This window comes from Haemaphysalis longicornis, unplaced genomic scaffold (genome assembly GCF_048455015.1).
Source record: "Haemaphysalis longicornis isolate Haplotype H1 unplaced genomic scaffold, Haemaphysalis longicornis Haplotype H1 scaffold_10, whole genome shotgun sequence".
NCBI classification, from domain to species: domain Eukaryota; kingdom Metazoa; phylum Arthropoda; class Arachnida; order Ixodida; family Ixodidae; genus Haemaphysalis; species Haemaphysalis longicornis.
This window is the reverse complement of record NW_027526204.1, coordinates 40,178,222-40,322,400: the sequence shown is the minus strand read 5'-3', so window position 1 is coordinate 40,322,400 and position 144,179 is coordinate 40,178,222. Positions and strand designations below refer to the sequence as shown.

The following is a 144,179-nucleotide window of genomic DNA, read 5'->3' as shown; positions in this document are numbered from 1 at the left end:
TCACCTTCTGCACAGGTATAATACATCTACCTCAATCCAGAGTCATATCAAGAAAGCAGGCAAAATGTTCTGAAATAACAGATGGAAGTTTTTGTGAGATTGGCATGCCATTGGTGAACAAGATTCTGCTTTCCCCCTTGGTACCACGCTTGCAGTCCTAGCCGACTTCTCCATCTGCCTTTACACGACGCTACATCCCTGTGGCAGGCTTACACATTAGGCAAATGTTCCTGCTGTGAATGTTAATTTTACGGTAGCTTTATGCATGAAAGGTACTCGCTCTTACGTACCATCGTATTTCTCCGTTTCTGGGAGTCTTTCGGCGTGTCCCATGAGTGTGGATATGTTAGGTCTCCGGGATTCATCCCCAGGGTCCTTTCCGAGATGTTCCTCAGCAAACCACAGCTCGAAACCCTATACTCCCTTACGTTTAACATTCCGGATGATTGCGCAACTTCCAAGGGTATTTTCTTCGCAGAACGTAAGTGTTCCGCACATTTTTCTGCAGCGTTTAATTTGCAAGTAAATCTTAGCTCTGCGTTCAATGTCAAGTTTAATCAGTGCTCCTGCCTGTTTTCACCGAGGCGGTAGACACGAGGTAGAGTTTTATGTACACCAACGGTTTACGCCTAATAGTAAAAATATGAGCAGGTTTCTTATACTTCCCTTGCTCAGTTATTGTGCAAGGTAAACAATGGTAGCGCGCAAGACACGGCATTTCTAAAATCATTAGGCTAACGTCCTAACAGTAGCACCCACCGTCAAAAAGCATTTGGTGCCATTCCACTCTGTAAATAACGGTGACCAGTTCGAATAAGGGTGACCATACCAAGAAGTGCAAGCAGTAGACGCGCTGTTTGTAATTTGTAATGAGCATATTTCCCAGTTTTTGTGGAGTGAAACTTGAGCAAAGAATAGCTTAGTTCTAGTGGACAAGCATGGGGCTGTCCGTTCTCCTTGGTAGTCGCCGATGTATTGGCAACAGACAGAAATTCTACTAAATTTAAAAAATCACTGTTAACTACGCACTTTTGCAAGGTAGATACAACTTGACATCATCGAGAGTCGTCTTAGCGGTTTATTGTCGCATAATTTTGAGGGGATAGCATCGACAGAAGAAGACTTGCTGCCGTATTAGGTAAACACCAGACTCCCTATGTAGATAGCCATGTACTTATTGTGCAGACAGGCTTTCTCTGGCGTTTCAAACTTCACTGCGACATCCCCCAGCATAACACGTGCATAAATCTCGGCGTATTGTAAGAGCTGTCAGAGCGGCCGATTTCAGTGTGATTTTTTTTCAAATATAACTACACTTGATAAAAACGTACGAAGCATCCAATTACAAAGTTGGCTTTGGGAAAGATTTATTTGTGTTGACGCGACTTTCTTACACACCCTTCCGACGCTTGCTGTTCTCGTCACAACCTAGCGTACGACATCTTCGTTTTAGAAACAGAGTATGTCTTACTTCATCAACTAAAAAGCCATTATTTTCTAACACAGTTAAAGAAGCCTTCAAATCGGTATTTCACTCACTGTACCTTCACCTGTCCTACGGGGCTTGCCGTAGTAGACTGCTATCTATTGATTTAAACCTCCAGCGGATCCTCGCTTAGAGCTGAACTCACTTCCCTCGGCCGTAAAGAATACAAAAAAAAAATAGTGGAATAAAAATTTTTGCTTCTCACACAAGTAATTTCCGTCGGGCTGTGCATGACACTATGGCACTGTAAAGGCACTACGGGAATACTTTTTCCACATCAAGAGCTCTTTGCGCTACACAACTGCTTGTAAAGTGAATGCCAGCAGTTTCCGCCGGCTAATGGCGTGACGCTCGGCGGTTGCATACGCAGTTTATGAGGAATAAAAATTCAGACGAGCAGCCAGCACTCCTACCGTCATACCGACGTTACAGGAGGCTATATAGTACACCAAAACACTGAGGCAAGGTCATAAAGTTACGCAAACAAAAGCAACGGTGGTTGCGAACGCCTAGAAAAAAGAGGACGTAGTTCAGGAAATACTGTGGAATCTTGTTCGAGCCACCTGGGTCCTTGAAACTGTCATTTAAGCTGGGGCGTTCTTCAAATCCTTAGCCAGTCTCTTCTGCCGTCGAGGTAGTTTTCTTCCCGACAGTGAAAAATGGCAGGTTTGTATGAGAACTACCTCAGCAGCGGTACACACCTGACTAGTCGCTGTCAGGAATTCACTTTTTTGAAGTGGTCCCTCTCGCAAGTACTGAACTTGCAATTGCTAATTATTCCTTGCTTTTGGTGTAATCTCCAATAAAGCCGCATTGCTAAGGCCGCCGCCCTATTTTTTGTCTTAAACTCCAGCTTACATAGACAACTTACGCTTAATGCCGCAAAAAAATTGATGCTATATTTATTGACTAAAAAAAGCGTTCGATAGGGTTTCTCGCACTCTCCTACTGATGAAACTAAGCCGGCTCAACTTGCATAGCAAAATTATTAATTGGGTTTATGTTTTTCGCCAATCGCTACCAGTTTGTTTCCGTAAGGGATCAGTAATCCGCCTTAGCACGAGTTAAATCTTTGGTCAGTCAAGATTCCGTATAGGGAACGCTTTTATTTGTAAGATGCATTAATCATATAAGTACCGATCTCTATCGAACACTTAGACTGTTTGCGGACGACTGTGTTATCTACAAATTATTAGCACAGAAGATACTAACAATTTACAGGCCGACCTAACAAACTTTTTCTTTAGTGCGAGCAATGGCAGGTGCAAATAGGTACACACACGCACCCGCGTGTGCGTGTTTGTGTGTGTGCGTGTGTGAGTGTGTGTGTGTGCGTGTGTGAGTGTGTGTGTTCGTGTGTGTGCGTTGCTGTGTGTGTGCGTGTGCATGTGCGTGTGTGTGAGTGTGTGAGCGTGTGTGCGTGTGCGTGTGTTTGTGTGTGTGCGTGTGTGTGTGCGTGTGTGTGCGTTGCTGTGTGTGTGCGCGTGCGTGTGTGCGTGTGCGTGTGCGTCTGCATGTGTGTGTGAGTGTGTGTGTGCGTGTGCGTGTGTGCGTGTGTGTGTGCGTGTGTTTGTGTGTGCATGTGTGTGTGCGTGGGCGTGTGTGTGTGTTTGTGTGTGTGTGCGTGTGTGCGTGTGTTTGTGTGTGCATGTGTGTGTGCGTGCGCGTGTGCGTTTGTGTCTGTGTGCATGTGTGTGTGCGTGTGTGAGTGTGCGTGTGCGTGAGCGTGTGTTTATGTGTGTGCGTGTGTGTGCGCGTATTAGTGTGAGTGTGAGTGTGCGTGTGTGTGTGCGTGTGTGCCTAAGTGTGTGGGTGTGGGTGTATGCGCATGTGCGTGTGCGTGTGCGTGTGTTTGTGTGTGTACGTGTGTGTGTGGGAGTGCGTGTGTGTGCGTGTGTGCGTGTGCGTGTGTGTGTGAGTGAGTGTGTGCGTGGGTTTGTGTGTATGCGTGTGCGTGTGTGTGTGCGTGTGTGTGTGCATTTGTGTGTGTCCGTATGTGTGTGTGCGTGTGTGTGCGTGTGTGTGTGTGAGTGTGTGTGTGAGTGTGCGTGTGTGTGTGTGTGCGTGTGTGTGTGTCCGTATGTGTGTGTGTGTGTGTGTATGTGTGTGTGTGAAGGTGTTTATCTGCAGCTGACGGTCATATCCTCGTCGGTGGTGAAGAGGTCGTCGTAGTGCGGAACAGCCGCATCTGCGAACGGAGCGCAGCGCGCTCTGAGTTCATCACCTGAGTTAATCGCCTACACCCACCCGGGCGTAGCACTTCCTTAGCAGTTTTTAGCAAAATATTCTAAAGGTACAAATATATCCAACTAGAATTCAACCAGGGAGAAAAGGAGCCCCTCTGGAGAGATACGACTAATGGTTCCCGGAAAGGCTCACGGCACTTAATGTGCACAATTTCGCGACCGCTTGTACGAAGGTATTTGGATGGCGTGGCGGTAGTGCCCTTGATTACTTCGGTGGTAGGTTTCGAGCGAGGCCAGGAGTCGATGCAGGCATCTACAACCAAACAAGAAATTCGGAATCGAACAAAAACGGTGTCGTTTGAGCGCCGTGACGAGAATGCCGCGCGAATGGTTCCTAGGCAGGCAGGCAGGCCACGGGTGTGCAGTCGACACTTTTAGTCGTGCAGAGATGGGTCATACACAGAGGACCATTAAGAAGCTTCAGGTCGAAGCGACAAGATAGTGTCGAGAGGCAACGAGGGTTCACGGTGGTAGACTGGGAAAAAAAGAAGAAAACCGTGCAGTTACTTGAGTAGCGGTGTTAGATGCGTACATCAAGTACGCAAGAACCTTGGCCTAGTCGGAGTTATCTGCCGAAACATACTTTGCCAGCATACCGCCTGGTGTTATGGTAAATCGTTCAGTGGTGCCGCTTGTCTGTGGATGGAATGAGGTAGAGGTGCGGTAGTTAACGTTGCGCTTGGCGAGCGAAGCTTTATTACTTGTGATATGAACATCTTTCCTTTGTAAATGAGCAATTCTAGAGATGCACCGTGACTGGGGATGAAACAGTGTATGAGAAATAAAGATGAATTAACGCTCCCAATTCTGCGTAAACACCTGCTCCAACCTCAGGGTGGAACGTCCTTTTGTGAAGAAAGACATACACCTGAAACGAAGCGATACGTCTATAAAGGAAAGCCATCCGATTTTCTCGGAAACTTCGCGGCTGTGAGCAGGGATTGGTCGCCGCTTGAGTAAAAAGAATTTAAAGTCAGTGAGGAACCACGAGTTTTGTTACAGGAAGAATGTCACTCTGAGAGTGGGCCTCCTTTAAAAGGTCGTCTTGCTGAAAGGTGCGAAAACTACCGCAACGACTTCTTTACGCCCCTTCACCGTCAATGCGGTCAAGTACGGGAAGCATGGTCGTCGCGTATGGGCAAACGTGCGAAGACCCAGCGGAAAATTCGAGATGTGAAGGAGACGACAGCGCTTTGTGCGCGGATGCAAACCATTCCCACAGTATTGAAGAACCACCGTTTCTGATTCATAAGCTATGTACCTGCCACCCCGCTACTATCAACCAGGATCAGCAACCTCTACAAGTTCGTTTATAGACTTCCTCTTCTACCATGTGCCCGAGTATTTCCTGCCGGTAAATCCTGCCTTTGTCAGCAAGGTCTGACATTATCACCCCCAACGCTGCCGCACTGCGTTCCACAGTGCTCAGTCACTGGCGACGACCTCGTCAAAGGTGTAAGTGACATCATTTCAGGCTAAGACCCTATCATGGCATCCAGTTTTATACGACAGGATGTCCCATGTCCCGTACCATGCTGTTACGACTACAGTGGGAACTTTGGCCCATTTGTAGCTCATCTTTGAAATCATCTCGGAGACTATCAACAACGCAAAAGAAACCTTAGAATAAAAGCGCTACCTTTCAAGAAAATTTATTTCGAGGGCCAGGTAAGCATAGGGATAATTTGGGTTCGAAACATGGAAAGAACATAAAAATCCCCCTACCCCCCGCGCCCCGAAAATGCGCGCCAATCCGCCCTGTGAAGGTCGTTGGAAATCGAAGCTGTAAACGACACCTACAACGATTACCCGTGCGACTTCACTTGAATTCTCACACGTGGCTCTACAAAGAGTGAAACAAGAGGCAAGTGAAATGCACTTACCCACACCCTTTACTACTTCAAAGCGCTATTCTTTGCTACGGCTAACTCAATGCATGCTCCATGAAGGGTAGTTCGATTAGTTTATTGGTGAAGCACATGAGTGCATGCAAAGGTTTTTTATATAAAATTTGAGGAAGCTCAAACCCGTTGATAGACAATCTCACTTCTGCTCTGTCTCTGCCGACGTCGACGGAGGCGGCGAGGTAGGCGGCAGAGACGGAGGTGAAGTGTGATGCCATGCGTTGGTGTGATCATCCTGTCATTCTTGCTAACACGGCCCCTCCACGAGCCGCGGGCGGACCGCACAGCGGCGGGAGAGGTCGCGTGACGCTATCACTTGGCATTCAGCGAGAACGCGGGGGGGTGAACCCCCAGATGGGATCGGTAAGTGCACCATCTGTCTGCCCCGTATCCGCGTGGACTCGTAGCTCAATCGGTAAAACAACGGGTTCTCGCTGCCTTTCTCTATTCGTTCCAGTTTCGATTCCTGGCGGTAGCAGTAACTTCATTTATTTGTTCGCGGGAGTTTTTTGTTTGCACCAACGGTCGCGACAGAACCCTTGGAGGGTAGAGGTAAAAAGCTTCGCTTTGAAACGACAGGTCAGGTGTCACGAGCAAATGCAATATATGCCTCCAGAAAATAAGCTCTTTCTAGAAAGTCGGAATAAGGAGTGTTCTGACGCAAAAGCCCTCAGTCTTTGTATACTTTTTGTCTCGAGCGTTTCGCGCGTAAGACTACCTTAGCTCTTTCCAGTTACAATACAATTTCAAATTTTTGCTCACAGCAGCTTGTGCTGCAATGTAAGGCTAAAAAACCATGTCGTACAGTTTTGAAATAACAGGCGCGTTTTACGTAGCTTGTCATAAATAGATGAAGCATTCACATTGCGTACTCTGTCTACTAACCTGTCCGTTGTATGCGGCATGCGGTCGACGCACTTGCGAGATAAATGTGTTTTTAGGAATCAAACTTCTTATCTGCAACGGACAGTTCCGGAGCCACTGACGTTGAAGGGACCTTGAACTGTCTGAACGGGCAGTTTGAAACCTGGACTTTGTGAAGCTAAGCTGGCGGGGTGTATTCGCAATTTGAAGTGTGTGGCAATGTCCTGCAATTATCTGCAAAACAACCAAGATTGACACGCGCAGCTTTCTTTTGACCACGTAATGAAATATTTTCTTGCAGCGTATAGTCGCGTTCCTTCCCCGATGAATAGTGCATTATCGGCGCTTGCGAAATCAGTTCGACTGGCTCCAAATACAACTAAAACAATCGTGCCAAAAGGGTCGTTTTATGCAAACAGACGTAGCTGAGGTTCCGCATGGTATTTTGGACTTTCGGCGAGGTTTTCCTGGGAGCTCCACGCTGTCAAATGGACAGCGCCTGCGCAATGGTACTGTGTAATACATGCAAGTATCTTTGTCCAGCTCTCTTACACTGCTTATTGGTGGTACTGACAACCAGTACAACCCATGACAACCCTTAAGAAGTTATTTGCTGGTTGCGACCTTCAACTGCCACTAAGGTAGTGCTCCAAATGCGCCTTGTTGCGTACAAGTGAATGGCGACCAAATGAGAATTAAATGGCATGAAAAGACAATGTGCTTAACAGACATGAAAGATCAACTGAAAGCAGAGGTTTTTTTTGTTCCTTCCATATTTTAAAGCCAGCATGTAGTATGAAGGTCAGCTACAAAAAATATGTGTGCGTACTCTGAAGTCTCTGCGCGTACTTTGAACTCCTTGAAAGTGTAAGACACGCAGGGAATAGCACATGGCCGCACATGTGTTCTAGAAAACGCTTTATAAAGCTCAGCTAGAATTCCGCATGAAATTGCGCGATCTTGTGGAATTTTTTTATTTTAAATCATGATTGGTGTACAGTATTAACCCTATACGTTTTTTTTTTCCTCATTGTCGTTTGCCACACAAACTTCCCGGCCACAATAAAGAAACATTTGCGGCCCCACTGCCTGCTTCGCTGCTGACGGGGTCAAACAAATAGCCCTATGTCAGATTGTATCAACGGTATTCCTGCTGTCGCCATTTGCGCGAAATAAAAAAACTTCAGCAGAAGCATCACTTGGGCTTACGTAACTGAAACCATTGGTTCCTCCCAACATGCCAACCAAAACTGCAAGCTAAGCCAACACGCTGTCATACAATCAAGTGGAGTAGTGGGATGCACCTTTGCGTACTGAAGTCCGAGAGGTGAAAATAAGAAATAGGAGCAGAAAAGTGTCGTCCTAGCCGAATCTCAGAACCGCACGAACCAAACCTTTTTTCAGACGGCCCGAAAAATTCCCGTCGGCAAGCAGAAACGACGGCGTCAATAGAACACCCGTGTGTTATGGTGAAGACTGACTCGATTAAACATCCCAAGAAGTCCTAGGAAGCATGCGCAGAGATGTGTCAAGAACGCACGGCCCGCAACAGAGGTGCCACGGGGACGCACCCAACTCTCTCACTAGGATTCTCCCGGCACAGAACCCTTGAGATCTTTATGCCCCCAGCTCCATAAGCATGACTGAAATAACGTCTAATTCCCTTTCAAAATGTGTACCAAAACGCAACCAGTTACTACGAATTAAAATCCTTCCGAACGGGCAGCTTGATCAGGCTCGGGGACGTGGTAAGATCAACGTATACAGTGGCAATCGCCTGCCATCAAGAACTCTCCCTGGAATATCCCGCACCTATCTGAAGCACCATCAGTGATTCCTGAGCAAAGCCCCTTTTAGGAGCTGAATGATATGCCACCAAATGCTCCTTCCAATTTAGTAGTCATGTAGTCTCTTACCATATTTCCATATACGTTTCTTTCTTTAGAGACTCTTTCAATACCACCCAGAAACTCGAAAAATCGTTATCAACCTAATCTCTAGTCCAAATTAATATTACTTACACTGAACCCTTTTGACATAGAGTGCCAACTGTGGTTATTCATTGTGTACCTACGAACCACGATGCCTGCAATGCTATTGGCGCCATAGATGTTGCACCCCAAGAGAGTTAATATCTACCCTTTCAATGGTTTATTGAAAGTGACCCTTCCCGTCGTACCCTAGCCTTGAGTCTAATTCGATACAAAAAGCCCAAAAACAAAGTTTGCAATATGCCAATGTTACGAATCAGCGCGCCGCTGTGCTGCAAGCTTCGTGCAGCGCTCTTGTGCTTTGTGGTGGAGCCTCCACTACGCGCACCTTCTGCGTGGGCGCCTGTGTGTCGCTGGCTCAGGCTTGCAGTGACAGCCAATGAATCCCAACAAGCCGCAATTTGCCTGGGAACGGCCGGATCGCTGGCGTCTCGCTGTTGCCGTGATTCAAACTTCGGCGACGGCCAACGTGACGTGGGGATACACTTCCGAAGGACGCAGAAGCCGCAGCTGGAAAACCCTTTCTCCCACTCTCTTGGGCTCAGCGTGCGCCGCTACTAGAACCCCCTCGCGAACTCTGGAAAGAGCGTTGTGTGCGTTTGCACCATGTCGAGCCGCGGGCAGGAGACCGCTTGTTTGACCGTTAGCTCTTTGGTTATAAATTTGGGGGGGGGGGGGGGTAGGGCGGAAGCGGGGGGGGGGGAGTCTTAAACGCAGAAGTTCCTTTCTGTTGGAGCATTGAATCAATGCTGTCACTCTGCTCGAGTCCTGTACTGTAACATAGCTCGGAAGGCCATTGTTCTTCTATTTCTTCGGCTCATCTCTCGCCATGCAGTAAACCAGTTAAGCTCGTCTTCGGCTTCCGGTCTTCTCCAAGGCAGCAACATTTTCTGGCCGTTCTCTTCACCACGCTACCACAGGCATGTCGGAGGTGACGACGCTCGACTGCGGGACGCCTTCCCGAATGCAGCACCACCCGTACAGGCTTTCTTAGTAAAGTCCCGCGTTCGGAGATCATTTTAACCAGTTGTCCGCATAAGCCGACCTTTACCATATCTTTCAGAAATGCTCGAAGTTCAACAAATATCGAACCTTTATCATACCCAGCACAACTAACAAGACACACACAAAACTGGTTGTACAAAAACCTTTTACATTTTATAGGACAATAAACGTCAACGTAGTCAAGTCATTGCTTGTTTCCAAATTGGATTGCTCAAATTGGAATTTGCGTCGAATCCCACAAGCTATTAACCATTGATACATCATTCCCCCTTCCCTCTTTTTCTTCTTCATAACATTTCTGTGATTCTGACCTACCCGCGTTACTATCGTTAAACGAAGACATTCGGAAACCTACTTCTGTAATTGGCAGGCCGACATAACTCACGCAGGCCTCAGTTAGCGTATCTAACACATGTGTTTAGCTTGAAGGTCCCAAAACACCCACTACGTCTACCTTTAGTACTGTGCAGTCACTTAGGTGTGGTGGAATTGTGGATTCCGGAAGTTATGTTTCGAACCACAAACAATAACCACATTTACCACATATTATTTTCAACTCATTTACAATGTGTGTTATGCTTTTTGCCATCGCCAATTTAGTGTAATGTCTGCGTGCCAGAAATTGTGTATTTTAGACCACCCTAAATAACAAAAGCGTAAGCATAAAAAGCGTTTGTTCCGATTTCCCGATGACATCTATTAAGCGCAAAAAACTAGACATTGCGCCCAACTTTTATATGACTAAGACTTGAAACGACCCATCGTGTTGGTGTTGATAATCGCCCGTTATATTTGTTCAAGCCGCATACGACCAGATTGAGGTATTATATTAATCTGACCAGCAAATCAGGAACATAAATGTACCAGTTGAAAACACACCCCCGGCATTTGGCGTCATAAGGCTTGGTTAATATAATTATCCGCGTAGTTATGACTTCTCGAAAAAGCCCTCTCCTACTCACTGATTTGATCAGGCTTACTAGTACTTCAGTGTGGCCAGTTCTAATTCTAGTCAGGATTCCATTATTTCTGCTACAGATTACTAGAAATATGGCTACAAAACGACACGTATTGCTTTTAAAACTATTGAGAGAGCGAACGTATTCAACTGCAATCTTAACTCAACCTAAACGATTGTCTCACACCGGCGATTAGTGTTCGTGTTAGGGTAGAATAATGCACAGGGAATGCCGGATCCCTAGCTTATGAGATACGGTTGCGTTCATGACTTTTCAAATAGTTTTTTGCTCTACTCGAACGTAACTACTGTAGCCCCAAGCAAGTACTGGTCACCAGCGCGCCCCACCCCATTACTCTTATTAGGAAGCAGGTATTCGAGCCAGCAACGAGAAGAAGTCATCAACAGTCCGAAGTCGTGTTTTCTCTTCTGTCAGCTACGAAAGTGCCCTTCATATCTTAGCGTAAAGTAGGCTACGGCAGTTTGTAAACTACCGTACCTTCCAGAACTGGCAGTCATCTGGCGACCAAAACTGCATTACTGCATTTAAAGCATCTGCGTGCATTCACGTAAAACACGCAGTCTAAGAGTATGTCCTAAGCTGTGCATGCTAAAAGAAAAAAGGATCCAAGTTTTATTGAGGTGGCAACGGCCATGAAACCACAAAATTCAATAATTCTCAACTGACAAGAAATATACCGAAACATCTCATATCACAAAAGAAGCCTAACCAACTGAGGCTGAACCGATGATGGCATTTTTTGAGAAATGGAGTTGTCTCGATAATGTTTCGAGAAACGCCTTCAGTAATTCCCAGGCAGAGATGTAGGTATTGGTAAGAAATAAACCGATACATTACCTGAGAACAAATATTAAACTATATTTTCTTTTTCAGACACGTATGTTTGAAATTCGCAACTAAAAAGCTCGCTTAGCAAGCGATCCCTGAAAACTCTATCGCAAGGGATGCAACTGGTGCACAAGATTCTTAACGATGGCTATATTTTCAGGAAAGATTTGAAACATCGTATACCTGTAACAGGGGCACGTGCAATTAGTGCCCTCATATTCATCATCATCATCACCAGCCTATCTACGCCCACTGCAGGGCAAAGGCCTCTCCCATTATTCTCCAATTGCCTCGGTCCTGTGCCAACTGTGACCAATTTATCCCCGCAAACTTCTTTATCTCATCTGCCCATCTAACTTTCTGTCGCCCCCTGCAACGCTTGCCTTCTCTAGGGATCCACTCTGTTACCCTTAATGACCAGCGGTTATCTTGCCTTCGCATTACATGTCCTGCCCACGTCCATTTCTTCTTCTTAATTTCTACTAGTATGTCTTTAACACCAGTTTGCTCCCTGACCCACTCCGCTCTCTTCCTGTCCCTTAATGTTACACCTATCATTTTCCGCTCCATTGCCCGCTGAGTCGTTCTCAATTTCAGTTGAACCCTCTTAGTGAGCCTCCAAGTTTCTGCCCCGTAGGTGAGTACCGGTAAGATGCAGCTGTCATACACTTTCTTCTTCAGCGACAATGGTAGGCTGCTATTCATTATCTGAGAATGTCTGCCATATGCACCCCACCCCATTCTGATCCTTCTAATTATCTCTGCCTCATGGTTTGGATCTGGGGTCACAGCTTGGCCTAAGTAGATATATTCGCTTACCACTTCCACTGCCTCGCCACCTATGTCAAACCGCTGTGCTGTCCCGAGGTTATTGATCATTACTTTAGTTTTCTGCATATCAATTTTCAGTCCCACGGTTCTACTCTGTTCGCCCAGTGCGGAAAGCATGCTTTGCAATTCGTCCCCCGAGTTACTTAGCAAGGCAACGTCATCAGCAAATCTGAGGTTACTGAGGTATTCTCCATTAACCCTTACTCCCACCTGTTCCCAATCCAACGTTCTGAATACTTCTTGTAAACATGCTGTGAATAGCATTGGAGAGATTGTGTCTCCTTGTCTGACACCCTTTCTTATAGGTATTTTACTGCTCTCCCTATGGAGGATGATCGTAGCTGTAGACCTATTGTAGATATCCTCTAGTATTTTTACATAATTCTCATCTACCCCCTGGTTCCGCAATGCCTGAATGACTGCTAGGGTTTCGACCGAGTCAAATGCTTTGTCATAATCTATGAAGGCTATATATAGGGGTTGAGTATACTCAGCGCACTTCTCTATCACCTGATTGATCGTGTGAATATGGTCCATTGTTGAATAACCTTTACGGAACCCTGCTTGTTCTTTAGGTTGACTGAAATCTAAGGTTGCAGAGATTCGGTTAGCGATTACCTTGGTAAATACCTTGTAGACGACTGACAGTAAGCTGATCGGCCTGTAATTTTTCAAGTCCTTCATGTCGCCTTTCTTATGAATTAGGATGATGTTCGCGTTCTTCCAAGATTCCGGTACCATTGCGGTCATTAGGCATTGCGTATACAGGTTTGCCAGTTTTTCAAGGACAATTTCTCCGCCATCCTTCAAGAGGTCTGCTGTTATCTGATCCTCACCAGGTGCTTTGCCCCCTTTCATTTCTTTCAAAGCCTTCCTTACTTCTTCGGTCGTTACTGGTGGGATGTCTATCTCCTGTGATCTACTGTCTCGTTCGGCATTATCCTGTGTGTCCTGGCTACTGTACAGATCCCTATAGAACTCCTCGGCCACTGTGACTATTTTATCCCTATTTGTGATGACATTGCCTTGCTTATCCTTAAGTGCATACATCTGATTCTTCCCCACGCCAAGACGTCTCTTCACTGCTTTCAGGCTACCTCCGTTCTTTACAGCGTATTCGATCCTCTCCATATTATACTTCCGTATGTCAGCTGTCTTACGCTTATTGATTAGCTTGGAGAGCTCCGCTAGTTCTATTCTGTCAGCTGCGGTGGAGATTCTCATGGTTTGCCGTTTCCTGATTAGATCTTTCGTCTCCTGTGAAAGTTTACCAGTATCCTGTCTAGCCATAGTGCCCCCGACTTCTACTGCACACTCCGTAATAATGCGTGTAAGGTTGTCGCTGGCTTCCTGCGTCGTAACCTCGGCTTCCTCGTTAAGAGCGGAATATCGGTTCTGCAGCGCGATCCTGAATTCTTCTACTTTACATCTTACTGTTAGCTCATTTATCGGCTTCTTTCGTACTAGCTTGTTGCGGTCCCTCCTCAAATCTAGCCTAATTCGGGATCTTACCATACGATGGTCACTACACCTTACCCTCCCGAGCACTTCCACATCCTGCACGACGCCAGGGTTATCGCATAATATGAAGTCTATTTCATTTTTGTGCTCCCCATTCGGGCTTCTCCAGGTCCACTTCCGACTCTCCCGTTTACCGAAGAAGGTATTCATTATGCGTAGGTTATTCCGTTCTGCAAACTCAACTAGTAGGTCCCCCCTGCTATTTCTACAGCCCAGACCATAGTTCCCAACTGCCTTGTCTCCAGCCTGATTCTTGCCTACTTTAGCATTGAAGTCCCCCATAACTACGGTATACTGTGTTTTTACTTTAGCCATTGCCGATTCCACATCTTCATAGAAGCGTTCCACTACTTGGTCGTCGTGGCTGGATGTGGGCGCGTAGCCCTGCACCACCTTGAGCTTGTACCTCTTATTTAGCCTAATTACAAGACCTGCTGCCCTTTCGTTAATGCTGTAGTATTCGTCTATGTTGCCAGCTATGCTTTTATTGACTAGAAATCCCACTCCCAGTTCTCTTCTGTCCTCTAGACCACGGTAACATAGGACGTGTCCATTTTTCAGCACCGTAAAGGCTTCGCCTGCCCTCCTAACCTCGCTAAGCCCTATTACATCCCATTTAATGCCCTCTAGTTCCTCGAACAACACCTCGAGACTTGCTTCGCTAGATAAGGTTCGCGCGTTAAACGTTGCCAGGTTCAGATTCCATTGGCGGCCTGTCCGGATCCAGGGATTCTTAGCACCCTCTGCTGCGTCACAGGTCTGACCGCCGCCGTGGTCAGTTGCTTCGCAGCCGCTGGGGACTGAGGGCCGAGGGTTAGTTGGCGTATTCATGGGAGGTTGTGGCCATTACTACACCAGGGTGGCCAATGCTGCTCTGGTGAGGGAGTGCATTACCGGCAATGGTCGCCGGGGTCAGGCCGCACCCCAAGCCCCTTTGTGCAATTCCATCAATACGCGGATTTTTTTTTTTTTTTAATCCGGTGGGAATTGTCCGGCACCGGGATTCGAACCACGGTCCTTCTGCACGCGAGACGGGTGTTCTACCTCTACGCCATCGCTGCATCTCCGCCCTCATATATTGTGCTGCTTCCGAGGACAATTTGCGAGGAAGCCCTCATATTACTTCCTCGCAAATTGTCCTCGGAAGCAGCACAATATACGCCAGACGGCAGCTATGTAAATAAGGGTAGAGGAAGAAAAAAGGTTAATACCGGTATACAGCTAGAGAAAGCCTTAAAGAATCTGTTGAAAAACATTTGCTCTGAATGGTACGCTTCATTGAAAGCGTTTAAAACCTCAGTGTCAATTCCCTGGGTTAAAGCAGCAATGTGCCACTGCCCAGAAATTGGTCCGGTATATTTACCCTCTGAGAAGCACTCTATACCCCGTGAAAAGAAATTAAAGCCACAATAGTGGCAGTCGACCTGTACCGCTCACCCCTCAGTAATTTCAATCTCGAGATCTTGCAAGCGAACTCCTTTACGGAAGAAGTGTTTTCTCACCTTCACTGGAGCCAACCCGTCCTCGTTGAGAGCGCCGGGAGCTAGTGGTTACTGCAAAGTTACATCGACTCTGTTAAGGTACCCGCCACGAAGCTGCCGCTTTGTGACCTCCTGGCACCTGTGCGAGGTAGCCACTGGAAACAGCTGCATCCAGACGCCGTGACTGCGGCCGGCCAGCAAGCAACGAATGGCAGCCGTTGAACGAGTTGCTTTTTACTAGGACATTGATAAAATAGGTACAGTGCACAGTCGGGAATGTTCGACATATTTCATTATCTCGGGAAAAAACGGGTTATTCCGGAGCGTCGCACTACCGGAGCCGCGACACGGAGTGCAAAGAGCAATGGCCTTCCGTTCTTCTGCGCTTGGTGCAATGTAAGACATTGCAATGTAAGTGCGATTTAAGTGCGCTTGGCGCAATGTAAGACATCTGCAGGTCATGGAGCATCTTTGAAACTACATTGCCCTAAAACAAGTGAAGAAACTTGATGAACAAGGCTTTAGGCATGGTGTGGCACTTAGTGAGCCCAAACATTGCATGCTACCAAGCGCCTTCAACTGGGAATCTATATGCGGCATAGTTTTTAACACCTTCTGCTGCGAACACACTTTATGTTCAGGATAGATTATAGAGCACAGCAGTGATCTAAGAATCAAAGAATCACACAGATACGCAACGCATTTGTCGCTTTACGCTGTCCTTTGTTTCTCGGGTTCACTATTTCATTTATTATGGAGGCACAGGTAATTTTTCATTTCCTCTTGCAAAATTTCCATTCTTTTTTGTTGTATTCAAGGAAGCGATAATTCTAAATACCGCGTATCAAGAACTCACAAACAGCTGAGCATAAATATAAAAATGGGAGCACGATTATCTTCGGCTAAGAATGATGCTCAGAAAAGTCTTTACAAATTTTGGCATGTTCTCAGGTGTCTAATCGGAACAAATCAGTTCAGAAAAGCAGGCGTACACACAAAATGCAAGAAATATAAAAAAAACAAAGGGTAAGCTTCCTCGGCAATAGTTTGCAAGCACGCACTTTAGCTTAAAGTTCTTATTCAAGACCCATACGTAAAATCTAGGTTACGGCTGCGAGAAACAGAAACAATAAAGCTGCAATGCATGAATGCAAAGCTCAATGCAAAGCTCAATGCAAAGCTGCAACCCATCAGAGAAATAGTTATAAATAGTAACAAAAATGCGCGTTTAAGCAAAAAAATAAGCAATGAACTTGTAAAATATGTTCTAAAATTAATTAATTAAGGTATTACGAAAATAGAAAGAAAAGACCACCAGAAGGCGTAGTTTGTCTCAGCAAAGGGTGGACACCGGAACGCCTGTTCCTGTGGGAGTTTGGGGGATGGTGAAAACAGGCATACAGGAAGAGGAGAAGAACGAGTGGGAGATGATACATGTATACACGCATTCAGAACTAAACACTAAGAAGACAAAAACACATATACAGGGCTAAACACTAAGCATAAATAAAAAATTCCCCGCATTTCCCCGAGGGGAAGAATGTGAAAGTGCGAATGCACGAGTTGAATTTGCGCGGTTCGGTAATGTTCGCGAAAGAGAGATCACACACACACACACAACTACAAAGAAAGAAAGATGCATTTATTCACAGACACCTATTTGTGTTGTCGTTGTACTTGATTGCTAGAGCGGATCTCAGCTTTGAAATTTTGTGTCAGTACTCCTTTAAGCAGGTGCATTAGCCCTTCTCACGCCCGATTCTTGGCCAATCCCCCACGTGGGTATGTGCCATGTCAGCGGCCAGGCAGCGCGCGCCCATCTCCCCCCGTTGCCAAGGAAGACGAGGAGATTCCTGGCCAATCCCCCACGTGGGTATGTGCCATGTCAGCGGCCAGGCTGCGCGCGCCCACGTGCGCGGACATCGCCGGTGGACGCAGGTTCAGGGTCGCTTAAGAAGTGCATTGCACTTAAAACAAGACAAGGTCACAGTTCAGATTGCTATGTGGGAAGAAAGCGGGAAGCCGGGAGGAGTCCCGCAGCGTCCAGGTAGGAACGCAGGGACTCATGGACTCCGTCCCACTCCCTGGCACTGCCCGGCGGCCACAAAATCTCTCCGCCCTTTCCCTTAGGGCGGCCAGCAGTTCAGTCTTCCCTGCCACAAACTGGGGCACTGAGAATCACCGAAAACACATTGTTCTAAATAAAAAAATCTACAATTTCTAGCATTCTATCGCCTGTTGTAAAGTTGTGAGAGCATTTAGGGCACACTTGTGTTTTATAGATCGGAGATTGGTCTAAGAATTTAAACAACGCTTATTGGGTTCCTGACTATATATGTTACAAGCTACAATAGAAGTGTTCTCGTGCCTGATATATCTGGGCATTTATTCAGAATATGCTCAATTACCATATCTCGGGATCCGCAGTACGTATATCCGAAGACAAACTCTTGCTATTGCTCTGCAGGAACGCAGAATTGTAAGCAACGTCAAGCCTTAGGTGTTTGAGGAAGGTGCCCAAATAACCACATAGAGTTACATTTTAGGCGAAATGCGCAAAATGTTACGAATCTGAAGATGTGTAAGCACTCCACTCCTTGTGACTTGGGAATACGCTAGCATTGGTGTTCATTAAAACGACGTTTGGTCTCCTTCAGTTTTGCGGCGCGAGTAATTCTGACTGTTGCCCCATTCTGCCCGGTCAGCCGGCCACGTGCTTGAAGTGGCGCCAAACATTGCACACATGGCCAAAGCTACAACACTCTGCTTTCAGTGTCATGAGTGATGTGTACTCATGAGTACTGCACTCATGAGTACTTATACTCATGAGTACTTATACTCATGAGTACTGTACTCATGAGTACTCATTCTCATAAGTACTATACCCTGAGTATTCATACTCGTAAATACTGTACTCACGAGTACTGTACTCATGAGTACTGCAGTTACGTGTGCACTCAGTACTCGGCATCGTACTCACTTTTTTATTCTAGGTGTGTACTCACTCATCATAGTACTCACTCATAAGTCTGAGTACAAATGAGTATACTCACGAGTGAGTACACCGACCTATGGCTTTAACGGGTCGCCGTAAGGTTATCAGCGTGGCCTTGAACTTGTGTTTTTATTTTTAAAAACTCCTGCTATACAATGCGGAACGGTTCGTGATTCGGAAACCTTCCTCGAGGAGTCGTTTTTTTGTCCCAGACACCAACGCCGACGCTGTCGCCAATGTTTTTGCACTGAATGGCCGCTAATTAGTTTCGTGCTGATATTCCTTCCCTTAGAATTTCGTCAAACAAGCCTTCACCACAGGGCGAAATTCGCTATTTGCTAGAGCTGCTTACCAAGCTAACTGGACGGAAACAAACAATCGGCTGGCTTTACAAGAATGAGAACAAGAACAACACCCCATTTTTGCAGGATTCTATCACCAACCTGGATATCCAACGAGCTTTGTGTAACGTGAACAGCATATATAAGCGGTAGTGTCGACGTTGTCCAGAATGTCATCATGAATATCATGTGGGCCGGGGAGCGCTTTTTTACCTTCCTCAGTGCTGAACGTATACCCCGTTCATGATAAACGGACCTTCTAGATACTCAGGCTCACTTTATAATATTAAAACAATTTTGATGAACCTTCTACAGTAATGTTGTTGCTTTTTTTGCAGCCAGAGCCAACTTTTCAGCCTGTTCATGAGCAATGCCAAAGACAAGTGGGACGTGCCTCCCCGATACATGACAACACTCGCCGAATCGTGGCTCCCCTAGACAGTGGTATCAGATTTCCCTCTATTAGTATAAAACTCTATGAGTGGCGGAGCACGCGACAACGGCGCCGCACCATCGTCCTTGTCCGCACCGGTCATTTTAACAGTGGAGCTGCTCAGGTGGTCGCAATGTCCGTTCATGCCCGCCAGCCACGCCAGGTGAAGGTACACCGCTGAGCCGACATATGGCACCACCGCCGCTGTGGCCGCCCATTGCCCGCCGGGGCACGCGGTGCACTACCACCCCACATATAAGCACCGATAAACTACCAGACATCCGTGCGTCAGCTCCCCTGTTTGATCATATTTCACAGCCATGGAACCGGCTTTACTTTTACAGCGAAGCTTTACTACTTTCGTCCAACGATTTCATGGAGGAAGCGCAAGGTCACCTTATGACGGGTGACACATCCCCGGCGACACACCCCTCGAAACGCATCTTGTGATTCGCCGGACCTGCTTTCCACCGCCGCTACGGCGGAGGCAGCCGACCACCCCCGTAGCCTCCCATGTATGCGGTGCTGGGTCGTTTCGCGCAATGTGACTCGTCTCGCGACCGGCGAAAAGGAACGGTGCGTTCGCCATGAATGAACGCCGCGTTCGCCCCGGAAAAGCCGCCTTCGCCTGGCCTCCTTCTGTAAACTTATCACAGAACCGAACGGCTTTGAGACGTGGTCGGCAATACAGTAAATCTAAGGTTAACCAAGCGAAAGCTAGACTTTGTGCTCTGCATATCCAAGGTAAGCTGAGCTAAGCAGTAGCCATTTTTACACCAGTACGGAACGCGTGATAAAATGAGGAGGAGGAGGCGGAAGTGATTGTTGGGGGTGGGGGAGGGGGAGATAGAGGCCGAGTGATAAAATTAGAATGGGGCAGTAACATACCTGCCATCTCCATTTGCACAAAAAATAGCCACCCTCACCCTTTCAGCCCCCAATTTCTTTTATTTCTAACAAAAACGGTATTTGTGTGCGTTTTCCTTATTATTGGGACCCTGTAAGCCTAAATACAAAATGTAGCTTGTGGTGCAAGTAATGAACGATTTCGAGGCATGACATGTAATTAGGTCATTAGGCATTAAATATTTTATATTCCAACAAAAGAAATTGTTCCTTTTATTCGAAAATTTCTAAAACCCCTAAGCCCGCATACAAAAAATAAAAGAAGAAGAAGAAATTTATTTGCTAAGAAAACATATTTACATAACAAAATATACGAAATGAGGTCTAGAGCGCGACGCTGGTGGGGTACCTCCTAGTACAGATAGAGAATAGAACTCAATTCTGCAGCAAAGTCAGCATGGAAAAGAAGGCATAATGCGTTAGTGCGAAATACAACTCAAAGAGTTTTTCAGGGATGTTATACATGTACACCATGCGAAAGTCAACAAGCATCGTTGAAAACAATGTTACAAAAATAGTAAATTTATGAACAGGGCAAGGGGGCAATGGCCAGTATAGCATAAAACATGGGGTACAACCAGTTAAGCAAACTATCGATTGTGGTTAAGTAAATATGCACGGGTTTTTTTCTAAAAGCTTGGCAAAGATGGCAATTGTTTTTTTTTCTATCGGGAGAGAATTCCAGTTATTTACAGCCACAAAATTAGTATTCAGCATGCCATAATTCGTGCATATTTTAGGTCGAAGTAGGTTGCTAGCCGAGGCGAACCTGGTGGGATTCAAATTTTTTAGTGAATCGCGGTTGACTATGCCAAATGAACAAAGGTTATGCACAGATTTGAACAGGTAAACAAGGAGGTTGAATTTCACGAGATTTGCGATTGTCAGCATACGATATTCTGTAAGTAACAATGGAGCGTTAGTTCGGTGTGGGCTGATTCGTTCTGCAGATGTTTTAAAGGAATTAAGTGGTTCGAGTATGTATTGCCCCAAGATACGGCCTAGTACAAGGTGTGCTATTCAAAGCTGCTATTGAAAGTATTTTTCTCAGTTACAGCCATGTAATCAAACCTGGACTTTGGTTTTTGAGGTCACCTCAACATTAGTTTCGACTTCACTGCAATGCCTTCCTCTCTCTAGCGTTCAGCTGTAGCAAAAACCTAATAATGGTGGTATCATCGAAAGAGCCATCTTTGAAGGACTATTTCCCAGAAAACTATCCGTATCGGTTTTATTCTGATATTGCTAGAATAATTTTGGTTAATGTCCGAAATATAGGGCACCAATCGTGGCTTTGTTTAGAAACCTGTGCCACTTCAGGTTCGCTGGCCATTCACCTTCGCAGAGAATGATGGCGTATGATTTTTTTACCTTCATTTTCCGGCTCGAGATTGAGCGAGAGGGCGCCGACCAACCTGTCTGGCGGTACTTGTGTACGACACGTGCTTGAAGCAGTTCATAGACCTGCCCGGCACGTAGTCTAGATTACGGATGTTATTTCGAGGCAGTAATTCAGGTAGCGCAAGAATGTCCCGGTGCAACAAGCAACCTCGTCGCCACAGGCTTTTCTATGTAGCTAATTTCCACGTTTGCCGAACAGGTGGTGAGGGTGCAATCTCACTGACAGCAGGCGGGAAATGACGTCGCTCGGGCGTCGCATCATTCTAATACCGGTTGGGCGAAGGTCACAGATAACGTGCTAAGTCAACCGCCCAGCTAGTCGGGAAAAATCGTGAGGAAAAGACAGTCTCTACACTTGTTGAATTCCCTATTCTTGAGAATAAATAGTAATAAGAGCTGGATGAACTGCCGTGTGTGTCCTAATTCAACCACAAGCGTGGTTGGACTCGGGCGAAGTGTGAAAAAGTGCAAGGGCTTCACGTGGAAACTCTATTGCTTTGCAATTGGTCACACAGTTCTAATGTGAAGACCAGGTGTTGTTGTACGCATAGCAGTTGGCGTTTCAGTCATAGCTGAAATATTTGTCCTTCCGCGAGACGCTGCGACGGCTTCTGATAGTAGTAATGAAATTGGGCTGTTGAAACACATTCGCCGTTTAGTAATTAGTAACAAACACGCAACAGTGTAAGGCAAGTTCCCAGATTTGCAGTTGAAGGCAACCGACACTCTTCTCAGACTAATAAAGCAGACGGGCATAAAATATTCGCCAGACCAATAAAAAACGGTATGCGTTGATGATGAAACATGAATTCAATAGGACAAATTTGACGTGGTTGACGTGTAGGCAGTGGCGTAGAGAAATTATCTCCGCTTAAATAAAACTGGTTACTGCTTGATGAAACATCGAGACCACTACCACCTGGAAAATCGGTAAATGCAAAAGGGAGTGAACACCCCTAACTGGGGACATTCAAGACTACAAGAGTAGCAAGAAATGCAGATATCGGAAGGTGGCGTGGCCGAGTGCAAAGCTTATAAAACATTATGTAAGAATGTAAAAACGTGGATCAAAGCACTCCGTGGACTACGTAGTACTGATTACCTCCAAAGAAAGGGAAAACCGCTAAAACGACGTTGTGAACAGCCTGTTGTTGTGCACAAACACTGCATAATAAATAAATACGATGTAAGAAAACTCAATGGAAATAGGGCAGGAGAAACCACTGCTGCCATAAATAAAAAGCAAAAGATCTAAAGCCAGTCGCTGGAGTTATGGTGATCGTAGCGCATTTTTCTCTCGCAATTCGCAGCCAAGGTGTTGCTAATCGCGGTGATAGTACCGAACGCTTTCTTGATGCAAATTGAAGGGGACGCGCATTGTATTACGACTACGTAAAGCGAAACCCCTTTGATTTTTAGCTGCCTAACTCAAGTTTTAGGTGCGGAGTACCTTAGGGTGGCACAATGTCCGTCCGCGTCCGTGCGCATAGCACTTAAAATCGCAAAAAATCACACAGGCACCGGCAGGATTCCAGCCTGTGTCTCATAGACCAGACAGAGTTAGTGTCAGTCATCCTACCCATTGGGCTACGACCGTGAGTTAGAACCCTTGAGTGAAACACCTTACACCCTCGCCTGTAAGGGTGAGGAGCACCTTAGGACCTCGCAACGTCCGTCCGCGTCCATCCATGCACACACCACCATCAAGCGAAAATCAAGCGAAATTCGATTTGAGCCGTGAGTTGCAGTTTCATTTAGGGAATAATCGAGGTGCAACTCACGGCTCAAATCGAATGACGGTCGCGGCGCAAATCGGATATCACTCGGGGTGTTGAGGAAAGAAGAAGACGAGCTTGGGACTATCACCATCAGTGGTTGGAGAAGAGGAAGTGGAATAAATACCGTTCTGAGCGGTGCCATGGCCTCGGGCCCAGTTCCTCAATATTTGGTGCCGAAACCCGGGAGGAACGACCCAGTGGACTGCCTGACGGCGCAGCGCGTCTCCGAGGCTCGCGAGGCCTGGGAAACTCCTGGTGGGGATACTTCGTGATTCCCTCATCTCGGAGGCCTTGCCCTTGGGAGGCGCCTGCCATGGCCGGCTGCTCGACGCTCCACACCACCCACACTGAACCCGGAGACAGCCCATGAGCAGACCTGACCTGATGCGGAGCAGTCTTCGAGGACGCTAGGCCTGGGGTCCCCTGGAAGCTACGCAATTCTGCGAGCCTCGTCATCGAACCCTGTCTGCCACTCGTGCTCGTGCCTGCGTGCGCGCCGTCTGCCATGGAGGAGCTTCGCCGCCACCGTGACACTGTGAGGGAAGCCGTCACAAGGGGCGTAGCTGCCATTCGATTGCTACTTCAGGATCCCCTCTCATCGACCGGCCAGATCCGCTCGCACCTGCACACCGTCGACAGCAGGTACGAGGAGTTGAAGTCCCTCGATAAGCGCATATATGAGGAGACCATTGATTTGGACGACCTTGAGGCCGATTTATTCGATAGCTACGAGTACGACGAAAAGGTCGTCACGATACGTACACTGGTGTGCTTCGCCAGACCCTCCGCTGTTCCTCCGCCAATTGCTGCTCGGAGCACCGGAGCGCCCAGCGATTACTCCGCCGTCATCAGGCACGGCAAGACCGCGGCGCCCTCCGGTGACAGCGGGATGACCGCGGAGGCTGACAAGGTGGCGAACGTTCCCGCGGCGTGTGAGACGTGCGTTTCTGACCGTCGGAACGTCCTCACAGCTGCCGACGAGTCTGATCCTCCAGAGAAACCGGCGGAGAGCACGACCGATTCTATTGAGGCACAACTGGGTGCACCCGGCCGTCCGCCCAGCAGTGACTGCGTCATCGTCCAGGACGGCCTCGGAACTGACCTCTCCGAGGACCCCATGACCACGATGCACGGTGATGTGGACCCGTCCAGCGTGATGTTCTCCGACGCTTGGGACACCGCTGCCGCTCGTGGTGGTTCCTTGCTGAGAGAACACGTGGTCGTTAAGTGTCGCGAGCGGGCGCCGTTCCCACTAGTACGACGATGGTCGTGTTGCTCCCGGCGCTGGCTTCTCCGTTGCCGTCTCCGCTGGGGTCAGCGATACATGGTATCCCCGACTCGGATTAGCGCACCGTCCTTTCATTTTGGATCGTACGAACCGTCAGGTGAGCCTGGTTGCGGAGGGCTCGTGGACGGCAACCGGGCAGCTTCAACTACCGCGCTTGGCGGCCCCCTGGGAAGCTCCTGGATTCCACCCCATCAGCTGTCACGATCATCGTTCCTGAGGCATGGGGGCGCAGTTCGTGATCATGATGTGCGCACACGACGAGTGGTCACATATGAGCAGCTACCATCCCTGCCGCCCGGCACTGGCTACGTGCGTGCCTTCCGCGGGCACAGGACTGGGTTCGTCAGTCGGAGGCTACAGCCCGAGCAGGGTGAGTTCCCCTACGATCCTGGCGGCTACGGCGAACCGGGGGAACAGGAGGGTTACCAACGCACCTGGGCCAGCAATGACCTGCTTGCTCACCAGCGCTTCCTCGCCATCAGCCACGCCACAATGTTCACTGAGGATGGCGAAGAGTAGCCCGCAGCCGCAAAGGAAGATTGCAGGAGCAAGCTACACCAAGTGCCCAAAACTACTATGCACTCTTACCGACGAAAACGGCCTCTGAATCACGAGGAATCTCAATCAACCTGGTGTTGCAAAGAACCGCGACCCAAGATCGCCCGCTATCTAACTCCTACCCCGGAACCGACCGGCTCAACGAATCACAACCAGGATGCTGAACTGGCTGTTATTTATATTTGTGATATTTCCTGCGTGGGACCTGTGCATGTGTGTGGTCACCAATCATTGTCGCGGGCGGGAGTGTGTTGAGGAAAGAAGAAGACGAGCTTGGGAATATCACCATCAGTGGTTGGAGAAGAGGAAGTGGAATAAATAGCGTTCTGAGCGGTGCCATGGCCTCGGGCCCAGTTCCTCAACACGGGGCTCAATTTGGATGTCATTTTCGAGTCCCCGTACTCCGCACCCTCGCATCATCCGCGGTGTGGAGAGGCTGCCATTTGTTTCCTGAGCCTCGTTTATTTAGTGTACTATATTCTAGGACAAAGCCATCCTGGAGGAGTGAGTGGGTCAGCTGAACAGATGACGCCCTCAAGAACAGCAACGACTGGTGAACAGAACCACCTGGGCAGCAAAGGACGAGGGTTTCCTAAACTAAGGAGGCCTCCCACAAAGGAAAGAATACAGTTTATTGAACATTTATTCTTCCTCCTCAATTGTCAATCATTTGCACATCCCAACCCTCCCAATTTTCACCTAGGTTCTACACCTCAGCACACATTTCAGCCAAAGATAGCCGCATATGTTCTGTAGAAAACCACCATTCATTTCGTGTCAGATCTCCACCCCAACTTATATTCAGCCTGTAGCGCAGAGCCAGAGCTGCAGAGGGACACTCAACGAAGGTTTATTACTATGTCAGCGTGTCTACGGCATTCGTTAGATAAGTTCTGCGCCAATTACTCCTTCATTAGACCGTGGTGCACGCAAAGCTCTGACGCCACGGCAACTGACACTAATAATGGCGGAAAAAGTTGTGTTCACAAATTCGCGGCGAAATGCGAATCGAAATCTGGAGGCGGAAATTGCAAAAACAAAACAGAGCTTAATAGATGAGTTGCTCCTTTCTTTGCGATGACAGACTCATCCCGCATCTGGTGCTGTCCAGGGCCAATGTTCATAAGCCGTGCGTTCTGGTGGGCGGAAAAATCGTCCATGTTTCGTTATCTGTTGCAAAGCCATTGTCTGTAATTTTTAGGTACCTGGAATCAAAGATCACCACGCGCCACGCAGAAAGGACGAAACAATAAAAACGAAACAACAAACATGGAATAGGAAGAAAAAGCCACTGCCACTGCCCTCTGTCGAAGTGGATCACTAGCGGAGATTGAGTGTCATTCCCTTACCATTAGTTCCTCCCTCAGCACTGAGCCATGATAATGGCTGCTATTCACTTCGAACCCCAGCGATCGAAATAAGCTTGTCAGATGTACCCGCCACACAGCGGCCCCCAATGGGACTTCTCGATTACGAAGACCTCACATCGCCGTGGGTATTGAAATTAACTATTTTTTATCCAAACAATGTTTATTCCTCCTCCTCCTCCAGCTGTAATGCTAAACCTAGGCGTAACAGATTCTCGTATACATTCAATGTTTTGTCGGCGTTACTTGACACCAGAGGACGGTTCTGATTTCTTGGAAACGGTTTTCATGGTTCCGTTGAACGTAGCTAACTTGTACCTAAAACAAATCCATGCATCTCCACGAAGTAAAGCATGACGAGTGGACGAAGCAATTGGGCTTGTTCTTACCGTAAATCACCCGTGGCATTGCCCACTTGCGCATGTAAATGAGTGACAACACGTGTGTGCAGTATACACTCCAGCGTAGCTTGTTGTCGGCGTTGCCGTTGAGCCGCTGCTTCCCGAGCACTCAACTCCGGGTCCGCTTGGCGTTGTTGCCGTTTTGCCGCCCGCCTCCAGGGTAGCTTGTTGTTTGCGTAGACGTTGAGCCGCCGCATGCCGCGCGTTGCGTTCGTTTTCATCTATGGCAGAAAGAGAATGTGTGGTCTGGAACGCGCTTATACACTCATTTGCACCGCAGCGCTCTCTCTCTCTCTCTCTCTCTCTCTCTCTCTCTCTCTCTCTCTCTCTCTCTCTATCTATCTATCTATCTATCTATCTATCTATCTATCTATCTCTCTCTCTCTCTCTCTCTATCTATCTCTCTCTCTTTCTCTCTCTCTCTCTCTGTCTAACCTTTTGTGATTTGTGAACCTTTTATTTTGTTCTTGGTAACCTTTTGTGAACATTTTGCTCACAGATGTTTCGATTTACATGGTGTTGTGCCGTGAGCCCGCACGCCGGACGGACGCCGGACGAACAAGCCTCGGCCCTAAGGTGCTTCGCCTCTATAAGGCAGTACTTGCCGTGAGAGCAAGTGTCTTTTTTCTAATAACTACCGAATCCATTCGTCCTACACATAGCCCTGTAATGTGGCGTAGGCGGGAGTTGGACGGGCTTTTTCGCAAGTTGAAGCCCACACTCCAAACATTTTATACATCGTGAAAACAAAGAGTGTTTACACCCCCACCTACTAACGTTACTCTTCTTGAGCTTGTGGTTTTTTTTAGCGTAAAACCTTCTCAGGCTATCCACCTTTCACTTTTGTGAAAGGTTGAATGAATGGGCTAATAAAAGTGTGTAAACATAGAAAAGACAATGGGTGAGGTCGATGCACGCGCAACTGATGTGACGTCACGTCTTTGAAAAAACGCCAGCTGGTGCATTGCTGTGGACGCCGCGGTTTTTAGGACCCACTGCATGCGAGAGGGGAGAGTTCGTAATGTGCTTGAATAGAATTGAATAAACCGAATTATCTGGTGTATGAAGTGGCAAAGAAACTGAAGTGACCTAGAGTATTAACCCCGTGTGCAATCTTGAGGTGTCTGGGCTCATAGAGAACTGCCCAGAGGCAGTTTACCCAAAATGAGCCCCTAAAATTCCGAGCATGACCAACATAAATTGCGCGATTTCTGAGAGAACCTACCAGTATCGGCAATCGCGTCATTGGAAAAGGTGCAGATGACAAATGAGTGAACATTCAGCTTAATAATTCCATTATTTGCATTGGGGATGTCAGTTTCCCTACCTGTAATCATAGACGAACGCAATTCTTCACAGCAGTGACATGTATCGTCAATGATGTCATTGCAAAAGGTGCAGATGACGAATGAGAGAAAATTCTTGTTTATTGGCATAGACGTAAGTCGCGTACTAATTGATTAATACAGCCGAGTGCAATCTGTCATGCCTAAGCAGTGGTGTCTGCTTGTAGACGCTCTACAATAGTTGAGGAGTGCGGAGAGTTGCGTCCGCTTTTCATGATGCACTCCTACGCGCGCGGTGACGGTACACATTCTAGCCAGCAACAGGTGTCTTTAAGCCACTATTTAGTGTATCATCGTCCTATTTTTCGGCTATCCTGGAGAGATGAAGGCTGGCAGAATGAGCACAGGAAACTATTTGCTACAACCGATGCAATGCACAGGCACAGATGTTCGAGATAATTTCACGAAACAAATATTTTCCAGTCTAGTTTTCATTTTCGCCGCTTCTGTTCATTCAACAAAAAAATTACAGTTCGTGCAGCGGTTCTGTTAGAAATGGGGACATCGCGGACAACAGGGGCAGTCCAGCTGGTGAACTCTGCGCTGTGGACCCCGTGCTGTACACGGCAATTTTTTTATGATAATCAAGACCTGAGATTTAGCCGCATTGTTAAACTGCAAACTTTGATTACGCAGCACGGGAAAAACACATGATGCGAGCAGGAAGAAGTGGACAAAACGAGCGCTAAGCGCAACTAAACAGTGCCGGGTCATGTGTAGCGACCGCCAAGCATGTAGGACACAACTTTCTTTTACCAGATTCAAGGGCTGTTGCTTAGTTTTTGAAGACGCTGAGTTGTTCTCGATTACAGCGCCTATTATGAACGTTAGAAGCCTATTTTATTTGCTGCCAGAGGCGGCAGTCATGGGAAAAAACGTTATGCTATCAATAACAGTGATGAATTCTCGTTGAGAAATGAATTTATTGTGTCGGTAGACAGCTTCCTTGAACTGCCCGTCTTTTACCTCTCGTCGAAAGAACGTCTATATATGTGCACTCACATGTGAGGAGTAGGCGTAGGACATCCGCTGACGACCATCTTCCGCAATATAGTCCTAAGTAAGGGGATGGAGAAGAAAGTGTGTGACAGCTTAGTAGAAATTAAGAAGAAATGGACATGGGCAGGGCATGTAATGTCAAGGCAAGATAACCGTTGGCCATTAAGGGTAACAGAGTGGATCCCTAGAGAAGGCAAGTATGATAGGGTGCGGCAGGAAGTTAGATGGGCAGATGAGATCAAGAAGTTTGCGGGTTTAAATTGGTCGCAGTTAGCACAGGACATGGATAATTGGAGATTATTGGGAGGGGCCTTTGCCCTGCAGTGGGCGTAGATAGGCTGGTGATGATGATGAAGAAGGTGATGGAGATATTTCCTTCGACAGCAGTGGAATCGTAAAGTGTTTAGACATTTTTGGGGGCCATCAGGGGCTTCTTCACGTCTACCATTGAAACGATGAAATGAATTTTGTCTTGAAGATCTTCACAGCCACAGGCCACGGTTGAGAGTTACACACAAAGTTGCGAAGGATGATGTCGTATAGTATTTTGGTGTAAACTTACGATTTGTTGGAGACCAAGTTTGTCGGGCTGGATCTGCCCAGGTCCATCAAAGCGTTGCCTAATTTCCAGTCAGGACATTCCAAGTTGGTAAAAAACGGAGTAACCTTGCTTGCTTCCGCTCCAATGTATAACAAGAGAGGATCTCGCCGGCCTCTACAATATTATGAAAACAATTCCTAGAAGCCTCATCAAGGCGCAAGCAGGAGCAAAGTGTTAATGTTGCTGCGTGCACACGGGGCGTCTCATTGTGCGGAAAAGGTCGCCTTTGATATGGAGGCGTACCTCAGGTTTCAAGGACAGTAAAACATCGGTATAGTGAACCTGCACATAATTAAGGTATATGTAGTGAAAACAAACCGCTGTCCGCATTTTACATTCATAGACCTTTGTATATTTTTCCCCATTTTGTGAAGATGGTTATAGTGAAAGCACTGGTATAAAAAAGATACAACAATAAAGCCATTCCACTCAATGTGAAAGCTGTCGGAAGTGCAGAGCAGTGATTCGCCATAATTGGCTGCAGAGTTGTTATCCGCTCACTGCTGCCACCTAATGAGTTTCAAATTTCCAGCCTTCGCAGTGCTCACGTGCCCCCTGCCTGAAACTGCGCCAGCGGGAGTCTTTTCTTTTCGGTCTTTCTTTAATTTGATATGCTGGAGCTGTTTTGCGTCATTTCGAACGTGTAATTTTTTTTGCGTGGCTTGAGCCTTTCTGCAGCATTTCGAACACGCCATTTTTTTCGCGGCCGCTTTTTTCGCTTACTATCGTAAAAATCAACCCAACGAGCGTTCCTAACTAAATTAACGTGGGGGCTGCCGGTTACATACACAGATTTTGCCTGAAATGTATCCGAAGTTTTCCTTGCGCTAAACAAAGGGGAGATGTACGACAAGCGCAAGCGGTTCAGGAGGTTCGAACGGTTATGACTATTTAAACCACGTGGTTTTTCGAAGCCTCAGCGTGACTCCCTGACGCCGGTACAGAAGGCTCTACTTGGGTCCGTTATCTCGCTGCGCCGACTGATTCCGGCAGTTACATCAACTGTTAGTGACGTAAGACGACGAGGTGAGCCCATAAAGTGCTCTGCACTTAAAATATCAATATTTCACCATTAATGAAAACTCCTCTAGCATTTGCGCCACGGAGTTCATAGAGGCCAAGCAACAAACAAGACCCTCTACTGCGGTTCAGCGGCTAAAGTGTTGTGCTGCTGAGGTCAAGAGCGCCGGTGAAATTATGTCATTCTTCATCCAAAGCGGCGTACCACGTAAGGGAGCCTGCATGTTTCGCTTTCTAGTTTGTTTCCTGCAGACTCATTATGATATCTGTATATATCATGAAAGGATTTCACATATACAATACATGCTTGTCATTAAGCTTCACCCAGTTTAACTGAAGCAAGCTTTCTGTGATACTTGTATTCGAGAGGAACGAGCGTAATTTTGTTTTCTTGCGTCGTTTTTTGTGGAATCAATGGTTTTTCTAATGTGTCCCCCATATTTTGGAGTTGCATCTCTGGGAATGGTTTCTTTGGCGCTCACGTGATTGGCGCTTACCCTGTATATCTGTGAGGCCGGGGAGACCAGCACCACTCCCATATAGTTGTCTCGCGCCAGAGGAGCCTCTGATGGTTCAGGCTGCTTTGTCCGTGCACATTTAAGGGTGCTAATTATGCTGACCGTGCCTTCCCCGGGTGGCTGCGTCGGCGCGGTGAGTGGGTGACAGAGGCACTGTCCTCCTCTCGCAAGCTGTCTGGGCCACCAGAGGTACGCGTAGCAGGGCTTAAGCAGTTAATAAGAACACTAAAGCTCTGAGGTGGAGGAGCAATAACTTTTATTGTAAAAGAGGAAAAGTTGGTTTGCTTCCTGAGGTGGTGGCTCCGTTAGTCCAATACATGAGAGTATCCCGCCGTTCCTCAAGGCCTTGTGATCAGCTAGTCGCTCAGGGAACTGCTGCATGACGCCACAGCCACGACGTCGCGGCCTCGACGCCTCGAAGTCGCCGGGCGTCGGGACGCCCCTTCCCGTGACGTTGGGCGAAGGGGAAAGATCACTTGAAGAAGGGACTGCATTCGGGCTAGTTGGTAGTCCATAGGGTTTATCTTAAGCGCATAAAATCACACGGACACAGAAGCCAAGAAGAAGCGCAAGGACAGAAGACATGGACAAGGACAAGGACAGAAGACAAAAACAGAAGACAAGGACGCTTGTCCCTGTCTTCTGTGACCGTGTGATTTTATGCGCTTAAGATAAACGTTATTGACAGATCACGTCAGCCTCCTTGACCTACGTGCCCGCCAAAACACGTCGCCACCCGCCCCCGGCGCGTCGCGTGGGCATACGCACGTGAAGACAGTATAGAGTGCTTTTTGCGCGCTTCCAGAAACGTGGTGTTTTTCGGTACGTTCAGTAGCATTGTTGCATTTTCATTTTCAAAGGCTTGAAATAGGGCGGATGAGCGTGCTCATTGTTGGTTCATTCGAATACGTTGCTTTGGCAGTTTTCCACGGAGATCATGTTCACAACGTATTGCACATGTACGTTTTTTTTTTCTGCATGTGTTAAACTTGTATCCGTAGCGCTTTAGGTATCTACGCGGGCTGGGAACATGTGCTCGGATTTGAAAATTTATAAGAGTCACGTAAATAGACAGAGGGAGGGTATTTTTCAAAAGATTAGTACTATCTGCTTGGCGTTAATTTCTTTGCCGTCGCTTCTAATGGTAATGAAGTTCATCGATATTACACCCTTATCACTCAAGCAATCAATGAGAGATCGAATTTTATGCGAAAGATTGATTTCAAAGTATACTCGTTGTGACGGAGTAAGTGTGCGGCCTGCAGAGGCATCCCATTGAGAGAGAGAGAGAGAGAGAGAGAGAGCGAGGGAGGGAGGGAGGGAGGGAGAGAGGGAGGGAGGGAGGGAGGGAGAACTTTTTAATGTGGGCTAGCGCTGCCGCTAGCTCTGCTAGGGGCAGGGCTTGCTAGGCCAGATGGAGGTGATTACAATGCAGTGAAGTGAATGTGAGATATTTAAAATGCAACTTTTAGAGAGAAAAGAAAAGTTAAATGAAAAATGGCAGGTATTGAAAGGCAAGACAAAAACTCTACATAAAGTTAAGTAAAAAAATTCACCCCACCTCCCAGAAGGAAATCGTGAGGAAATGCGAATACACATGTCGAACACGTATTTCGGGGTCTTCGGCTCGGCGTTGGCGTTTCGCAGCGGCTTCCCGAGCACGGAGTTCTGCGTCGGCAGGTCGCTTCAAGCGCTTGAGTTCGGTATACTTGCGACCGAGCGAACGGGAGAGTGGGGCGAGCGTCGAGAGGAGAAGCACCGAAGCACCGCGCCTACCCTCGCCTACACTCTCCCACACACGCGGGAGTTCCGGCGAGCTCCCGCGATGCGAGCGCCCTCACACGCCCGAGTGCGCTCCTCCTCTCCACTCACTCGCCGCTGATCCGCCCGCACCACCTGCTCCGGTTGCTAGGGGAGAGGAGGAGCGCGCGCGCTCGCAGCTGTTGCTATGGGAGAGAGTGTGAGAGCGGAGAGATAACACCTGCGGGCGCGTGGACGCCGCACCGCGCCTGACATGGCTCGACTAAGAAATGCATTCGCATTTAAAAAAAATAGAATGAATGGAGCCCGGGAAGCGCAGAGCGCCTGACAAAAGAAAGAAGTCAAAGCCTACATGACGACGCAAACGCGTACAGATGTAGCCATGCGCACAATGCACGAATTACAAAGTTTTTTTCTAGTCTAAAATCCCGAAAGAAACCCAGAAGTATTTTTGTGCCTAAAGATGAGTCATTGTTGTTGGCACAGGGTCCAAGAAAGTGACAGAACTGAAGCCTTGCTCCACGTCGTACACGAGACAGCGGCAAATCACGGGCATATGCACAACAAGTGCTCGGTAGCCTCGCGCACAGCGCACGTGGGGCACAGTGGTGAATCCTCCCACCCTATTTTGAACTTGAAGCTTCGGGTGTAAGCTATGTTGAGACGAAAACGTTGCAGTACACCTTCAGGCGCTTTGGTTAGATCGGCTGGAACAAGCAGCCCATTGACATCGCACTTGTTTTTCTTTCTCATGATTTTATCTGATTGGTCTTTAGCACAAACTTCTATAGCGTGTCTCCAGATGACAACTTTCTAGCCTTATAGGTATGACCAAAAGTGGATTTAAGAGACTTGGCTGCTTTAAACACTGCCGTCCAGGGGACAATTCTTCCGATTTCAGAGAATGGATGACAAGAAACTTAACCAAGATCTGCAGTCAGCCTAGTATGCAGTAAATGACTTTGATGGATCGGCGAGGCTCTTTAAGGATCAGCATCAGCGCATTGAGGAAATTACTTAAAGCAATACAGTATTATTTAAAGGAGGGAAATGGCATTAGGGGGGAGTCGATAGGTTTGGCATGGTTGTGGGAATTGGAGAAGTCGTTTATCTCTCCAACCGCTATTTATAACACGTCCACCGAATACTCACGAGAGCGTGGTTAAATACCGGTAGCATTAGAGGTTTTGCGATAATACGCCCGATGGCTTAAAATACAATATAATTTACGCGTACAAATAGGCACCCGTATTCCGGAGGAAGGCAAGAAGAGAGCGGTGGTGAAGTTCCCAGAGCTACCGCTGGAGGTCGGGGAGTCTTCGAGGATGCAGGTTTGCGCCTCGAAGATGTCGGCGTTGCAACTGACTCTAGTAAAGGGCACGTCCATAACAGATTATTCGTGTCACCTTGTTGGGCAGGAGATGTGCAAAAGGAGTAGTTTTACAGTAAACTTTATAAAAGCACGAACTAGAACTAATTATGGCACTCAAACACTTAAATGGCAAGTTCCTAATCTTTTGAACAATCACCCTGTACTATTTGACATGGTTGAACGCACTTCCTCGGTATACGCTTTTAAACGGAAAACCAAAATGTATTTTCTCCGTGATGTGTACGATTTTCTTGTAGATCTGTTGACTTTGTGATTTTTTACGCTATATTACTTTTTCTGCGCAAAAACGAAGAGTGGGCACGATAACCTTATTTCTATTACATTTTATTACGCAAGAAAAGCGTGTAATTCTCTTCAGTTATGTCTTCTTAGTATGCTTTATTTTGGCATATGTTGCTCTTGTTACACCGGAAGTGTGCATGCTTGTTGTATGTATTTTGGCATGTATAGCTGCTTCTGCTGTCGCTTGTGCTGTCAGGTGCTAGGGGCCTAGTCAGGCGAGTATTGCAGTTGTCTTTGGCGGCAGCTGCTGCATTTGGGGCGACTGCAATGCCTCAATCGCCTTTTGCCTCAGTACCTTGGCAATTTTATTGTCAGAAGTTCAATAAACAAACAAACAAACAAACAAACAAACCGTGCATGGTAGCGTGGTGGCCACGCCTGAGTCACAGCAGGTGAACGAGCCACTCCAACGCCAAATCCGCGCAGTAAGACCTCCTCTCAGTGAGCAAGTCAAATGGGGACATCTGTTCCACATGGTGCGATGAGGGCACGAGTGGCGCGACGCAGGTCGTCTTTCCGTTGGAGAAAGTTTTCTAGTGAACCTGTTGCCATAAATGGCAGCGGCCAAGAAATACCTGCAGGGTGACAAGCTCTACCTGCAGCAATGTCAACGAGGGGCGCATTTCGAAGAACCCACGACAGCCGGAGGGGGCGAGAGTACGTGCCTACTAGGGTGCGGATGTCCTTGAGATAAGTGAAATTGGTTGCTACTCGGGATAATTTCCGTATCGCCGCAGTGCATTTTGTATCAAGATGTAGAATATAACACACAGGGGCTCGCCGGAGTGCCGAGGTTAATACCTGTCGGCCATCCCCGAAGGCTGTCACCACCGCCCGTACTGCGGTTTCTCTTATAGCTCCCGCAGCAAGCTCTCTGAGGGGGCTATATAGAGGAGCGCTACGCGATGTCGACGCAGCGAGTCTTTCTGGGGTCACTGCCTCGTCACCGTGTGCGCAAAGTATGATAATATAAAGTTCAAAATATAACCATCCGGACTGCTGGAGCAGCCCAAGTGAAGTGCGTGGGAGTGAAAATTCCGACGTTAGGCCTAACGCCATGCTTTATGCCTAACGTCATCAACATTTATCACGGCTTGGTGTACAAGGATCGCAACGTTGCTTATCGATGCGTGCCCTTATGATCAACGTTAAGAATACTCATCATTTAGCCTGAGTATACGCTTAACTAAAATGGTTAATCCAGACTCTTTATAACGGACAGGAAAAAAACACGCAAACAGAAAGCGTAAAGCACGGTAATAGAAAAGTAGAAATATTTGGCGACATAACTGAGCGAGAAGAGATGTTCACGTATTTCCACGCACAGCCAATCTAGCTGCTGTCTTAAAACACGACAATGTTTGTTCTATCGCTCATTACTCAATTTAACCCCCCGCCCGAACAACAGCTGAAAGGATGCTTGAGCACCAACTAGATAACGCGTATCCGGTGGAAATCACTAAAACTGCCCCACAACTGACACAGTCTCACATTGCTGATCGCTAAGAAAAGCTTAGCAATATTTAGGGAGACATGTAATTATAAATCTCGGAGTACCTGCGTTCTTTTAATTACCAGTAGACGATAGGTTTGTTCCCACTGCAGCACATTAAAACGAGGTGTTAAAACGGGGTCGCCGAGAGGGTAAAAAATTACACCAGCTTCCCTTAGGTGAACCCTGAGTAGTATGCGAAGCAGGCATGGGGTCGATTCAAGTGTCCATTAGTTTCCAGTTCGTCGTTTCCGTGAGGTTGAGGTACGTAGCTACCGTTATATTTACCGTTTGGTTTCCACGGTAACTACCACACGTTTCACTTACCGGAACTACGAAACGGTAAATTGCGTTGACCCCATGGCTGTTTCGCATACTACTCAGGGTTCCCCTTCGGGAAGATGGTGTAATTTATTGGAGGGGGGTGGGGGGTGTTATAGTGGAGAGGCATTAAAGAAAAAGAGAGACGTTGTACGTGGTATGAGTTGGTCTTTATTCGGGCATTATTATCATCCTGTTCAACGCAGGTGACGTCGAGCTGTGGTTGGCATTCCGCTTTGATTATGACTGCCTTATGGTCTGTGAAATGTAAAGTCAAGGGCTGTTGTAGTGGATGAACCCTGAAGTTGCTGAAGATGAGGTCGATGCACGTTCCCCGGATGGTTGTGGGCTGCTTGTAATCAGGGCCCGCCGAGACCCGCCGACGCACGCCGCTGCCGACGACGATGAAACGTCAAAGGCGCGTTAAGCGTGCTCGTCTCGTTCCGGCCCAGGAAGACACCGGCAACACTGTCGCTCCAGGAGCCCTAGGGGAAGCGTGCTCGTCTCGTGCCGGCCCAGGAAGACCGGCAACACTGTCGCTCCAGGAGCCATTGAAGGGTAAGACACCACCAGGCGTTCAGCAAGCCGAGCATGCGCAGTGGGGGTGTGGACGGCGCAACAACGACAACGACAAGGGAGGGACATAACTCCGACCATGAGATGCTTCGCATCTAAAATTGGGGTGACAGCGAAACTGGCAGCCCCACCTAGCTTACCCTTGGTTCGACTAAGTTTATGCGTTCGGCACGTGCGTCGGCAGTGCGGTACACCCGGGCCCGGTGCTACCAATGCCGGCGCTACGGACATACGGTGGAAAACTGTGTAATGGCGTATGCGTAGGTCCAGGCGAAGGCTGCAGACGATGAAACTTCCGAACACCTTATGGATGCATCTGAAGTGGTGGATGCTTCAGGAGAAGTCAGCGTTGCTCCAGGCCTGGTCACCGTTTTCTAGCAGTCTCCATCTGCCAACTTGGAGACCCAACAGCATGACCCTGTTCTCCGGGAACCAAAACCACGCGATGGTGGGTTTCTAGATTCCAGGAAGGGTGGGCCAGTGGGGCCTCTTTTTCCTTCAGCTGAATATTCCAGGGTCGTTGATGATATGGGCCTCTCAAAGGAGGCCGAACCGCTTGAGAGCTCCTGGGACAGCGCATCTCTTCCCTGCAACGGAGTGGCTAGGGAAGACCGCGTTACTTCTGCAAGCTTCATCAAGGCTGAGGGTGGTTCTTCGGAGCCTAATGCTTCGCCTTCGGCATTGTGGGCTGATGCTTCCCCTTTTTCTGAAAAGATGATGGACGCTGCTTCAGGGCCCCTAAAGCGGCCGGCCTCTCTTTATTCAGAGGAAACCTGTTCTGGTGCAGAGAAGAGGCAGGCGCCTGACCTTGCTGCTGTTGCAGGGGGAAATCCGGGAGCTAGCAGATCGAATGTGCGGCAGCCCCACAGAGGCAGTCTCAGCGGTCGTCAAAAGCTAGGGTGACTCCTGCTTTCGGTGAGGGGAGTGATTAGTTGATTCCTGTGGCCAACTTCGTAGCTGTACACGTCGCCTCACTTAATGTAAGGGGTTTAAGGCAGAGACACAGGCAGTATCACCTTCTGCAGCTTTTTCAGGGTAATTTTATAAGTATTGCGGCCATTCAGGAGACCAATTTAAGTACAGATGAGAACACGCAGGCAGCTCTCCAGCCATTTTTATCTGAATACAGTTTTTGCGTTAGCCACTTGGTTGGCCTATAGTGTGGGTGAATGCTATTGTTTAGAAAAAACCTTGATGCGACTGTCCTTGCTGGCACAGTGGATGGTGTGGGGTGATTTGTCTGCTGCGACATTCACATATCGGGAACTGAATGGCGCAGTATTTGTTTGTATGCGCCCAACAAATTGACTGGGAGGAGGAGTTTGTTCCTCTTTTTGACTCAATTTTTGTGCACCGAGAGAAGTGTCGTACTGCTAGGTGATTTTATTTGTGTGTGTACTCAGGAGTACCGTTCGGCAGGGAACTGGCGCTACGATTCCGGTGCCGTGGTTCTCAATGACCTGATAAGTGAATACGGCCTAGTTGACACAGGAAGCGTTATATAGGGAGTACTGTACACTTTACGCATTTTCATCGTTTTTCTAGTGCCCGTCTGGACCGAATTTATGTTTCCGCGGGAAAGTGCTCCAATGTGCGTGATTATATTGTTAGGCCAATATTTTTTACTGATCATAGCATGATCTCTGCACGGATCAGTCCACGGGGCTGGCGCGCTCCTCCCATCCCTTGGGAACTGTGGAAACTGAACAATAGTCTACTCTGGGACGGAGTTTTTCAACACACAGTAGCACCTTGCTTGAAAGATACATGCAAACTTTCAAGCCTAAGCATTTTCCAAAAATGGGACCTTTGTAAACGAGAGATCAAAAACTTAGTTATAGAGGCGTCAGCTCGGTCATCCTTTTCGAAGCGACTTCACATGCGTGAACTCCGCAGAAGTTCCTTGATACAATTACATGAGGCTGAAAGAGCTGAGGCCGGGGTATTTTTTGATGAAATATGTAATGTTAAAGCTCGGATTCAGTAGAATATGACTGAAAAATATCGGGGAGCCCTCGTTCGATCAAGAACGCGTAGGTTTTTGCAGAAACCGCCAACATGACTCGCCTTTGGGGATGAAAGGCGGTCAGCACTAGAAAAAGTTATAGTTGAAATTGAGTATGGGGTCCAAAGCTTCTTTGATAGCCGCAGTATACTTGGAGCATTTTGTGCCCATTATGAAATTCTCTTTAATGGCAACACGGGCACCTTTAGTACGCCTGATTACAATGTATTCCTCCAGCCTTTTCCTAAGCTTAGTGACGATGAACGGGCTCTTGTAGAAGGACCACTTACGTTTGAGGAAGTGAAAATTGCCATTTCAAACCTGCAAACTCATAAGTCACCTGTACCTGATCGCCTCACTTCGGAGTTCTACCGAAAATTCTCGAGTGTTCTGGCACCTGCCTTACTTGAAGTATTTACAAAGGCCTATGAACTCGATGTTCTGCCTCCTACATTTTACCAATGTTATACAGTACTAATCCCCAAAAGTGACAATGTAGAAAAGTTGAAAAGCGTGGATGGCTACAGGCCGATATTTCTGTGTAACGTGGATTACAAGATATTCGCGAAGGTGCTGACACGCAGGCTACAGATTGTAATCACAAGTCTGATAGGTTCGCACCAGACTTGCGGGATTCAGGGGGGGAGCATTCAGACGAACATCCATGCTGCTCGCTCAGTACTAGAGTGCGTATTCGGTGGTGCTGGGCTGGTTGCGCTCCTTCAAATTGATCTTGCTAAAGCATTTGAGAGGGTTAGCCATCTTTTCCTTTGTGCTGTTCTGGAGTCAGCTGGGCTTAATTGGGGAAGCCTTGTATAAAGGCATATCTCTCTGTTACAAAAGTTGTACGACCCGGTTGATCATAACCCGCGAACTCTCTATACCCATTCCCATTAGATCTTCCGTATGGCAAGGTTGCCCGTTATCACCCCTTTTATTCGGTTTGTACCCAGAGCCCCTGTTCATGAGTATTCGCCAAAGCAGTGTCGTTCATGGTTTCTCGCTGGAAAACTATGAAGAAGGAAGGAAGGAATAAAGGCAAAGGAAAGGCAGGAATGCCAACCAGGCTGTGGCCTAGTTTGCTTTCCGACACGTGTGGAAGGGGAACAATGGGAAATAAGATGAAAAGCAGTAAATAAGGGGAAGGTAAAGAGAGAGCGTAAAGAGGTGTGGCCAGCGCCACGACGCTATAGGCGATATTTCATCAGAGAGTTCTAGCAGATCGGAAAAACGGTTCCGGTACGGTAACGTCGACCGTCTGGACGCCACCACGCATGCTGTTACGAATCGGCCAGCGCCGCCGTACTTTCCCGCATTACTCCTCGGCTGTGCGGCGAAGCCACTGCGTGCGCCTTTGAAAACAGGCGCCACCATGTCGGTGACACGTTTCGACAAGCCCGGGTGAGACGCTTCGCTTTCGGCGCATTTCGAAACTTCGGCGGCTGCCGGCGAGGCTCGTCTCAACGCTCTTCAAGGACACAGAGGCCCCGTTGATCGCAACGGAGTCCTCCTCTCTCCCCTCTCTCGGACTCAACGTGCGCCGAGGCTACCGACGACTTACGAACTCTGGAAAGAGCGTTGTGTGTGTCTGTGACGTTCGTGGCCTGTTGCCGCTTGTTGGCGTTTTGACCGTTACCGCTTTTGGGTATAAATAGACCCCCGCAAGCGTTGTAAACCATTCCTGTTAGAGCAGGGAATCCATGCTGTCGCTCTGCTCGAGTCCTGTATTGTAACCTCGCCCGTCGCGGCATTGTTCTTTGGCTTCGGCTCACCTCTCGCTATGAAGTAAACAGTTACGTTGGCCTACCAGCTCTGGACCTCTTCACAGCTGCAGTCGGCCTTCCCGGTTGCAAGAACTGGTTGTCAGCGGTGGGATGGCAACTTCGTAACACCTGAAGCCAGCGGTGCGAGACCCAACACCACGGACGTCAAGGCGGCTTCGGACTTCGCAGAATTCACGGCGGTCAATGGTGAGTGCGGGTCTTTTCTTCACTGAGCTTTACCAGGCTTCTGAGGATAGCTGGTAGGGCGTGTGTTTTTGTCGCGTGGGTTATTCGCGCAAAACATTTTTGGAGCAGTGGGAAAGCAGTACTCTAGACCGGCCATGAATTTGAAAGCGTTGAAAAAACCGCAGTTGTTGGAGCTTGCAAAAGAGTTGCGCTTGGATGTTACGGACGCGCTGAGAAAGCCAGAGCTGATACAGGCTATACTCGCTGTCGGGGCTGACGATGAGGAGCTGTCGGAATGCATTGAGCTGGTCAATGGCAGGGAGACCGCGAAACGTCAGGCCGCCCGAGGCGGAGGCTGAGCGCCCGCGTGAGGAACGCGAGGAAAGAGAACGACAGCACGAGGAAAAGATGTGATGGTACGACCTCGAGCTCAAGCAAATCCGACGGGAAAGAAGGAAGCTCGAGCGAGAGAGACTCCAACGGGAGAACAAGCACCTAGAGCATGAAATTAAATTCGAGCAGGAAGAAGTGAAGCCAGAGTTAGAATTGTTGCTCGAAAAAGACCTCGTTGTCGAGAAAAGCACCTTCTCAGCGCTGCCAGTAGCAGACGCTCGGGAGCGCGAGTCTGAAGCGACGGTTGCGGCCCAGCAGCGGGGCGAGGTGGCTAAGAGCGACAGCGGAGATAGCGCATTTCCGGAGGCTCACGACAGAAGGCAATGTAAGTCCACTGAGAGCGGAAACGTGTCTGTGTCGGTTTCGCACATCTCGGCGGAGTGTTCAGATGGTTCAAATTCGCGGGAGGCCTTAGGAACGGCTACCGGTCTGAACATCAACATTTCGCGAGATAGCGAGGTTTCGCTGGAGTGCGTAAACCAGGAGGCTACCGAAAAGCAACACGAGTCCGCTGAAACGGAGGTTGTTTCTTCAGACGGTGGCAGTTCAGAAGAGACCGACGTTGTGGCAAAGCCTGCAGCCGAGGTAGCGAACGGTTTGCACGGTTCAGTTGGGAGTCGTGACGATCGCGCCACTGAGCAAGCCGATTCCGTCCTGCCACCAGCTCAGGTAACTGACCTCGAGCAACGGCCAGCCGAGCTCGTAGAGATTCAGGTGTCTGGGGTGGCTGAGCCGTATTTTAAGACTGAGCAGCCTGGTTGTAGTGTAGTTCTGGCAGTGAGAAAGGAGAACGGCAACACACTTCGGCCTTCGCGTGCTGAGGCTGTCGCCGAAAGCGTGAGGGACGACGAGGTAGTGACTGTTGGGAACTGCAAGGTGTCTAATGAGCTCGTCGTGCCCTTGTCACTCCCAGCTGATGCTCCCGATGATAGGCCAACATCGGCTGAGCTAGTTGAGGTTGCGGTGTCGCCTGCGGCTGAGCCGAAGTCGGGAACCGACCAGCCTAGAGAAGAGAACGTGAACGCGTTCCGATGTTCGCTTGCCGAACACGTTCGCGAAAAGGCGAGCAACGAGGAGAGAGAAAAAACTTCCGCGCGTACTTGTGGCGCGTGTTTCAGTGCGGGCACGCGAAGGGGCAAAAGTCCTGAGCTCGCATCGCGCCAAGGGAACGCCGCCTCCAGGAAGGAGTGCGCGCCTTACGTTCGAACGCTGGAAAATCTCGCTCGCTCCTCCGCGCGCTCGACCTTTGTCGAAAACAACGGCCGGTGTCTTTCACGCGGTCGCAGCAGTCTCTTGCAGAGAGCAGACGCACCTAAGGTGCGGTACAAAAAAGGGAAACTGAATGACAATGCTGATGGCTTAAGTCGGAGCCCTTAAGGCAAGAAATGGCCTGTAGACGCCTGACTTTCTCAATTTCATTATTAGATGCAGAGCATCTGATTCACTCGCCTTGTCCCTCCGGCGTCGTCGTCGTCGTCGGCGGCGGCGGCGGCGTTGTCCACCCCTCCCCCATTCTCCTCGCCGCGCCAGCTGCGCTTTCCGCCGCTCACCCCCTCTCCTCTCCGATAGCGAACACTCTCTCGCGAGGGGCATTGGATTGGATTCGATTGGATTGCCTTGGATTGGATTGGATTAAAGTGGATTGTGCTGGATCGTGTTGCGTCATAGCCGCGGCAGACGCGCTGGGGCCGGCGCATGTGCAGTACTCTCTCTTCCGCGGTTTCCTCTCCTTCAGGCGCGCTGCGCATATAACCGGTGTTCCGTTCTCCAGCGAAGCAACATCCACGCTTGGCTCAAACCTAGCGTCCACGCCGCTTTACAAGTACGCCAACGTCGTCATCGACTGGGACCGGCTTACGCAGTCCCCTCAACGTTATGCGCGCTATAAAACGCGGTCCCTTCGCCGCTCCGCCTATGTGTCGCATCTACACAGGGGTTCCCGCGAGGGAAGGTGGGAGTTTTGTTTTTCCTGAAGCAGGTTTCGCCCTTTCCGATTACGCTTTTTTTGCGTGTGGGACATTTCCAATCACGCGAAATGTCACCTTTCAAGTTTGTTCACTTGTCTAAAGTACTGCTGGGCAAAAATATAACTAGTGTAGTTAGTTATTAGCGTATTTTATCGCAACTAAAAGCCTGGTAGATCTTCAGTGTGGATTTGTCTTCGCACTTGTTGGCGATGCGGTTGTGCCTTCCTGTGTTGTTCTGTGGCTTGCCTGACCAAGCCAGAGATGTTCTTGGGGAGCCACTACTCGTCAGTGTTGTACGTAACGGCGTTCCAAGGAACGGCGTTCCTGGAACTAGTTCCTTTTTGGAGGAACGGAGGAACGCCACCGTTCCATTAAGGATCGGTGAAACTGTAACGGTAACTCGTTAGATTTATGAAGGAACGGCAGGAACGGCGTTCCTTCGTTACATTGCTAGGATTTGGCTGTTTTTGATGCCAAAGCTCGAGTACAAAAATCACAAGTCGCTACCGTGTTTCTCTTCCTATAAGCTGCCCAATTTGCCCGCCCTTCTGCGGATTGTGCTTCCTCGAAGGAAAGGCAGAAGAATAACCACGCAGTGGGCCGCAGCTTGGGCTTGCTTTCATGACGGTTGAGATTACGCGGTGTTCGACGGGTGAACAGTGCAGCCGCGAGAATGCTTTTCACCTTTCATCGTTTGTCTGGGGTGGCCAAAATGCACGTCTGGCCGATAGAATTGTTGGCGTCGCAGGTTTCTTGTGAAACCACCCCTTCTGTATATTGTCAGGGGTAATTACAGCATTAGTGCTCGCGAGGCGCGGGTGCGTTGTTGTCGGGGCAGTTGCGCTCGCTGTGAGGTCATTCGAAGGGTCGCCGGCTCTCAAAAGAGTTGGGCGCACCGCACTTTCTCGGGATGTTGTACTGCTCGAAGTTACAGAGTACGCGCGCAGTTCGTCACGGCGCGGTCTGTCGCCGATCTGGCGGGAATGGGCCGACGGTAGTGCAAGGTCCTTTTGTATTGCATGCGTCGTGTTGACAAAGGGCAGCAATTCCGTCATTGTTGGGCATATTTTAGTCGCGCGTCGTATGGACAATACCTGAGAGAGGCCGCCCGAAGGTCAACTTCCAGCGCTCAGAGTTGCTGTAGTTAATCGGTTTCAAGTTAAACCTATGTTATTCTTGTGCTTTGATGAATACCTGGAAGTTTGAGTGAGAGTGATAGTGTGGATCACGTGATTGTTTGTGCACAAATCTTTAGGTTTTGTTGACCTGGCCAATCAGCGGCCCAGTGTGTGTTAGTTAGAACTTCCTCGAGGCTTGGTTCTAGTGTAATAAAACCGAAGTGCTTGGTGTTCTTGGACAGTCGGAGCGAGAGCTAGAAAGTCGATTTACAGAAGCTTGAGTCCGGTCGGTTGACAGAACCAGAGCGAACGCGGAGCCCCTGGTGAGTTAGTTAGGTTTAGCAAAGATACTTTAAGCATTTCTCTGTTTATTATGTGAACTTCGTTTATCAGGGGCGCAGGAATCACGTGGCGCCCAGACTGAGCATAAGAGGGAGAGATAGCTGTTTTTTTTTTTCGTTTTGTTTGAGCAAGTAGCAAGTTGGGTCTTTGTGGGTCCACGGGACATTTGAGAATCATCGAACGCCATCTTGCTTGCTCCGGCACCTACCTGGATTCTGTCACCTGCTGCAATGAGTGCCGATGTAGATTGCCCCTGGCCCTGGCTGTCACCGATGTTCAAACCGATTGAAGACAAGAGAAATGGAAACATCGCCTACCAATGTTTGACTTGTGCTCCATCAAGCAAGACGATTTCGGCGTCCAAGACGTCGGCGGCAAACTTGAAGAAGCACGTGCAGGTAAGTTTTATTTATTGTTCATTTATATTCGCATACGGGAAAAGGAGTTCTGCATTTTAAGTGTAGACAGTCACATTAGTTTGTCATTCACGTTAAACATTGTGTTTACCAGGTTTTGATCTCCAAAAACTAAACGAACGCTCAGTAAATGCATGCGTGCACGTTTTCGCTGCTTGGGTTGTGCTCTTCTCAAGTTGCAGAATTTTGGTTACATTTTGGTTGGTGGTTTATTTTTAGTGGTACTTACTCAAATGTGTGCTGTTAAAAAAGCCCACACGTATCTGCACTTCACAAAATTGCAGGTAACAGGTATAAAAAAAAACATGACGTGCAGGTAACCTGTCGTATATTAACATAATGGTAAACTTTGAGACTGCAACTAAAAACGTGGTAACAATGGCGTAAAGATAAAGAAAAAAGAATAACCAGAAAGTCTCCAAAACACCCGAACGTTAAAATGTTTCCTGCCGAAAAAAATGATGCTTCAAGCCCTATAATTCTTATAGAAAGTTTCTCTGTATTGAAGCGTTTAGGCTCGTATGCGTGCGTGCGTGCTTATAATACTGAGCGAGGTTAACATCGTTCTAACACGAACCTCGTTAATTTTGTTCGGTTATTGCCAGCTTGTTTACAATAAAAACTGTAGCTTCTTTGCTACGAGACCAAAAGGTTAACCACTCAGGAATATTCAAATATTTCAATGCACCAAACACCGCCCACCTCACTGGATAGCTTCATTCCCTGATAACTATAGGCAATGGACATTTCTTGTGTGTGATGCGTCATTTTTGGTTGGCTTCCCATGAAATTGTGTATTGGAGGAGAGTTTATTTATTTTTTCAGTACACCTCAATGACCTTTCGCCATTAGATGAAGGTGGGTGGCTATACAAATTTAACAGAAAATTAAAACTTATTCATAGTATGCGCAAGAAAAACAAGAAAACAGTGACACGTTATTGTTAGCTTTTCTCTGATAGCTAACTTGTGCTCTGGTCGTCTTCTTTCTTCATCCCAACCCGCCGCGGTGGCTCAGTGGCTAAGGCGTTGCGCTGCTGAGCACGAGGTCGCGGGTTCGATTCCCGGCCGCGGCGGCCGCTTTTCTGATGGAGGCGAAAAGCAAAAACGCCCGTGTGTTTGAGATTTCGGCGCACGTTAAAGATCCCCAGGTGGTCAAAATTAATCCGGAGCCCTCCACTACGGCGCGCCTCATCGCCTGCGTTGCGTCGGCGCGTTAAACCCTACAATCAAATCAATCTTTCTTCATCCCAGTCGAATAACAAGTTCCGTACACCTTTTTTTAGGAGAAGGCAAATCAAAAGCTTTAACAACGGTCTTTGGTTCATGTACAACTCACGAGGCGCATGGGCAGCGCTGCTTTTAAACCGCTCACATACGTTCTCTGGGTCAGCTCAGATCAGGCACCAGACGCACACACCCGTACGGACGCTGGAACGCTCGACTTTTGCCTACCGTTCGCCGGCGCCTCGGATATCGGGTCACTTGAGTTTATGGCGTCGGATATGCCGGCGCCGCTTCGCTGAGCTGATTTCCGAAAATTCGCGCGGCTTGGGGCGTTCGTTAACGCGGCTGGCTTGCAAGAGGAGACGACCGTGGGACTACGGAGGCCTAGGCAATCTCATGGCGCGTGCTAAAGGCGCGTGCTAAATGCATGCGCCTTTTTTTATTTTTAGGGGATTATAGAAGCGAAGTACTTAGTCCGTCACTTGTACAATCAATTCTATTCTTTTTTTAGAGAGCACACCTGCACAAGCTTCAGGAATACGAGAACCTGATGAAAAAAGGAGGACGTAAACGCCTCTCCGAAGGCGCACACTCGACTGAAGAGCCCCAGAAGCAATTGCGCTTGGAGATGTTCAGTTACAGCAAGCAAGCCGTCTCTCAACACACGCTGGACAAACTTGTCACGACATTTGTTGTGGAAGGCCTGCACTCCTTCTCTATTGTCGAGGAAAAAGCCTTCAAGGATCTTGTGGAACACCTCGCTCCAGGACGGAAAACACTCACTCGACGAATGCTGACCGACCGCCTTGACTCCTGTTTTGAAGAAATGAAGCAGAAGCTCTCATTGGAATTGATCAACGTTGACCACATCGCTGTCTCGGCCGACCTTTGGTCGAGCTTTCACAGGTGTGTTCTACAGCCAAATTTCGTTACTACAAACCCCACAATGACGAGTTTCTCACCTTCGCGATTTTTTAAAGAATCATCTCTAGATTGCCTATATTTTCCATGCAAAAAAAAAAAAAATCGGGGTTACGAATTTAAATATAGCGCATATATTTCAGAATAATGCACGTAATTTATTTTCCCCCGTATAGTCGAGGAACATCAGTATTACGAACTCGGCTAAGAATAACAGCGCCGCAACTCTCGCGTGAAACAAAAACCGCCGTTTCTCTGTGTATTTCCTGAGCGCAGTAGCTATCATCATCACCATGGGCCAACAGTTAGCACCACCATGCACAAAGCTGTGGTTTAATGTGCAGTAGCCCAGCAGGCCGCGTTTGCCTCTTTCCTGTCTCGTTGTGTTGGGTGTTATAGGTCCGTCGGATGTTGTTCACGCTAATCACATGTGCGGGCAGGTATTTCTTTGTTGGGGGTGATTTTGCTGCGAATTTTGGGCGAGATCCAACGATGAATACAGCTAGCAGCAAAGCAAAAAAGAAGCGAGAGCAGTTATCTTTAGTGACGATCACGACGCGAAGGGTTACGACTGTGGTTCACCGAACACAGAAGATGAGATTGCATCGAAAAGTGGTGTTTTAGTGCGCATGATCAAAGTCCGCAGTTTCATTGCTCGGTGCAATGACGTACCTGATGAGATATTATGCAAGGTGGAATATGTAGAGGCATTCTTAATCAGCCTAGCGTGCTGCACGCGCCAAAAAAAAAAAATAACTGATTTCTTCAAATAAAGCAGTGAGCGTAACATTTTATTTGAGAGTTTGGCTGTCCCCACATGCGTCTACTGCTAACGTGCGTCATTCTCGTTCCTAGGTTTGGACACTGGCTTTTAACCACCAGTTTTACATTAGAACGATATTTCAAAATAACGAACGATTTTTAACGGTCCCGCGTAATTCGTTATATTGAGATTTGACTACCACGGCGGTTGATTACTTGAGCGTTATACAGTACTGTCTGATGCCTATATTTGCTTGTCTACTCATTTACTTTTGCAGGAGCTTCATTGGCATTGTTGCGTTGTGGCTAAATCCGAGCACTCTCGAGAGGAAAACTGCCGTGCTCGCGTTCAGACGTGTCATTGGTCACGCAACTTATGACAAGCTGGCAGAGGTGTTGTCTTCGGTGTTTGCAGAATACAGCATCGAGAGTAAGGTAACCTCCGTGGTAACCGACAATGGGTCGAACTTCGTTAAGGCGTTCAGGTAAATCTCCAAACAAAAAAAAATTATAATGCAAACGTTTAGCCACTTGTAGTGTTGTTTGCATTATTAATGTTCGTATTTTTTATTCCTTTCAGGGTGTTCGGCGAAAATGAGACCAATGAAACAGACGATGAGAGTGAAATCCGACCAGTGGAACTGACAGGCATTTTGAATTCGCCGGACGGGTCTGATTTCGTGCTTCCTCCGCACATTAGATGCGCAGCTCACACTCTGAACTTGGTTGCAACATCAGACTCTGCTGTCGCTGAACTTGACACCCAGTATTCGCGAATCGCGAAATCCGTGTTCAGGAAGTGTTCTGCACTGTGGAGCAAGCAAGGTCAGTCCAACGTCTCAGCCGACTTGATCATAAGTCACTGCGGAGTGTACCTACGACGACCAGTTCCAACGAGGTGGAATTCACTTCATGACGCCATAGAGCACCTGCTTAAGCTGCACGACGAAGGAAAAGACCTCGACCGACTGTTCTGCACCCTGAAACTGCAGGCCCTTCAAAGGCCTGCGGAATACAAATTCATGGAGGAATACTGCAATGTAAGTTACTGATTGCTTGAAATCGGCGAGGTATAAAGCTGTGCGTTACAAGCACGCCAAAGATTCCAAAAAATAGCTGAGCGCTTCACGGCAGCTGCGACGGCTTCCGACGCCCACAACGCAGAGCGAGAGACCAATCTGTATGCCAGCAGAAAAGCACGGGATTACGGCGCGAGTGAAACGAGGTTGGTCTGCCAGACAAGCTGAGAGAGAGAGGGCGAGAGAGAGAGAGAGAGAGAACGTTTATTGGACTATATTAAGGCGGAAAATTGTGGGAAGAAAAAAATGTGCGCATCCCATGCATAGGTGGGAATCGACGTACAGCGAAGCTTTCAGTGATGTTTACGCAAAACGGTGTTTCAACAAATACGAAACGTAACGAGAAACGTGAAACATCGCGATCCCCCTGGCGAACACGTGGTCAATAAACCCGTGGTTAACAAAGTGCCATACTTGCTATCATCCGCAGGTCATGAAGCCACTCTCCTGCGCGCTGGACGTACTTCAGCTACAGGAACACATGTTCATTGGCTACCTTCTTCCTACCCTGTGCATCCTTGAGAAGCGAATCAACTACGAGGCCATGAAGGGACTGACATATTGTGGCCCTCTGGCAAGTGCAGTTCTCAACGGGATCGAAAAGAGGTAAGCGATGTCAGAATCTTGAATTGAATATGCTTCTTTTCTAATGAATTGTTGGGGATTGCAGGTTTGGACACCTCAAAGGAAAGCGCGAGCTTGTTGTCGCAAGCTGCCTACTCCCAAGGTTTAAGTTGTCATGGATGCCCGACAGCTCAATGCGAGACAAGGCGACCAACGACATCAAGACAGAGCTGGCTGCGGTAACCAAGCCATCCAGCGCAGATTGTGCCACCTCGTCTACGCCCGAGGATTTCTTTTCGTTTGGGCATCACACGCTTCCAGCCGAGGCACAGGACGAGCTCTCGCGGTACCTGCTGGTACCAGTTGAGTACCCGCTGTCGAAGATGAAACACTTCGAGGGATTGCACCAACTCTTCTTCAAGTACAACACGTCAGTACCGTCAAGCGCTTCCGTGGAACGGCTGTTTAGCATTGCCAACGAAGTGCTGACAAAAAAACGGGTTCGTCTGTCTGACTCAAACATAGAGATGCAACTCTTGCTAAGTTCGAACAAGGGACTGTACTAAGTTTCGACTATGTATTCCGGCATTTTTTCCCACTAATTGTTTTCACATTTTTTCATTCATTCTATATTTTTTTCTCATCTGTTGTGTCCTAAACTTTGTTGTGTGCTTAACTTTTTCCTGCTTGAAGAACCAAAGAATCGGTCGTTTCTCTACCACAGCATGTGTTTTAGTGTGTATTTGTATTTATTTTGTTAAATTTGTATTATTATTATTTGTATATTTTGTATTTATTGTTCTTTCTTTTGCCTTTTAGTGTTGCACTTTGTCTGCGGTAATATTTTTCATAGCGCATGTGATTAGGTTCTGCGTTTTTTCCCTTTTGCGTATTCCTAAACCCAGCAACTTATTTGTGCGCCGCGTCCACATATTTGGCTATCTTTGGTTGTTTCCTTTATGTACTACCCTGATTGCGTTCGGTATACTTTGTAATTCTTGTGGGTATATTTGTTGTGTGACTACGCTGTTGACTTTAATTTTTTTTCTTGTTATCATCTTCCGACTTAAACTTGTATTGCCAACCTCGTAATCATTACTTGTTCTTCTGTGTTTTCTTACTCGCAAATTTGTGCTGTACGATCCGCAACGCTTCACTTTTGTAACCCACTTAACCAAATCCTGCAAAATGTCCTGTAAAGTATTTTAAATAAACTGTATATTGAATCAGCATTCAGTAAAGGTCTATTTATTGTTGCTTTCGATGCGATTTCTAATGCAAGAAATTTAATTATCTTCCTTCACGTGAGTAACTTTGTATTTGCACATCTGATGCGACGGAACCTTACTGCGTCTATTATATGTGTTGCACCTATAATAAACGAACACCGAAAACGCAGTTAGACATGTCTGGGGTTTGTCCGGTGCTTCCTGAAAAAAAAATTGTCAGGGAGCGTTCCTTTGGATTCTTTTTATCTCTAGATAATCTGCTGCCGGCGGTGTTCATATTCGTATAATATACGTAGTTCGATGATAGTTTTAAAATTCTAACTCTATTTTACCTCAGGATTATCAGACCCTATATTTCTATTAAAAAAAATCGAATGTAACGTTAAAGTAACGAAACGTTCCAATTTTCGAACTGGAACTGGAACGCGTTCCTTTCGAAATAAAGGAACTTGTAACGGGAACTCGTTTCAAAATTAGGAAGGAACGAGGAACGAGCTTTCGTTCCTATTTTAGAGGAACGTGTACAACACTGCTACTCGTCCAGTGATCGGCCCGGCGAAGCTCAAGCACGGTGTAGTACAGCCCAGGCCTGGAGTCGAGCGTCTGCCGAGCTCTTCACTTCGGAAGCATCCCTCCGGACAACGGTTGAAGACCCTTATCCATCGGGATCTCGGACCCCCGGCGGAGAAGCTGTTACGAATCGGCCAGCGCCGCCGTACTTTCCCGCATCACTCCTCGGCTGTGCGGTGAAGCCACTGCGTGCGCCTTTGAAAACAGGCGCCACCATGTCGGTGACAAGTTTCGACAAGCCCGTGTGAGACGCTTCGCTTTCGGCGCATTTCGAAACTTCGGCGGCTGCCGGCGAGGCTCGTCTCAACGCCCTTCAAGGACACAGAGGCCCCGTCGATCGCAACGGAGTCCTCCTCTCTCCCCTCTCTCGGACTCAACGTGCGCCGAGGCTACCGACGACTTACGAACTCTGGAAAGAGCGTTGTGTGTGTCTGTGACATTCGTGGCGTGTTGCCGCTTGTTGAGACCCCCGCAAGCGTTGTAAACCATTCCTGTTAGAGCAGGGAATCCATGCTGTCGCTCTGCTCGAGTCCTATATTGTAACCTCGCCCGTCGGAGCATTGTTCTTTGGCTTCGGCTCACCTCTCGCTATGAAGTAAACAGTTACGTTGGCCTATCAGCTCTGGACCTCTTCACGGCTGCAGTCGGCCTTCCCGGTCGCAACAATGCGCAGAACTCTACTGTAAACCGGAGCGACCTGGCCGGAGGTTACCGAGACGTACCGTGTCCGTCGTTCCAAAGCGGACGGCCGCTTTGGAAGAGTTTGGTAGACGTACGCTTGGCTCACGCTTAATCGAACGGATTGTAAATATGAGATCGTTTAAGAAAAATGAGGTTGCAACAAGTGAAATCCGCACGATTCTGACACCTCAAGCAGCAAGCGAAACACGATCCCGACCCAACTGCCGTGGCTTGTGTCGTCGAGCGACGCATGTAGGATACCTTCTTTTAGGTTAAATAAAGGCGATCCGGCTATAGGATTAGCAGCAACACACTGCCCGTCTACAAATCGGCGAGTGAGGAACAGGCGGCATCAGTGCGAGGGACTCTCAAATACAACGAAAAACTAGAAGCCGCCAGCCATATGTACTGAGAGCCCACCTTGACCTGCTGGCGCCATCTGTGCCCACCAAAATGTCCGCTTCATGTTAACGCAATCGCTAGTTCGAATCTCCGTAGTTGCGTTGGATATTTCTTTTTTTAATACTGCCTTTAGCGCTTTTGAGAATCAAAAACTTATATTTCAGCACAGGAAACGTCACAGACTCACGAAGAATTGCCAAACCACGTACAACCTAAGTCACTCCCAGTCACGGTAGCATGTCCGGTAGTTACGGTCTGCTATAATTCAAGTCTTCCCGGTACGGTCCGGTAACGGGTGCCGCGTACCGTACCTGAACCGTTTTTCCAATCTGCTATAACTCTCGATTAACTTCACAGAGACTAGTCCCTTGCGCCACAGTCTGGTGTGCAAGTTCGTTGTGTTTAGGAAGCACAGGAGCGATTTTGTGGCCTTGTGTGTAGATGACGGTGAAGGCCAGTGGACCAGGATTTTCTCCTCAGAGAACGGCCGCCGAGATTCGAGCTTCCGTAAAGTTGAGGAGAGTTGCCTTCTTGCCGATGAAAAACGCGGACATTCGCATAGAAGATGGCGTATGGTATCCGCTGTGTCGCAGACTTCCCACGCCTCACTGTCTGCCATTCCAATCAAATTGGAGTCAGCATTTGTGAAGGCGACTCCAAGTCAGAGACGGCAAAGAACGGTTGCATCAGTCCGTGGGAGGCCTAATGGAAGAGGACGCTGAAGATGCGGGTCCAGGGCACGAATACGAGAGCTCGTGAACTCTTGAGTAGTCCATTTGGCTATCGTGGTCTCCGGGGAAAGTTTGTGGCGAGTCCTAGCGGCGTCCGTCCTAGATCATGGAATAGATATGGTCTCCGACATTTGCTGTGCCAAACGGGCGGCTGCATCCGCACTTTCATTGCCGACAATACCGCAGTGACTATGAAGCCACTGGAAGGCAATGTCATGACCCGCTTGAGCAGCATGGTCATACAGTAGCCTTATCTCCGCCAGCAGCTGTTCATGGGGTCCACGGCACAGAGCTGACTGGAGCGATTGGAGCGCAGGCTTGGAGTCACAGAAGATCGCCCATCTTCGGCATGAGGCGTGCTCAATGGTGTGGAGGGCGCTACGGATGGCGGTAAGTTCGGTAGCCGTGAAAGTGGTGGGTTGGGCTATCTTGAATTCCATGGTCCTCGACAATGGTGGTATAACCACGACGCCGGCAGAACCAGGGGTTGTTACCGAGCCATCGATGTAAATATGGGTGCGGTCGCTGTATCGCTCGTGTAGATAGATGAGAGTTAGTTGCTGTAGTGCTAGCGTCGGAAAATCTCGCTCTTCGTTAACACTGGAATAGTAAGGCATCCTCGTGGCTACAGCGTACACCAAAGTGGGAGCAGTGGCATCATTGCAGGCGTATAGTTGGATGGCAGGATAGTAATGTGGGCAGCTACAACATTTGCGAAGGATGCATGGGGGCGCTCCGATGGCATATCCTCAAGGTGGTGATCAGGCAGTCTAGTTAAGTGTCTCAAATGCGCCCTTAGGGTATCAACTGTCAGGTAGGTGGACAAAGGGTGGTCACGGGCCACAGCAATAGTTGCAGCTGTTGACGTGCACCGTGGTAGGCCAAGGCAAGTTCGGAGGGCCTGCGCTTGTATTCCTTGCAGTTCCTGAATATTTGTGCGGCATGTACCTGAAAGTACAGGCAGTCTGTACCGTAGGCAGGCGAAGAATAGTGCACTATATAGCTGCAACATTGATTTCATGGGCGCTCCCCACGTCTTGCCGCCAATAAACTGAAGAATATTGGTTACCGCAGACAGCCGCTTCTTCATACAACGTACGTGGGGCTCCGAAAAGGTCACTATCGACAGTCACGGGGAGAAACTTGTGACATTTCACGTAAGAGACCTTTTCGCTATTAATTGACAAATGGTATTCATACATGGGCTTCCGTGAAACGCAAGCACTGCGCATTTGCTGGTAGACACTTCCAACCCCTTTGTGGAATGCCTTACTAATTCGGCTCTCTCCATATTCGCAATAACCCCTTTGTGTGCAGATAGGAAGTGGTCAAGTCTGCAGCCTTTTGCAGGCGCGCGCGCACGTGCCCTCTGCCCATATAGAAATGTCATCCGCGTAAATCGACAGATGAACCGTTCTTGGAAGCGAAGTTGGCAGACCGATGAGTTTTAGGTTAAACAACGTGGGGCTCAATACGCCTTCTTAGGGGACACCTCGGTGAGTATAGTGTTCTGACGTATGGCCATCTTCAGTCATTACAAAGAACGACCTCCCCGAAAGGTATGGTAGACACGGCCACCAAGCCCCACTGCCTGTAGGGCCTTAAGAATGGCATCGTGCTCCACATTGTCATATGCCCCTTTAACGTCCAGGAACAGCGCAGCGCATATGCGCTTGGCGCGTTTCTGCTGCAGCACAGTAGTTACCAGGTCGATGACGCAATCGATTGACGAACGGCCACGACTGAAACCAGCCATGACTGCAGGGTAGACGTTGTAGTGCTCGAGGAACCACTCCAGACGCACCAGGATAATTCGTTCCATCAGCTTTCCAACGCAGCTGGCAAGTGCTATGGGTCGGAATGCCATTGGGTCCAGCAGAGATTTTCTCGGTTTCAGGAGAGGAACTATGAAGTCAGAGTTTTAGCCTATGCAGATGACGTTGCCTTTTTTGTACGGGCAAGAAAAGCGTTTTGGAGGCAATGAAGCTGACACAGCGATTTTGCGATGTAAGTGGAGCTAAGGTGAACCTTGAAAAATCAAGATGTTTTTGGAAGGGCTGGTGGGATACGCCGCCGCGTCAATATGGAGGCATAACATATGGGACTCTAAAACAATACAGTACTTTGGGGTTCCTCTACACCATATTCGAAACAGTGGACCTCATTGGTCTTCCGCGCTTACTGTAGTGAAGCGTAAAACGCAGGCTGGGATGGGCGGGAGCTGTCTATATTTGCGCGTGCAAAACTGTGTAATGTATTTCTCGTTTCCAGACTTGTTTATGTTCTGAGGGCCCTTAGTTGTGCACTAAATAAGGTTAAAGCATTTCATAGAGTGTTGGCTACCTTCGTATGGCGGTCCAAGTGGGAGCCCAAGCGCCGCGATAACCTCTTGCTCCCGTTAAGGTCTGGTGGTGTTGGATTGGTGCATTTGTTTGTACATCAGCTCGTTTCGCTGTTCTTCTTTTTAGAAACGGCTGATCATCCGTTTTTAACGGTTTTAATCAGCACAAATTGAGTGCTCATTTGCCTTTTTTATTTGCTCCAACCCACCCCGCGAATCCTAAGCCGCCTTGGTGCTTTCTTAAAGAGGTTGCTGACACTTTCAAGTTTTTACGGTGCGTTTTTCTCTCGAGTATCTGTACGGCCTCCCCCCCAAAAAAGAATTGACGGCCGTTTTAATTGAACGTTTATTTAGAGTGCCCATTTACCGGCAACCATATCTGATGATTTTAGATAACAGTGTGTTGAAGCGCGCCAAGAAAATGTGCATCCAGGCGGCTGCAAAATCTTTCTTTTTTAAGTTGTACGCATCCACGTTACCTGCTAAAACATTGCTCAATAGTAAAGGTGTATATGTGCCTTGGTCTGTTAACTGTCACTTGTGTAACCAGCCTGAGACAATTGATCACTGCTTTGTTTTATGTCGCGATGGTGTGTGTTTTTTTTTTTTTTTTTTTGGGGGGGGGGGTGTTCTGCAGCGGACTCGTAAAAAGGACATAGACATCACCCCTACGATTCCTGCCAGTGACGAAGAACTGTTCCGTGCCATTACACCTTTTCGTGCTGATCGGATTGTTTAGCCTATGGAAGTGTCGCATGATTGACCGCAATGCGAAGGAACCTCGTTGAACTAAGTCAATTTTTCGCGAACAATGTGCGCTGGTGTATCTGTGCGGCAACGTCTATGCGGCGCAACGCAGCCGCCGGACTGGTTGCATCTTTTTGAGGCGTGTATGTGCCTGCCGGGCTTTTAAAATATGTGCCAATGAACGGGCTGTAATTGTAGTTAGGGTGTGACTTTAAAGCTCGTCGGGCTAGCCTTCCATGAAATAAAGAAAAAAAAAAGCTTGTGGCGGAGTGGTGTGGAGCGCCAAGTATGTTATCTTGCAAGTCGCAAGTTCGAATCGCCGAGGGTAGCCTTTTTTTTAACACGAAAGTATTTTATGCCCGGGCACACCGAGATCTCACTCACGTCATATCCGTCACCGAAGTGACGTCGCCAGAAAAATTGCCATTGACGCTGCGGCGCCCGGATTCGAGCTCATGGCCTCTCGAGGCCTCTCGCCGCAACGGGAGGTACGTGGGGCTCTACCGACTGCGCTATGAGCAGCTTTTTTTAAGACAACATTTATTCACACAGATGTACATATATACATGATACAGGGACACGCACGAGGCGTTGACGACAGCACACGTAAATAAATACTGTCGCACGTAACCTTCGGCCACCTTCCAGTGAGTCTTCGCTTAGTCACAAAATACACAACGCATAAGACTGCAGGTGCAACAAAGGGGACAAACAGAAAACTATGAGGGTGCAAAACACTGTGAAATAAAAAGGACTGAACACAGAATGTTGAGAAAGTACCTTGTTCACATGTGGGCGTATACTCCGGGTTGGTGTAAATTTAGCGCCTGATCAGTGGAGAACAACGTCGTGAAAACGTAATGGTAGGACCACCCACGGGTCACAGCCGTTGCCAGCGATGCATTTATTTTTCTTTGAAGTTCTGCAGGGCTTGGCAACCCCTTTTGCAGTAAGTCGCGAAACTGTGTGTTGGCATCTAGTGCCCCCATCGCACTCACGGTCCATTCAACCTTTGCCGTATAGTGCCGCCAGACAGGTTGGGGACTCTTGCGCACTCCATTGCGTCCACTCTAGCCCTCCACAGAGAGTGGGGACTAATGACGAGCACGCAGCCTCGAAGCGCTTTGTTTCCTGTGGGTGCACTCAGTCGCCGTAGGTCTGACCACGACAAGTCCCATCGCTCAGTGAGGGCAGCCCGCAGCTCGTCCGAGAAGATGGCTGCTGTGTTACACCCAATGAGGACGTGCTCTGCCGTTTCCCGTTTTCCGCAAAGAAGGCACACCGCGCCGCCATGGAGGAAGAAACCCCTGTCCTCCAAACGTGCCTTCGTGGGCAGCACTCCCATGTGAAGGCGGAAGAAGTAGTCATTTGTACCGGTGGGCACAGGGAGCTTTCTTATTTTTTTAAAGACGTCGTCAGGTGTTGAGGGTTTTCGGTAGAGCGGGGGCGGCAAGTCTTCCTCCACGAAGTCCCAGTGCCGTTTCCTGTGTTGCGTGCGTGTCAAAGCAGAGAGGTGCTGTAGTGCAAGCCATGAGGTCAAATGTCCGGCACCCAAGCACTGCGTGGCTGCCACTAGGAACGGATCGCGTAGATCGAGTAAGTACAGAAACCGCTTGACTGTCAGCTTGAGGTCTACATTGACGACACCCAAGCCACCCAAGGGCCAAGGGTACCTGAGTTCTGCTTTGCAGTATGTGTGTCAAAGGCCACGGTGCTCGTTACGAGGCCGGGGTCAGAAAACTAAATGGGAGTGACGGTGTAATCAGATATTCGTGTAACGTCAGCCCCCGAGATGTAGATCCGGTCCAGACGCGCGTGGGACGAGCCTTGCCAGCGTGTGTAGCGTTTGGTTGGCCATATCCGCACCAAGGCCACGTCGGACAGGTCGCTGTCCCGTAGGACTGCGCTCAAAACAAGGGACGATGCTTCAACGCCACCACCTCTCCCTGTTCTGTCATTAGCCCTCAACACACAGTTTAAATCGCCCCCAAAGAAAACTGCCCCGGACGCACACAAGGCCGTAGGGCAGTAAACAGAAGAAAGCGAGCAGCTGCTTCGTTGGGGGCATAAATACATACAAAACACACCAGCTCTCTCTCTCCCCCCCCCCTCCCCCCGAAGACATCCACAATGCAAAACCGGCCGTTTTGCGCTAGCTCGCAGTCGATAATTTTGAAGAAAGGATTTTTTTCGGATTAAGATATGCGTGTACCGCCTGCTCGGGCGGGAGTGAAGGTGTGGAAGCACCAGAATTTCTGACCGAATAGGCCGGGGTACGACATTTTGACTACAGTCAAACCCGTTTATAGCGAACTGCAATATGCACCGCGATTAGTTCGATATATCCAATAGTTCGATATAGCCGAACCGCCTACAGTCGAACCTCGTTATATCGAACACGGGTATATCGAATTATTGCTTATATCGAACCATTGTCAGTTTTTTAAAAGAATTACATGCATTTTTAATTTTCTGTATCGAACTCGGTCGGTTAAGAAATGGATATATCGAACTCAGCGCCGGCCGAAAGCACGCACTCCGGAGACCGGCGGCAGGCTTTCCCGCCACGCAGGGGAGAATAGCGGTGGCACAGCAGGCGTTTGCGACTCAAACGCATGCCTCAGGCGCCGGTAGCGCCATTCAGGCTAGGCGGCATACGCAGTTGGCGGACTCCGTTTTGAGGCTGACTCAGGCTCAGCCGAGTCAGCCTAACCGACGTGGAAATATCCGCGGAGGTCACCTGCGAGCTGACTTCAGAGGCGGTGGATGGCGAACCTGGCCCTTCGACCACCGAGGACCCCGCTCCGCTCCCAACTGCGGGCGAAGCTGTGGCCGCTGTGGAACTTTTACGCCGCTACTTCGGCGGAATGGAAGGTAGTGGTCTCGCGTTCGTGAACTCTTTGGAAACCAATGACCAGGCTGTGGTACGACATGCCGTCAACTCGAAGAAACAGTCAACGCTGCTGCAGTTTTTTTCCCTTGGGAATAAATAGTTCACTTTAACGCTTCTTGTGAGTAGTCATTCTTGTCGTTGCCTTTTTAGTGATCGAATCGCGCTGCATTTTGACGCGTTTTTGATCAAGTTTTATATATCGAATTTCGGTTATATCGAACTATTTCACGGTTCGCGCACTGTTCGATATAACGAGGTTTGACTGTATAACGAGCTTATTGTTACGAGTTCGCAATCCGCGAAAGCCCCCCCCACTCCCCCCCCCCCCCAACTCCACCATCCCCGCATGCAGAAACGAACACAGTAAAGTAGCCATTACCATACCCATAATCATCCATTTGTTGCAGGTAATAAAGGTACTTTCCGCCTTAACTGACTACTTTGCAAAAAAAGCGGCGATTTTTGTTTTCACTTTCATTTTGGCGGCTTCAACTAACATAGCATTCTCTACACGAAACATTGTTTGCACCAGTTCGAGTCCGCGTCCTCAAAATCCAAGAAGCATTGGCGGAGCACATCGACTGCCGAAAGCGCTCCATTATAAGCGTCGGACGGCTTTCACTTGCTACATCATAGGGAACGTTGGCAAACTCTTCCCGAAACATTAATTTTTTTTCCTTTTTTTTTTCCACAGTTCACCGATGCTGGTGTCTTGGCCCGGACTCGCTGAGTGGGCGGGTTCCGTCGTGAGTCACGCGCGTCAGAAACAGTTACGGAAAGTGTCGGGCGTCACGTCGCTCCCTGCAAGGCGCAATGTCTCAGTCCTGGCTCTTGCTCCGTGGTCACGGCCAATGCACGTCTCAATCGCCGCTCCGAGACTATGCATTTCGGGGGCCATTCTAGGCGTGCAGAGTTCGATATATCGGATGTGAACTTCATTATAAGGAATATGTTTCCCATGTATTTCCGTAACTGAATCATTTTTGTTCGATATATAGCATAATTCGCTCTACCCGGGTTCGTTATAGCCGGGTTTCACTGTATCTTCAAGAGCTGTTAATTTAGTTTCCTGCAACAGGGCAACATCACTGTTTTCGTTATTCAAAAGGTCGAGCAGCCAGTTCTTTCCTTTGAGGAAAACGAGGCTTACGACATTAATAGTCGCTTTTTTTGACCGCGTTGAGGGGAGCCGTCATTGTGGGAGACGTGAGCAGCTTTACGAACGCGCCTTGTGTCCTATTTTATGACTCATTCAGATGGTGCTGCCGTCTAGGAGAGGCTAAGCGAAGTAGCGCATCATGACGCTAATGAGCGCCGACAGTTGGCGTCTCGATGCCAGCGCCTTTGTGTACGGGGGACGCGCTGTGCTTCAAGCTGCTGTTTCTGTGCATGTCATTTTTGGTTTTTTCGTCCCGGAATAAACCGGTTATTTTTTTTTTTTTTGTTTCTAGCGTGTAGGCGTCACTTCGTCTGGCGGGGTTCCTTAAACACCTGTGAAGGCACCTTTCACTTTCGTATTTTACCGATTCTTATGAAAGAGGAATCAACCAACACTTTTTTTGTAAATTGATTTCTTCGTTTTCGGCCGGTGTCTTCTATACTGAATTCACCATTTTTGGGCCGTGACGTTCGTTGCTCCACGAGCGAGTTCGCAGAATGCGTGCAGACTGACACTGACGCGCTAGCGAGCTCTCGTTGGCGTGCTGTTGCCATAAGCGCCGACTGCGGGAAGTGGGCACAGGCCAGAATCAGCAGACCCTTGGCTTGCTGCGAACACGCTTTTTACGACACAAGCATGAGTGGGGCAACTCGAAAGAAGGGGGAAAAGCGCATCCCAGCCGAAAAAAACCATTGGCCGACCTATTGGCGTTCCAATTGGTCGGCCATTTGGTCGACCAATTGGTCGGCCAATAATGTTTTAGGCACCCATTGGCGTACCCATTGGCCGGCCATTTGGACGACCCATTGGCCGTCCAATTAGGCGACCTATTGGCCGACCCATTGGAACGCCAATAGGTCTTCCAATTGGCCGCCAACTTGTTGCACTTTTAGTTGGTTCATCCCACTGCCGCAGCCACTCCATCTGAGCTGCCGCTGCAGCGCGCTGGTTGTATCACAAATACAAGAACTCTTGGAATGAATGAATATCTTTATTGCTCTGTTTGTATACACAGCATGCAGACAGTTCGTCGTTTAAGCAATTTTTCACAGGCCATTGTCCATGCCGCGCTCCGCTCGCCGCAGGCTGGCTGGACCTTCACAAAGTGAGTGGCAAAAGCGAACAATGGGTTAACTTTATAATAAACCGCAGTTTCGCGCATTAAAACAACAAGGCACTGAAATGTTGCGTGGCGTGAGCTCACCTCTTCAACAACGTCCCGTGCATGGCGAACTGCGTTGCGCGGCGATGTCGTGAACCCGTCAATCGTAACATGAACAGCCCTGAAATATATTTAGGCAGACAAATTAATTCTTAATAACACCGCTCATGCTATGAGGAGTGAAAATGGCAAGGAAAACACATATAAACAGTATACTCACATAAACAGAGACACGCTTCCTTCGGTGCGAGGCTTAGCGGCGTTCAGCGTAAAGATGCATCTTGAAACACACTGCTATGGGTGTGCGACATCATCGTCGCCACTTCTCCCTTCTCACACTCTTGCAGACCACCTGAAATTTCCAATGCAGTCAGAGAAGACTGCGTGTGCAACCGACCAACACGCCTACAACCTACACCGCCAACACCACGTTGAATACAACTTGTCCACTGTCCGTCTATGGATTGGATTCGATTGGATTGGATCGGGGTTTTATTTCAAAACAATTTTGCTACTCTTGTCGGAAAGTTTTCATTAGTGTTTGTTTGTTATGTTTTTTTAAGGACTTTATCTTGAATTGCTGATTGTAATATCAAAATTAATTGCCTCATAAATATACATTTGTAAAGGTTGAAGTTCTGAACATTTCTGAAGGTTTCAAATTAAGAGTGAGAGAGAGAATTAAATTTCCAATTGATGTCGTAATTGAATACTATCCAAATACTATCCAAAATGGCTCCCCGATTGGGTCATCATGTTGGAGCAGTCAGTAGTATTAACTTTATAGTTGGAGCCAATGGGTCCAATTGGGCCAACTGGCCATCCTAATCGAGTCAATGGGCCCAATGGGACCAATTCGGATCGCTCCAATAGGTCCAATTGGATTTCCATTTGGACCCATTGGGATTCCATTTGGACCCATTGGGTGTCAAATTGGACCAATTGGTCGGCCAATGGTTTTTTTCAGCTGGGATGGCATTTGAGCGTCTGCGGTGACGCGGAGGGCGTTCATCCACTGCGTAGGCCTCGGCTACAATTCCAAGCCGTCCAGGTAGGCTTATCTGACGCATTTTACAGCCAACATGGCAGAAGCGCGGTATGGCGACTATTGAGATATCGAGAATGCCCATCCAACGATAACGTCGGATGTCAAGCATGTTGTTTTGCAGAGCCAAAACCTAAACCTGTTTGAATGCTAATCTTGGACATCGTCCAATCACGTAGCTCCTCTACCTGGCGTCACTGCGCGTAGTTGGTGCAGCCGCCACAGACCGCGCATGCTGGTTTTTTTTTCCCTTTCAGGCTTTATAAAATAAACACCGCCTTATCGCCCCGATAAACAATGAAAAGTGTGTTCATTTGAGCCAGTCTACGCAGTACAAGAAAAAACGGGAGCCTGACAAATTCACTTCAGTGTCCCTTTAAGTGCGCCTTTTCCCGACCAACATCGCCGACTACGATGGTAGGTTATTTGAGATTTTCTTCATTCTGCTCCCGAAATAGATCAAATGGGGGAAAAAGACGCGTTTTCTGCGGTCAATCCTTTTGAAACTGGCGCCTTGTTGCTACCGATGGCGGACCCTGGTGGCCGCCGGAGAAGGCTTCCCCGCGCGCGTCAGCTGATCGTGCTCGCGCGGCCGTTTTTCGGTTTGTCCTGCTGGCAACATGCCCCTTCTTCGGCGTCCGCCGCCGATCGTCTGCGGGTCGTGAGTGTGTGTGTGCGCTACGCGGGTTTTGATTTCCTGTACCTACGTTCTAGACCCCGGGTCGTGGCGAAAGATGTCCGCGGCGGGAGGCGGCCAGTGGGAGTACGTCCGCGGCAGGTCGAGCAAGAACAAGAATGCCGGCACCGCGGGCGGCGACTCGAAGCTGTCCAAGGCGCAGAAGAAGAAGCTCGCGGAAAACATGCCCCGCATCGAGCCCCTCGGTGAGTCCACGTCACCCACGTGCGCGCTCCACGTTTACGCATCGCCGTTGACGCCGTTGCCGCGCTGGCCGGCGGTCTCTGTCAGTTGGCGGCTGACGCCGGCTCCGCTGTCAGGGCTGTTTGAAAGCTCGTCCGCTGCGCCTTACTCAAATCGGTGTTACCGTGTGTTTAGTGGGTGCCTTCTGTGCGATATAGGATTCCGACTGCGCAATTTTTGGTGGAAGCATGCCAACAGGTGCCTGGAACCTGTCCGATCTAGGTCACTGAGCCGACTACGGGTGTCGGGGGCGCCCGAAGTGGTTTTGAACCCTGCAAATGCGGCAAAATAAAACGGATGAGCTCAACTATAGAAACACGCCGGTCTGGAAAGAGATGATTTTAGTGAGTGATGTCTCATTAGAGTATTTAAGGCGGAAATGAAGGGGTGTGACCCGGGGGAATATTTGGCCGGCTACCGGAACTCCGGGGTGCTAAATATCTTGGTCGAGTCGCCTTCTGTACCGTCCTTGTTGTAGCACTGCTAAATCGTTCCCATTTATTTTTTTTTTCTCCCTTAAACGCAACCTAGCTCCCCAACAAAACTTGAGTTCCACTTTTCCTGGTTAATCCAGCCACCCTTACCCGGGCCGGGCCGCAGTTCTCCTGTTAGTAAATGCAGACGGCGCAGTCACAAATTATAAAGACTGCGTCTAATCTCACGGCAGCCGTGAGAATTACCTCCGGAAAATTCTCACGGCAGTTTCCATAAAAGCTGGCTGGCCGGTAATTTGCTGAATATTATTACGTCCCAACTTCACCTAATGTAACATAACCTGACAGAACCTTACGTAACCTAATTGAACGCGTCATAACCTACCCAAATCCTGCCAAACTGCAACAAACCTAATCTAACCCAGCCCAACGACACAGAATACAACCTGTAATGAACATAATTCAACCAATTCTAGAAGTCTTGTGCGTCGATCTCTTGATATAGTAAAAACCAGAGTAAAAAAGCACTAACAAAATCACGATGATCAAAAAATTACAAAAAAAAAACATCCCTACCGAGTTTATAACCGAGTACTATACCACAGGGCTACAGGGGCAGCTGCAAACAAGGCATTTTAGGGAGACATTTATCAGATTGTGAATCTCCGTGTAGCGTGCTTAGCCAATAAGAAGCGACTGCCGTGAGAAATTTCTGGCGGTAATTCTACCGGTTGCCGGGATAATTTAGACACTACCAATTATAAAATGGGGCGAGTATGTGAATATTGCGTATAGAAATGAATTTCTGCCGGGTCAAAACTTGTGATGGTTGCACACGTTACTACCAGTGCCATATACTGCGCACAGCAGCGAAGGTACCGTTCATTGTAGGTTAGCCGTACTGAAGCCAATTATCTGATCCCACTAATGAACCACAGAATATTGACTTTTTAGGCCGTTAAACTTTTATTTATTTGCAACTGTCTTATTTCATGGACCCTCACATGAGTTCCCCTAAATTGCATTCTGGTTTTGTTTCTGCAAAACGTAAAGTGACCATATTTTTCAGGTTCCAAAGCAGGACGGGAGAGGGGGGGGGGGGGGGGGGGTAAGAAAGAACGTGGCATATAGCTTGAAGGGACACTAAGGCTCAATGCAATTTAGTTTTAACTGAAACATCATTCGTTTCGTAGTTTGACGAGCAATGATGCATTATTTGCTGAATAAGTAAACGAGTACTGAAGCACGACCACCCACCGTTCGTCAAACGCAGAAGGGTGTACTGAACGGTTTGTTGGTACACTGTAAGTTCGAGAAAACAGCTCAGACATTGGGACTAAAAAAGAAACACACAACAGTTTCTGGCTTAGTCCTGTCGTGTGCACTCTTTTCATGAAGTTCCTCAAACGGTTTATTTTGGCTCTTTCATTCGTCCAGCTTTTCATTAGTGACACTGGGCTTGGTACCCGTTTTCTATATTTCCACTCGAAGTCGGTACATAACGCCGTTCCACAAACAGGCTGCAGGACAACGGCACCACAGCCGAAAAACCGGGACGTCTGGTCACTTTCGCAAAAAGGAAATTCTTTCATTCTTTGTGCACTTTCAGCCTCCTCAGTCCTTGACCATTACAATATCACCGCAGCAAAGCACATCCCAACCTGATGAGCTGCTGCTGATTCTTCTAACCAGTAATCCTACGCAGCCTGCAGGTGTCTGATGCAGCAGTATTTTGTATTTTATTTTGGTAATGTGCAGAATGTTACTCATGCAGAATGCCATGAAACTGGTTTTTCGAAGTAGAGCCCGAAGAAGTCTAACAGACTTGGGTTAAGGACAGAGGAAAAAAAAAAAAAAAGTCTGGTTGTTTCAGTGAAGCAGCAGAAACCTGGTCAAGTCGGTAGTCAACCATACTTTGAAAACTTCCATTTTTGGGGACTTTTGTGCCTATGCTGTGAGGAGTGAAGGGCTGGGGATGAAATTAGATTACCTTAGGATTTTTAACACATGTTGAAATGTCGCTATCTCCATCTGAAAAACGGCCACCGCAGCCAGGATTGAACTCAAATTCTTGGTCTCAGTGGCACAACACCTTATCTCTGTAACTATGCCAGAGAAGGTATGTGGGAACGTTGCCTGTAAGGGGCGCCTGAGAGCGCAGTTAAAAGAGTGCTGAAACAAACTCATTGAACGGTTATTTGTGGCTAGTTTGTGTAATTGTACTCATGCAATGTTTTATTTCACCATTTAGCTGCAGTACACAAGAAACAGTTACCGCTGGGATCGATGGACAGAATGGTGACCGCATTTTGAGACCTGCTACATTGATATCACACTGGCTTCCATGTGGTTTCACGCTACTGCTTCATAGGGATTGGTCAACACACCAGGAATAAAGGATATTTGATATTCACTGCAAAAAAACCCGCCGCTGTGGCTCAGTGGCTAAGGCGTTGCGCTACTTTGTTTGATATGTTTTATTTCACTCAAACAAAGTACTGAGCACGAGGTCGCGGGTTTGATTCCCGGTCGCGGCGGCCACTTTTCTGATGGGGTGAAAAGCAAAAACACCCGTGTGTTCGAGATTTCGACGCACGTTAAAGATCCCCAGGTGGTCAAAATTAATCCGGAGCCCTCCACTTCGGCGCGCCTCATTGCCTGTGTAGCGTTGGTGCGTTAAACCCTGCAATCAATTGATATTCACTGTGAAAAAAGGTAATGCGGAAAGATCATCACATGTGCAGATATGGATATAGAAACAAAGTAATGTATGCTCCAAATAACGTCTAAAATAAACATTGTAAAAACAGCAACAAAAATATCATGGAACACAGACAAAAACGTGTCAAATGAATTATGCAATGAAAAAGTGATAGTTCTGATTTCAGTTTACAACTTCTGCAAGTATTATTTCACGAAGAATGACAACATCAATGACAGTGGCTATGTGTAATCCTAGTCTTACACCACTTATTTCGTGGTACTATATAATTCCTGTTTGTTTACGCTCAGGTTATGCATTTTAGACGGGCCTGAAATCATTTCAATTGATTCTGCAGACTTGGGAATGTATCGCCATGGTTGACTTCAGAAAATTGGCATTGAGGATGGCATGAGGCAAATGCAGATTTTAAACAGACTGTTTTCGTTAGATGCGGGCAAATTGGTGGGGGGGAGGGGGGGGGGGGTATACTTGGCATGGCCTAGGCAATGTGGCCATGTAATTAGTCGATGTCTTCTACTAAACTCAGTTTCCCATTAATGAATGTTAATGAAAAAAACGCCAGAGCGTACAACATTTTGAAACACATCAGTGAACACGAGTGGTCTAAGGTAGTTTGGAGCCCTCTACTATGGTGTGCTAGGTAAGGCCTGGTTGAAAATCGGTGTATTAAGCTACAACTTTGATGTAAAGGCCAGTGCTGCGATAAGAGAAAAAGATGCTGTTTTGGAAAATGTACACTTTGATGTGAAGATGCTGCACTTACAACTGGTTTTGTTCTAAACGACGCGAAGCATTTGAGCGAAGGAACAAAAGCAACAACTAATGCGAAAAGTTAGACAGGAAAAGTCACATGACATTTATGACAGGGCTCCTCTTGCAAAACATTGAACGGGTCACTGTTACAACCACCCAACTTGGGCGTTGCTTTGAGACGCAACCTGCTTTGGGCACTTTTTTTTGTCGTAGGTGAATCTAAGCGCTCCGTATTTCGGTAATTATGGTAGCTAAAATGCTTGTTTGATTTCTTGCCAGCTTTTCTAATTATTTATGAATGCTTCTTGTAAAAACAACAAAAAAATTTACACATTCGCAAATCAATATAGCTAGAACTCCCCAGCCCCTTTCTTGAAGTTAGCGCTTATGATTAGTATGGAGTACTGGGCTCTGGCAGCCAAGGGATAGAATTACAAATGCGACATAGGGGTTCTTTCGGTTACGGTGTGGAGCTGCTGAGCCTGGAGATGTGTGTTTGGTCCTTACTGCAGTGGCGTTTTTTTTTCTTTTTGGATACAAAAATGAAAATGCCCGTGTGTTGAGATTCCCGCGGGTGTTGCAGATCGGTGGGCGGTTTAAAACTTTGAACTAATCCATAGTCCTCCAGTAGAGAGAGCCTGCAGGATTAGCTTTGGTGTGTAAGATTTTAAGGTATTCCCTCGGCTCGCTTCAGTGGAAAGAACGGATGTCACTTCAACTAGGTGGTAGAATTCTGGCAGGATCGCGCAAGTTTATGTCGCGTTTCATGTCTTAGGATGTACATGTGCTGTGCCACAACTCTGTTCCTCAATGTCGGTTGGCTTTAAGTACCAACCTTTTCTAACAGCTGTTTAAAGAAATGTTGGCGTATATTTATTTGCATTTTATTATGGTTTTAACCAATCCCCAGTTCAAATGTAGGCCTATCGCTGGGGTGTGAAGCTTCAATTTGAAATTTTTCGGGCCATACTAGCCGGCAAATTTGAATGAAAAAGATGCCTTGCTTGTTAAATGCTGATGTTTAATGGACCTTAGTAATATAAGATCAGAGAAGAAATATAAAACACTACTTATAAAAAATGACATACAATTCTCGTAATGTTTCAGATTGTGTATGTAAATAGCATGTTCCAACTTGTCTTTTTTTCCCAGATGCTTCACTTTTTGGAAAAATTTGTATTTTTTGTTTGCTTACATGTACCATGCTAATATTGTACGTTTTGATTCATTACGGGATGTAGGCTTTTTTTAGTGGCTTTGTTTTTTGTACATTCTGTACATTTTGTACATTCTGAAATACTAGTATTTTGGTGTACATCAAAGATCTACGCTGTGTAACCTTTCATATTATGTTCTTCTTGTAAATGCAGAGCTGTGCAAGACTGCTGTCGGGGGGGAAAAGCCTCTGTCAGTCTTCTAGCCTTTTGCTTTTCCCCCGGTCTTTCCGCCATCTCGCCATGTATATGCAGAAAAAAAAAAACTTCAACTTCAGCTGTTTCTTAAAGGAGCCATGAAGAGAAAATACAACTTTGTTTAATTTGAAAGAACTAGGATTCAGTATCTCACTCAGCTCCATTACAGCCGCAAAAGATGTTTTTTTAACGAAAAAAAAAAGCAAGCAGTATTTAAAAACTTGCAAATTTTGCGCCACAGTGACGTGTTATATGAGCAAAAATGACGTCATACGGGCCAACAATAAAACACAATTTTCAGTGCGTTAACTGCACATTAGCATTCAAGTGATGCGGTCAAATGGAACTAGAGGCCCCATTACAGACGTCCAGTCATGTGTCGTCGCGACAGGTCGGTTAGACAGCCGCCAATCGCACAAACACGGTTCCGTGACGTCATGGAAGAGTTGCGGGAAATTGGCTAGGGGGTAACGACTGCTTCAGACGTTTTCTTTAATATCTCCGTTGTTTGTTCGAAGATTGCGATGATATTGGTAGCATTGTTATCAGGACTAAGCAGTCTTTCTTATAAACCCAACTTGTATTTTGTCTTCATGGCTCCTTTAACCAATTTTCAAAGTGATGTCTGTGTACGTTTATGCAGATTTTCTGTCTTCTAAGTTTTTGATTGAAAGGTGTACAGTTCAGTCATAAACCAGGAATACTATTGGGGCGTGGGAATGTTTTGCATTGCTGTAACTTCTTGCGCTGTTCTTCCCATGCAGCGCCCCTGAAGGAGAGCTCCACCCTGTACGATGCGCTACAGGAGAAAGAGGAGCCCAAGAAGCCGGCCGCTCCTCCTCCACCCAAGCCGGCTAAGAAGCCGGCTCCCCCGCCTTCCAAGAAGAAAGCGGCCAAGGAAGGCGGCGGAGCGCAGTCGACCACCAACCTGAAGACCCTGCTCAACCAGGTGGGGGGGTTGCTTTAATTAAAGGGGGACACTGCGCTGAAAACTACTTCTCTTAGTTTTTAAATAAACTCTGTGAAACTTGCCAGTCTTGCTGCTTTTTCCACACTGGTTTCAAATGTGCCATTATTTTTTGAGTGAGTCAGTTAGTTTCCAAGATAATGCCACCAAAGTTTAATGAGCTGTGAAATTAGTTCCAAACGGTGCATCGAAAAAACCGATTCTCTTATTGCACTGACCAGCGTTCATAGTATTGGAAAATATAAAGATTACAGTTTTATGACTAACACTGGTTTATCTATTGTTCCTCCAAAGATGGCTAATAATGTGTAATTATCTTGGTAACTAATGACTGACTCAAAAAATAATGGCATATTTGAAATCAGTGTGGAAAAAGCAGCAACACTCGCAAGTTTCACAGTGTTTACTTAAAAACCAAAGGAAGCTGTTTTAAGGGAAGTGTTACCCTTAAAGGAGCCATGAAGACAAAACACAAGTTTGGTTCATTAGGAAGGCTGCTTTGTCCTGATCAAAATGATGCCGATTTCATCACAAACTTCGAAAAAATAACGGAGATATTAAAGAAAACGTGTGGAGGTGTGGCATCTCGCTAGCGAGTTCTCGGCAACTTTTCTATGACGTCACAGAATCTTGTTTGGTCGGTTGACGGCGGCCGAACTAATCAATCATCAGGACACATGACTGGACGATTGTAGTGGGGCTGCTAGTTCCGTTTGATCTAATCACTTGAATGCGACCCACTGAAAATTATGCTTTTTAGTGCTGGCCCATATGACGTCACTCGCGCCGATAACACGTCACTGTGGCGCGAAATTTGAAAGTCTAAGTATTTCTTGCGTTTTCACCGGTTAAAAAACATCTTTTGTGGACGGAATGAAGCTGAGTGAGATACTTAAGTCTAACTCTTTAAAGTTAACAAATTTGTAATTTCTCTTCATGGACCCTTTAAACCGTCCAAATTTGGAAAGTTTTGGCAAAGAAGATTGCGTGGATGCTTGGGTGAGAAGGCGCAACACCGCTCGGGGTTGTTGGGCGCAGGTGCCAGCATCGGAGGTGACGCAGTTGGTGACTGCAGTGAAGACCAAGTTCCCCACGAGTCCCCTGCTGTGGTCCAAGGACTTGGTGGCCTACCTGAACACGCGCCTCGAAGGGGCCCACAACACGCTGCCACCCTTCGAGGGACACCCTTCCGGTAAGGGCGGACTCGCTCTTCTTTTGTGCTGGGTGCCCAGTGCAAAGAGGCGGGGAAAGTATACGTTTGAGGTTGAGAGCACTAAAACACTGAAGCATGGAACGCAGAAGGCTGTAATGTGGCAGGTGACACGTTTTGTTGTCTTCTCTGTGTTGAACTTTTCTCATTTTAAAGGCTCAAATGGACCACAGAGGCAGCATACGCCCTTGCTTCAATCAGAAGGGGGCCATTGCACATAACATCAATGTAAATTTCATTTAGTGCCACGGTGAAAGGACATATAATGTAAGCTATTGATTTAAGATATACAGTCTACGCTCGTTACAGCGATCCGGCAACAACGGACTTCTGGTTACAACAGACCATTTCTGTCTATCTGTTTGGTCCCCTTGCATTTTAAGTGGAGTCCACTCCACACATAATGGACAAGGCTATAGCAGATTATCGTACAACAGACTAAATTTTAGGCAGAAATGGTTTTGACTGAATGATAATAGTGCACTTCCGCAGTGCCGGCACCCGGTATGATTTTCTTTGTTTATTTCTGGCAACGTTGTTGGCGCAGAACGGGTTATTGGCTCAGCCAAGCCAAGCCAAGAGTTTAGCTCAGCCTTTTTTTTTTTTTTTTGAGCGACCAGTGGCAGGGTAGCTGATACCACTGTCGGATAAACTAAGCATAATTAACGCTGTCAAACATGGCGAAAAGCAGGCCGACATCGCGAGAAGTACCGGCCTGTTTAAGCAGACGGTCCGTTCGACCGTCAAGAACAAGGCCTCTGCCGAAAAAAGACTACGGTGAGATTGAAGAACAGTGCTTTTGAATACGCGGAGGTCGAGTCTTCCCTAGACAGTGTTTTTTTTTTTCGTAATGAAGAACTCGGCTTCAGTGAAGTTTGGCATTCCTTATCCCCACGCATGCATCGTTCCCATTCCGTTCGATGAAAAAGGTACGAAAGGCCTCAAGTAGGGGGGCTGGTTCCCATCCATTGTGTGCAATCTGCCGGTTACCGTGCGCAGTCCAGCTGGTCTAAATTTGGATTTCACAGCCGTCCTTCACCAGATTATTTCATACCAGCTGTTTTGCTGACCAGACTAAGATCATTAAAACTGCGGAAGCTGCCTTGGGGGAACGTCAGGCAGTGATCCGAATTGTTTGATGATTGGTTTCGGGTAAACCAGCCTCGTCACCAAGGGTTTGAAAAGAGCCTGGCTGATTCACTAGTTTTGACTGCTTTTATAACTGGTCAGTAATTGCTCCTAGTTACATTCTTGCTTTATCTGCGTTTTGCTTTAGCGTGCGTACACACTCAGCCACATGTGATAGGCCCAAGTGCCGGTGCTCAGCTTCGAAAACAGTGCTAGGTGATTCTTTTACCCCGCCTGAACGCTGCGAAGACGCTGGAGGTGTGTAGGAAGAACAAATTGGCGGCAGCATTTATATGCAATACTGGTGAAAGTTCCCACTTTGCGCTCAATACCTTCCTGCCCCTTCCCCTGTTCGGATACTGCATACTTTAGATACAGCGGACATTTTTTTTCCAGGTTAAGAGGGTCCATTGAAACGGGTGTAGACTGTATTAGCAAGACGTCAGGGGTCACCTGAGCAGTTTCTGTGAATTCTGAATGCAAAAGCATCAATATTTAGTAGCCAAACGGATATGCCTTTGTTGTGGGTGCCGCCATGCGCTGCACGCAGTCCCGACTCACTTGTGACTGCTGTGCCTCTGGGTGAGGGAGCGGCCATTGTGCAGAGCTCAGTGCCACGGAGGAAAGAAAGCATGGGAGAGGCCCCGGTCATCATTGGCACTTTGGGAAAGTGAGGATGAAGTCGCATGGCTGGCGGAGATAAAGCAGATGACAGGGGAGCAAGCGAAGGCAAAAATACAAATACAAGCAGAAAAGGGTGACCTCCAAAAGTGGCGAAGGGGCTTCACAAAACGTGGCGTCAGGGCCTCTCCAAAGCTTTTCTTTCCTTCATGCTCAGCGTAGTGTTATGCACGGTGCGTCCGACTGAATGGCGCATTCGCCAGTACACCTCTGTCCTTATGCATCGCAACCAATGGAAGGTTTAGGAGCTGTTTCACTGCTACAGAGGCCTAATGATGGGCCATTTGTGTCTTTCGCATTTAAACAAAAGTTGGGTGGTGGCCCCTGGTGGCACTGCCGGCACTACTGGGCGACATTACTGGACACAGGCATTGGCCAGCCTGTGCCGATTGTCCGCTACTGCACCTGACAGCAAATGCGAATCGGAGCGGTCGAGCCACGAATGTTGCTCTTGTAGCAGCGTCACTCGGAGGCACCACTCAGAAGCCTGGTCATGTGTTGGGAAAACTGGGAGGAATGACAAGCGCTCAGGATGCCTGCTTGTCACAGAATTGAGCGAGGTAATAATTTAGTGGCCGATGGCTCGGACGGGAGGAGCGACAAACAACTCCCCCTTACGTGCGAATTCGAGAATGTGGTTCGGACCTGCTAACCGGCGATAGGTCCACGCCTGATTGGCCGCTGGCGTGAGGCATGAGACGGGGCATGGGAAAACAGTTTCAAAACAACGGGCATTTACTTCACATTCACAGGAAATTTGAAACAGACAGACAGGAGGGTTGACGAGTTAATACACACTGCAGTTGACACCCCGTTGGGGTCAGAGCTGCCAAGACACCGACACGAAGTACATTAATCCCAATGAAAGAAAAGGTACACGCCGTTACGCGCCCGAGGAGAAGACGACAGTAAATGAAGGGGACAGTAGAGTATACAATAGGCGGGGTTGGAGGCTTCCCCCAACTACTAACAATAGGCCCGCTAGAAACACATACCGCGTGGTGCACTGAAGGAGGCGGATAAGCCCGTGCAGTCCACTTAGGGAAATACAACACAGAAGATGAATAGGAAGAGTCCGAAGAAAGATGGAGAAGGGGAGAACATCTTAGCTGCGGTCCGGCTGATGGTCTCGCCGGGGTGACGGAGGCTGTCGGTCGTCTGTGGTGGGGCACCGCTGATCAGCGACGCAATTTGGGTGAACTCCGGCCGCGCACTGTCGCCTCCTTGAGGAATCTTCGGGGGTCCGAAGTTCGCCGTTGTCGCTCGGCCTCCCCAGCACAGCCCTCAAGGCCGACGCCGCGTCCCGGCCGTACGTCCGGCCACCACCAGTTCTCAGCCCATTCTCCCCGGAAACCCCGCGCTGCACCACGCACACAGTCCACCGGGCCGCGCGTCTTCCGAGAATTCCCGGGGCGCAGCCTTCAGTAGGCCGCGGCACTCTCGCCCACCTCTCTCCCCGAAACACATGGCCAGCCGACCCGGGTTCGACAATGGTGGCGAGAACATTCCTTCGCTTTGCGGTACGGCTCCTCTCGGCGAACGGCAAGAAATGGCGAGCGGCAAGAAAACCCGTCAAGGAGGGACATGAATTTCGCGACACTGCTTTTTCTTGAAACACGCACAGCGTAGTTAGGCTTGAGTGTTCTGATATAATTGTACCAGATATTTCTACCAGACGCCAACGCTAAGTTTGAAGCTCATTATGGTGTTGTTGAACACTCAAACGCTGTGCTACTGTCGGTGGGTTATATGGTGATAGCTGGACTCCCGCTTCCTGTCAGGCGGAATTAATAATCGCATGTAGTCGGTGTACTGACTGCCAATATCTCTTGTCTGCTTGGCTAAGTATATCATAAGAGCTTTTGGCGCATCAAAAGGCCATTTAGGAAGGGACTTGTAAGAACTCTTTCCATACCACATAAACTTTTTCGTAGGCTTAATTAAAAGCATTTTTGATATTCAAGTCGTGTAATTCTTCACATGGAGTAATGGACTTCTTGAAAAGTAAAGTTGCTAAATAGTTCAGAACTTTGGTCAAACTTTGAGATAAAGCGATTCTTCCGTTTAAAGAAATATGAAAAATGACTCTTGCATACACAAAGTGCTTCCACACACATCAGGAAATAGTTTAGCATGAATTGACGCTTTAGCTGGAAATTTAAACTACCTGTGGAGGCATACCTGCAGTGAGGGACATGATCTGGTGCAGAGCTCCATTCCGGAGACGATGTTTGGATTATTCCTTCACCAAAAGGCCAATCTTCGTTCCTCATGTGGTTTCATACTCTGCCCAAATGATGGATAGACTGTTTATAAATTACACAAGTAACATTTGCTACATCGATAAATCAGTCTAACTGGCCACTAAGGTGTTTTAAGCCGCAGGTGTTTGTGGCTGGTTCCTCTCTGTCATCGTTGCTCTCTGAAGCAAACTTCAGTGTGGCAATCTAATATCTTCCTAATGAGCTATTTCATCTCTCCATCGAGTTAATGGCCTTCCTCTTCTTTTATTTCCGTATCTCAGGGTCCATTCTGTTGTCCCTATGGTACACCTGTTGTCAGTTCGTCGTACCACATGGCCAGCCCAGGTGCATTCCTTTTTCTTAGCCTGAACCATGATATCCTCTATCGGAGTTTGCTCCCTAATCTAGGTAGCTCTTTTCCTGTCCGAGTGTTGTGCGAGTGTTACTCCTAGCATTATTTGCTCCATGGTAGACCTAAGTTTGCTTCGCGCACTAAGTTCACTTAGTGTGTGAAAAATTGTCGCATGTGTTTCTTCTTCGTTTGCGATTTGGGTCATTCAAGGTTTGACGATCGATTGGGCAGACTTTCAGCGCAGGTTTTGACGCACCTTTAGCCAAAGTTTTGATGCACTTTTGACACAGTTTTGATGCCCGAAAGCTTTCGCACTCCTCTCAGCTTTCTTTGGAAAGGGATGTCAAAGTTTAATCTGTCTATTTTGAACTTGTTGGAAGCTTGGATGCTGAACCTAGTGCATCTTGAACGCGTTTCACATTGAACTTGTGCATCTTAGACCACAGGCAGTTTTGAAGAATTTTCGGCCGCGGCGGCCGCTTTTCTGATGGAGGCGAAAAGCAAAAACGCCCGTGTGTTCGAGATTTCGGCGCACGATAAAGATCCCCAGGTGGTCAAAATTAATCCGGAGCCCTCCACTACGGCGCGCCTCATCGCCTCCGTTGCGTTGGCGTGTTAAACCCTACAATCAATCAATCAGTTTTGAAGAATGTTGCGCTTGGTGCGCTTTCAACCTTGAACGCCGGCTTGATTGCCCCGGCCGCGGTGGCTGCTTTTCAAGTGGAGGCGACGCGCAAAAATGCCAATGTCGATGTTTCGGTGCACGTTGCAAAAATCCCGAATCCATCAATCCAGAGTCCTTCAGACCAAAGTCCAAATCCATCCTTCAGTCCATCATCGAAAGTCCAAAAAACATTCGTCCAATCATCCCAAATCCCATGCAAAGATCCCAGGGGGTGAAAATCAATCCGGAGCCTTCCACTTTTGGCACACTTCGTAGCCTGGTAGCTTTAAACCCTCCAAATATTTTCTTTTTGTATGTCTGTGTCTGAATTGATACCTCTTACCCGCCGCGGTGGCTCAGTGGCTAAGGCGTTGCGCTGCTGAGCACGAGTTCGCGGGTTCGATTCCCTGCCGCGGCGGCGGTGGCGGCCGCTTTTCTGATGGAGGCGAAAAGCAAAAATGCCCGTGTGTACGAGATTTCGGCGCACGTTAAAGATCCCCAGGTGGTCAAAATTAATCCAGAGCCCTCCACTACGGCGTGCCTCATCGCCTGCATTGCGTCGGCGCGTTAAACCTACAATCAATCAATCGAATTGATACCGCTTTGAAGAAATTAAATGCACTCTGTGTGATAAAATGTGTTTGAGTTTGTACATAACTTAACATTTGCAAGTGTTGAGAAGACCACAAAATTAAACTCCAGTAAGCGCTTAATTTTCGCCAGCAAATGAAGTCCAGAAGCACGGTGCCCTAGATGCCGCCCACGCTGACCGCCTCGCCCCTTGCAGGCTTTCCCCTGAGCGAGCTGAGCGCGGGCGTGCGGCGTCAACTGGAGGATGTGGCCGTGACGGGGCTGAGTGACGAGGCTCGTGCCCTGCTCTGGGAGCACTGCCAGTCGGGGATGCTGCAGGCGCTCTCCTCTTCCGCATCCCCCTCCGCATCCTCGGGCGTGCTGGGCTACCTGGCCTGCCTGCAGATGCTCGCCTCCAAGCAACCGCACCTGGTCACGGACGCCCTGCCCAAGGTATACGTTGGCACCTGGACTGGAATCACTTGTACCGTTTGCTTTTTTTTTTTAGAGCGAAACTTTTTAGCAAATCGTAATTTTTCGTGTCCGCAGTTAAAAATACCAAGAAATTGCCTAGGGCGAGTACGCGAGCGCGGGCCTCACGGTCATCACCCAGGAGTTAAGAAAACTAAGAAAATGCATATTGCACGTGTGCGTGTGCCTTGCAATGATCGGCCAGCATACCTTGCGCTCATTCGTCAAGCCAACTATAGCCACTTAGGAAGATTAGAGAAGATTGGCAAAAAAAAAAAAAAAAAAAAACCCTCCTGTGTTTGTTGTTATCATGGCAACACGGCAACATCTGCTCGGAACGAGAAAGAGAGGTGTCATAGCGTACGGCCCTCCAAGGTGATGTCCAGTCATTATCACTTCCTAAAAAACTGAAGGAACCTCACACTTAAAGCAGCAATGATGGAGTAAAGGTTCATGATGGTCAGCGTAGGGTCAATTGTAATTGACCGGACGGTTGGTCAGTTATTACCAAGACAATTAGCGATAATTAGCCATCTTTGGTCAAGCAATAGACAAAACAGGGCTGGTCATAAAACTGTAATCTTCATATTTTTCAATAATATGAACCCAGGTGAATGCAATAAGAGAATCTGTTTTTTGATGCACCGCTTGGAACTAATTTTACAGCTCGTTAAACTTCGATATTTGAAATGGGCACTCCAAATGGTTCCTTGCTACTGGTGCCACCAATGTTTAATAACGAGCTGTAAAATTAGTTCCAAGCGGTGCATCAAAAAACAGATTCTCTTATTGCATTCACCAGGGTTCATATTATTGAAAAATATAAAGATTACAGTTTTATGACCAGCCCTGTTTTGTCTATTGCTTGACCAAAGATGGCTAATTATCTCTAAATATCTTGGTAATAATTGATCAACCGTAAAAATAATGACATATTTGAAATCAGTGGGAGAAAACAGAAAGACTGACAAGTTTCAGAAAGTTTACTTGAAAATTAAAAGAAGTTGTTTTGAGACCAGTGTCCCCCCTTAACTTCACTGCATACAAGAGACCTGTTTCCTAGGTCCCTAGAGTGTCTCTTGTAACGAGATATTGCTGTATGCTCAGATTTCTTCAATATGCACCAGTTGCAAAACTCTGCTTCATAATCTGAGCGGTGCGAGCACCCTTGCTTTGTTGAAGGCCTGGGGGACAAAGACTGAACCTTGCGGAACTGCTGTTTACCTATAAATACAACATAATACAACAAAGCTTCCTTCTCAGATTATTAAACTTTAAATTTAATTGTTTACGTATGTTTCACGTTTTTTTTTCTTTATGACTTGCGGCAGCAGCCGCAAGCGCTGGAATACCACTTCAACTTTGTGTCGACAGATGGCAGCCTAATAGGTGTGCACGTGTATTCAAAACTTTCGAATATCGAAGCGAATAATGCAAAATTGTGTTTGCTTTGAATTGAATAGCACCATTCGAAAATTCCGAATACATGTTCAGTCTTTCGAAGTTCGTTAACAGAAACCGGTGTGTGCCGCTTGCAGCGGCAGGCTTTTCCGCAATGCTCCCGTGCCTTGCGGTCAAGCGGAAAAAAAAAAAAAAGATTACTCACAGCACCACCCATTGGCACCACAGTGACGTGCGCGTAATCATTCCAAAGTTCATCGACACGTTAGATAAGAAACCGCCGTGGGGGCGCCATTTTCAAACTTTTCATTTACGACTTCGTTTGGCGCAGGGTAGGATCTAAGTGTTTTCACGGAGACCTACCTTATCAACTGCCTGTAGTAGACTTTGAACTTGTGTCCTCTGTGTCATCATTTCGAGATATCCGCAGTCCCCCGAAATACCTTTAATATCAAGAGGGGTTAAATACATTGCACCAATTGAAGTGAAAACGCATGGTGAGAAAAATTTTACTTACCTGATATTTCGATATGTGCGAGTTCTAGTTAACGAGGGTTTAATGTAAATCTTGTGAAAATGCACTGCTCTATTGATAAGACAACTTTGAATAATCTTTAACAATAATATTTTTGCATTTTTGCAGCCGCAGGCTACTTTTGGGCCTGTTCAGAAGCCATGCCAGGTACAAGACGAACACCGCTACTCAGTACATGACGGCACGTTTGCTGAAGCAAGGCTCCCCTATACACTGGCTCTAGATTTCCCTCTAGTGTATATTAGTACGAAACTCTATGGTTAGATCTCGGGCTATGCACTGATGAGTTATGTGATCCGGTAGCCCACTAGGCATGGTTTTCTGCCGCTGTTGGCACTCCTTTTGACTTGAGACATGTCTTGTGGTGGTGACCGCTCTCTCTCTTGCCTGTCCCTTCACAGCTGGTCCAGTTGCGCTCCCAGCACCAGGGGCGGCCAGCGGCCTGCCTGGCCGTGCTCTGGGCGGCCTCCCAAGCCGGACTGAACAGCCTCGCTGCCGGACTCACGGGTCAGTCATCGTCATCATCGTCTGTCTGTCTGTGGGGCTGTTTCTGCGTTGCACTGCCCTAGTAGCACCCTCTGCTCTGTCACTAGACCGAGCACGAGGTCGCGGGTTCGATTCTCGGCCGCTTTTTTGATGGAGGCGAAAACCAAAAAACACCCGTGTGTACGAGATTTTGGCGCATGTTAAAGATCTTCAGGTGGTCAAAAGTAATCTGGAGTCCTCCTCCACTATGGCGCGCCTCATCACCAGCATTGGGTCAGCAGATTAAACCCTACAATCAATCAATCAATCACAATCAATCAATCAATAAATCAACTGACTGCCATTGTTGACACGTGCTCTGCAGCTGCTTAGGACTGAGGTCCTGCTGGTACATTTGGTTGGTACATTTTTGGGGGACTTACCCTAAATCTGGTCGATTAACAACTGTCCATTTGATCAATTCACTCTCGAGCTACAAACAACTAGCCTACTGGTTAGCTCAGTTGGTAGAGCGACTACCCTAGTCAGGCGGTGGTTCGGGTTTGAATCGTGGACCAGGATGAATTTTTTCTCAACTGCAAAGTGTCCGAGAAAGCTGTACAGCTTTTCTTTATAGCCGTACGGCTGCTGTTGAGATGGTTGGCAAATTTTCCTTCACAGAAACATACTTTACCTTGGGGATTTCCCACAAATCCTCTAGATTCAGGAGGTTTTGACAATAGGGCACTAGGTCGTACCAGTCTTGTTCAGGTGAGGGAGGGCTGTTGGTGACCTTGAGAGTCTTCCTGGTGGGGGTGCACCTGTCTAGCATAGCTTATCAGACGTCCAGGATGTTTTTTTTTACCAGACCAGGTGGTACTTCGAAACCTGCTGGGAAAGAGATTGTCACACTGACCGTGTCAAACCTGTGTGATGTAGGTCAGTACCGGTCACCAGACCCAGTGCCTCACTGCTGGACTAATCTAGTTCGTTTGGTTTTGCGAAGCTAAATCCAACCTGTTGTACAGTTCACAACAACGCAACTGTAACATGGTGTTGCACACTTCCGGCGTTCTTCTGCTGTGGAGTGACGTAATTTAGCAAGAACTACTACATCACTGTGAAGTCCAAGCCATATCAGTTGTTTGAAGAGTTTCTGTTGCCCTACGTTTCAGTTGTGGTCAGTTGAAGTGGAACTTGCGGTTATGAGGTGTTGCACATGGTTTAACTTGTGTGGGCTGCTTGAATGCAATGGCATCGAACGAGGACATGTTGGAAATGCATGCATCAATTGCGTTTTCTGCAACGTTTCCTTGCCTGTGTGGGTTGGAAAAAAAAAAATCAAGTTGCTTTCTCTTTTATATGGAGCAGCAGGAATGTACCGTATTTACACAATTGTAGACCGACTTTTTTGTTTTTTTTAATTTGACGATCCAATGTTAGACCGACCTTTTTTCTTTTTCTTTTTTAATTTGACGATCCAATGTTGGGGAGTTGACTTAGAATCGAAATAGAAGTGTGTACCGCTAGTAACAGCAAGAAAAACAAAAAATCAGGGGTGCTACCAGGTGGGGCAGCTTTGCACCCACATTTCCATGGTTATGGTCGAAGTGTCGAGTGTTAATTTACTATTGCATACATTCTGGCATCAATAAAGGTGATGCCAACTTTGAAAGTTGGCGTTCCCCATCTGTGCCGTTTGTCCAGAGTACCTAGAGCGACTAACCTCTCACCATTGCGTTCGGAAGTATACTGAACGTGATGGGATTGTGGCTGCGTTAGCACTGTGCATTGAATCAAGGGATTCGCTAATGCTTATTTTGTTTATTAGAGATGAGCAAAACGCTTTTTCAGTGCGAGCAACATACTCACGAGTAAAAGGAAATCGTGAGCGGCCGTTTCCATCAGCCACCATGTTCTTTGTTTTGGTATCGCCCAGCAATGGCCGTTGCAGGTTGCTTCAATGGTTGTCATCTCACAGCGAATGTGTTTTTGCAAATAAAGTTTTTCACTCAACCCACAATGCATGGTTATTCCGCGTGCTTATACAAAAGCTTTTCTTTTTTAACATCTACTGCGTGCACCAGCGTTTATAGAACCAAGGTCGTTGCACACCACGACCGCACGGCTCGTGTGGGAGCATCAATCAGTGATAGAAGAGTGCCGTATGGGGGTATTGGTAGTTGACGGAAGAGCTTCTCTTTGTTGTACAGTTTTTTTAGGCAGCACTCGCATTTTTTTACGAGATGCAATTTGGGGGGGGGGTCGACCTGCATTCTAGTCAACTTAGAATCGTGTAAATACGGTGTGGTGAGCTGTGATAAGTGCATTCACAAATGTCCAGACACATGAGTCTCTCTGATCTCAATAATTTGCCTCGGAATCTTGGGGCGCAAAATTAAGAAGGAAGCAAGTGGAGCAAGGCAACGATTTTTACTTTGATGCATGGCTGTTGTAGTAGCGATTTGCTTATGCTCTGTTTTGAGCAGCTATCTGTGCATGTCAGTCTCATCCTGGGCTGGAAACAGTGTTTGCTTCTTCCTTCTGATGTCAGGCAGTGTCTGCCTATTTTTATTGATGGGGGAAGAGCTTAACGGGCGCATCGCTTACCTACATTAGCCTGATAACAGTGACAATGTTCTTGATCTTAGTGGGCGTTCCAAGAAAAAGTTTTGCTCTAACGTCAACATGTGCAGACCTAATCTTGCGGCATTCCATTTGACATGGAATTCTATTTGACATGGAATGACACTTGTACACTAGTGTCATTCTTTGTCACTGTGTCTTTGATGCCTGTTCCTTCGACAGTTTACTCAGGAGCGCAAGTTCGTTCCAATAAGCTTTGCTCAGTACGGAAGCCATTGCTTAAATGTGGCTTTATGAGAATTAAAGGGGCAGACAACTGATTTTTGTGGAGCCTACGTCATTTAGCTCGTATGAAAGCCAGCATTTTATTAAATAAACTGATGGAAATAGTTTTTATTAGGCACTAAACTTTAGAAGTCTGAAAAGAGTTAGGCCACATAGTGTCAAAATGTGACACTACTGTGCGTAGGCACACAGCTCCATCAGTTTCAATGTGTCATTCAAAAGCTACATAAAGGATTAGGAAAGACTCCACTTTGTTATTGATTTCGCTGGAGACAGGTTTTTAATGTACGTACCATATTTACTCACGTAATGAACCCACTCACTTAATGAACCCTCCCCCCACTTGTCTTCTTGAGAATCTTAGTCTTTTGTCACTTTGAACAAAAAATGCAGCGGGAATACGTGTTTATCTCAGCATGGTTGCTGATGCCGTATACAATCGCAGCAACTTGATATCGCGCTACAGTACGCGCAGAAATGCCAAAAACGTGCGCGAATGCTGTGGCTCACAATTTAAAAACTGCGCGCTTGCGGAGCGCCACCTGCTGAACACAAAACGTAGAAAGTTTAATGACCTGTAAAATTAGTTCCAAGCAGTGCATCAAAAGCTGATTCTCTTGTTGCACTCACCAGGCTTCATAGTATTGGAAAATATGAAGATTACAGTTTTATGGCTTAACTCTGCTTCGTCTATTGTTCCTCCAAAAATGACTCATTATCTATAATTATCTTGGTAACATATTGACTTACTCAAAAAATAATGGCATATTCGAAATAAGTGGGAAAAAAGCAGCAAGACTTACAAGTTTCACAGAGTTTACTTAAAAATCAGTTTTTTTAAGAGCAGTGTCCCCCCTTAACCGGTTTTTTATCAAGTTTTTTTTTATTTCGACTGATTCTTTTTTTTTTCCCTCCTGCTCAATGGTGGCGTTTGTTGGCCGTGCATGCTGCAGTGTGGCAGCAGCTGCTGATGCCCGTGGTGGGGACGCGGGCGTACGCGGCCTACGCGGTGGACTCGCTCTCGTCGCTGCTCACCCGGCACCAGGCGATCCTGGCGGACGACGGCCGGTGTGCGGCTGAGGCCCGGGGCTGCGGCCTGGGGGTGTGCGCGCTGTTTCCCCTGCTGGACCTGGTGCACGGCGGCAGCCGGCTGCCCCTGTCGCCCGAGCGCGAGCGCACCCTGCGCGGCCTGTACCCGCGCGTGCGGCAGCTGTGCTACGCGGCCGAGTCCCCCCGCAGTGCCTACTTCCCCTCCTACCTGCGGCGCCTGGGCAGCGGCCGCCCTGTGCTGGACTCCGAGGTGGGCACCGCCCGAGGAACTTACTCATCTGTTTATTTAATAAATAATAATAATAATAATGATAATAATAATAGTTTTATTACTCAGAACAGAAAACTGTACAAAGTCACAGGCCTGCCAAAGCCACAGTAGGCTTGAAAGGCAGCACCTGGCAGGCAGTGGAAATCCGTGCACATAGCCGAACATGAAACAGTAACAGAATTGTCTATTCAAGATGGTACAATATAACCGCAAGTGAGAAAAACACTAGGGTAAACTGTTTTTACAGGCTATATATGTAGCCTGCATAACCATTACGGGCTACACTCTGCCACAGAGTGAAGGGAAACATAGCAAACATAGCATAGCATTTAGCATAGCAAACATAGCATTTATGTACCCTATTACGTACCCTAAGGACCCAAGTGGGCATTACATGGGGGGGGGAATGAGCTGAAAACTGACGAAACATAAAATATTGCAGAAGAAAAGAATCAGCATGACAGAACTGACATTGAAATACAATAAAAGCACAAGAAGTGTACAATACAATTGCAAAAGTAACAAGTGCAAAAGTAACAATTGCAAAAGCAAACACGTTTGGGCCTGGAAGGTGGGAACCAGAAAAACCGGTTTGCCCTCCCAGGCCCAAACTTCAAATGGTCGTAACTTCTGCTACAGACCAGACAGAACGATACGGTTAGTCTTAGTGCACTCCTTGATTTGTGCACAGTTCACTGGTACCTTGTTGAGTGGCATCCCTTGAGCAGTTCTTTTACAAAGGCTGTCCAAGAATAGAATATATAAAAATGCGAATAAATGTGAGTGTAGTCGCTTTAAACAAAAACAAATTTTATATCTGCAGTCAGAATGAGAAAGTGCATATGGCCTCCAATTTTGTAGCGTGGCTCGTGGAGAGCCGTGCTGTGCATACGCGAGGAGCAGTGACGTCACATGGCGCGCAGATTGCTGCTCGCTGCCCGGCGTCTCTCGCACACCCCACGCGCCCAGCATCTTCGCTGACCTCTGTTCCTCACGTGGTGGCCCTGCCCACTTGATGATCACGCGAGGGGTGGTCGGGTGTGCAACCGGTGGCTCATGCGTTGCAGCAACACCGGCGTGCACCTGTGGAACCAGCTTAGCTCTGGGGCAATTGGTGACGCTGCGCCGGAGCCGCTTGATAAATAAATGTGTGTCGCATAACGCGTATACTGTGTGTACGTGTCATTGAAGCAGCAGTAAGCATGATATCAAGCCAATTCCAGACAACCAGGAGAGCTAAGACTAACCAGCTGAACCTTAGCTCACGCTGCGTATACTACTCTGGCTTAGCCGAGCTAAGCCACTGCCAATTTTTATCATCATAACTGTAGTACTAAAGTTTTTGATCAAAGACCGATGTGTCCCCCTAACAAGCGCGTGTCCCTCCCCCCGCTTCTTGTTTCAGGTGCTGAGCAGCCTGGAAGAGTGCCTGACCAAGGACTCGGAGTGCGTGTCCGTGTGGCGCCAGTTGTTCACGCGGCAGGCAGCGCAGTCGACGCGGCTGCTGCAGCACCTGGTGGCGGGCGACTCGTGGCGCCGTCTGCCGAGGCCAACCCAGCGTCGACTGTACGCCACCCTGGCCTCGTGGCAGCACATCTCGGCAGATGAGCCCGCCCTCAAGGACGCCCTCGCACAGTGCCAGGTGCGGGCCTCGCTTCTTCCTCTCTTTTAAGGGCTCTTGACACAACTTCTTTTGATTTGTAAGTAAACTCTGGGAAACTTGTCAGTCTTGCTGCTTTTCTTCCCACTGATTTCAAATATGCCATTATTTTTACGGTTGATCAATTACCGTATTTACTCGCATAATCCTCACACTTTTTTTTCGGAAAAGTCAATGCGAAGTTAGGGGTGTGAGAATTATGCGGGGGAAAAAAATGCGGTGCACAGTGTTGCCAATTTGCCTTCTGCCAATCCCGCTAAATGTAGCGGTCGTTTTTTGTATATGTAAGCTCAGTGTTGCCAACAGCAGCTATTTCTTTTTATTTTATAATTTACAACGTAAACAGTATCCCGTCGATCAGCGATCATGAAATTGCCGCTTTTGCTTTCTGGCGCGCACCCTATCTCGTCGTCGTCATGTGCGTGCCCTACTTGTGAAGCTCGACAGTAACGCACGTTGAAGTCGGTGACGCCGAAGTGCCTGCCTGTGGCGCGGTTGCCGTGTTCGATCGCGTACTCTATCGCTTTCAATTTGAAAGCGGCAGTGTAGCCGGCGTTCTTCCCCATGGCGAAGCGGCACCAAGCACAAAACAGAGATCAAAAGGTTCTCAAAATGGCAGCGAGCTATCCACCACTGACGCGAGTGACTCACTGACTGCTGCCGCTCAACGACGGGACCACGACGGCGACGCGACACGACAGCGGGCTGCGCGAACATTGTCTAGTTGCGCGCACGCGAAACCGGCTCAAGGACAGTGTCAAAACATTCTTTCCGATCCGTAATTTTTTATTCCGTGTGTGTGAGTAGCGTGTTAGGACGCCTGTTAGGGAGTAGCCATGCAGGTTGTTAATGCGCCTGGATGGCCTTGGATACACAGCGCTCTCCGCCGAACCGAGAGGCGGCGGGGGAGGGCGCGCGTTGGAGAGCGCGTGCACAATGCGGGTTTCGCGAGCAGGCAACTTTCGCCGCTGCGAAGTTGGGGGTGCGAGGATTATGCGAGGAACCAAAAAATCCAAGTTTTGGTGGCTCACATTAGGGGTGCGGGGATTACGCGAGTGCAAGGATTACGCCAGTAAATACGGTAGTTACCGAGATTATTAGAGATAATTAACCATGTTTGGAGGCGCAATAGGCAGAACAGTGTTGGTGATAAAAGCGTAATCTTTATATTTTCCAGTACTATGAACCCTGGTGAGCGCAATAAGAGAATCTGTTTTTTTTGATGCACTGCTTGGAACTAATTTTACAGCTCATTAAACTTTGATGTTTGAAATGGGAACTCAAAATAGTTCCTTGCCACTGGTGCCACCAAAGTTTAATTATCTTTAATTATCTTGGTAACTAATTGACTTACTCAAGAAATAATGACATATTTAAAATAAGTTGGGAAAAAGCAGCAAGTCTGACAAGTTTTACGACCATATATGCATCTATTATGGAAGTGGAGTGCAATAGGCATTCTGCTGCTGAGCCAAAGGATGCGGGTTTGATTCCCAGTCGCGGTGGCCACTTTTTTGATGGAGGTACAAAGGGCAAACGCCCGTGTGTTGGAGATTTCGGCGCATGTTAAAGATCCCCGGGTTGTCAGAATTAATCTGGAGCCCTCCATTACAGGACGCCTCATCGCCTGTGAAGCGTAGGCGCATTAAATCCCCATACTCAATGAAACAAATTAAAGACTACAGCAGTATTCCTTTAACTCATAAACCATGTATCGTTATATAATTTAGATAATTTGTAGATGTGTTTGCTTTGAGCGCCTAAAATCGTCATAGGGATTTGTTCTTCATTCGTGATTTGGGTTTTTGATGGTTTGGAAATCGATTGGACGCACTTTTAGTGAAGGTTTTGATGCAGTCTTAAAGGGACCCTGTAACGCTTACCATTGACTACTAGGAATGTATTTTGGGATAAAGTCTATTGTCCCAGAAATCTCCTCCCGCAAGAATTATAAAAATCCGTTCACAATTAACGAAACTACGTTCGATGAGAAATCGCGCATAATCGTTCCCTCTCAACTCGACCGCGGACAACGCGATGAAAGCTGCGCGCTCTCTCCCGGAGATGGGGGACGGCTCGCAGCGTTCTCTTCGGCGCCCTTCGATATATCACAGGCCGGGGAGTTTTCTCCTTTTGTCCGCAACGCGGAGGGGCCTATTTCCGGTCTGGTGCCACAATAAAGCAGGCATGGGTGCCTGCTCGCAAGTGCGCTCTGGCTGGTAAGGCGTTTTTGAAACAATAACTGTTTGTTGTCGAGTGGCCCCGGTGAAAGGGAAGTATTGAGCTCATCACTCAAACTCTGCGTGCACTCAAAACACAAAAGAAACGGCGAGACTGTGCCTACAGGTTCAGGCATAGAAGAGGTTCGTACACAGCGCTGACGATGGCGGAAATGGGAGAAATTAGCCGCGAAGTCGGCCGGTCGCAGCCGATTGGACCGCCATGGCCTCAATGAGGTCGCTTAGGCCATGCCAGGGGTGCATAATGAGGAGAACTGAAGAGAGCGCGGTTGGTTTTTCCACGTCTTTCACAGCGATTTGCACACTCACCGCTTCACGTGCATGTGTAATATTCGGCTGAGGTATTCCTGGCAGCGTAATCTAAATGTCGCGCAGGTTTACTTGCACTGCTCAAAGAGTGTTGCAGGGTCCCTTTAATGTGGGAAGGCTTTCGTGCGTCTCGCAACTTTCTTTATGATGGGATGGTAAAGCTTTATTACTGTGCCTTAACATTCTTGGCACACTTTACCCACTTCATGGTACGCCGCACCTCCGATGCGCAGCCAAGAAATCTAACGGACAAAAGAAATGTCAGCAGTGGGAATGAATGAATGGCTTTAATAAGAAGGAGCCTGAAGAGGTTGCACGGGGGGTTGGGAGGGGAGGTGGACCTCTAGGGGTGTGAGGGTGGAGCAACAGGAAGGTGGAGGATAGGGCTTTGGGTGAGGGAAAAACAAGAGAAATAAATAAAGCTCATAGTGCCAAGATCACTGTTCAAAGTTGGCGTCGTAGTGCTCCTTTTAAAGGCCACAGAGCAAGAATATATATTAGGCGAAACAGCCCATTGCGGCAAGTGCGGGCGAGCGACCAGATAATGTCACTGTGAAAACCAAGGCGGACTGCAAAGCTTCGTAACTGCGACGGCAAAGGAGAGGGTAGCGGCACCTGATGGACAAAGTGATAGCGGCCGCGCTTATTCCAGGGCTAAGCAGTGAAATGCCGATTGTGGCGGCCGCACAGTTTCTTCACCCGCGGCAGATGCCGCTAGCTTAACCTATGACGAGCGCTTGTGACATTATCAGGCCGCGCTAGGAAGCCTAGTTTCCCCTCCTATTGTATTCTTGCTCCATGCTCCAGGTGCACTCAGTAGGAGCCCACATCGCACTGCCGCAAACAAGCCGCTGATAATCACATAGTTGGCCATACAATCCAGAGCAGAAGGGTCTGATCTGAGTCTATTGAGGCGGTCTTGTTCTGAAGGTGTGGCTGGAAAATTTCAGCGTGAGGGCGTCCCACGCTGAAGATTGCAGAACGTCTCCAGACAAAGGAACTAAAGTTTAAAGGGGTGTCTGTGTCACAATACAAGCAATAAGCTAGCTAAATGAGATGAGAAAAGTGCCATTTTCCAAAACGGGGACATTCAAGACAGGCCCCTGCCATTCCTCCACTTGTCTGTAAGTCAGCTGATCAGCGCAAATGTCTCCCAAAAGCAAAATCAAGCTGGTCCCAGTGCTCAGTCGGAATGGTGGCTGTAAGGTATCAAGATGCAGTTAAACCTGCTGATGATGAAGTTGACAAAAGTTTGCAATTTTTCGTTACATCCAGGTTTGTGTTAGATGCAGGTTTCAAGTTAAGGGATCACGGGAATGAATCAAAAATATAACCGGAATGGTAGATGCCAGTGAACGTGAACTCGCCCTTCAAGGATTTATTTCACAGTGAAAACCACTGTGATTTGCTCCTGCTGCTTTCGCACTAGCTTGGACACTACACGGAAACCCAAAAAGCAAGGTCACTTACCCCTGTAATCACACAAGTACCGTATTTATTTGAATCCAGGCTGGCCCTGATTCTAAGCCGACCCCCGAAAGTCCGAAGCCACAAAAAAAAAGAAACCTTACCTCACATGTAGGCCTAACAAAAAGGCGAGGTCAGCGTTCACAAAAAGAAAACACGTTTATTGAACATGAAGCTGCGGTGCTCATTCTGAGTCATCATCGCTGCTAGCCTCGTCGCTTTCTTTATCACTGTCATCTTCAAACAGTGCGCTGTCCTCAGTACCATCAAGCGCATTTGATATGCCACACTTCTTGAAGGAGCGCACGATCAAGGTTCCACGGATGGCTTCCCACGCTGCAGCTACCTAGCCTGCCACCTGCGACAATGATGTGCGCTTGTTGCGGCCCGTTGCTGTAAGCTGATGGTTTTCCTCATTCAACGAAGTCAGCCAATGCCATCTTCATTTCGTGGTGATGGCCTTCTCGTGGTCTGGTGAAGGCCATCCTTTCCCGTTGCGTCCTCCAACGACAGACATTTTTTTTCATCCACGCGGATGTCCCGCCCGGCTTGAACATTTGACGACAACTCCGCGGCTAAAACAACTTTTCTTTTAAAAGCGGCACTATAATGGCACCGCTTGGTTGGTGCCATTGCGCTGTCAAAACCATACGCCACACCGCACGCAGGCCACTATCCACACAGTTCAAAATGGTGGCATCGCCCCCAGCCATGCCCCCAGCTATTTCCCCTTGGCTACTGGCTCATCTAGTAATGGCTACAATACTTTCTTTTCTGGGTGGCGCTAGCTGTGCACCAATTCCCTCAATTTCACTTGGAAATTGGCACGTGTTTCAAAATCCTCGAATCCAAGCCGACGCTGGAGTTTGATATAGTATCAGTATTTCAAAAAAACTGTTGGTTTAGATTCGAATAAATATGGTAACTTGAGTGTCACTTTTTCCTTGCCACAGTTTTTGATGCCTTAATGCGTTTCAAGAACCAAACTCATGCCAAAAGGGTGCCTTTTCGCAAATCTGACGCTCTTTTAGGTACTCAAAATGGTTAGATCGGGGTGCTGTGCCGGGCGGCGACATTCTTCTTTCCCGCCAGCGAATGCGGCATTTGAAATGGCGAGCTTGTCTTGAGAAGACACAGCTTTTCGTTTTCTGGCAACGGAACTCGTCTGCGACAAACCGACACCACACACAGCAGTAGAGACACGCGACTGTTTGCTGACAGGCAGACGTAGCACATCCAAACTTAAGTCTTGAACTTACACCACACCAACTTCCTTGCGCCACACTCACACATGGAAACGCATGGTAGTTTGCGGTGCAGGCAGAAAAAAGAGTGAGGTGTAGAAAAACAGAGAATAATCACCTTTAAGTGCGAGATGGTGTGAGCACCGGCCCTGTTGGGGGTGTCTGCTAGTCGGGATGCCCTGGTCCTTGCTGTGGCTGCGTGTGCCCTCTCTATCAGCATGCGCTGGGGTCGAGCGGTCTGAGCTGGACAGCTGGTCCACCCACTGCCCATACGCGGGACGGGGATCAGGTGTGAGGGATGAGGATTTGTTAGCATTCCCATACCTGATGGGGCAGGGTGTCGGGCGAGGGGTAAAGTGGCAGGTGCCGCAATAATGGGTGGGGTAGATGTGGAAGAGGGTAGAGTGTGGCTAGGAGTTAGTATGGAGCGGGCAGAGTGTGGTCGCTTCGGCTCGGGAAAGGTGAGATTGGGGTGGAAGAAACTGTTGATGCTCTTAACTGAAGAGCAAGAGAATATCCGCGTGGCTATTGAATGTGAAGGGGGGTCTCCTCCTGTTCTTGACAGTTACTCTTGTCATCCCCCTATCCTCTGCCCCCCCCCCCCATCATCCTCTGCATTACAATGTGATGCGAAGGCTTTCTTGGTGGGACTGATGGTGTCCTGTCAAAAAACTGATGCCTTTCCTCATAGCTGGTTGGTCGACCAAAAAGCTCTGATAAGATCTCTGTGCACACGGCGCGTGCGTGAAGTGAAACTGGTTTCGTTTCTTTATCGCGAAATTCATATTTAACGCTACTACGCAGTTATCCAACTTCAAGGCTACCTGCCATGGCGCCTTGAGCGTCTGCAACTGATCCTTGAACAAAGCATGCCACTCCCAATTTCACCCAACCTTAACCCGATTTCTGCGATAAGCACTTCAGAGGCAAGTCAATAGATGACACCCAGTCGCCAGATATTGTTCCGGCGAGGAGAGCACTTCAAACTGGCCTTACACACTGGCAGCTGTTCGCCTGCCAGTTTTGTTTCCATGTGAGGGTATCTCCGGGGGTCTAGTGTTGCTGCTTACTTGAATTGTCTATTCGGACGGAGTCTCCACTTAGTTTTGTACTGTTTCATTTCGAAACTGTTAGGTGGCGCTGCAACGGAGGAGGCTCATTGGGCTGATCTTTTTTATCGCGCAACAGCTACTCAGCCAAAGTTTGCAAGCCACAATTCTAGCGCATCGCACCTCATTCATGCAAGCAAGGCTAAAATTGCGAGTCAGAAGATGATAATAAAGCGCAACTTCATGTTTCGAGAGATAACTGAATGTGAACGTCAACAAGCATCAACCACGGAGTTCTGTTTTCAACTCCATGCATGTTTTTTTCCGCATCGCGTGCTTCTCCCAAGCATTGTGCTGGCTGTAAATGCAAAGTCAGTCATTGACAAGATGATTTTACGTTACGTGGGGGCAAATTGGTGCCTCTGATAATCTCAAATTGCCAGATTTCTTCCAGGGAACCCCCCGATATTGCACATTTTGAAGTGGAGGTAGGCTTCACTGCATGGCGCGAGCACCATGCCTGTTAAAGGAGCCATGAAGAGAAAACAAAAGTTTGTTTTATTCGAAAGATTAGGTGTTTCATAGTACCCCAAGCGCTTTCCCGGAAGCAAATGATGCTTTATTCACTGAGAAATAAGGCAATTTAAGCCAAAATTTTAAATCTCCCGCTAAAATTGAACATTCCGTGACGTGTACAATGGCGTCATACAGCCGGTCCATGAAACAGATACTTAGTATGTCGACTCCATATAGCACCCACACGCGTTAGTCGATCGAGACGGCGGCCATTTTAAAAATACTAGTAAAACCTAGTGCACTCGCAGCCCTAGTCATGGAATCGCCTGATCCGGAGAACAAACTCTCGCCGAGGAGCTCGGGCTTGCATTTAACAACCTCACACCACAAAAACGCTCAATGCTTCTAAGTGCACGAGCGGCAAGAGTTGTGGGATACGCGGTGGACGGGAAAGCGACCATTCCGCGATAGCCACAACAGACGAACGCCCAGCCGTCGGCACCGCTGCCTCGTCAGCCCCGTCGCGACGGACGAATATAGACTGGTACGTATGTGCCGTATTTTGATTACGGTTAATAATAGTTCAATTTCAGTAGCAGTATCACTTATGCCAGTTGGCCGGTGTCGTGTATGGAAAGCCGTTCGCGCGAGCTCTCTGCTTCGACCAGAAAGATACGAACGTCAATGCGCGGTGTTTACGGCATTTTTTTCCCCAAGGTCAGAGCGATTTGACGAAGTCGGCGACGAGCGCCAGCATGTCCCAGGAGTGAGCTAACGTAAGGGTCCCTGCCGTAACTGAACAAACTGAAGTTTTCAGTGGTTGTAAACTGGAAACGAGCTCCTAACAACAGCAGCAAGCCAACACCATTCCGAAACTGCGACGACTGGCACTATCTCGTCGCTTCTTGCTGTTCCTTACTCCCCTCGTTTCTATTTTTACCTTTGCTGGTTGGCGATATGACGGCCAACCTCCTGTGAAGGGATTACGATACGAAGCAAGGTCGCGGCTGTGCGTGCTGGAACGGTTCGTTGGCCCCGAAGAGCCTCGAACCCGAAAATTCGTCTGCGCGACGGCGAGATGTCGAGCTCGGCCGCGGCGCTAGTTTCGTACGCATTGGCGCACACGCTTGCGAGTTCGTTCGGACCTTCAACCGTTTACTCCACCGTTCTTTGTCATAAAAAGAATGTGCAGTATGTTTCATGGGCATTTAGCTCGCTATGCAAGCTGTAAGCCCTGCCTAACATGCGTTTGCTTTTGCCGGCCTCCGCCAATCGCAGAGCTTAGCCCATGTGACGGCATAGGTTCTGTTGCGGAAAATGAGCTGGTGGGTCGCATGGTCATTTCCTTTTTTCCTAATTATGTAGCTTATTTGAGCGAAGTTTGCGTTATAAGTGGTGTCGCTATGGTTCTAACGAGGCAATCTTTCGAATGAACCAAACTTGTGTTTTCTCTTCATGGCTCCTTTAACCTTTTTTTGTGTGACAAACTGTTCTGCACAAGTCGACATTTTTTCTTGAGCGTGTTGTTAAAATGTTTCCCTACAAAATGTATATTCTATTTCTTTTCTACTACCAGTGCTTTACTATACACAACTCCTTTATTATCATTTTTTTCGACAACTTGACAAAAATTTTGATTTTGATATTTTTTTTTGCAACTATGGTATATGAAAACATTTGAAAACTGATGTTATTGGAAAGGCTGTTAAATAATTTGCATTTTGTGTTCCTGTAATTTGTGCCTAACCAATTTTTTTAGCAGAAAAAAAGTTTTCTTGTACCCCTAAAAATCAGTCAGTTTTCCCGCGGTCTCGAAAGAGTGAAGGGACAAGAAGAGAGCGGAGTGGGTCAGGGAACAAACGCATGTTAAAGTCATATTAGTAGAAATTAAGAAAAAGATATGGACGTCGGCAGGGCATGTGATGTTAAGGCAAGATAGCTGTTGGTCATTAAGGGTCCATGGTCGCGAAAAAAGCGGAAGAAGTTGCATTTAGCAACGAAGGCTGGCGTCATTCGATGGGTGGAGACCAGGGAAAAGAAGTCGTTGTTTGAAGAGGCATTTGAAATTTGAAATTCCTTGCAGCGCTTTTGAGCATGACGATACTGTCCAGCAAAGCTGACGTTGTGGGTACACCAACCCCTCCCCACGAGGCATGGAGTTGCTGACGATGCTCCCCTCCTGAGTGGGGGAGGGTATCCTCACGCACTTTCCTCCTCTCCCTGCGGGGGTCTTGGAACGCGTGCGTACGGTTGGGGAAAAACTATCAGATGGCGCAGCGGGTATGGTGCGCATTTGGCCACTCTTGGCATTTATTGCATTGGCTGTTGTTCCCTGCATGTGTAGAGTCACAGCACTTACCATGTTGATTTGCACTTGCCTCGATTAAGTTAGTTCAATGTCTACGATGTCCGCTGAGTCTCAAGCTTCTCTCCTTCTGTTGGGTTGACCACCAGCATTCGTGCTGTACGGCTTACGCCGTTAGGTCCGCAAACGAGTGCCAGTGCCTTCTGGTTGAGGCCTGAGACTTGTAATGAATGTACTATAGCAGGCGCCGTGAGCCACCTTCTCTTCCCTCAGTGAGCATCGCGTTGGCATACACAGGCGGACACTAACTACCGCCTGATGCCGATCTGGGTAGACGCTGACGGAGGATTGCCCCAGGGGCTATGTGCACAGTGAAGTGTTGTTTCTGTGTTATGGTTGCCCACATAATAAACAATTGTACTATGAAAGTTATCGCTTTCCTTTGGAGTGACTGGCATACACGCAGCGAGAGCTGTCTCTGCCGTACGGCTTGGCTTGCTTGAACCCATCGTGGGCGGTCTTTCCACAGTCATTGCTGCGCAAGAGTGTTACTCCATTCCAAGGCTATTACAGTGGAACCATGATAACACGACTTTCAAGGGACTGTGCAGAAGCGTGGTATGAGGGCATGGGTAAATGCACCCTAGTAGACGGTCTCGCACGACGGGGGCGCTAAGAAGTTATACTTGCATGCTTTGTGAACCCCAAGCTGAAATCCCAGGTTTCTAAACAGAAAACTCCTATTCTGTATTCTGTGCTCCGCCAGTTCCACCGAAATGGCACACCCATTTGTGCGCGCAGCCTTGATCTACTCAAGAAGTGCTGTTTCAACACGCGCAAGGGTGCCAATTGCTGGACCACGAAAAGCGCGTTGCGTGATGACTTGAGCTGTTTGTGATACTATCTTCACTGGCATAGCTGATGCGAAGTTTGTTGGTGCCAAAGTGTCTCCCTGAGGTACGGCTGCTGTGCTGAAAAGCAAACCTGATAGCTTTCAGCTTAGAAGCAGCTTTATAGCTAATGTGGCCCTGTGGCAGAACTGTGGGATGCAACAACCAGCTGACAAAAAATGCCATTGAAGCACATCGCAGCATGTTGGGACCTTCAATAGGGTAGTACATCTTCACATTCGCCACAGTGGCTCAGGCGTTGTGCTACTGCGCCCAAAGGCATGGGTTTGGCTCCTGGTTGCGATAGCTGCCTTTCAGAGGCAGGTGAAGAGCAAAAACGCCTGTGCGTCGAGATTTCAGCACAGGTTAAAGATCTCTCCAGGTGCTGACAATTAATTCGAAAAAGCCCTCCACTACGATGCACCTCACAGGCCAGGCGTAGCTTTGATGTGTTAAAGGGGCCGTGCAGACAAAACACAAGTTTGGTTCATTCTAAAGATTGCCTCGTTATAATCATACTGACACCACTTTTAACGTGAACTTCACTCAAATAAGCTACATAATTGGGAAAACAGGGAATGGCCATGCGACCCACTAGCTCATTTCCTGCAACAGAACCTATGATGTCATAACAGCCAGCTCTGCGATTGGCGGAGGCCGACAAAAGCAAAGGGAAATTAGGCTGAGTTATAAGCTTGCCGAACGAGCTATTTGGGCCTAAATGTAATGCATATTCATTTTACAGCAGTAAGAATGATGCAGTTAACAATGAAAGTTGCGAAAATAAACGTAAGCATAAAAGTATCGATGCACACTGCTTTTGGTACTGGACGCACTAGCTTGTTTTAGCTGCACAGCAGTCCGCCACAGCAGTCCGCACAGCACTCCGCCACTGGCCGATTCGCATAAGTGACATTGTCTCATGTGACCCTGTTTGTCAAGCATACCCCATGTTTCACGAAACGATTGCCTTCTACAGTAACAAAAACAAGCCAGGTGCAAATACGGTCAAAAAACAAAGCAACGGCGGACGACTTTGGTAGCACCATCTGGGAGGACTGACGGTAAGCAAGCCTGCAGAGCCTAATGCCACACTGGAAGTTCGTTTGATTATCCACCCCTGTGACTTCATGACACATGTCACGAAAACACAATTTGGCAGGAGAATCCAAATTTTAACCTAAATTGATTAATTTCTCAGTGAATACAGCATCGTTTGCTGCTGGACAAGCGCTGGGGGCTCTGGAAAACACGAAATCTTTCGAATAAAACAAACTTGTATTTTGTCTGCATGGTGGTCCCTTTAAGCACCACAAAATTTGAAAATTTTTTTAATGCATCTTCACCACAAGTGCGTTGTATGATACTATGCATTCCACAACTCTGTGCCTCCCTCCACCTTTCCACGTTCAGCGCTTGCAAGTGCAAATAGTTTGCCATCAATATACGAATAGAGGTGACAGTCAGCTGTTATATGCTATCATCACCACTTGTACGTGCAAGCCGATGAGTCTTGTAGCAGCAATCTAAGCGGTGCGGTAATTGTACGTGGGCAGAAAAATACTATATTTTGAAGAAACTCTTCAGTCTATCTCAATGTTGTGGTCAATCTGGCAACCGTGTTCACCTTGCAGCCATGTACACCTATTGTCATAAACATCAGTTTCGGTTCTGTTTGCTGGAGGGTGGGTGCATTACGTTGTCGTGTCCCCAAGTTCCTTCAACCTTTGACGGCCGATAAGAAAGGTTTAAGCATTACGCAAGTAAGTAGTAAAAGCCATTCCCAGCGCAGTGAGTGCAGTTCAACGAATCACCCTTGTTTAAGCAGTGCGTGGGCAAAAATTGCAGATGAATGGTTTATCAGGAGAACTTGTGTTGCAAAGACCTTTTGCCGGGAAGAGCATTCTCGTTTGCTAATGTTTTTTGCTTGTCGTCTTCACTTTTGGTCGTAGGTGGCGTGTATTGTTGCATGGAAAATAACGCAGAATCTTTGTCACTCTCGTTAGTGAACTCTGCTGTAAATGCTACAGCACTTAGGGTTGGAAGGAATCCTTGCCTGGTGCCGCACGCATGATGTCGGCCCATTAGGAGCTCAGCAAGACAGGAGCCGTTCTTGAGCAGGATTGTCCTGTACCCCAAAAGCGTTTTGCTGGCATCACCTGTCTTTTTGAGGGAGCCCTTGATCACCTTGAAGCCCTTAAAGGGGCCCTGAAAGGCGTTTTGAGCACACTAAATGAACTAGCGCAATCGGTAGATTGGGTCGTCGACGTCACCTGTGCCAAGTATTACTCTTTTACGCGCAGCGGAAAGCTCACACTTTTGTTGCAAAGTTTGTCACTTTTTTCTCACCCTTCCCTTCGTGTTTTTGGACGCCGCCATCTTCACATGTCTACGTCATCGATTCCCAGATGTTCGTCATCAGCTAGACATCCTGCTATTGGGCGACTTTTTCACGCACTTCCGGCAAAGAGATGAGTCGTCTGCTCAGCGTCGGCTCGCCGGCTGATCAGCCTGCGTGGTGCCGGAGTGCTTGGACATTTTACGACAAACGAAACAAGTGTAAACAAACGCTTAACCGTTTGTATTGAATGCAACACGGCCATAACACGACATGGATATTCTCTTACCTGTGTACGTACGTTCCATATAAAAAGCGTTGAATCCTCGTGGCACTTCTTTCGTGCTATCGCAGCGAACGCCCTGAGCCGAATGCCCCTGTTTGACGCACACATTTTATTCAACTTCAAAACAATCGAGAGGTGCGTTTCGAACGAACACAACGTCACAACATGCGTTGCAAGTCTGAACCGCGATTGAGAGACGATAGATTGCCTCCTCCTGCCTGTCGTAAATTCGGCACTCACCTCGCGCGCGGTTTGCGGGGACGAACAGCAAGTCACTTAACTCTGGCGCACAAGCCGAGATGGCTTTTAGCCACGCACACTGCAAATACCCCATGCGAGGTTGAGTCGTACGTCGCTCGAGAAAGATAATCCAGACCACGGGAAGCACTATCCACCCGCAGAAGCACAGCGTCGCATTTCATCGCGAAACAAAGGCGTCCACAACACACACACCATCGCCTTCTGTAATGCCAAACGTATCTCGCCCTTCCCAATGGGAGTGAGTGGTACGCCTGCAGTGCCCACATGTTGCGAGGTGGGGCCCCGAGCTGAACCGGGATCACGGAATCGTAACGGACTTCTAGAGTGGTTTGTGCCTTGTTGCCAAGGCAACCGATGTTTGAGATTGTCAAAGAAATGGCGCTCGCTCCAGCACTAGAAAGCTCAGAGCCGCGGTGGAGCATGTTTTGCCAACGTTGCCGCTCTCCACCACGCGTCGCCCCAAGCTGAACTGGTCACATGATTCATGGTGTCAACAAAGCTTGCCCGTAGCAGACGGCTGTCTGAGCAGTGGAATAGCGGAAGTACGTCACCGCTGAGGAGCGCAGCATCATGGGAGGCAAGGCTCGTGCGCCGTCAACAGCGAAAGGAGGAACAGCGAAAGTCAAAAGGAGGAGGAAACGCGGCGCGACGATAATGCGCGGTTTTTGATTTACGATTTCTCAGCTAATACTCATCGCTTTAACAAAATTCTTGCGGGAGGAGATTGCTAATACATTGCTTTATTTGGTTACATGTACATCCCTGCATCGGCGGAAGGTATTTCAGGACCCCTTTAACACTTTCAGACCTGGGGTCCTAAATTTAGGACATGAAACAAAAGACTTCTAGCAATTTCAGAACAAAACCAAAACAGCTAGTTTTCTGGGAAATGGTTCTTCGAGGATGCCTCTTTTGATAGATGCCACCATTGCTTTTTTTTGCTTAATCTGAACCACGGAAAGAGGAAGGCATTAAAGTGAAGACCAAACTGCTGTCTGGGTGACCCCTAATCACCAAAGTTCGAGTTGGTTGACTTGGCTGTAAATCTAAAAATGCTTGAACTACCAGCCTTATTTTTCATGCGGTGCTCACTGCTTTTCAATGTTTAGGAAAACAAGCACAAAAGCTTTTTCTACCGTAAATTTAAATTTTAATTGACTGGTGACCTCATTAGATGTCATGCTTGTAAATCGCTACTCACTGGCATCACAGGCTCAGTTATTCATTTTGGAGCTTATAGGGCCAAACTATTGAGCGAAACATGCCGAAAAATAAACAAAAAATTCGGGGCTGAAAGGGTTGAACACTGCGTTGCTCTTCAGCTGGTCAGCGGTCAGCGGTCAGCTTGGAGGTATTAAAGATGTCTTCTGCCTGGGGTTCCATGAGGTAGGCGGGTGCGTCCACCTAGCATTCTTCGGGCCGATCGCTCAACCCTTAAGCAGCTTGGTATTGGAGGAAGCATCCCTTCCAATGGGGAAGTCGGACGGTGAGGAGAAGGTGAGCGGGTCAGGTGCCGTCCGTGTGTTATGAATGGGCCACAGACCACGGAGGCCAAGTTGAACACTGTTAACACGTCAAAGACTATATTTAACAGGATGAAGGACAAGCACAAGATTGATTGATTGATTGATTGATTGTAGGGTTTAACGTGCCGACGCAGCACAGGTGATGAGGTGCGCCGTAGTGGAGGGCTCCGGATTAATTTGGACCACCTGGGGATCTTTAACGTGCGCCCAAATCTCGAACACATGGGCATTTTTGCTTTCTGCCTCCATCAAAAAAGCAGCCGCTGCGGCCGGGAATCGAACCCGCGACCTCATGCTCAGCAGTGCAGCGCCTTAGTCACTGAGCCACCGCGGCGAGTTACAAGCACAAGACAGTAGATAGTGGGACGTTATAGACAGGACGGGTTTGGGTCACACGGAAGCACTGCCAACCGTCCGGAGGTACGCACTATTCTATAACTTTTATGTTTCTAATTCATAGTTCTGTGAATTTTGTCAATTGGCCCCATCAGCAAAGCTCTTGATTGAGGATTATTTCCCCTTGAATGTGTCTGTGCCATGGAGAAAAAAAAATGACAGCATTTGTTTTGCAATAGAAATGTGCGGTGATAGCACAGTAGGTGGTGTACCGGGCTGCTACTTTGCCAGCCAGGTTTAAAGGAGCCATGAAGACAAAATACAAGTTGGGTTCATTAGAAAGACTGCTTAGTCCCGATAACAATGATACCAATATCATCACAATCTTCGAACAAATAACGGAGATATTAAAGAAAACGTGTGAAGCAGTCGTGACCCCCTAGCCAATTTCCCGCAACTTTTCTGTGACGTCACGGAACCTTGTTTGTGCGATTGGCGGCCGCCTAACTGACCTGTCGCGACGACACATGACTGGACATCTGTAATGGGGCCTCTAGTTCCAGTTGACCGCATCACTTGAATGCTAACGTGCAGTTAACACACTGAAAATTGTTTTATTGTTGACCTGTATGACGTCATTCTTGCTCATAACACGTCACTGTGGCACAAAATTCGAAAGTTTCTAAATACTTCTTGCTTTTTTTTCGTTAAAAAACATCTTTTGTGGCTGTAATGGAGCTGAGTGAGATACTGAATCCTAGTTCTTTCAAATTAAACGAAGTTGTATTTTCCCTTCATGGCTCCCTCCTTTAAAGGGGCCATCCAGACAAAATACAAAGCTTGCTTTATTCGAAAGATTTCGTGTTCTATAGCACCCCCAGCACTTGCCCGGAAGCAAGCGATGCTTATTCACTGCGTAATTAATGAATTTAAGTTAAATTTTTGATTCTCACACTAAATCGTGCATTTTAACGTGTTAACAACATTTGCAGTGACATCATAAGAACGGATCTTCAAGCTGAAGCTTGGTGTGAAGCGGAGATTTATTTACCGTTAGTCAACCGAGGCGGTGCCACCATACTGCAGCGGGCCGTTTTCTGCCCTTGTGTTGCTCTTTACGGTACAGGTGGTATTCCTTGAAAAGTTTAGCTGCCAATTTATTCGCTTGGCAACAATTTGGCCACGGACATGGCACGGCTTACGCCACTGTGGCCGCTTGCGGAAGAAAAAAAATAACGTCGGCGTGCGTCGTCTGCCTTGTTTCAACCCTATTATCAATGGTGGTGTTAACAGAGTTGTTACTAATCGCACTCACATTGGACTCGAGGCATTGATTCGCGTTCGAACTTCCAACAGAAATCATGTGCTTAGCACAGACAAGTACTGCCATCCCGCAGAAACCGACGTAACCAGTGACGGCGCATTCAGATGGTTGCCTGCATGCGTGCCTCGCTATTGAATACAGGCTATTTGTAACTGGCTTGTTTTTGTTCAGGGAGAAAATAATCGTTTCGTGAAACATGGTGCTCGTTCGACAATAATGGTCCCGTAAGACGCCAATCGGCCAATCGGCCGCTTAGCCAGTTGGCCAGTGTAGTCTGAGACAACCCCAAAGCGCCGCAGTACTGTGCAGTTGAAACAGCATAGTGCGCGGAGTACCAACAGCACTGCGCATTGGTATCTCGTAACTCCCACTGTCGGTCCCACCATTCTTACTGCTATAAAAAGAATGTGCCTTAAATTTAAGCCAAATAGGTAGCTCATTCGGCAATCTTATAAGCCCTGCCCAATTGGCGTATGACATCATTAGTTCTGTAGCGGGAAATGAACTAGTGGGTCACATGGCCATTCCCTCTTTTCCTAATTATATAGCCTATTTGAGCGAAGTGTGCGTTAAAAGCAGTCTCAGTATGATTCTAACGAGGCAATCTTTCGAATGAACCAAACTTGTGTTTTGTCTGCATGGCGCCTCAAAATCCCATCAGGTCATGTTTTTTTTTATTTATATACTTTTTATTATTGCAGTGGCCAGTCGCTTGACCGAATAATAACAACACGGATGCATTTTTGCAAAATGGGGCACTTAAGGGGAACTTACCTGATTTCATGACCCACGGGCTTTAAAAAGCATCGTGTACCAAAAAAAAAAAGAATTTACATATATGTGCAAATGTCCCTAATGCCTTAGTTTGCTTATTTTATTATTACAGTCTAGTCCACTTATAGCAATATCCAAGTGCCAAGGAAATCCCATCGTTATAACCGATAATTGTTATAAGCGGGTTGTGAAATAAAAAGACGGAACAGAGCTCAAAACATTTTATTCGCATGCAAGCAAGGATGTACTACTACTAATTTGCGGAAAAGAAGCCGCAGTCGGTCACCTTTGTTTTCCGCATGTGAAGCTAGCGCAAATATTTTGCAATAGCATCTATAGGTGCTTCACCTTGCTGAGGTAAAGGTCCTTGGCGGAAACAAAGTCCCTGAGAGACTGTGTCACGCATTGGCCTCCTACGAAGACACTACCTGAGTAGGCTGCGCAACCGCGTCGTTAGGGTCGTCACTGTTGCACTTTTGGTGCACAATATCACCGGATTCAATCGTTATATCCGATATCGCGGCACTGGAGCATTGTAATAAGCGGTTTATTTTACCATAGAAAGAATACAAAAGTTGACGGTGCCATAGCTGCTCATCGTTATATCCGATATGTTGTTATAAACGGTATCGTTATAAGTGGACTCGATTGTATGCCATTTCTTTACTGGAATAAAAAGTAAACAAGAAACGCATTTGGGTTTATGTATTTCTCGCGAGATGGCGCTGTCTAGCAAGCGAGAGTTTTGTTTCTTTATTTCAGTGCAGAAGTGACACATCCCTAAAATAAGCAAACTAGGGCGTGGGGAGCGTTTTCATGTATGTATCTGCAAAGCTTTTTGAATAGGTGCCTGACAGTTTTTAAGCCCGTTTGAAGTATTAGGTCCCATAGGAACGTTAACAGGTGAGTGAGGGAAGGTGAAGCGGTTTTAGAATTAACAGAAACGTTGACTAGCAGCAAGTACACATTGAATAGTTCATGTGTACGAAAAATTTTCGCAATCCATGCAATAGAAGCGGCGCAATGAGCAAACAAAAGTGGCCCGATGCCCCGCCCCCATCTCGCCGCGCGATGCCGGAAGACCGAAGAGTGCGGGCGAAAACCGGCTGAAAAACGTCATACCTGGACTTCCGGCGGGATCGGCCGCCTCGGCCATGCTCTTTTCGCCGTGTTTCCTTGTGAATGATACTTGTTTTTGTGGTTGATAGCACTCGTTTGTACAATTTTCGTGTTCAAAAAGTATGCACGAACGCCAAACGAGGCATACGTTATCATGCCGTATTCCTAAGCAGAATAATGCCACGCCGGGATGTTTGATAACATACGGAAGCGACAGCCGAGGTGGATGTGCTTGTTGACAGAGAATATACTACACTACGTCAAATACTTTGTAAACCGCTCCAATGCGTTTTTTGTTTTTTTTTTTTTTTTGGTGCGACGGACGTGAATGTTCACATTAGATTCTAGATTTAGGAAGGTTGGGGAATACTGCTGTACTTTGGCCGGGGATGTTTCGTTCCATTCCAGAAACCAAGTCACATTTGTTCAGGAAATACTTGTTTCGTTAAACGCGTCGGTTTTCTTTTCCTATGGGCTCAGGACAGTGTTCAAAAAAACAATTTTTTGGCGAAACTAAAACAAGGGACCAATCCTGATAGAAGTTCTCTCCCGGCTAAGAGGTAAACAGTATTCCTACAAAGTAAAAGAACCACTTATTTTGCAAGTATACATGTCACGATAAGGTGATGTTTGTCTGGAAAAAAAAAAACACCACTCCGAACCACCACCGTGCCATAATTTGTGTTGACTGCGGGGGCCTAATTTTTGCCCCAGATTCCGTGTGGCTGCATATTATAACCTGGCAAGCACTTGTTGTCACTGAACCTCAAGTGTGCTCCAGTGATAGTCGGTGATGTATATAATGATGATACTAAAAAAATTACGAGCGAAGTGTAAATATACGGCCTCTGTCCGACTAGCGCGGTAAATGCTTAAATCTAGAAATGCTGAAACAGGCCAACGATTCATTATCACAAATGTTTGGTGATTGTTACCTAAAGACTCGTAACTATCACGTAACTGCCTTGTCCGACTGGTCTGTTAATTATAACGAGGTGGCCGTAATATTGTAGCAGAATGCACATTGCACAAGCGAAAATAAAGCCCTACTACAGCCAATAATGCTGAGCAGGCACTAGTATGCTGCAGTGTTTTCAGAATAAATGCATGTGAAGCAGTAAGACGCCACTCATGGAAGTGCAGCTAGCAATCGCGGAGGCACCGTAGCGCCGCTGCCGAAATGGCGCGCGCGTGTGGGTCTGTGTACGGGGATGAGTAACGGGGCTGGGGTGGGCGGCAACGAACAAAGCAAATGCGGAAGCAGAGTCTGCTTGTTGGTTTATGCGTGTACCGGCAAGACGTGTCTCGCATATACGTTTACAGCGCATAAACGCTATTTTTTCGCGCAGTGCACGTACGTGCTTTTCGCTGGTAGATTGTTTATAAAACGCCCATTAATCTTCGGCATAAATGGTTTTGTGTATAATAAGAAACAGTTAAGGCAGTAACTAATATTAACATAAGGTATAAAATCCCCCTATGCTGGTTGCCTAATTCAAAAATATTTTGATGGAACCCACTAGTCGACGTCACAGTCACTGCTTTCGGGTTCTCTGTCGTGTAAAGCAAATTTAAGCTCCAAGATAATTTTTGAATTTTTGAATTAGGCAACCAGCATAGGGGGATTTTATACCAACAGCACGGGAAATTATAAAACAAACTTCCAGTCATGTGCGAAAATTAAACTGCAAGGTAAATTGCCGCAAAGGCAACCGTGCGATCGTTCGCAACGCTTCCGACAACCCGCGCGGCCGAAGGGTGTCCTCCTTTGACGTCATGACGGGCGCAACCAATCAGGGGCGTCAAAAGACGAAAAGCGCGCGTCTTTCAAACGGGGCCGCGCTTTTTGCAAGATAAATGCCACTTGGACTCATGTACGATAAATTTCAATGTGATATTCGGAATCAGCGCGCAAGAAACTATATAACTGTTAATCTAACTCAGATTTTTTGGAAAGCGCTTCAGCTTCCCTTTAACGCTTTCTTGTTAAAACTCCGGCTCATTCGAACTATGGCAATTTTGAACTATAGGCATATTGGGTGCGTAGTTAAGTGCTTCAGTGGAAAATTCTCTGAAAAATATCATGCAAGCAACTGTATTTGGCAAATATCTTTGGTCTGGTGAAACAAACTTCAGAGCTGAAAACACCCTCTTTACACTGCCATAAGGGGCAAGTAATCCAGCAGCTACTTGTGCAGAAGTTATGTATGGGTAGTACACCCAAATCACCCCCCCCTTTCCCCAACACACGCACACACACACCAGCCGAAAAAAACTATTGGAGGTCCAATTGGACCTCCATTGTTTTTTTGGGGGTTTTTTTTTTTTGGCTGGGACACACACACACACACACAACTACAATTCATTGGTGTTTGTTGGAAGTCACTGCTCATTGCTGAGCATTTCGACTAAGCAAGGCTAATTCTTCTTGAACCGCGCTGTTTTAAAACAGGACAAGGAAAGAGCACACAGGACGAGACGAAGCGCGAACTAACAACTGATTTGTTTTTCACAACGCACACAGTTATACATGAAACGACGCTGCGACGCTGGTCCGAATCAACGATATAAATTGATAACAAGATGATTTCTACCCGTCAAAAACACCCTCTCGTCTCAGCGCCTCTGCGCAAATGTAAGGAATTCCACCTCGCTATCTGTGAGAGAGACTGATGTCATGCTTATGCAATCTGCTGTTTTCTTGATAGCGAAGGCTTCAAGAATCTCTCCTTCTCTCTCTCGACTAAACCAAGCGGACCTACTACGGTTCTTCACTGAGAGTGACGCCCAGTCTTAGGTCTCCTTGTACTTGAGAAGAGCATCCTGTCCAGGTTTTGTAGCCATCACGCCCATATCTACGTTTTCCCCAATTTTAGGTGTGGTTCACATTAAACTTGGCGCAATCTTCTGGTTGAAACCAAGTTACGTATTGTCTTTTATGTGTAGTTTCTCTAACCATGCACAGGGATGCACCCCAGGGTCGGCACGCCCAAGCAACCACCGGACGTCCGTCGGCCGTCCGCCGTACGTCCATTCCGGCTCTAGCGGACGTCCGTATGACGTCCGTTTCAGGGCCGATGGACGTCCGGTTTTAACACTTCCGTACGTCCAGTCGGACGTGCGAAACTGGCTGTATTTTGGATGTTCAGTAAAAATTTACAGAATCACATCATGACAAGCTAATGTTCTTACAACGAACAGTACAGTACACCGCGCAAGGCTAGCGCACTACCGGGCAGACGGCATACATGAACACAGTGAACTTGCTCCACGTTTCGTTGGCGGTTCTCAATTCTTATATATCCTTCCCCAAAGAGATCGTCGTTGGAGTTGGTGAAGTGCTTCAAAACAATTAAAAAATTAAGCTTAATATTAGAAATATGCAAATGAAACTTGCAGCATACAAGCCAGGTTGTTGATGTACAAAATCTTTTTAATTGAAAAGCGCAGTAGCTTTTTTGTTTTTGCTTTTATATTCAATTTACGCCATTATTTGATGCTTCATAGTAACTTTTTACGTCCGTTGGCGGATGTCATTCGGACTTGTACATCCGTTTCTGGATGTCCACTGTACGTCCAAAAATGTACGTCCAAAAATGGACGTACTTGTACATCCGTTTCTGGATGTCCATTGTACGTCCGAAAATGTACGTCCAAAAATGGACGTACAGTGGCCGTCCAAACTGGGCCTTGGATGTCCGGCTGTATTTCGGACGTCCAACGGACGTCCATGGTTGCTTGGGCGCCTAACACTGTAGGTGAGAGTATGTTATACCTGTGCTACACGAGCATTTGGAAGGACGTGTCAGTCGAATGACCTTCGAAATTTCAAATGTCATTCGAACTGGAAGGAGTTCTGTCGATCTACACGACCATTCTCAAAGGCAGTTTAAAGTTTCCCCGTTCGCCCGCCATGTTTTGGTGTCGCCACTGCTGCCATGTTTCGTCCTTGGCGAAAATTTAATTTTAGAGTTAAAATGGGAAAAAAAGCAATTATTCGTGATCAAATTGATAACGATCTACAAGCGCACACAGAACATGCAGAATGCATGCTTCTTTTCGTCTTTCTTCGCACCGCCGGTATTGCGAGTACTAAGTACCTCGTAATCGCAGAGCGAGTAACAACGAACGAAAACAAGCGAAAAATTGTGAAGATCTTGCACTTCAAACACCAAGTTTTACTTGTAAATAATTGTTTGTTATGACGGCTTGCCCAAACTGAGCCCGAGGGTACGACCGTTCGTGTTTCAAAGGCCTTTGAGACTCTCAAAGGTCAGTTGTTGTGCTCCTTTGACGCAAATGCCGTTTTAACGAAATGCCTTTGAAAAACGTCTTGTAGCAGCTCAAAGGTGTCATTTGAGTCAAATGACATTCGGCTCCAAGGCCTTCGAAACGCTCGTGTAGCACGGGTATTAGCGAGAAGACACAGTCACATGGTCACGTTGCATGGAGGTTGGGGTGGACGAAAACTGAGCGGCGCGTCAAACCACGGCGTCCGCCGCGCCAAGTTCGCCGAGAAACTTCGCTGCATGGAGGTCGGCCTTAAGGATGTGACTAACCGAAAGCAGTTAAGTGCACGTTGCTGTGTTTTCTGGAGAAGAAAAACAAAATGTTCCTTTTAGTTGATTGTCTCTGAAAAATGGTGCCTTATTTTTTACTCCCCCCTTCCCCCGACCCCCGGCCTTCTGCCAGTCGACGGTTCATTGTAAACGAAAGAGCTGCAGCATGCGGGGTGCAGGGCCAAGCTGAGCAGATGGCCGTATGGGCCCCTTGACAAAACGATAGTCGATTTTCTTGCATCACTTCAGCGTCGTGCGGGGAAGCCAACGCAAATGCGCGCGCCGCGAAAGCACGTTGATCAAGGAGCGCGTACGAGCGCAGGCAAGTTCAGTGTTTCAAATCTATAAAATCGAATATTTCGAGCAGTGAAACTGGAAATTCTAGAACGCTTGTGGGCAAATTATTTGAGTTTTCAATAGTCGCAGTGTGAGAAGCGGTACTAATTTCATTTCTATATTCGTGAGCCCTGCCGCCCGAAAAATAGAGGAGTCTACATCATCGATTCGTGGAATTCATGATGCACGATACCTTTCCTTTCACCGTCGTGCCGTGCTTTGACATGCCAGTAAACGTGCGCGTATGCACGGCGCAGCACTGTCTTCGTGGGCAGACTTGCTCGAAATTGCCGCTTCTGAATTTGAGTTGGTTGGCCGACTGAGAGAGAGAAAGTGTTTATTAAGCGGACAGTATTTACAGGGCGAAGTTTTGCCTCTGGACGGAGGGCACAGGTCTCGCTAGGGAAGGGAAGAGCATTGAAGAAAGGGCAGTGAACGTGCAATGGGATATTAGGAGTATGATAACAGGAGATTAAAAGGCTATGTACAGACTATTTACACACAAAAGGAATAAAGGAAGCGGGCGTGGATGGTGGGTGGGATTTGGCTTTCACAGTTCATGGGCGGGTGTTGAGGCCGAGATGAGCAGCATGAAGGTATCGTCTCTGTTACCGCGTTTACAAAGCCGCCTTGCAAAGCCGCTTTTGCGTTTTTGTAAGCGGGGGCGACGACCGAACCGTCGAAAAGCCTGTTGCCGTCTCCTCTACGCGAACGTAGATGGCAGCACGGGAACAGCTTGGTCTCGCGTCGACGTTTCTTTTTCCGCTGTACTCGAGAGCTGCGGGCCCCCAGGTCGATAAAGCACCGGCACCCTGCGCATATCCGCGCAGCACTCTGCGTCTAGCGGTGATCGCCGCTGTCGCGCGCCCAACCCGAGATTCTCGGGGATGAACGGATACGCTTGCCGCCCCCGCAAAGGTAAGTTCTAAGCCGCCGCCCGGGAGGCGATCGTACGTAGTACGCGAGCGTCTCCTCCGCGGTTGCATTGCTTGCGGCCGAACCTCGAGTGTGCGCGCGTACGTTTGCCGGCGTGGCCGCTGCTTTTGCGCTTCGATCGCCGTTTTGACCGATAAGCGCCGTTCGGCAGCACCCGCACTGCGTAGGCGACGACCGCGCGTCGGATGGAGCCCCGTAGTCGTGCTAGAGGAAGCACTGCGCGCAGTACGTGTTGTGGAGGTCTTTTGGGGGGAAACTGTTTCGGCGTGAAGCCCTGTGGCGCGGCTACGCCTCCTGTGAGCACTCGTTTGTCCGAGGTCTCGGCGGTGAGCCCACTTCGTCTGTGACGCGTCGCACCGCCGGGTTTGCGTAGTTGAAGAACGAGAATTCGTCGAAAGAGATCTAGCAGAGATGGGCGGAGTGGGCGGTCAGGTACGGAAGCTTTGTATCTGCGCGGAAATTGTCGCACACCTGGGATACTCGTACAGTATGCAAAGCTGTACAGAGCAGCTGTACCTCTTACAAAAATGTTGAGCATAGGGTTGTAATTGTACCAAGTGTGGGTGATTTTGTCTATGTGCTCCTTGTGTATTGCGTTGTGCTCCCATCACAACAGTAATGACACTGACGACACTGATTGCTGGGAATTTAGATATGGGTGATGGAGATATGTACATTGAGATATATAAATTGAGATATGGATGAATCATGCACACACACATAGTGACTAATAATTTTCTGAATTAATTCACAAATTCAGACCCCCCCCCCCTCTCCTTCCTGCTCTTGCTCATACGCTATATGCTTCCTTGATTTTACAAGGCTTGTCATTTCCTGATGGTTACACCATTGACTTGAGTTGTGACTGTGTGTGTTGAGGCAAAAAATTGCCTGCTCGAGCCTTGAGCTCTTTTAAATGGTGAGCTCTTTTAAATGGTGCGTCATTATGAGGTGATAACACTAGAAAAATAATGTCAGGGTATTGACTGGGCTACATTAGTATTGCCGACTTTTTCTTTTGGTTTTCCACCAAACACCTTGTTGCAGTCGTATTGGTATTAGGCAGGATCAGCTTGTAAATGTGCGCTTGCAGTCGTTGCTTTTCTCTCTCTCGCTGTCTCTCTTTTGTAACAAGGCTCGACTGTAGATGTTTTTTAACAACAGGCCATCTCACACGTAAATGTCACGACAAAAACAGAAGGTCCTCTCCTAGTTTGGCCTTGAACGCAAGCAACAAACTTGACAGCTGTCCACATTGCTCCGGCAGTTTGGGTGGCCGCTGTTTGCGAAAGCCAGGACGTCTATCTTCTGTATGTGCTACGCGGAGGCGTATGAGCACGCCAGCATTTTGACTGTACTATTGCTGTAAGAATGGTGCATGCTGGCACAAATACTTCCTTCAGATAAACTTTGTGGCATGATTTTTTGCGTATAATAAAAATGTAGCTGCCTGCCCTATTCCTCCATTTCACGGTCACTGCTACTGTGTACTGACAAAAATGGTCATGTTTTCATTTTAATGCAGCTGCAGTGGTGATGAGTAGTTGTGGAGGACGGGGTTTTCTGAATGATCTCCATTGCAGCATTCCTTGCCTAACCGGTTTCACTATGAACTAGGGGAATGGGTGAAACTGTGAAAATGAGTGTACCGTATTTATTCGATTATAAGGGACGGTCACGATTATAAGGCGAGGGTGCAGTTTGGAGAGTCAAAAAATTGCCATATATATATACTGAGCTTCGAATACAAGGTGGGGTATGACTTTGAGACAACGAATTTCGGAAAAAAAACGTCGCCTTATATTTGAATAAATACGGTATTAAGGATAGGAACTAGAAAAGAGCATGTACTGGCTACAGCAGGCAATGCTATGTATGCTTATGCACCGATCAGTATAGTGCAACGCTTTGTGTGCGGAGAGAATGACTAATATTTGATTTGTTATAAAAAATGGGGCTCCCCCCCCAGGAGCCCAGGGTTTAATGGAACAGATGCTTCTTTATTGAAAATAGGCTGAGTGAAGAATTGGACTGAGGGAAGGTAGTCCCCTACTTAGATGTTGTGCATGTAGCGAATCTCGCAATGGCCACAGTACAAGGTGCATCGTCACTCATATGTTGTTGCTGTGACGTTGGCTGTGTTCTTCACAAGCACATATCAAGAGCTCACAAGCAAACACTGTGGCAAAAGAAGTTAATTTAAATCAAGGCTTTTAAAAGCAAAATCTTTAAGTGTGGCGCTTGGAAATGTTTCGTTTGTAGATCTCTTACCTAGCTCAGACCAAATCAAGCCTGTGCATGTTGCGGGGGGCGGTGAAGCTTTTTGTTTACAGTCTCTAATTGGCATCTACCAACTGCACGTGCTTTGCTGTACACTGTTTGCCTCTTGCTAAACAAACACGATTGTCTATGCTGACGGTTATCAGCAGCGGAGATAGTTTTGAACGAGAAAAGCCTTCGAAGGGCTCGGGGCAAAGGACAGATAAGACAGGCGGTACTTGCTGGTGAACCTCTATTGAGGCCACTTTGCATCGATGTTTTGATAGTGATTTGCGAGGTCTAGCAAGGGGCACTGGGTCACACAGAAGTGCTTCATAGATCGAAAAACAATGGTGTGGCTGTCTTTTACGTAGTGAGTAGATAAATGCTATGGTCTCCTCAGACTGGAGTGAAGCCGAAACTAGACACTGCTCGAAAAAGAGTAACCAGTGAAAGAGTAAAAGAGTAATACACAGGGAAAATACCTACAAGACGACCATTAGGATCTCTCTAAAAAAGTCAATGGAACTGTTGGAATACACTAATTTAGTCTAGCGCGTTGCGCGACAATTCGTCTTGCTTTCTTTGCCACCCCTGAACCGTCGGCCACTTCTTTCCTGCGACGTTCTATTCTAAATCGGGCGATGAGGTCATGTTGACACCGGGTAAAATCCCTGGGATCCCTTAAGCTTGGTTCTGCTTTGTGGCAGTTCTTTATAGAAGCAGAACTTCAAAGGAAAGCAGACACAAAGAAGCTCTTTGATGAACGACACCACCTGTGCCTTTCTTTTTTTTCTTTTTTTTTCTTTTATTTTTCTTTTATTTTTATATCCTTCAAGTACCTGGGGCAGTACCGGTAGGATGCTACAGCCTATGCTGCTAGCTGGCACTGACTAGAGGCAGTGAGGCTGTGAAATTCGTAATCCATTTCGATTGGTTTGGCTTAGCCTCATCTTGTTATTGTAGCTGTAAGGAGCAGTCTAGAGAGATTGTCTGAGAGATGTCATGAAAAGATTGGAAAAGGTGATAGAACAATAAACTGTGGAATATAACTAAAGTGAGTGCTGAAAAAGTTCCCAGTTAGAAAAAAGAAGTGTGCCATATTTGTTTAGATTTCAAGTCATTGCAAGGTGTAAAGGGGGGTGGGGGGGTGGGGGGAGTTAACTCTAGAAGAAGAAAAAAGTTGATCATTTAAATCGAAGAAACCAGGTAAAAAAAATTATCCCAATTCCCACCTCTAAAAAGGTAAAAAAAGGCAGCTGTGTTAGACCGTTTTAATACTTGCAACAATTCAACAATAACAAGCTGTCATCTTCTGATACATCAGGGCTTTTCTTGCTACCGTCACACTACAAAAGTTCACTGTCCTCGGTTCCGTTCACCAAGTCCGAAATGCAGCATTTCTTAAACGAAGCCACCTCCGTGGATTTGGGAAGCTTAGAGGTTCGCATTCTTAGGGGGAATCGGCACTCGTCACAAATTCTGCGCCCAGCCTCGGCTCGCCTTGAACTGGGATCCAGAGATGCCACGATTCTCTGGAGACTCTCGTGCCGTTGTCTGCTAAGCTCCGTTGCCACATCCAAACCACGGCTGCTCATTTCTTTGACAAATCCACTCAACCTTTCCTCCACTTTGGGTAAAGGAACGCTACGCAATTCCCGGAAAGTTTTTCATGTCGGAACTGTAGCGAAGAGAGCCTCTGCAGCGCCATGCTTATCGCGGAACGATTCCTTTCCCCTCCATCTGACTCCCCATACGAGCAACACGGGCCTTTGATGCCGTGGGCTGATGCTGCTGCCCGAACTTGTCTTTCGTTCGCTTTCTCTCTCTCTTTTTTTTTTTTTTTTTTTGCTGTTGGTGGGACATTTGGTTCTAAGATGAGCATATTCTAGCGTTACATTTTTGGAAGTTAAAGCTACAAAAAGAATTGTATTTTCCCGCAAAGTGATAGTGTGCCTTTTTCTACTCCGAAGCCGGCATCGAAGCTATTTACCTCGAATAGACCTCGACGTCTACCTTGGGTAGTCTTTGAGACCGTGGTTTTTGGACAAAACCTTGGCTCATATTTGAATAAATACGGCATAAAGAGTTCAGAAGGCCACGTCGTTCAGGTTACGGGCAGTGTGTGTGGGAATTCAATAGAAATGTATTGTGAAAACAGCGCTAAATGAAAGATACCTCTTTCACAAATCAATTTGTTTCACCTCTTTGCAAGTTTGATGGTTATGTGGCATTGTGGTCGACTTTTTTGCCAGCTGCTTTTGCCACAAGACCGTACTCGCTTCCCCGTTTTTCTGTTTTCATGGTCAGGGAAAAAGATGTGTGCGCCTGAGCAGTTCTCTCCGCATTGTTTTTAATTGGTGACGTTCTGTGTCCTGTTGTCTGGCTCGGCAGTTAGCAATGGCAGTATTTGGTGTAACAGGACAAAAAAAAAAGGGTTCAGTGGGTGTTAGTAGTCGAAAGTATAACAAAGGAGAAGTTGCATGTTTTCAATAAAAGATGTACGAGTGGAAACTGGAAAGGATAGTTAACCTCCAGACGTCTCCAGATAGTTAACCTCCAAGTTAACCTCCAGATAGTTAACCTCCAAACGTCTATCCTGTCTGGTGTACTTTTGTGTACGTCTCATACTACCACACCTCTACATGTCCGGCAAAATTCCCCTGTGCAGATGGCTTGAATTTCAGTGGGTTTAATGTGCGAGGTTCTATAATTATTATTCTTTTAGTTAGACGGAGTGACTCAAGTTGTCAGTGAGAGGGAATGCCATAAAAAAGGTGAGGCGAAAAGCAAAAACAGCCGTGTGTTCGAGATTTCGGCGCACGTTAAAGATTCCCCAGATGGTCAAAATTAATGTGAAGCCCTCCAATACGGGGCGCCTCATCACCCGTGTTGCGTCGGCACGTTAAACCCTACAATCAATCAATCAATCAAAAGGAGTGAGGGAGTCTACATCATTGTGTGTATCCCCGTGGTACTTGCGAAAGTCCACAGGGACAGGGCAGTCTCTTTTGGGTGATGCCCATTCCTGCAGGGCCTTGACGTTTGGCAGAAGATCAGCCCTTCTCTCTATTGCGAGCCCTGAGCACTCCTACAGCATGTAGTGCATGTAGGCGGGCGCACAAGACGAGGGACGTGTTAAAAGGGCAGCCTCCGTGTTTGTTCTCAAACATCTTCAAATCTTGTATTGGAGTGGCTACTGAGACACACTACAAGACTAGAAGTCGAGGAAGACTGATAACTCGGTGGAAGGATGAGGTAAGGGAATCTGGTGGGAAGGAATGGATTTGGACGGCGCAGAGAGGGAGCAGCCAAGAACTCAACGGGCAAGGCCTTCACCCTACAGTAGTGTATGTAAAGTGGACTGATGTTGGTGATAAAATAAACTGTGTGAAGGTTAATTTTGTCAAGAATTCTTCATTTTACACCAGTTGATAAGCTATGCTTCAGAATCGGGGCCTTGCGAGCACCTCGGCTCCGTTGAAGGTAAGGGGCAAGTGCATTGACGCAGCAGCTAGGGTGCGAAAAAACTGAACATTGCTAAACATTTGCTTAGTAACACAACTTGATAAAATAAAGCTGGTATTTCAAATTTTATGAATCACAGCAGCAGCCGCAAGTGCTTGAGTACTACTCCCACTTCCTTTCGACAGATGGCAGGCTGGTCAACCTTCCCCATGCTTGCATCCGTTTGCCCCCTGAACATGGGGCAAACCCGGACTGCTTTTTTGACGCATGGATATTGACACACTCTTGTTTCATTCTGCTCCTTTACAGTAGAAGGTGTCGCCTATTTTTCTCCTTGTTGAAAAGTTACCGTTATCCGAGGCATTCTCATGACGGTGGCTTCTTTCTGATGGCGGTAAAAATTGGAAACAGCTGTATGTCAAGATTTCTGTGCAGGTTAAAGCTCCACTAGTCTAAACTAATCCAGGGCCCCCCCTCTTTAGCACGCCTGATAGCTGAAGTGTAGCTTTGGCATGTAAAGTACCCAAGATCTAATATACCTGCTTTACTAGCATGTGCATGTCATTTTTAAAGCGAATGTCGTTTGACTCAAATGCGAAGTTGTGCTGCTTTACTGCGTTTTGAAATGCCATTCGGCTCAAATGACATTCGAGCCAAATGAGCACCCAGAGCGACAATTGTGGCTCTCGAATGCCATTTCTAGCACTCCCGCATAGCATTCCCAGTCAACGTAAACAAATACACTACTGGCGTACTTAAAACAAGCAAAATGTTCTTAAATGCGGGACTTTGTTTGGTCCTCATTTCCTTAAATCTTGATACGAAGATTTAATAATTCCGTACTCTCTGCACCAGCGCGAGCAAGCGACAAACAAGTGTGACCAGACAGCACAGGAAAAACCTAAATTGCTATTCAGAACTAAGCAAAAACAGTTTCAAAGCTTCGGTTATTTATAATTTGATGTTTTAATTGCAAAGACGGCTGCTAAATTTGATTGCTGCATTATTGTGTAAAAGCAGAACATGGCAGCAGTAGTGCCACGCGGCTTGGCGAGCCATCGTTAAAGCTTTCAAATGCCATAGAAATTGCACCGGAGAATGGTGGACTCTGCATGGAATTCAAAGCCCCTTATTTGAGTCAAATAACATTCGGTTCACATGTATTCGGCCACCAGTGTAGCAGGGGTATAAGTGGATATAAAAATAGACTGATGTTGATGGTGATGATTGTACAACAGTTAACTTCATTTTGCTCTTTCGTGTGAGAGGTGCCGTCTATTTCTCCCCCTTGATAGGCTGTGGTTATTGGAGGTGTTCCCTAAAGTTCTGTGTATGTGACCATCTTGTCCTGCCGTGACTGTGCAGGTGCTTGAGCGCAAGATGGGCGGCCAGGGCGTTCCTTGGGGCAGGCTCCTGGCTGCCACACTAGCACTGGGCGTGGCCAGCCTGGTCTTCTGGGACGTGCGAGTCCAGCACGATGGACGCTTCGAGCGTGAGTCTATACCCCCTACCCGCCGCAGTGGCTCAGTGGCTAAGGCGTTGCGCTGCTGAGCACGAGGTCGCGGGTTCGATTCCCGGCCGCAGCGGCCGCTTTTCTGATGGAGGCGAAAAGCAAAAACGCCCGTGTGTACGAGATTTCGGCGCACGTTAAAGATCCCCAGGTGGTCAAAATTAATCCGCAGCCCTCCACTACGGCGCGCCTCATCGCCTGTGTTGCGTCGGCGCGTTAAACCCTACAATCAATCATCTATACCCCCTCTCTCTCCCTACTTGAGTGGTTTTGTTGTATCGTTAACCCTTTCAGCCCTGATTTTTTATTTCAAGCAAAACAATGTTTTCTGCTTGTTTTCCTCAATTTTAGGGTCCCATAAGCCCACAAACAAAAAATAGAGCTAGAAGTGCAAATAATAACAGACCTATTAATGAGGCAATTAATTAGGACATTTGCAATTAAATGTTTTATGTTTAGCAGAGACATCGCTTTTGCATATTTTCCTAACCTACAAACAAAATGAGCTTTTATATATTTGCAAGCGTGGGAATAAAACTGAGACTGCCATTTTTTTTTTAGCCTCAATGTCGTAATTTTGTCTTCACTGGAGCTTCTTCTTCTTTGCAGCGCCCAGCTCCACTAAGATGAAACAGCAGTGATATCTATTGCAACAGGCATCATTGGAGAACTATTCCGCAGAAAACTAACAGTTTTGGTTTCATTCTCTATGCGCTAGAGGAACCTGTAGGTGATAGCGTCAATTGACACCACTTGGGCCGAAAGGCTTAATACGGATTTGTTTATGGTATAAATCCTCGTTACTGCGCACCGGCTTGACATGTGTGCAGATGGGCCCCGCTTTTTGGCACGAGGTCTTAGATCACCCACAAGCTGTTGGATGAGGTTGCGGCAGTACTGCAGGTTTCGCTGCTCTTTCTCACCATGATTCTGCAGCTGTGTGTGCCTTAAAATATAACTATTGACAATGGAAACCTAAAAATGAGTAAAATCGGTCAAATGATCCGTGTACATCTTGTAGTCCGTAGCCTGTGGTCGCGCACTGTTCCCCTGTGTGTCGACATAGGTGCTGTCTCCACTGCCATCATGGTCTTTGTCACTCACTTGTGTCGAATCACTCTCATCACTATCTGATGGAGGCGTGTAATTCCCTTCCTCACTGAAGTCATCATCACTTTCGCCGAGTGCACCACCAGAAAACACAAACGATGAGAAAGCGGCCGTGCTTCTCAGCGATTAGCGTGCAGGCGAAAACGCTCCGGAATCCAGAAGGCCCTTGCTGAGCATTGTACCGCACCCTAGTGCGAAAAGAAGAAAACTTCATCAAACAAAGTTCAATTATCCCTGAAGAGGTGACGCATCATGTATGCAAAGAATGCGGGTGCATCGCAGAGAAAAACGGTGATATTTACCTAACTAGTCTGGCGTTACCCGACAGTGGACCGCTACAGCCGTGTTGCATTTTTGGGCAGCGTCCAACAATAGACCACAAAGGGTTAAAGGAGCCATGAAGAGAAAACACAAGTTTGGTTCATTCGAAAGATTGCCTCGTTAGAACCATAACGACACCACTTATAACGCAAACTTCGCTCAAATAAGCTACATAATTAGGAAAAAAGGAAATGACCATGCGACCCACCAGCTCATTTTCCGCAACAGAACCTATGATGTCACTCGAGAATGCTCTGCGATTGGCGGAGGCCGGCAAAAGCAAACGCATGTTAGGCAGGGCTTACAGTTTGCATAGCGAGCTATATGCCCGTGAAACATACTGCACATTCTTTTTATGACAAAGAACGGTGGAGTAAACGGTTGAAGTTCCGAACGAACACGCAAGCGTGTGCGCCAATGCGTACGAAACTACTGCCGGCCGAGCTCGACATCTCGCCGTCGCGCAGACGAATTTTCGGGTTCGAGGCTATTAGGGGCCAACGAACCGTCCCAGCACGCACAGCCGCGACCTTGCTTGGTATCGTAATCCCTTCACAGGAGGTTGGCCGTCATATCGCCAACCAGCAAAGGTAAAAATAGAAACGAGGGGAGTAAGGAACAGCAAGCAGCGACGAGATAGTGACAGTCGTCGCAGTTTCGGAATGGTGTTGGCTTGCTGCTGTTGTTAGGAGCTCGTTTCCAGTTTACAACCACTGAAAACTTCAGTTTGTTCGAGTACTTTACAATGAAATTTCATTGCTACGTTTTGAAATGCCCATGTAGTACGGGCAAATCGTCGAGGGAGTGCGACATCCCCGGTGAGGAGATCTCCTTTCATGTGCTGCCCAACGATGAACCTCGGCGAAGGAAGTGGCTACGTTTTGTGAACTTTTCAAACGGAGGAGAAAGAGAGCTAAAGGAAGTACGAGTGTGCTCGCTTCATTTCCGAGGAAGTGATTACGGCAGGGACCCTTACGTTAGCTCACTCCTGGGACATGCTGGCGCTCGTCGCCGACTTCGTCAAATGGTCAAAGTGCTCTGACCTTGGGGGAAAAAAATGCCGTAAACACCGCGCATTGACGCTCGTATCTTTCTGATCGAAGCAGAGAGCTCGCGCGAACGGCTTTCCATACACGACACCGGCCAACTGGCATAAGCGATACTGCTACTGAAATTGAACTATTATTAACCGTAATAAAAATACGGCACATACGTACCAGTCTGTATTCGTCCGTCGCGACGGGGCTGACGAGGCAGCGGTGCCGACGGCAGGGCGTTCGTCTGTTGTGGCTATTGCCGCTATCGCGGAATGGTCGCTTTCCCGTCCACCGCGTACCCCACAACTCTTGCCGCTCGTGCACTTAGAAGCATTGAGCGTTCAAGTGGTGTGAGGTTGTTAAATGCAAGCCCGAGCTCCTCGGCGAGAGTTTTGTTCTCTGGATCAGGCGATTTTATGACTAGGGCTGCGGGTGCACTAGGTTTTACTAGTATTTTTAAAATGGCCGCCGTCTCGGTCGACTCCCGCGTGTGGGTGCTATATGGAGTCGACATACTAAGTATCTGTTTCATGACGCCATGGTTCACGTCACGGAATGTGCAATTTTAGCGGGAAATTTAAAATTTTGGCTTAAATTGCCTTATTTCTCAGTGAATAAAGCATCATTTGCTTCCGGGAAAGTGCTTGGGGTACTATGAAACACCTAATCTTTCGAATAAAACAAACTTTTGTTTTCTCTTCATGGCTCCTTTAATTTTCGCTGTGAGACGAAGGGACAAAATTGAAGGAAGAGACACAAGTGGCGCATAGCAGAAGACAAGGTGGTCCAACTTATTCATGCCAAAAGACAGATAAATGATGGCAAAGCAAGAGGCTGAAGTTTTTAATACTGGGTTTTTGCATTTAAAGCACGTGAGCATACTTAAGTGCCCCGAGGAATTTTGTCGTCATCCATGATGGCGTCTTCTATCACTACCACTTCAGCACGGATTGTCTTCAACCCTTCGCTTTTGTGGCTTAAACCCTTGTGGGGTTGGCTTTGTGCTGCCTTGTGTGCAGGCTCCAAGACCCACACGCTGCTGAAGGATGCAGGCCTGCTGACGGCCTGGAACAAGGGATCTGCACAGGCAGTAGTCTACTGGCACCACGGGTCCAAGTGAGTCCTCTCGTTTCTTCGAGAGCTTGGGACTTGACACCATTTCTATTGAGCTTCATCACGGGCTGAAATGCATCTCAGGGCATCCCCATCACCAGTACCTTAGCGATTTAACAAGTCCCTCATTGTCAATCACGATAAACTACATGCATGGGGGGAGGGGGCCTCAGTCGTGGTGCTCTCAAAGGAGCCATAAAGAGAAAATACAACTCCGTTTAATTTGAAAGAACTAGGATTCAGTATCTCACTCAGCTCCATAATTACAGCCACAAAAGATGTTTTTTAACAGAAAAAAACCAAGAAGTATTTAAGAACTTTCAAATTTTGCGCCACAGTGACGTGTTATGAGCAAGAATGACGTCATACGGGCCAACAATAAAACACAATTTTCAGTGCGTTAACTGCACGTTAGCATTCAAGTGATGCGCGCAAATGGAACCAGAGGCCCCATTACAGACGTCCAGTCATGTGTCGTCGCGACAGGTCAGTTAGGCGGCCGCCAATCGCACAAACAAGCTTCCATGACGTCATAGAAAAGTTGTGACAAAATTGGCTAAGGGGTCGCGACGGCTTCACACGTTTTCTTAAATATCTCCATTATTTGTTCGAAGATTGCGATGATATTGGTATCATTGTTATCGGGACTAAGCAGTCTTTCTAATAAACACAGCTTGTATTTTGTCTTCATGGCTCCTTTAAGGCTGCAGGCAGCATGACAGGGTTGCACAAGCTGATCTACTGTTGTTAACAGGTTGTAGACCCTCGAGTCACAACCAGAATTGTAAAAATAAAATGCCTCTTCACCCCAAAGTTGTCAGAGCCAAGCTGGATGCCACCCGTCGCGGTAACTCAGTGGCTGGGGTGTTACGCTGATGATCTCAAGGACGCGGGTTCGATTCCTGGCCAAGGCAGCCACTTTTCTGATGGAGGCGCAAAGCGAAAAGGCCCGTGTGTTTGACATTTCGGCGCACATTAGAGATCCCCAGCTGGTCGAAATTAATCCGGAGCTCTCCACTACGGCGCGCCTCATCTCCTGTGTGGCGTCGGCGCATTAAACCCCACAATCAATCAATCAGTCAAGCTGGATGCCACTCCTAAATGTATTACACACTTACGTGCTCATAAATGCATAAATAAATACATAAATAAGCTTGATTGTTAGAGCGTTGATGCATTGCTTGGCGTTTGTGTGTTCAAATCCCGCGTGGAGTGCATGTTCTTTTTTTTGACACCATTCTGAAATTGTTATATTCGTGCTCAAAAGAGGTGGGCTCTGTTCCCTGTGTGTTCCGTGGCATTCTTTTGACAATTGACGAGTTAACGCGGGCGTGTTGTGCGTGCAGGTGGGCATCGGAGAACGTGCCTGTGTGGTATGCGGAGGTGGTGCGCGTGATAGGCCCTCCCCTGGAGACGGCCTGGGAGGGGCTGGCCAAGGTGGCAGTGACTGCGTGGCACGGCAGCGAGGCATTCCGCACGCAGCTGCTCAAGCACACGCACGGCCTGCTGCTATGGGTGAGTGCCTGCCCCATCTTGTATGGGGCAGCATGGAAAGGTGGGCGTGTTGGTAAGGTTTCATGTAACAGGGCAAAGCGCGAAATGACGGAAGTGGGGAGGAACAGATGGGAGAGCATGGCACAATGTCCCGTCCTATTTGTTTTTCTCTGTTTTTGTTATTTCTTTTGCGCTTTACTTTATCGATCTCTCATGGTAGGAAAAAAATTGCGTGTATGAATCTAATGCTTCTTAGCATTTGATTTGAAAACGTCACGGTTGGTACGGTCGGAGATTCGGCTTGTGCTTAGAGTTGGGGCATGCTATGAGGATTCCGGCCTTGATCTAAATGTGTGACATTAAGTGCAGTCTAAAGCTGGCGGAGTGAAATTCCTGGAAAAATGTATTTTCGTGGATACTGGAAACTCCATTGTAAAAAAAAAGACAGAAGTGCTAATGCGTCAGGCTGCTGAGCTCAAGGACATGGGTTCGATTCCTGGTTGCGGCGGCCACTTTTCTGAAGGAGGCGAAAAGCATGCGGGTGTTGAGGTTTCAGTGCATGTTAGAGATCCCCAAAGGTCGTCGAAAGTACCGCATTTATTCGATTATAAGGCGGTCACGATTATAAGGTGGGGGGTGTAGCTCGCAGAGTCGAAAAAATCACCAATTGTATATATATATATATATATATATATATATATATATATATATATATATATATATATATATATATATATATATATATATACACACACACACATGTGTATATATTGTAGAGACGTGAAACATTGCGAAGGAAAACCTCAGGGCAAGGTCACCGGCCAATCCACTACTAAACCAAAGAGGACAGCCGCCGATTGGAAGGAGAGGAAGAAGCGGCGCGGAGCGCGTTCTTGTGGAGAATAAACATGGCGTCGTTGGAATCGGACGTTGGTTCATTACAATATATATATATTTATATATAGGTATACTGAGCTTTAAATATATGACGGGGTATGACTTTCAGACTACGGATTTTGGAAGAAAGCCTCACCCTATACAGTTAAACCTCGATGTAACGAAGTCGGTAAAATTCGTAATTTACTTCGTTACATTGAAATTTCGCTACATAGAAATTCGCGGTTATAATGAAGTGTTCATCCCGTGAAGCGTTTCCTGAAAAAGAAAACGTGGCGCGCATACACGGCCGGCGCACTGTTTCTGTTTCTATCGGTGCTTAATCGTCTACGCGGGCATCAGCGTGATCCGCATGGAGCGTTTTCTTCCCGCAAAAACGCGCCCCGCAAGCCACAGGCGCGCTGACGCAGCCGCGGAGACCACCCGCGCGATGCGGGTAGCTCCAGCGACCGATTCTAACCGCTCGCTGAAACGCAACTCGAGGGGCAAACGAGAGGGGTATGCGAGAAAAAAAGCGGATAATGTGTGCGAAATTTTCACTGTAAATCCTTCTCTGTAATATCCTTCGCGGCGGCCTTATCGTCTAGCCAGCCAGCATCCCCGAGCGCTTCGAAGCTCCCGCCGTAGGGTGCGCGCCTCCCCATTGGCGAAACCATGGCGAAACTGGCCAGGCTCCTCCCACCGCTGCGCGCAGCGCGAGTCACTTCCCGCCGCCGGCACGCAATCGCGGACGCCGGTGTGAAAAAAAACGCGCGTGCAAGGCTCATAAAGATTCACAAATGCTTGCCGGGACGACGAAACCCAACAAGCATGAGCGAACTCAAACGAAGTGCAAAGCGGCGGCTTGCGGCGGCGGCGGCAACGCCAGTGGCGATTAGGCTTACCACCGCGGAGGATATTTGATGGGCGCTTTCGTAAGCGGCGCGTGTCACGTTTTACAATGAAAATTTCGCCCACGTTATTCCGCTTTTTTTCTCGCACGCCCCTCTCATATGCCCCTCGAGTTGCGTTTCAGCGAGAGGTTAGAAGCGGTCGCTGGAGCGACCCGCATCGCGCGGGTGGTCTCCGCGGCTGCGTCAGCGCGCCTGTGGCTTGCGGGGCGCGTTTTGCGTTTTTGCAGGGAGAAAACGCTGCGTGCGGTTCACGCTGATGCCGATTAAGCCGTAGACGATTAGGCTCCGACAGAAACAGTGCGCCAGCCGTGTATGCACGCCACGCAGTTTGTAGGCAAGGGACTTAATCCAAGACTCCGTGGCTGGCTGCATCCGCGGCATTGGGCGACCCGTGTCGCCGTTCGCGTTTTATTGGGACCCCATTTCGGCGCTTGCGTCTCCCAAAATCTACTTCTACAACTTAAATATCGTGCCTCGTTCTCCATGAAACTTCGTTACATTGAAATTCCGGCAAACGGGGCTTCGTTACACAGAGGGTGAAAATACATGGTGTGCATACACTTGAAGTTACAAAAAATTCAGTGGTTCGTTACATCGAGGGTTTCGTTACATTGAAGTTCGTTACATCGAGGTTTAACTGTATTCGAATAAGTACAGTAATTCGGAAGAGCCCTCCACAATGGTGCGCCTGATAGCCCAGGTGTAGTAGCCTCAGCGCGTTAAACCCCGCAATTAATCGACCCCTCCCCTCTTCTTCTCCTACCTTTAAGGGCAACGAGTGGGTGCCCGTCTGCCTGTCGAGTGTGCTGGGCGCGGCGCATGAGGCGTGGGCCTTGGCCGGGGGCTGTCTGGCCTGGCTGCTCACGCACCTGGTGACGGGTGCGCACCTTCTGGCCGACTGGGTCACGCAACACCTGCTCACGTGAGTAATAGTGGCGGGGGCACCACCCCCTCTGCCTCTTTGACCCTTCTGGGGTGGCCTGTGTGCTGCTGGTGAGCCGCAGAATAGCAAGAGCAGACCTGTGTGGAGTACGTTTAGTGGTTTGTTCGCACACTGCCAAAACCAGCCGGAACGGCAAAGAGCTGGAAAAGAGTGCAGAGTACGTTTTGTGCTATGTTCGCACACCGCAACATTTGTATGGCGCAAGAAGGTTTGTTTGGCATTCAGCAGGTGGCACTCCGCAAGCACGCAATTTTTAAATTGTGAGCCACGGCATTCGCGCTCACGTCTCTGGCTACTGTTGAGATTTTCTTTTGTTGGAATGCATTTTTATAATTTCTGCGTGTACTGTGGCATGATATCAAGTTACTGTGATCGTCTACGGCATCAGCAACCATGCCGAGAGAAAAACATATTCCCGCTGCATTTTATTCAATGTGACAAAAAAGTTAATTCTCAAGAGGAAAAGTGGGGGGAGGGTTCATTATGCGAGTAAATACGGTACTATCTTTATGTATGCTGCCTGCTGGACGAATGGGGGCTACCATGACAGCCTGCCATGCGGCAACATACTTTTAACTGGACATGACGTGAAAAGAGGTACAGTCAAATCCCACTATAACGAAATAACGAAATTCAGGGGGACCGTGCGAAATTTTACTGTTGCGAAAGTTCGTTTTCGTGATTTTTTTTTTTTTTCTGGAAAGGTGGGGGGGCGGGTGCGGGGACAGATTCCGCATTAAAACTAAACTTGTTACGACGCGCTCCACTAAATTGGGCTCCGGACGTACCTTTACTATACTCCGAATTTCTGTACTCACGTGCTCTTCGTTGTCCACCTAGTTAAAGAAACCGCCATGACTGAACCCGCATCTGCGTGCACAGCAACACAATGGCCTGGCCGGAGCCACCTCAGTGGGAGATAAAATAAATACGTGCCACGTGACCCTTATTCGCAAAAAAGTAGGTTCTAACGTCAAAACCACTTCAAAACAGCCTTGGCCAAGTCATCGTGCATGTCACCGACTTCCCCGAAGCGAGTGGTGCTGTTATTCAAAATCGTTGAAAGCGAGCTTGTGGAATTCCCAATTCCTCAGCAATGCATCTCTTCTTTCTGCCGATGGCATAATAATTTGCGCCTTGTCTTCAAGGGTTAGAAATTTCCTTTTTTTTTTTTTTTTTTTTTTTGTTGGCGACAGCATGCTGCTCGGTCGGAAAAAAATTTGAAAATAAAAAGATTCTTCAGCTGCATACTTGGATTGGATTGACGTTGACGGGGCTAGCTCCACAATGGATGGAAGCACCGCCTGTTGGAAGCGGCGTGAGATGGTGCATTGGAGCTGAAATGCTCTTTTATTGCAGGGTGCTTCATCGCCATGAGCATCACGCAATGGCGTCTTCTTTCCCCCGTGTTTTGCCAGTTCCTAGCGTTCACATTTTGTACATTATTTAGAATATTTATGGATTGTTCCTGTGTCAGGACTGCGAAGGTACAGTTTTCAGCATTTAAATACTGAAATTTAGTCTTTTTTTTTTTCCAGGTTCATTCGCTAAATATTTCATAGAAACGAAAATTGCTCGTGAGGTAGTTTGTTTTGAAGGGAATTTTAATGCATTATGTTCTATGGGACGACGGTGGAAAATGAAAAAACCTTCGTTTAAGCGAAAATTTTGTTGAAGCGGACTTCGCTATGGCGAGATTTGACTGTATTGAAAAACTAGTCTGTTGCTGATACAAATATAAAGGGCAAGCTTTCCTCTTCTGTCATGCAGTTTTTGAGCCGTGTGTTAAAGTGAATCGTAGCTGTTTGCATATGAACGGAATTGTCACGTTTGGACACTGCGTGGCGCCACCTTCCAGATTTCAGAATGTGTATTTCAGAACGGGCCAAATAGGAATTATTATTGCCGATTCATTCAGAAATTTCTTGTGGTTACTCCACCATATAATTCCTAGATTTTATATGAGCTAGAGGACATGCACTCCACTAAAAGTTGTTGGCTGTCCCTTTAAGTCTGTCGTTACGGCAAAAAAATGGTCAATTTTGACTGCTTTCACAAAGCATTTTTTCCTCTTGAGCTACTGAGCATATTTAGCATTGTTATGCATGAAATTGTAGCCTATAGATTGCTCTTTCAAACGTATAACAAGAGTTTTGTGAAAGGCACAAATATTTACAGTAGTTCGGCCAAATAAGCAAAAAAAATGCACAAAAAAAGGTATTCACACAATACATTTAGGCGATTGTACTGAGCCTAAAAATTATTTTCGGAATTCTAAGATATACAAGTTGTTTCTATGTTCCTAAGCTGTGACTTAATTAATATATACAGCAGTGTACACCAAGTATTGTGTTTTTGCGGGCCCACCAATTTAGTCTTCACAGCTGTGCCACACGGCAAAGGCACTCAAGAGTCAGTCGGTCTCTCTAAAATATGAATCCAAGCATTCTTGCCTGGGTTCTAACAGAAAATCCTAATCACTTTAGTGATAAGAAAGAAGAAAGAAATCCAGCACTCATTAGAAGCGGTGTGCGTCGCTCCACAGCACTAATATGACATGAGCACCAGGCTATCTTGGAGGTGATAACGCGATGCACCGTGGTGCATTCTTCGGCAAAATATCCGCGCCGCACGTTGTCCAGACCCTACACATGCAAGTAAAGCCGTAGTCGTCAGGTAGGAAGCATGTTTTGTTTATAAAGACAGCTTACCCCCCCTCCCCCCCCCCCCCCTCCCCCCCCAGACTTGTTGAGGTCTGAGGCCGTTGAAGGGGAACCAGTGGCAGGGAGACATTTCTATTGCCATTTTAGACACCAAAGTTTAATGAGCTGTAAAATTAGTTCCAAGTGATTAATCGAAAAACTGCTTGTATTGCATCCACCAGGGTTCATTGCATTTGAAAAATATAGATAACATTTTTATTACTTTTTTTAAATGCAGAGCATTTCAGTAACTCATGATGTCACCCGCGTTGACGTCCGTAGTCGTAGTCCGCACCCCTCCCCCTACACTATATAAAAAAAATACTATCCGGCTTTACTTTATCCGGCTTTACTCAAAATACTTTATATTCACAGCGCCCGAAGGAGAGGAGAGCGCGGAGAGAGGGAGTACTGCATATGCGCAGCGCCGCCCACTGGCGCCTAGCAACGGAGCGAGAGCGTGCTGCGCTAACCCGCAGCTGTTTGAGAGAGAGTGTTTGCTATCAAAGAGAGGAGAGGAGGAGAGACGCAGCTGTGCGGACAACGCCGGACAGACGCAGGAAGGACAGAGGGGCTAGCATGAGATGCGTTGCATCTAAAAGCAAAGTTTACTTAAAGGGACCCTGCAACACTCTTTGAGCAGTGCAAGTAAACCTCCGCAACGCTTAGCTTACACTACCAGAAATACCTGGTAGTGTAAGTGCAAGTGCAAGTGAAGCGGTGAGCACGCAAATCGCTGTGAAATACATGGAAAAACCAACCGTGCTCGCTTCAGTTCTCCACATTATGCACCCCTGGCACGGCCTAAACGACATCATTGGGGCCATGGCTGTCCGATCGGTTCTCACTGGTCAACTTCTCGGCTAATTTCTCACATCTCTCCATGCGTGCTTTTTCGTGGCACCATACCGGACACAGACCCCTCCACGTTGCGGAGAAAAGGAGAAAACTCCCCGGCCCGTGATATATCGAAGGCCGCCGGAGAAGACGCCGCGAGCTACCCCCCTCTCTGGGAGAGAGCGCGCAGCTTTCGTCGAGCTGTCCGCGGTCGAGTTGAGAGGGAACGATTATGAGCGATTTCTCATCGCACGTAGTTTTGATGATAGTGAGCGCATTTTCATAATTCTTCTGGGAGGAGATTGCTCCCCCGAATACATTCCTAGTAATTGATGGTACGTGTTGCAGGGTCCCTTTAACATTTAAAGAAAGCTGTTTTAACCCCTTAAGTGCCTAATGGGCTGTGTCACGGATGAATGCGTGTCGTCCTCAGCTTTTGCTTTGCCCTGTGGCTCTCTAAAACAGTGTGAGGTCTGCCAACTCACCGGAATCTACCGTGTGTGTGAAATGTGCGCTTTTAGTGTGAGGAAACGTACTGCAGTCACTTAGAGGCTGAGGCACTGCTTTGCTACTGGTCGGGTACGAGGTCTGAAGCCCCATTAGAGAGTTCTACATAGGAGAGCTTTTTAAAAGCTTTTGATCATTCTGTAAATGTAGGTGTCCACTGCAGCGTCATACCTAGTACCGCTAGTCTATGTGTTAGGGTTTTCACCCACATGGAACTGCTTTGCACCAACAGTTCTCCTCTGGCAAGTGGTAACAAGCCGTAGGTGGAGTTACTTGCATCGCTTCGCGGTTGTTAGTAGCACTGTGTTGCCGCTGGCCACACCGCCCCAGAGTGGCAGTGCTGTCGGTATCCAGTGTGTTGTGCTGTGTGTGTGAGTGTGTGTTGTGCTGCTGCACCCAAGGACAAGGTTTCAATCCCGGCCGCTGTCGCCGCTTTTCTGATGGAGGCAGAAAGTTCAAACGCCCGTGTGACAAGATTTCATCATCATCATCATCATCATCATCATCATCACCAGCCTATCTACGCCCACTGCAGGGCAAAGGCCTCTCCCATTATTCTCCAATTACCTCAGTCCTGTGCCAACTGTGCCAACAAGATTTCAGCGCACGTTAAAGATTCTCAGGAGCTCCACTATAATCCGAAGCCCTCCACTACGGCACGCCTCATAGCTCACGTGCAGTTTTGGCGTGTTAAATCTTAAACATTTGAATTTCGAGTTTGAGAGCGTGCACGTCGAACCTTTTTCTTGCGTCTTTTCCACAGCGGTTCGTGGTCCCCAGAGAAGCTGCAGAGCCAAGCTGGCGTGCTGGTGCAGTCCTTGCAGCAGCAAGCCCAGGCAGCGTACCACTGGGTTGTGGACCGGCTTGGCTCGGCTCAGTGACCACAGCACCCCTGCTGCTCCCCATGACATTGGCCGAAGTGCGGCCGACACACGGCCACCGTCACTGCACGACGGGCGGGGAATAGACCACGCACAACAGCAATTCCATCAGTGGCCGGGGATAAGCCAGCAAGCAGTGTGGCGTTGCTGCGGAGAAACGGACTCACTGCAGCGACTGCCTTTGTTTGAGGGGGCTGGGGCTTGGGCAGCCTTGTCAGTTCACTGGGGCTGCGGTCTGGTGGCACAACTTAGAACTTTCCGTGTCTGCAGGGCTGTAAGCTTTTATCACAAGTAAATAACAGTGCAGTTCTCCTTTACAGCTGTCACTGTCGGAGTATGTTTTTCCACCAAACGGTGTGCGTGCAGTTGTAAAAGTGCATGAAAAACTTGTTAGTATAACACTCGTCCATGGAAAGTCCTGGTGACTCCAATCGCCCGCACGATTGCCGCACAATTTTACCATCGTGGGTGCCCTTTCAGTGATGTGGTGTTTGAGCCATTTTTTGTGGTTGTTGGGGTTCAGAGTTGATTAGATTTGGTAGCAGCCTAAAGCAACAAACACAGCCTATTTTTCTCTTGCTCACTTTAGGTAAAGTTAACATCAGGGGATTGGTTTAGCTAATGGACTTTGGAAACATATGGCTTGTTGGGGCCAGTGTGTGGATTGCAACAGTGAAAACGATGTTTGGGGAACCAACATGCCTGGTAAAAGTTGTTGCGTTTCTTGCCTTCAATAACCAACAGCAGCGAGTCGTGTGAGTGTAGTCCCTATAGCTGCATGCTTGCCGACCGGTAAAATGGGGACTTTAGAAACAAATGCGCATTGGCTGCTGCCTCTTTGTGGCGCATGTGATGAGCCGCCCTACAGGATGTTAATAAAACACATTTCTGTTGACACATTGCTTCCATGTGCTTCTCTGATTTGTAGAATGTTTGTGCTGACAGTGAGTAGACCAGTTATCTTGTCAATGATGCGGAAAACGGGCGACACAGAGCTGCAATACACTATTCCTATAGCTTTTCCTGTTGTAAGCCATCAAGTGAGTTACACTCGTCCCATAGACCCTTTGCAAAAAGGCGGGCGACACAATTTTCAGCGGTTGCAACATTGGTGGTTAACGTGACGACGCCATGATAAAGGAAGCGTCGCGCAGGAACTCCGTTGCGGTTACGTGTTTTGGCCCAACGCTTCACCATTCTGCAGCCTCATAAAGCGATTTTTTTGGGTTATTTTGTATACGCTACTAGTGCTCTTGTAGCATATGTGAGACTGATGCCCATGCATTGTAGGGCGATGCCCACGCACTGCTGCATACCTCTTTGCGAGGAGTATGTTTGTGTGTAGTCTCCCGTTTTAATTTTGCAGTCTCCAAAGCAATGCGTCTTTTTTATTCACTGTCTTGAGAGCTGCATTTCACATGCCAGTCACGACATCCGACGTTATTAGCAGCGAACATTTAGACAGCGGAGTTGTTTCGGTGCAGGCGAATTCGAGCCTGCATTCTCTGCCCGTGCTGATCGATGTTTCAACATCTGTGAACCACAAACGCGGTCTTCCTTTTTTTTTTTTTTTTTTTTTGAGGACAGTTTTGTGGTACAGTTTCACGTGCGGAACGTGACTGCCGAAGGTTTAACGTGGACGTTCAGGCAAAGGAGTTGTGTTGGAGCAGCCAAAAATTCGAGCCTGCAGGCATATTTCTCTCTGCTTGGTTTGACATTTCAACGGCAGTAGATCAAGAATTTGGTCTAGGACTTTGTTTCTTGTCTTTATGTTATGCAAATTCCATTCCCTCGTGGTGTTGGCGGCGGATACCCTGCAGCGACCATGTCGTACTCGAACTCGGTTAGAATACTGCTTTTCTATAAATCTCGATGCAAGTGCAAACCCCCTGGCTCAACGCACGAATTGTACTGCTTATGTGATACAGGTGGAAGATACATTTAGTGCTTATAGCTTATTTGCATGTGTTCTATCACGGGTTCCCAACTGACATGCAGACGAAAAAAGAGGTCGCAGCAATCGAGATATGACGGACAATATTTTACTGTCTGCAAGGCAACTAAAGTTTCTTTGGAACATTTCGTGGAGACAAGAGCAGTGTATTCATGTATGCATTCGTCCGTTATGCGAATGGTTTAAAACGCTTGAACAGTCACAGCGTGAGTGGTCCGCAAAGAATAAGCGCCTCATAGTCCGTTTATAGCGGCCAGCCGCCACTAAGACTGGGCAAGGGTGCATCGAATAAACACAATTAGAACGGGACGACTAAACAAGCAGACAGCGGTAAGGCTATTTATTGTTAGTAACAAACCCTACGTTCGTTTGCTGCTGTTTGTCATCCCAGACGACGGTATTCTACGCTGAAATTGCGGGATCTCGTGGGGTCTGTCAGCCGACGACCTCGTGGAATAGAACAGAATATCTTGCTTTTAAAACAAACGAAGGACAGCAAGGTTATTTTCCCACCCTGTTCAGTGAAAAGCAACTTTACGAGAAGTGCATGCCATTATTACTGCGCATTAGACGTTAGCTCTGCGTTTGCTGCCTTTTCGCTTCCTTCATGATGGCAGAGCACAGTGTTGCCGGAATGGCCTACTGCTCCTCCGCTAGCGCCCGGCCCATTCTGCAGAGGGTCTATTGCACTCAATCCAATAACCTCGGGACAGCACAGAGGTTTGAGATAGGTGGCGAGGCCGTGGATCTACGTTGGCCAAGTTGTGACCCCGGATACCAACCATGAGGCAGAGATAATTAGAGATAATGGAGTGCAGTGCATACGGCAGACATTCTCAGATAATGAAGGACAGCCTACCATTGTTCCTCAAGAAAGTGTATGACAGCTGCATCTTAACGGTACTCACCTACAGGGCAGAAACTTGGGGGCTCACTAAGAGGGTTCAACTTAAATTGAGGACAACTCGGCGGGCATTGGATGGGAAGATGATAGGTGTAACATTAAGGGACAAGGAAAGAGCAAAGTGGGTCAGAGAACAAACGCGTGTTAAGGGCATATTAGTAGAAATTAAGAAGAAATGGATGCGGGCAGGGCATTTAATGTGAAGGCAAGGTAACCGTCGGTCATTAAGGGCAACAGAGTGGATCCCTAGAGAATGCAAGCGTTGCAGGGGGTGGCAGAAAGTTAGATGGGCAGATGAGATCAAGTTTGCGGAGATAAAATGGTCGCAGTTAGCACAGAACCGGGGTAATTGGAGATTAATGAGAGAGGCCTTTGCCCGGCAGTGGGCAAAGGCCTCTCTGGCGAGGCTGGCAATGATGATTGCACAGAGGTCGTATGAAGCTGCACCACCAGTTTCATCATAGCAGTGGTGGATGAGACCTGCTACTGACTGGTATGAACTTTAAGCAAGCATTGCCAACTAGCAATAACTCTCGATTTGTTACTCATAGTCAACCTCGGGCGAAATGCCAGTTTTTTCCCTAACGTCTCTGTAAAGCCCATCAGCATGAACTGCATGGCATTCGTTTCCGTGAGATACGCACACACATTCTTGTTATGCCTGTGCCAACAGTCCCATGGCGACAGCAGCTCTTTTAAATAAAAAAAGTACGACGCATGCAGAAGCGTGAGGAGACTTGTGCCTAATGGCAGCAGTTTTGAAGCATTCGGAGCGCCAGTCAGCCGCCTAGAGATGTTTATGCTTAATAAAACAGTGATTCAATGGCCGCTTGCATAAGAGGCACGGACAGTGGTTTAAGGTACGATTTTCGCCCACATTATTGCCTCCTTTCCGGCATGTGGGAATTCGTTTGCACCTTGTGTTCAATTTTTTTCCGTGCAGTAACAAGGTCTTGCTCAAGCTACCTGTCCCACTTCTCAGCTACTGGCTCTGCCGTGCTTTGTACAGGTGGTAACCGCAACATCGTCGGCGGCGCATTTTTGCGTGCAAGAAACTGCGTGCGGTCCACGCTTGAAATAAGCTTGAGTAGTGCATGGTGGCGGACTAGTTGGTTATGCAGTATATACGCAGTCTGTGTCAGTTGCCGCAGTCCATACATCAAGAGTATGTGTCCTTTCTTGTCCTTCCTTTTTTAAACAACATTTGACAGCGTGTTGTTGGGTTAGTTGGTGCATTATTTGTAGGGTTACAAGAACTGCGCGTAAAAGGCAAGAAGAACGGACGCAGGTCGCTCACTATAACGTACACTTGATGGGAAGAAGAGGGGACACACTTAAAAGGGCTCACTGCAGAGAAAACAAAGCTAAGTACACCGCGTTCTTGGGCTAGTTGGTGCATCATTTCAAGGGTTAAAAGAACGGCGTAAAAGACAAGACAATAAGGAACGGAGAGGACGGGCGCGGGTCGCTGACTATATAACGGACGCTTGATGGAAAGAAAAGGATGACACACTTAAAAGGGCTCACTGCAGAGAAAACAAAGCTAAGTACACCGCGTTCTTGGGCTAGTTGGTGCATCATTTCAAGATTTAAAAGAACTGCGCGTAAAAGACAAGACAATAAGGAAGGGAGATGACGGGCGCAGGTCGCTGGCTATGTAACGGACGCTTGATGGAAAGAAAAGGAGACACACTTAAAAGGGCCCACTGCAGAGAAAACAAAGCTAAGTACCCCGCGTTCTTGGGCTAGTTGGTGCATCATTTCAAGCGTTAAAAGGACTGCGCGTAAAAGACAAGACAATAAGGAAAGATGACGGGCGCAGGTCGCTGACTATATAACGGACGCTTGATGGAAAGAAAAGGAGACACACTTAAAAGGGCCCACTCCAGAGAAAACAAAGCTAAGTACACCGCATTCTTGGGCTAGTTGGTGCATCATTTCAAGGTCTAACTGCGCGTAAAAGACAAGACAATAAGGAAGGGAGATGACGGGCGCAGGTCACTGACTATATAACGCACTTAAAAGGGCCCACTGCAGAGAACAGAAAGCTATTTACACCGCGTTCTTTGGCTAGTTGGTGCATCATTTCAAATTTTAAAAGAACTGCGCGTAAAAGACAAGGCAATAAGGAGTAGTAGTAGTAAGCTTTATTTGGTGAAAAGGGGTGAGGGAAAAGGGGGAGAGATCAAGGGTGGGATCCAAATTCCAGGACCCCAGAAGCTATTTGGCCATCCCTGGCCCTACTAAGCAGCGCAAGCTGCTGTGCAGTGTCCGGGCTGGACAGGGCTTCCTCCCAGGACTCTAATGAGGTTTGGTGGGTATTTTTGTCCCAAGTAATTGGGCAATTCCACACTGTATGAAATAGATCGGCCCTCTGGTGACACTGCTTACAGTCCTCATTATACTTTTCTGGGAACATAAGTGATAGTCTGGACTTATGTAAGTAGGTGTTTGTCTGTATTTTTCTAAGATTTCTCGCTTCTTCAGCAGTTAGGCTGGGGTGTGGCGTAGGCATTGATCTTCGGTGAAGCCTGTAGGATGCTATTTGTCTGTGCCTTGACAGTAAGCAGGGAGGGCGTACGAATGTTCCGGGTCTCTGCGGTGTATGGTAGTCCTCGCAAGAGAATCGGCCGCCTCGTTACCCTCGAGCCCCTGATGGGCGGGAGTCCAGACAAGTGTGTGGTTCTGTTTTAGAATTTTTGGGAGAAGTCTTTCAGCATTCCTTGGGACGATGCCGCAGATGAAGTTCCTTATGGCCCTGGTCGAGTCAGTGATAATTATTGAGTCATTATTCTTGAATTCAGCCCATCTGATTGCTAGTATGACGGCAGCAGTTTCTGCTTCTTGAATATTTAGTTGTTTGGTAATGATGAAATCCAGCATCTTCCCATGTTCATTGGTAGCTACGGCTGATGCATTGCCTTGCTTGTTTACGGCCGCATCGGTGTAGATTGCGTTTGGATTGTCCTGATAGGTTTTTCGGATGTAGCAAGTTCTTGCCAATCTTCTGCCCTTATTGTGAGTGGGGTCCATTTTCTTGGGAATTGGAGCGGTCTTGATACAGTGTCTTTGAGCGGGTGTTAAATCAACCATCCTATTAATGAAGGCTGCATGAACCTCCTGTCCAGATCTTCTGAGAATTTCTCTGCCCGTTCTGGTTTTGAGGAGGCGTTCTTTCTGGGCATCTAATAGCGTAGCCTTGATTTCCCTGAAGGTGTTGTGTACGCCAAGCTTCAGGAATTTTTCGTTGGATGTGTAAATTGGTAGGCCCAGAGCGGTCTTGTGAGCTGTTCTTATTATGGCATCGGCCCTTTCCTCTTGTTTGTGATCCATCCGGTGGAAGGGGAGGCTATAGAAGGGAGGACTGGGCACGGCTTCACCAGCGGAATGCGGTTCGCTAACCCATTTGTCTTCGTTCTGCAGTTCTGCCTCATCCACCTGTACCCCGCCAGCAATGGCGATACTGGATGGCTGAGGATCAACGAAACGGCGCTAATCTTGAAGACGGTCCCACACGTGCCGGGCCTGCTGAATGGAATCAGTCCACGCAAGACGACATCGGCGCATCTCGGTGCGCAGAATCAACTGGAAGCGCCCCCTTCCAGACCACCTATAAAAGCCAGCCTCACTGATGCGACGGCCACTGGGCACGGCTTCACCAGCGGAATGCGGTTCGCTAACCCATTTGTCTTCGTTCTGCAGTTCTGCCTCATCCACCTGTACCCCGCCAGCAATGGCGATACTGGATGGCTGAGGATCAACGAAACGGCGCTAATCTTGAAGACGGTCCCACACGTGCCGGGCCTGCTGAATGGAATCAGTCCACGCAAGACGACATCGGCGCATCTCGGTGCGCAGAATCAACTGGCAGCGCCCTCTTCCAGACCACCTATAAAAGCCAGCCTCACTGATGCGACGGCCACTGGGCACGGCTTCACCAGCGGAATGCGGTTCGCTAACCCATTTGTCTTCGTTCTGCAGGTGAGCAGAAACTATGGTAAATGCTTTCGCTCAAGTGACCGCTTCTTGTTGGTGTTGCCGTGCCCACGGCTGCTTAGCATGGCGTTAGATAGCACGGAGTTTCTTAAAAAACTGTTATTGTTGGGAGGAGACATTGAAACTAACCCAGGCCCCACCCTTGAAGAAGTTTTTAACCAACTGAAGGACATTGCAAGCGACATTAAAGAAATAAAAGAAAAGCGGCTAGTAGACATAGATAACAAGCTTGACGCTCTGTCAGTCCTTGAAGTAGAGCTAGGGCACTGCAAAACGCAACTTAATTCAATGACTAGGGTAATACAAACATTAGAAAAAAGAATAGACGATCTTGAGAATAGGAGCAGAAGATCCAATCTAATCGTATACGGATTGCCGGAAGCACAATCTGAGACAAGTGAAACCCTCGCACAAGCCGTGAACAATGACGTCATACAGGATAAACTCAAACTACAACCGATTGCGATCGAGCGCATCCACCGGCTAGGTAAGCCTGCTCCCAATAAAACCAGACCAGTTATCTTCAAACTTGCAGATTCGCGTCAGAAGGAAGCCATATTAAAGAATGGAAAGCACCTAAAGGGCACCGATTACGCCATTGGCGAAGATTTTTGTCGCAAAACTCGCGAAATTAGAAAAAAGCTTTGGGACAGTGCGAAATCGAACCGATACAAAAAGGAAAAAGTGGCGCTGGCTTTCGAGAAGCTGTACATAAATGACTGCGCGTTCGTTTGGGATGAGGAGAAAGAAGAAAGGGTGCCTCTGAACAAACCAAAAAACTACGAAATACCAACTCGGCCAAACACGCGGAGTATCAAACAAAACAAAAAATAACATTGCTAAACGTGAACGCCAGAAGCGTCGTGAATAAAGTGCAGCCACTTGAAGACCTGTTGCTACTTCATGAACCAGATATTGTAGCAATCACAGAAACCTGGCTCTCATCAGATATACTCGACCATGAATTCACTCCCCCTAACTATTCTGTCATCCGAAAAGACAGACCATCTCGAGGCGGAGGCGTCGCGTTGTTAATTCGACGTCCCATTTCATACACGCTACTGCCAGACGTTCCGGACACAGAAGCGGTTTTCTGCAAAATTTTGTGCAATAGCACAAGCATAGTGGCGGGTTGCGTTTATCGTAGCCCATCTTCTGGTTCGGAATGCACAGTTTCCATCCACAATTTTCTTCAGCAGCATGTCCATAGCTCTGCAGTCGTGATAATGGGTGATTTTAACCTTGCTGATATAAACTGGAGTACCATGCACCACACCTCACAGGGTTCAGAGGATTTATTCGATTTAATGTTAAATTTTAACCTCCATCAAATTGTTTCATGCCCAACTCGTGTTCAAGGAACAGCCACAAGTGTACTAGATTTAATACTTATTAGTAGTCACCTTAGCCATATGGACACTCAAGTTGATGTTGTAGAGGGCATTTCAGACCACAGAGTGCCTATTTGCCGGTTAACACTTGATCACAGATTACACCTACAATCAACAGTAAACCATGTTCCAGACTTCAGTAAAGCAGACGACGCCAGCGTACTAACTTATTTAGCTCATGAATTTTAAGAGTTTGTGGAATTGAACTGTGATCCTGCCACAACTGTAAATGACCTCTGGCTAAGGTTCAAGCGCACTGTTCTGCACTGCATGAATAAATTTATTCCATTGCGGCCTACACGGCCGCAAAGAAATAACCCCTGGATCACAAGAGAAATTTTACACGCAAAGAGGAAAGTCAAACGACTTCGGAAAGCGGTAAAACAACAGTGCTGCAGTGCGAATACATCAAAACTAAAAATAGCTATCTCACACTTTAAGGCCAAAACAAAGCAAGCAAAACAACATTACTTTAAAGTAACGCTACCGTCATTCATTACTGGTAACCCACAAAGGTTCTGGAAGCATTTCAGCCCTAGAAAAAACAACAGTCCTGAACTTTCATTGCAACAGAAAACGGCAAAGTCCAATATGTACAACAACTTTTTCCATTCCGTTTTTACAAAAGATGACGGGAAAATTCCACAGCTTGCACATATGGATAATACTGTAATCAGGCCTCTAGATGTAACTGATGAAGGAATATTTTGCCTTCTGCTCGGACTAGACCCCAAAAAATCTTCCGGGCCAGATGACGTTCCCAATCCCTTTCTTAAGCGATATGCCGAATGGTGCAGCAAATACCTTGGTATGATTTTCCGCAAATCTCTCGCCCTAGCAAAACTTCCAGACGACTGGAAAAAAGCTAAAATCACACCGATTCCCAAAGCAGGAAATAGCGATAACCCTTCAAACTTTAGGCCAATATCTTTAACCAGCACGTCATGCAAAATATTGGAACATATAATCTTAAAACACTTAACCGTTTTTTTAGAGACTATAAGGGCGTTTTGTCATCTTGCCAGCACGGGTTTCGCAGCGGATTATCGACTATCACGCAACTAACAGAAGTTGTTCATGATTTAGCATTATCTATTAACAATTGCACGCAAACGGATATCATACTACTAGACTTTGCTAAAGCATTTGATTCCATATGTCACAATAAATTAATTGCAAAACTTCGAAGTATTATTGGAGATGGAATATTAACAGATTGGGTTAAGGACTTCTTAACTAACCGTTCGCAATATGTCCTGTATGACCAAGTACCATCAGAAACCTTGCCTGTTACGTCCGGAGTACCACAAGGCTCCGTTTTGGGGCCTTTGTTATTTCTTGTTTTTATTAACGATATCACAGACAGTATCTCTTGCAACATTAGGCTCTTCGCCGATGACTGCATTATTTACAAAGAAATGACAAGTCATGCAGATCACCTTGCACTAAGCGATTCTTTACACCATCTTTCCAACTGGTGCGTCATGTGGCAAATGTCGATTAACCCAAAAAAAACAGTGTGCATGGCGATAACCCGAAAAAAGAAGCTATGCAGTATGACTACAGCATTAGAGGCACCAGGCTTGAAAAAGTGAATGAACACAAATATTTAGGCGTCACGATTACGTCAAACCTCAGATGGGATGCGCACATCTCTAATATTACTTCAGTTGCTCTGCGCAAGCTCTTTTATCTTCGCAGATGCCTTCGGTTGGCCCCTCACTCAACCAAGCTTTTAGCCTATACTACTTACGTAAGACCGGTATTAGAATATGCTAACACAGTATGGTTTCCCTATAGGGACCGGGCGGCCGTTGTATGGCACCACCGTCACTTCAGCGAACAGCGCCGCCCGTGGCGAACCGCTCGTCAGTGGAATGCCGGTGGCGGTCAGCGCAGCGTTATTGTGCATGGCTTTCTGTCGTTTTTCGGCGTTGCGGCTTGCAAAGCGTACATAACCACAATGACTTTTTTCAGATAGGTAAATCTTGAGCGTGGATGTGACCTTTACGAGGCATGCCATGTGTTTGATTTACGCCCATACTCAGTATTTACAAATAGCAGACGACGCTCAATGCGCCAAGCTGGAAGTCAAGCTGGAAGTGAAAGTCCGTTCCTTCATGTAATTTTTTCATGCCTGCATGCAGTTTCGCGTATCGAGGAGTATATTGCAGCTAAATGCTCCCACAAAGCCGGTGTGTGCAACCGATCCAGGAATGCTGCGGCGCTGGCCTTCCTGGAATTCATTTTATTTTGGCAGTTGATGACAAAACGGCGTCGACGTGGTGCACAAGCGAAAGATAAAGTTGGGGGGTGCCTTTTAAGATTTACCTCAAAACAGGAATTGTGATGGACGACGCTTCCGTAACATCATTACCTACCGCTGAAACGTGTTTAATTTCACAGAAATGTTCTTACTACAGTCATCGGGAATCGTTGATAGAATAAATACCGCATGATAGTAGAACGTTGTTGCTTGTCGTGGAGAAGCATTGATTTATAAGAATTGCAATGGTGGCTGGCTAGTTGGTAAATTGTTTTCAAAAACCAATTCCTGCGTGGCTGAGGGACGCAAGACAGGAGGGTGCCCGAAGCCTGTACTCGGCTTCACAACTGAATGCTGCAGTTACAAGCTGCCACCTACGCTTGAAAAATCATGCACTCCTCCGTCTAACGACGATGATGCTTTATCGCAAAGCTTTCTCGTATGGGTTTCCTTGGTTGCCTTCTGGATTTAAACTTTGACTTTGAGCATCGAATTTGACCAGCACGCAGTTTGGTCTTTTGATAGCAGCGTCTTTGACTCTTTGACCTTGAACATTTCCCATTCATTTCGCACGAAGAAAGCTTTGCGTTCAACCATTGTAATCATTAGACGAGGGGCTAGATGATTTTGCTGTTTAATTTTGAACTGATATGCAACCCTCTCCAAACCTAAACTTTTTCGAGCGTGTCGGAAATGTGTCTGTGCTGGTGGACCCATATTTGAGGCAACTAATCGCGCGTTTTTGGTATCTTCACTAGGAATTACACGATTTTTAGGTACTCTGTAAAGAATACTTAAGCATTAAAAAACCTCGGCTGACGTTAACACTGCCACATTTTTAACTATCGGTGCCAGCCTTTATGCTACGCAGGTGGTAAAACGAAAAGGGGAGGAGGGATGGTTTGTGGCTTGGGCTGTTGGGTGGGCGAATAACTTTGGCACTTGATAAAATGACCACCACAAACGTGGGAGTTCCACTTCGGCCTTCAGGCTCCCATGCTGTCACAGTGTCGCTCACCAAAACCGAAGGCACAAAGCTCACGGTTTCAGAAAGTGTAAACTACCGCAACGTTTCTACAGCTACACGGTAATCCATATCGTACGCAAGTGCATTTCTCTTCAAAGCACACGTATCGAGGTATCCCAGCGCTAAGGCTGGCGCGGAAACCGTGGTCATTGAAACCAGTGAAGACAATTTAAAGTGGTAGAAATGAATACCAATATTCCTAATAGTTTTATTTGTACTCAGATCGCGCGGAGCCATGGGCGCAGAGCGCTGCAAAAAGTGCTCATGTCAATGTAGCCCATTCCCAACCTTAGAAGCATCCAATAAGTTTGCGTAGCCGTTAGTGCAATTAAGAAGAAATGAATACTAATAATAGTAGTTTTATTCGTATTCAGAACGGGTGGAGCCAAGCGCAGATCGCTGCAAAAAGCGCTCAGGCCATTGCAGCCGATACCCAACTTTAGAAGCGTCCGACAAGTTTACGTAGTCGTTACTGCATCTAAGAACCCAAAAAATCTGTCTAGACTTCGTTTCATCTCACATGTCCGCTCACAACACCACCAAAACATTCAAAGCACCGAAGCAAACACGACAAAAACAACTGGAAGCTGTGTACTCCAATACACCGGCTCATTCCACTGACGAGGGGAGCGCCGAGTGGTGGCGCCACCCGTCCAGCTGCCCGGTCCCTATACAGTCACTAACATTCAAAAGCTAGAAAATGTACAGAGGAAGGCAGCAAGGTTCATCTGCAACAAATATAAGCGCACTGATTCTCCCACAAATATGTTAGCAAGCTCTGGCCTCCAAACACTTGCGATTAGAGCAAAACAAGCGCGCCTTAAATTTCTTTTTCAGCTACTTCACAACCATTATAAAATTGACCCATCATTGTATATTCGTCCATCAGACTCCCGCGTTACCAGGCACAAACATTCACACACACTGAAAGAGTACTCCTACCGCAGTGACACATTCAAGCACTCCTTTTTTCCACTTGCAATAAGGGAATGGAACTGTTTAGATCCCTCCTTAACTAATGCGACATCGGTATCTGACTTTGCACCAAAATTAGAAAATATGTTCTGTTAATGTGGCAACACTCGCATCCCCAGCGGCATTGCGCCACCAGTGAAAGCGTATTTGTGGAGTATATAAGTGTTAACTGGGGTGTTTGCAAGTTTGGTATTATTTGCCTGTTTACCACTGGATTTCATGCACAATTGCTCTTCTTTTTAGTGTTGGTTTCTTTGTCTTAAGTTAAAAAGCGTGACTTGATTATGCTTTTTCTTATGAGTGTGTTCATGTTGTAAGTTTTCAAGTGTGTTGTTCAAGAATTTCAGCTCCGTATTCTTCCTGTCTAATTAAAAGTAAACAAATTTGTATATTTTTCGCTCTTATGACTGTCATTTCACTACATTCCTGTTTCTGTTTTCTGCGCTGATATTTATTTATGTACCACCTGCATGTACCATCTGCATGTATGCCCACCTGCTATGGTCTCGGAATGAGACTGGCAGTATTGAAAATAAATAAATAAATATGCAATGCGGCTCATTATGAGGGCTTGAACAAGGCGGAGGGTGTCCTCCTCTCTTATGCCCTTCCTAGCTCTTGTAATCCTTCTTACTACTCTGGCCAGCTGCTGAGCCGTCTTGCCAAGCTTGCTGAGAGTATTTGTGGCTTTATTGTCTTCCTGAATGACCATGCCTAGTATTCTTATTGCGGGGCGGGAAGGGATGTTCTGTCCATCCAGTATAATGCTGCCTGGAGGGATGTTGTTTCTCGTAGACCTTAGCCTGATGAGTTCGGATTTTTCAGGGGCGCATTTCAAGCCATTTTTTATGATCGGATCTTGGAGGTCGTTGATAACATCCTGAAGCAGATCTAATTTAGATTGCAATGTTCCGCTTTTCGTCCAGATAGTAATGTCGTCAGCATATATGACTTTTCCAATTTCTTCACGTTCTTCCAGTTTCTTAGCAATTTTGATCATTGTCAAGTTGAACAGAAGAGGCGAGATAATTGATCCCTGGGGCGTGCCTCTGTTTGGTGCCTTAAAGGGGTCGGATCGAGTGTTGCCTATGCCGATTGTTGCTGTTCTGTCTGATAGGAAGTTTCTAATGTAATTGTATGTTCTTTCCCCGCACTGTGTCTCCTCGGCGGCCTTAAGGATAGACTCGTGCGATACATTGTCGAAGGCGCCTTTGAGGTCCAGTGCGAGGATGATTTGATCTTGGTCGTTATCGTTGTCTATGATATCGTGTTTTAACTGTAGAAAGGCGTCCTGGGTGGACAGTCCTTGCCTGAAACCGATCATGCAGTCCGGAAAAAGTTGGTGTTCTTCTATGTACTTTTGAAGTCTTGTAATTATTCTTTAGTAGATTTTGCCGACACATGGGGTAAGAGAAATTGGTCTTAGATTTTTTATTTCAAGAGGTTTCCCCGGCTTGGGTATAGTTGTTATCGTGGAGTGTTTCCATTGAGGGGGTAGTCGATCTTCGAGCCACAAATCGTTTATGCATTTGGCCAGGGCCTCCATCTGAGCATCGTTTAAGTTTCTTAGCATATTGTTTGTTATTCCATCTGCACCAGGGGCGCTTTTTTATTGCTGGCCAATATAGCCTGCTGTAGCTCTTCCTTCGAGATTTCTCTATCAAGTAAGTCATTGGGGCTACCTTGATAGTTCCTGCGTACCGGTGGGATGTTTCGACCCAGTTCAAATCGCTCTTTAATAGCCAAAATCAATTCGTTGTTAGTACCTTTGAATTCGTGAGCCACTTTGATGAGTTGGTGACTCGTTTCTCTCCTTCTTGTTTCGAGGTTCAACATGCCCTTGATAATAGCCCATGTTTTGGAGGTGTTCAGGGTGCCTTTAAGCGATTCGCAAAAATCGTTCCAGTTTTGGTTTGCGAGCTTGCTGGCATGATCTCTGGCCCGTTTGTCTAAGTTTCTGATGCGAAGCTTGAGCTTCTTATTGTGTCTTTTCTTCTTCCATCGTTAGAGGACGGCCGCAGGTCGCTGACGACTATAATGGATGCTTAAGGGGAAGAAGAGGAGACACACTTAAGAGGGCCCACTGTAGGGGAATAAAGCTCAGTACAGCTAGTTTGAGCTAGTTGGTGCATCATTTCAAGGGTTAAAAGAACTGCGCGTAAAAGGAAGGAAGGAAGAATGTAGAAGAAAGGCAGGAAAGTTAACCTGGCTAGAGACTAGTTTGCTACACTGCACGTGGGAAAGGGGAAATGGGCAAAAAGAGAGAGAAAAAAAGAGGAAAAGTTGGACCAGACGTATGCCCAGCACTTAGGCACTGACAGTGATTGACACTGCAAGGCTCTCACTCTACAGCCTAGTGTTCAATTTCGTCGCCCGTAGAAAACGTAATAGTTCCTTAGTCGCCTTCTGAGCGGATGACTGAGAAGGCCAGTGGTACAGAATCTTCTCCGAAAATGGCCGCCGAGAGTCCAGGTTCCTCAG

General features: G+C 47.4%; 1 protein-coding gene and 1 long non-coding RNA gene across 2 annotated transcripts; one reads left to right on the top strand and one right to left on the bottom strand.

Moving 5' to 3' along the window:
* Positions 1–61,291: 61,291 nt before the first annotated feature.
* On the bottom strand, positions 61,292–62,340 carry LOC144157708 (uncharacterized). The gene is made up of 3 exons (XR_013319834.1): positions 61,792–62,340; positions 61,614–61,692; positions 61,292–61,505 (listed from the first exon to the last, which is right to left on the bottom strand). It is a non-coding gene; the product is annotated as an uncharacterized LOC144157708 (long non-coding RNA).
* An 885-nt stretch (positions 62,341–63,225) lies between these two features.
* On the top strand, positions 63,226–130,080 carry Tmem214 (Transmembrane protein 214). Its single transcript, XM_077689268.1, has 12 exons — positions 63,226–63,498; positions 69,624–69,808; positions 70,865–71,018; positions 76,892–77,127; positions 79,483–79,588; positions 83,371–83,717; positions 85,144–85,380; positions 116,306–116,432; positions 119,938–120,034; positions 121,378–121,546; positions 124,086–124,237; positions 129,068–130,080. Exons 1-12 carry the CDS (start codon positions 63,351–63,353, stop codon positions 129,183–129,185), a joined length of 2,076 nt encoding a protein of 691 aa, XP_077545394.1. The 5' UTR covers positions 63,226–63,350; the 3' UTR covers positions 129,186–130,080.
* The last annotated feature ends 14,099 nt before the right edge of the window (positions 130,081–144,179 follow it).

Bases quoted from the DNA above. Each gene is read 5' to 3' on its own strand.
- Tmem214 (XM_077689268.1), top strand. From the start codon at position 63,351: ATGTCCGCGGCGGGAGGCGGCCAGTGGGAGTACGTCCGCGGCAGGTCG. The intron at 116,433-119,937 runs GTGAGTCTATAC...CCTTGTGTGCAG, and splicing joins GCACGATGGACGCTTCGAGC to GCTCCAAGACCCACACGCTG. The intron at 124,238-129,067 runs GTGAGTAATAGT...TCTTTTCCACAG, and splicing joins GTCACGCAACACCTGCTCAC to CGGTTCGTGGTCCCCAGAGA.